General features: G+C 39.8%; 2 protein-coding genes across 10 annotated transcripts; one reads left to right on the top strand and one right to left on the bottom strand.

Moving 5' to 3' along the window:
* The first annotated feature begins 27,958 nt into the window (after window positions 1-27,958).
* On the top strand, window positions 27,959-100,670 carry LOC308139234 (galactosylgalactosylxylosylprotein 3-beta-glucuronosyltransferase 1). 8 transcript variants are annotated; one of them, XR_013936903.1, is made up of 10 exons: window positions 27,959-28,360; window positions 63,132-63,359; window positions 81,059-81,235; window positions 85,727-85,869; window positions 87,532-87,603; window positions 87,710-88,221; window positions 92,736-93,032; window positions 95,461-95,581; window positions 96,697-96,812; window positions 100,284-100,670. XR_013936903.1 is itself a non-coding variant. In XM_080508593.1 (9 exons), exons 4-8 carry the CDS (start codon window positions 85,758-85,760, stop codon window positions 95,545-95,547), a joined length of 1,080 nt encoding a protein of 359 aa, XP_080364719.1. In that variant the 5' UTR covers window positions 27,959-28,360; window positions 63,132-63,359; window positions 81,059-81,231; window positions 85,727-85,757; the 3' UTR covers window positions 95,548-95,581; window positions 96,697-100,670. The 8 variants fall into 8 exon arrangements, 6 of the variants coding, with proteins under 6 accessions (XP_080364719.1, XP_080364721.1, XP_080364717.1 ...); XR_013936904.1 differs by lacking the exon at window positions 100,284-100,670 and adding an exon at window positions 97,121-97,185 and having other exon boundaries at window positions 96,697-97,040; XM_080508593.1 differs by having other exon boundaries at window positions 81,059-81,231; window positions 96,697-100,670.
* A 1,372-nt stretch (window positions 100,671-102,042) lies between these two features.
* Window positions 102,043-126,193, bottom strand: LOC308136024 (beta-galactosidase-1-like protein 2; the record flags this gene model as incomplete). Of its 2 annotated transcripts, XM_080504217.1 has the most annotated exons (18): window positions 102,043-102,511; window positions 103,845-103,961; window positions 104,901-105,015; window positions 106,143-106,230; window positions 106,349-106,427; window positions 106,993-107,064; window positions 107,638-107,784; window positions 111,689-111,795; window positions 116,006-116,149; window positions 118,711-118,795; window positions 119,402-119,466; window positions 120,089-120,170; window positions 120,273-120,365; window positions 122,044-122,152; window positions 123,782-123,877; window positions 124,329-124,397; window positions 124,989-125,171; window positions 126,093-126,193. In XM_080504217.1, 18 exons carry the CDS (start codon window positions 126,191-126,193, stop codon window positions 102,425-102,427), a joined length of 1,839 nt encoding a protein of 612 aa, XP_080360343.1. In that variant the 3' UTR covers window positions 102,043-102,424. The 2 variants fall into 2 exon arrangements, with proteins under 2 accessions (XP_080360343.1, XP_080360344.1); XM_080504218.1 differs by lacking the exon at window positions 123,782-123,877.
* Between the last annotated feature and the right edge of the window lie 1,268 nt (window positions 126,194-127,461).

Here is a 127,461-nt window from a genome sequence, read left to right as displayed (position 1 = left end):
CAAGGGTTTTATTAAGGCAGAGGTAGAGGGTGAGACAAGGAGAAAATCCACAAAACAGAACTGAGGTCGGTAACGGGGTGTCAGACAGGAAACCGCTGGGACGTAGTGACGAAGACATACGAAGTGGCACAGGAGGACGGGAGAACACAGACTAAATACTCTCAGACAAGATGAGACAAAGATGGACACAATGATGGGAGCACACAGAAGGAGAAGATCACTGATTAATTGAAAACACGAGGCACACGGGCAGGAAGACACATCTGAAACAGAGAAAGAGGTGAGTGATTTCAAAATAAAACAGGAAACAAGACATGAAAAATGAGGAAACCTGAAACATAATCTGGGGAGATGTGACACTGTTATGATTAATGTTGAATTTCCAACCATAAATGGCACTGTATCGCTGTTGATTCAACTGGCCAAGTAGAAAAACAGCTTCTACTGCTTTATTTTAATTAATTTTCGTTGACACAATACCACCAAATCAGTACAAATTCAGCCATCATCTCGGTGACAGGCTAAATATGAATTATTACCAAATATAATGGTATCTTAAGTCAAAATTATCTTTGACTCAATACAAAAAAGATATGTAATACAATTTTTTTTTTAAATATAGCACAAAAAAGGAATACAACCTGTTTAGATAATATTTTCAACAAATATTTTTTTTTCAGTCCCCCAAACAAGAGTTAATGGCAGAATAAAGCTGTTTGGCTAATACCATGTGGCACATATTTAATGACCAGAGCCCAAATAATGAGTGGCACTGCTCACCACCGATTAGTTACTATCACCTTAAAACACCAGAAAACAATACGTCAAACCTTGCAAGAGCACAACTTGGGGTGGAGGTTCACAGGTTTGAATCCCACAGCTGGCAGATCACCAGTCTGGCTCCTTGAGCAAGACCCTTGAGTCTCCCCTTGCTCCGAGCATGTGTGGTTGAGGTCAACCATTAATAGGATGGGTTAATTGCAGAGAAGTGAGTTTCCCAAGATCAACAAAGTATACTTCATTAAGTATTATCCTCCTGCAGTGTCGTCTCATTATCAACCTGCTATGTGCACACTTGAGATATGATTAGTTATGAGTTGAAACGTGTGTGAAGAAAATGTATATTTTAAGAAACTCAACACATGCAGCTCTGTCAGCATATTGTATGTACAAGTGTGGGAATGAAAACAGCTGCTGTTGTTAATGTGGCTTGATGTTTTTTTCCTGAGAGATGAAGGGCTTCTGCAGCTTGTTAGCATGAGTCTCCTTACCATGCTGCTGCTTTGTAGAGTGTGACTCCATCAGAGGAAAATCTCCTTCGTGAACTGTGGGTAGCCATGTTCAGTTTGGTCATGTAGTGGTACGTGGAAAGCTGAGCATTGTTGTATAAATATAAATTCAAAAAATTATCTTAAAAGAACATGTCCATGTAGTTCACTCAAAAAGGCTAGTTCGAGAAAAAAAGCATGTGTGGAACTCTAAAAAGAGCTTGGTTTCTTTTCCTATCACAAACAGTTCAGTTTTAGATGTAATTATTTTGTAAATTCGGGTTATTAGAAATGTAACGGCATTGTGTGGTGATGAAGGGTAATGAAGTGGGGTGTACTACCCAGACCTGGATCCTCTTCTGTCTTTTGAACCCAACAAACAAAAAAACAATATTCACAATTAAACACCCTAAAAAGAAGTACAGTATCTACCGTGTAACTCCAATCAAATTAAAAGCTCCAGATTCAGCATTTCAAGTAAATAGATAAGCATAGTTCCTAATACTAATAATACCACACTCTCTCACTCTTGGTGACTTGACTACTATTGACAGTCTAGAAGTAAAATGGTTAATGATTTAGTGTGTGGTCCTTCGATAATGATAATGTTTCCATATTCACTTCTAAATACCTTGAATACATTCATGGTTTTGCGATCATAAATGTTTTTTTCTGAGACACATCTGTTCTGCAGTTTATTACTTAATATGACATCTCAAAAAAAATAGCATGTCTCCTATGAAGGTCCTTCATAAATCTCGCATAAATGTTTTGTCACTGAAAGATTCTTTTGGCCAAAATGTTTTCTCTTAGTATGATTAACCAGCGTTCTCCAGAAATTCAGTTTATTGGTTTACAGATGGCAAAAAAAATAAATATAGATAGAATAAAGTGTGTGTGTGTGTGTGTGTGTGTGTGTGTGTGTGTGTGTGTGTGTGTGTGTGTGTGTGTGTGTGTGTGTGTGTGTGTGTGTGTGTGTGTGTGTGTGTGTTCTTGATGCATTTGTTTGTCTCTGCACGTCCCCACATGAACCCCGCAATCCTCAAAACAATTTGTTACTCAAAGCTGGAGACAGAGGTTGGCAGCCATGCGTATTGCCAACAACTGTTTATTCCCTTACAAGTTCAATCTTTGTGGATATTTCCTCATTCCAGTACCATCACACTCACAATGGCTGGTGGACTGGTATTTGCAACCCAGCAACCCAGCCAAAATGAAAAAGTAATTACTGACCTCTTGTTTCTAAGCTGCAGTACTTTGCTGTCAACTGTCAGAAAACAGTTGATGTAAATAAGATATACAATATGTAAAAGTGCACGCTAAGTATGACAAAGATGCTGTAATGCATGACATTCAGTTGTCGTACAGTATCAAGACTCGGTGGGCAGGACAAGCCATGGTACAATGATTCAACATTAAAAGTCATGTCGTTAGTCCTCGGGGTAATGAATAGTGAAATCCATTTCCATGATAGAGCTATAAATGTCTTCTGCTTTTCAGCTCTGGAGCCTCCGTCCTATAACTCATCTTTCATCTGTCAGAAGTTTGTTGGCATGAAACATGTTTCAGTATGATATTCACCTCTGACATGTGAATGCATGCACTCTTATTAGTTACTTTGGTAGAATGTTAGCGGTCCCACGGTCCTCTTTGGGTCTGGATCAAGTCTGCTTTACCTCTTGCACCTTCACATGACACGTTATCGTGGAATTTCATTGTGCGACAAAGACTTGCACCACAGTGAAAAATCAAAAGGTACATTTTGCATCTCCTGCTGTGTTCCCCTTGTATTTTATCATGCACACAAGCTTCACCGTTTAACAGCTGTTTTTGTGTCGATGTGCTCCTGCAGGGGTGCGAATCTATATGTTATTTGGACATAGCGCCAGGCTGTTACATTGCCGGTATCTGGAGCGCCAGTCAATTTATCTCTCTGCTTGCTTTTGTTGGCTGCGTATCTGCACGTACTTCATGCTGCTGTGCACCTGTCTGCCGACTGCCTGTGGTAGTACGAGTGCAGTGGTCTATCACAGTAGTAGTTAGTTTCCATGCAACAGAGATACTGGAGGTGAATTGCCCAGGTTAATTTCACTTGGAAAGGTTTCTACACTCAAAAAACCAGTGGCAAATGTTCAGAGAAAAAGGTTTAAAACTTGTATAGGAACCATTTCTATGATTCACAGGACATTTACTTACTGTTAGAGAGCAACTGAATGTTATCGAAGAAGAAAAGTGATTTTATTTTTCAGTAGTATCACAGTCTACTGAGCATGATGACAAGGGAAGCGTCATGCTCATGTGGCCACTGGCTAGAAAAATGAAGCACTGAAGAGGGATTATAGGAAGATAATGGGGGGAAAAGTACAGTTCTTTTGTGACTTTCGTTACTATTTAATATTGCTGTGTATTTAAGTGAATGCAGATGGACTTTTCCAATTGGTTTGTGAAACAAATATTTTGCATACACACAATGCTAAATCCTCTTTAAGTTCATCAAAAAGAGATACCAATTCAATTCAATTCAACTTTATTTAAATAGCACCAAGTACTACACAGTCATTTCTAGGTGCTTTTTACCAGATGTGGTGGCTTTCAGCTATTCCGGTTTGGAGGGAGGGGACAGAGGAGAGAAAACAATAGGACAGTCAGACAGATCAGGGGAGGGATTCAGATCCTGATTCAGGAAATGGGCCGGGATTCAGACCCTGTCGACATTGTAGGTGATGTAGTTGATGCCGTGAATTACTTACACTGGACAACTTGTATATTAGGCAATGTGCAGATTTGTTTGTGTTTTAGTAACCTTTGTTCCTCTGATATAATAATGTGAATGATACTTCAAGAAAAGGGAGGGGAAAAAAAAGATGTTTGTTTAATTTTCGACACATGAATAAAATATTTTTGTGAGCAACTTTTGCAGAGTGGCATGATTTTTTGATCAACCAGTGAACGCCAGTTTTACAAACTGTACTAAATGTAAAGTCATGCTTTATAGCCAAAGTGATTTAAAAAACAAAAAACAATAAAAAAATAAAATTAAAAAAACTACAGTGCTGGTGCACTGGTAGTTGATTGAACCGTCACATGACGTCTGGCCAGCCGCCGTTTACCCCCCCCTCACCCCAGATGTTGAGCCATATGTGTGGTATCACCACAGTGGGGATAAAACCTTAGGATTTTGCAGTATTAAAAGCTGTTTTATCTCAGCTTTGCGGGGAGATTATGCTTCATAGAAAAGAACCACCATCTGTCTTGCTGGGCCCGGAAATAAAGGACATCTCTCTGCCTCTATTTGGATGAAGGGTGACATGTTACGGAAGAAGTGCAGAACTAACACCAGCAATGCTTCATAGGTCAAAAGGTACGGCATGTTTCAAAATACCTTCTGACCTATCGAGCTTTTATGTGCGGGGGCAATAAAGATGATATACACAACGACCATGCGAGGCCAAATCTGCTTGTCTGAATCATAACTGACTTACAGGAATAGATTCATCGTCTTTGTCTGTATGTTTTGTAAATGGATTTTTTTTTTTTTTTACTCTTACAACTGAAAACTCCAACTAAAGAACCCATTTTGTACAAGCTAGCATCAAAATGGATTTCTCATTTTGACCTTGGTTGCTTGATCGAAACAGCAAATGACTCTCCCTCTTGTAAGAAGATTAAAATTGTATGTTAGCCTTAACAGTAAGTTTTCTACATCACGTTGTTTTGGACTGTTTTGCAAAACACTCTAGTGCTGTATAAGCCCACCTTAAAAAAATAACCAAAAACTGCTTAGCTTTCACTTTGCTGTGCTTGTAGAAATAAAATCCCACCTTGCAACATTGCAAAAAAAAAAAAAAAAAAGATAGCATAGAGGATGCCAACAAGGTATCACTGATTAAATATTCATACTTTTCCCTTTGATCCAGTCTGGTATTACTCATATAAAACAATGCGAGAATAAGCCTCAGAGAAAAACTTTGATATATCCTTAAAGATGCTCAACACAAGACTAACCCTGACCTATGTAATTTAAATGGCTTACGTCGTTCGTTTCTTTGTCCTTATTTCACTTGAAACAAAGCCATGGCTTAAATAAGTGGGTAGAAGACAAGCCTGAAGACAAGGAAACTGAAAATATGGCTTGAACAAACTAAGAAAGAAGTATGCGTAAACAGTGATCTTACATGCTCAGCTGCCAGGAGGTAGGGCTTAAAACATGCAGGTACACTCAAGAGGTAACCAGGGAGAGGCGGCACGGAAGAGATGAGGGATAGAAAGTGAAACACATCATGCAACATGAAAGCAGTTGCTTTCTAATGTAAACGTGCAGCTCATGACAACAGAAGCATGGTGACACTGCACCATATAATATGAAAATAAAAACATGGGTAAATAAAACTAAAGCCATAAACAACAACAATCACATCAATTATGACAACAATGAGGCAAGACACGGACTCCTGGGTCAAATACACTTAAGGGGTATAAACTAGGAAGACGAGAAGACCTCAGACACAAAGCACAAACACAAGTCCGTGTAGCTGGGAGTCAAAGACTGGGGCAGCAGAGTCTTCCATCTGTCCACATTCACTCCATATAACATACAGCAAAATATCAAATTAAAAAAAAGTAACACTAGCAAATAAATATGTTACAATATCAAAACAGATAATACAATTGACTATTCCTGTATTTACAGTTGCAGATGTTTCACTGGGCTTGTTCCAATTACCATATAAGTTGTCGTGCTTCAGAGCTGCAGTCTCTGCTGTTAGCAAAAGCTGTTTTCACAGTTGTTGGATTTACCCTTGTTTTCTGAAGGAGCGCCTCAATAATTCTGAAATAACTGTTTTGTCCTGCCAGGAAAATGAAAGATGGGACTAACTGGGCCTAACATTATCATTGTCCTATATCTACATTATCAGCAACACATTAACAATAGCTTATCTGTCTGCTGCCACCAGCATATTGTTAGATTATCTCAGCTTATTCATTGTCTATAAATCTATCTAGAGTTTAGATGACCTGCCAACCAACTGTTAATTTAGTTTAACTTAATAAGCAAATCAGTCATTGGAGTGACCCATACATTGCTGACAGTTCAACAAATTCTTTGCAGCAACATTAAACCATTACAGACTCCAGGCAGAATAGCTCCTGCAATAAGTCAGGAGCTAATGGGGCTCTCAATAAAATGATCAAACGAACAAACATACTGTATATACAGCGATGTGCACATTATTATGACATCTAAAGTTTAAAAAAAGCCACATTTTACTCTCAATATTGCTGTGTGGTGTCTGACAACTGTTGTGTGATTGATGTAAGGAAATGTAAAGAAGTGGTGCTTTATGTTATATTAAAACATCCTCCCAATGCACTCTTTTTCTTTTTTTGTAAGTCTTCATTTTATGTTGAGCATTTTTACATTATAAACAACAAAAAACAAAACAGAACAAACAAAACAATACAAAAAGAACAAAACAAACAAGATAGTAGGTATATACATTTATTTATATTAAATTAAATATAATTTAAGACGGGACTCCACAATTGTACAGTGAGGTCGGATCCGCTTCCTTTGAAGAAAATGTAATCCACCTTTCTCATTTTTTGAAAAAGTCAGTTCTGTTTCTTATGGAGAAAAGTCCTTTTTTTCCATTGTGATTAGTCCTTTAACCACATCCACTCATTGTTTGAAGCTAAGAGGTTCAGGTTTGTACCCGTTTTTAGTGATTACTTTTTTGCAGCCAATAAGCAAAGTTTTACACTGGTACCAATCACTCCACGATGACATTGTCTTTTGTTCCACCCAGATAGAGGAATTTGACTTCAAGGGGGATGTCATAGCCTAAAATCTGTTTCAGAGTGGCCCAGATTTTTTCCCAGAACAGATTGATTTTAGGACAAGTCCAAAAGATGTGGGAATGATTGGCATTCAACTGCCCACACTGTCTCCAGCATTGCGTTTGTGTTTGAGTTGGTTTCTGTTTAATTTGCGGTGTAATGAAGTAATTCATAACACTGCCATCCAAATATTCTCCACTGCCGCGGGTTAGTAGATGAGTGTTGTGTTTTCCACATTGAACACCAGTCCTCCTTTCTGTGTTTAGTTCTTTTTCCCCATTTTGTTTGAATGTATTCAGTGTTATTGCCTTTCAGTTTTTGGAGGCTCTGGTACAGTCGAGAAATAGTTGTTTTGCACTTTTTTTTGTAGGCTTCAGTCAGAATGTCTATCACTGCATTGCCATAGTATGTATGCAGTACATACTATGCAGTATTCAATCTCGAATTTGCAAATATCTGAGGAAGTCTTTATTTTCCAATTTAAATTCCTCTTTTAATTCTTCAAAGCATTGAAGTGTTTTGCCCTGAATCAGTGTGCACAGTGCAGTGATGCCTTTCTCATCCCATAGTTCAAGTCTGGTTTAAAATCAGGATCCTGGGTGGGCCATATCAACAGTTTACTGTTGCTTTCCAGATTATATTCTTTAACCATTTTTCTCCAGACACTCAATGTTTGATTGGTAATTTTGTAAGTTTTTTGGATATTACCACTCCTAAGTATTCAATAGTTTGTGTTTCCTAATTAATTTCATATTTCCCTCTAATGGTCTTTTTTCATGCACTTGAGTCATTCTGCACTTGAGTTGCTCCTGAAGTATGAAACAAACATCTTGTTCTTGCTACCTCCAGACAACAAACAATTAAAGTGTACCCTTCACCTTTACTCTTCCAAATAAGTGTTTACTTTTATCTTTAGTCAGCCACATATTAACATGTACATGTGATCAAGTGCTGTTGCTCAACAGGATTTTGTAATATTTATACCCTCAAATCTGCAGTGAATCTTCAGAAGGATGTACCACCAATCGAAATTCTTTACCACTTTAACCACCTTTGGGTTGGTGTGTGGTGGAGCTGACCCCAGATGACTATGGAGGAAAACCGTTTACACTCTGACCTTCAGAGGACAAATACAGTCACAGCTGACAAAGACGTCCATACCGTACCCAAGAAGCAAGAAAACCCTGACCAATGCAAATTGTGACATTATTTCAAATCTTTGAAAGTAATTCCCTTTCCCATGCCTGAAACAGGGTCATCATAGTGTTTGTGTTTTTGTCCAGACAGTCAGATGTGCTACAGTGTGTTTGCTCTGACATTCTGCTCCGTCTACAAGGGCAAATGATAATGTTTGAAGCAATGGACGTTAAACACTTTACCATTGTATGTCTGAGGTGAAATAAACAAAGCAGTCAGCATCCAGAAAGCTGAGATGTGTATTGATCACATGTTTGTTAGCTCGCTGTGACAGACAATGACACATGACCTTTGTTGGAGCACATGGAAATAAACTGTCCAAATCTTATAAAATTGGGTGCATCTCCCTTTTTATTTTTAAGAAGATTTGTTTTTTGTTTTGTTTTTTATTACATAACAACCTGTTCTGTCAAAGAAAACAAACTGTCCTCAAACTTGATTCTTTTTTGTTTGTTAGTTAGTTTGTTTTTCTCACAGAATACAGATGAGCAGTGCCCTATCAATGACCTCAATGTCTTTTTGTTGGATGTGAGTAAATCGAATTTGGGAAAAGACAGACTCATCTAGCAGGGTACAAAATTAAACATGTTGAACATGGGGCATTTTTGGATTGAGTGAGTGAGCGCAAAGACCAAATCAAATCTATGCCTGGTCTTTCCTGCAATCGAAAGTGCGCTACGGAGTCATGACGTAAGCCCCTCAGAAACATGCAAATGAGACTGCACAGACTCTTATAATCTGATAAACATCCTCTATTGAATACCAAGTGCCTAAATGCAATTTCTGCAGGAAATTATAGTGCTGAGGAGCAGGAGATATGTTGTATAAATGGAGGTATCAAAGCCCAGCAGGGATTTGCAGTCACAGACTTATTGTCTTTGAAAAATATGCTCATTGTGACACAACCCCCCCCCTCCACTGTGGAATTATGAAAAACTGTTTCACCCTCTAATTAGCCAAATATTCTGACCCAGATATAATCGACTGGATTTGGAAATAGAAGACGATTCACTTGCAGGCAGCCTGTCTCTGAGGGCTGTGTTATCTGTGAGCACAGAATCCCAATAGAAGTGACCCACAATCGGCGCCCTCCCCTCCCCAAACGGATCATCACCAATCTCTGCTGTCTGCTGAAATCCAACCACCAAACACCCTCAAACAGAAAATGACAAAAAAAAAAAAAAAGGGAAAAGAAAATGGCCATAAATACAAGAAGTGGCTTTGTTGCAGCAACATCAGACACAAGAATGGCTTATGAAAGAAGGATTCTGACACTAAAATCAACTTCGCCCATTAAAGTTCTGGAAATTTGTAATTTTAGTGTCAATAATTTCTTTTCACGTAAATTCTTAGATCCAAATTTGTATCTCTAGCAAATAAGGACTTCTATTTTTATGTGGTTTAAACCTTAGAAGATACAGTGAGAAGTCGTTCTTTGTTATAATCGATCGGCCAGAGATGCAGATCACATTTTTTGGGAAGTGGCTGTTTGGAGAAGGGCTGATAAGTGTGACTGACATTGGTGGTGCGGACAGGAGCCGAACTCATTAGACTAATGAATGTGGTGGTAGTGGCGGTAGTGAAGGTGGAGGTGGTGGCAGTGAATGATGCTTTGGGGGGACAAGGAATGAGAGGAGAGGGCAGAACAGACTGACCTTTCAGAAGACAGAGGAAAGTGAGATACAGGAGACTCGGGTTAGCTGTGTCAGCATTATCAGGAAAGCTTGGAAGTTAAGCCTGGAGGCAGATGTGTATGAAATGATCAAACAGCAAGAAGACTGAAAGACTCACCCCACTTAAAATTTCCAAACGAGATGTGCATTGGTAATGAGCAGCTGTGTGGAATCTCTTACACCGTCATTTTCTTACAGTGCCACCATGTGCTGATGTTTCTGTTTACATGACTAATTTCTGACCAATTGAAATACATTTTCACAAGTTTGTTTTTTTTTTGCTTCGACTGAAGATATGGCTTTAATTTAGGTTCCGAAGGTTAAAAAAGTCACAAAAGGAGAAGGTATCCAAAGATAAACGATCAAAATCTTATCAGCATGGTCACTGCATATCAAAAAACACAGATGTCATTAGCACTTCTTCTTTTAATAGTTTAAAGTCCAGACATAAGATTTACCTTCAGATATTAAGCTTCATTTCATTTGTTTCATTGATTAATCTATTTGAATGGGACAGTGCGTATTGATGAACAGAAACCCAGTGCTGTAAATATGCCACATTTAACTCAGAGCAAATTTCACACTGTGAAGCAATATTCCATGTGGGAGAATACCACAGCGGAGGTAGGATTTTAGTATCTCTCTTGTTTGTTTTGAAAGGTCAGATTTCTTTGAAATTTTCTAAATGAAATTTAATTGTATCTGTGACTTTTTAACATGTTTTTTGAATGTGAGATTTGAGTCCAGCATGACCCCAAGATATTGGGTTACCAACTCCAATTCTTCATGCAGGAAGAGAAGTTTTGAGATTAGAAGCAAATAGAAAATGATGGAATTGGTCAAAACGTGGCTCCCTGAAATGTCAAGAGTTCCCAGAGACCGCCGCAGCATGTTTTTCACCGATTGTGAGAGTTTGTCGATGTCAACGTTTGTGCGAGCTTCTGCCATCTCCATCGCTGCTGACTTTCTTCTTTTTTGACTGAAAAAGAAACCGCTTTTCAATATTTAGCCAGTTTAATGACTTTGAGTGCAACCTCTGGTTGATCGAAAACTAAATGCTCATCATTCAAGCACAATGCACACACCACACGGAGGCATGAAGGCAGTGTTTGATGGACCATGAATGTCTGAAATCACTTTGTGACCTCTGAGCCTGAGAAAATGCTTTGAGAGCAAATGACGTCTAATGAGGTAACACAAGTACAGAGGTAAAAAATAATATGATCCCCCTATGTCACCCCTCCACAAAGGACATTTTGCACCTTATTTTATCATCAAAAATACAACCTGTCACATAAACCACATGTCTGCACTGTGTGCAAAATGACACCTGACATCAATATGATGTATTCATTATGTACCTAACAAAGTGTAACGTTGATTATTTCACAACAACAATAGCTGTCCATTACAGAGCCCATTACCATCTTGAAATGTGTTGCATATGTAAATGTGAAAAAAAATTACTCCCAAGTGGCCACATAATGTCCGTGTGATGCCAGTCTACTGAGCTCAATTATAGATTCATAAAACCTATCTCGTACAAATGTGTCATACAGTGGATTGACATGATCTAGGCTAACTGGTAACAGCCTAACTGAATGCAGTTGTTGTATCGACCTTGTTTCTTTTAAACAACAGTGTTGCCTAAAAGTCCCAGCATTCCTTTACATATAGTATGTTGGTGGGTTTTTTTTTGTTGTAAAGTCCATTGGTCTGATGTGACAAAGATTAAAGATGCAATATATATCTTAAATTGTTTTTTTACCAAAGAAAAGATTACATTTCCATCCATCTTCTTTCCCGCTTTATCCATTTCACCCTGAATGGCCTGGCCTCGCCCTGAATCCATGATAATCTCACTATGAGGCAGGAATGCTATCCACTACACTTCTGTGTTGCCTGGAACAAATATGCATAATAAAATAAAAAGCAAGAATCAAATGTGCTGTTAGGCAAAGGGACGTGTGTTTTAAAAATGCATGCACACGTACTGTGTACAGTTTAATGCTGCATAAAGCCACTTTGAGGCTTTGAACAAAGGTGAGGTAGAGGGGTCCTTGGAGAATCAACCAACTGTCCTGCCAAAGGCCTGCATGGGAAATTACTTCCACAGGGGGAGGGAATGACACCGAGTTTCCTCATGAAAAGGCACACACTGCTGGGGAGAACTGCAGTCGAAGGAGAAATGAGGGTCAATGAAAACATCCCATGGGTTCATATTTTCTGGTTCAGCACCAATTTCACTAAAAGGCTTGACAACAAATGTGGGTCTCATCTATGTTACAGATTTTTCTTCTGCTCTTGTAACTTTCCCATTTTTGGTGGTAGTGGAAAACCAACCAGGGCATGACCTGGACAAACAATGATGTGTATATAAAAAGTAATCCAAAAATTAAATATGTGTGATTGGTATCTATAATCATTCCCATGAAACACTATGCAGATTTTAGTTTTTCTTTATTTTTTCTTTTTTTTTCATTTCATTTAAAGATTATACTGTATGCTCCTGTGTAGAGTATCATTTGGTAAAATAAACAAAAAACTGAGGCGCACAATTCAAGAAGAGTATTTTCTTCTTTGAAAGAGCAAGGAAAGGAAAGAGTGTCTTGTATAGAGCACTGGGCCTTTTGAAGATGAAATATGTCACTGTGGCACACAAAATCACTCGATCAACAAATGTCACACTCTTTGCCTTTCTGCCAGTTAGGAAATGTCTCCAAAGTCCCAGAAAAATAAACACTGGGAAGTCTTTTCTATAAAAAACATGTTTGTTTGCTAATGGACTTTACCTAGCAGAACCTCCTGAGTGCAGCAGGCCTCCACAACGTTACCTTTATTGCAGAACATTTATGGTACATTTGAGTTTATGGCACTTCTTCCCTGAATACAGGGGAATGCTTTCCTTGGTAACCTTGAGACTATACAAATTTGGTTTGGTGCTCTAACCGGACAGTAAAAAGTGACGGGTGTAGGAAATGGAATAAAAGAATGGCATTTGTAGAAAATATCCTGTATGCATAATGCACAGATGAACAGTTGGTAAACGATGCATCAACAGATTTATTGCTTTTGTGTCTCACTTGTGGAAGTATCCCAAATGTACTTGCAATCTACTAGAACTTTAAGTCTGTTAGGGCAACCAGAAAAGCAATATCTGTATCACCCTACAGGGTAAGTTGCATTGCATAGTTGTGGTGGCTTCAGTAAAATGGGGGCAGCCAAGCAGATTGCAATTGGTGGCTATTTTCTCAATACATGTAATGGCGTTACGTAATTAGGATACAAAAATGTTTTACTGTAGTTCGTTACAGTACATAAAAAATGTGTAATCTCGTGACAGGTCTATTCGATAAAAACTAGGATTACTGAGCAGGATTACAATAGAAAATCAGATGGAATAAACGAGAAATGCAGCTGTCACATCCGCTGTCCACTGGCATTGTGACACTTCCCGACGCTTTCAGGCAACAACACACTGTTGTGCCTCCCAGCTCTGAAAGTGCTGTCAAGGGCCAGGGACTTACCCGAAGAAACATCTACAGGTTGGAACAAATCTGCTCCCATTTACTGATACACACCTGGACTCTGTCAACTAGTTGTATTATCTCACTAACCTATCAGTAACCTGCCAATATGAGAGAGAGAGAGGAGCACAAGCTTTATTTGTATTGTGGTTTTAGATTCTTTAAAAAAAAGAAAAAAATCAGTGTTAGACACCTGCTTTGTTACTGAGTTTTGTTCAAAACTTCTTCTGTTAAGTGCAAGTTGTGCATTCTGTGTATAAGATTTGTCAGTACACTGAGCAGATAACACATTCTATTCTTTCTTGTCTTTATTTTTCATGTTTGCTGGTGAAGTAATCAAAAAGTAACTAAAAGTACTCTGGTACACTACTTTTTTAATTTTGGTACTTGAAGTAAGTTACCGATTCCATTTTTTGGCAGGTAATTTGTAATTGTAACGGACTACATTTTTCAAGTAACCTTCCCAACCCTGTCTATTTCTGAATTGCATAATGTCCTAAACTGCTTTTTATGTGTGCAATAGAGCTCTTTACTCTCCAAAGAATTATATAATTTAGGTCAGATTAATTCTAAAAGCTGTGAAAAACATAGCTTCTAACAGGGTGGAGGCCTCAAAACCAGAGCAAGCTGGGGGGATTATTCATTCTCTCTGGCCTCAGGCTGTCTGGATGGTCTGATCTCACAGTAGTATGTGAAATGACTATGGTCTCTTTGTAGCACTTTATGTGGTAGCATGTAATTTCACACATTATGCCCCCCCCTCCTCCTCCTCCACCCTTCACATAATGCTGCACTAAGAGGTTGTGGGCATTTCACATAATTCTGTGGGATGAGGTTTCTGGGGATTCAACAGGAGACCTGGATAGGGATTAAGTGCTGGATGGATGGTTGAGGGGAGTTATTTAGCACCGGGGCTGTGTTTGTATGGGTACTTCAGGTTACTAATAAAAACTTTGGGAACCTTAAATAATAAATACGTGTTTGGTGGCAACCAAAGAAACTGAGAAATAAATGATAGAGTCAGATTGAGTAAAGTCTGAGTTGTATATTTCTTCTCACATATTAATGAGACATTTCACCCATATGCAAGCAAGATAACGTAATTTGTTCTATACTCACTTCAGGGTGTGTTCTGGTCTCCTCTGTATGCAAATTGCACACAATGCTTCCAACCACTCATTCTTCTTCTTTTTTTTTTAACTTGTTTAATCAATAACTTGTCAAGCTCACCCCAGTAAAGCAAATGTAGCTTCATTACCTGCACAGCATGAGAAATGTAAATTTTTCACCTAGTTCTTGAGCCTGACAATTTGCCTGAAAAAGACGATAATCAGTCACAGTACTGTCTTTGTTTTTATTTCAAGCATGTATTATATGGGCATTATAGATCATACAAGGGGCACTGCTGTCATTTGCTACATGCTGGTTACTGTTATCATGTTTTTTCCTCAGTTCCTATATTCCTCTAATACCGTTGGACAAAAAAATAACACCACCACAAATAATACAAATTCAGGCACAGCCACCATGTCAGCTTATCATCCTGGAATGAAAACATGTTGGTACAGAGTTGGCACCACAGATTTTGAAAACATGCTTGCATGAATTGTAAAGCACAAACATCTGCCACAACAAATTCCCATACAGAAACCTGCATGACAACAACAACACGTCACATTATAATACTGTATAACTGGATCTTTTGACAAAAATAGGGTTAGAAACAGGCAATGTCGATGACATTGATTATTTCTTGTCATATTAGGATTAATCATTTGCCTTATAAAACATTTCAGATTGGGACATATAAAGGTCAAAGTAAAGAGATTTGGCCAAACTGTGATGGCTCCAAAACTGCAGCTCTCGTGGTTACTCAAGCTTTCTGGCTTTGAAAGTAAAACATTATTATATATATATATATATGTATGTATGTATATATATATATATATATATATATATATATATATAAAGAGAGAGAGAGAGAGAGAGAGAGAGAGAGAGAGAGAGAGAGAGAGAGAGAGAGAGAGAGAGAGAGAGAGAGAGATTAGAAGAGAAAATCACGAGTTGATGGCAAATGAAAACTATGAGAAAAAAAAATCTCATGAACAATTCTTTATCGAATTACTTTGGGCAGTTGTCTGTCTTGATGCTATACGTCAGAGTGACAGAGGATAAGGTCGACAAGGTGCCTTTGCTACACAATGCTTTGTTGGTAAAGGTCACACGCACGCACACACAGCTCCATCAGTTGTCAGCCAAAACATCAGACCCTTTTATGAAACTGTCAGCATTCAACTTCATGAATAATGAAGGGACCCAGTTTTTAAAAGGAGAGTTGTTACCTGGAATACTTCTGACTCAACTACAAAGTTTTTTTCTTCTTTAAGAATACTTTGATCCTGTCATAAGGGTCAATAGAAAATTCTCCTTTGCATCTCTTTCATTCAATCGAGAATCATTGGGAAGGCGGAGTGTATCCAACCAAACACAGGGTGAAGGGCAGCGGACCCACTATGCAGTTATCAGTCAGTCAGAGAGCAAACACAGAAAGGCAGACGATCAATGCAATGTTCATGTCAGCTCACCTAACAAGCATGTCTTTTGATTGCGTGAGGAAGCTAAATCATAAGTAGGCGCAAATCCACAAATGTACAGAAAGGATGTGCTGAATACGGACAGAACATGTTTTTAATAACTTTACTAACCCCCACCGTAATAATAATAATACTGTACAATATATTTTCTACTGAAAATAGCCGAATTGTTCTTTTTTATAACTCATGAACACCTCATGAAATGTTTTCTTTGTTTATCACAACGAATAAAGTCGGGAACCTTCACCATCATGGCGCTTCTTCCACAGACATCTACTGAGCCTAAAGCAGTAAGCAGCTTGTGGTCCAATGCTGTCATAATGAAAGAAAATGTAAGAAGCTTTGTGTTTGTTTTGGCCTCTCGGGGAATGCTGCAGCTTAAGGCAGTGTTGGTGCCCCACTGACATCAAACTGCTATCTCTCTGAGAGACTGACTACATCTGACTGGTGGCTAAAACCTTAAATAACAGAGGAGCAGAGGAAAAGCAGGAAGAGTTTGGGCATTTCAATCCATTACGTCCAGAGGTCGTGCCGTCAAACGGACTTGTTATCGCACAGCAACAGATGTAAATTTGCAGACCACCTGGGAGAAGGAGGCATGAGGGAAAATAAGCGTATGGTTGCCGCTGCCTTTTGTATTCCTGAGGTGCCCTTGATCAAGACGCGAGACAGCCCTTCGGTTCAGTGAAGCTGTCGAGTGGTCGGTTCTGGGCAATCCTCAAACATATTTCCCCAAGTATTGCTATGAACATGAAGGAGAAAACAGCATAGCTTATCACAAAATGAGGTTAAAAATAAAACAAAATCCAACAAATAAACATTAAATCCAGACAATATGGACAGAATAAAAATGGATGCTTTCAATGGAATTTACAGGTGCATACAAAGAACGGTGCTATGTGAAACTGGCTTTGGTGTCAATAATGTATCATGTTTAATGCCCAGACAGACGCATCATTTATTTAAGTGCTGAAACATGAATATCTAAGTCTGAACAATTGATCTTCGTGTCAATAAAGTAGATTGAATTACCCATTTAACCTTGCTGTCAATAGACCTAAAGGAGAAAATGGAGCTCGCTGGAACACACTGATTCACATTTTCCGTTAACAGACTTTTTCATCTTTCTGTCTCCACAGTGTGATCTCACAGCGCTGTTTGCAAAAAGGATTTTAATAACCTGCTGTTGTGCTTGGCAGTAATTTCCCATGGAGTGTTTCAGTTTGCGCAGATTCAACCCACCATCCCAAAACCCCAAAAAACATCAAGTGACGCAGAGGTTTCAGTCTGAAGTCGGCTTGTGTTCATGATGGAAACCACAAACTTTGATCTGTTTTGAAGAAAAGGACACACTTTTGAGGACATTATGAATTATTACTGTAAAAACCTCAAACTGTTCAGGGTCAGTGGTGGATTAGTGTGATGATTTTAGATGGGAATATAGTGCATAATGTATTGCACGTCTGACAGAGTCTTCTAATCAGACTACTGCTGATGCACGAAATTCCTCATCGGTCCACAGTGCATTACCATCAACTGTGTTTATTAAGGATCCCAAGTGAGCTGAGATTTGATCTCTTGATGAGATAAAAGTGTTGGCTGAATTCATTGCTTCCAATTTTTATTTGCATGCTTAGAGACTAGAGGGAGAGAGGAAGGCAACAAAATGAGCATTGCTCGCCTTTGTTTGCTTGAATTCGGTGCCTCATTGATTACCTCACCAGTTTCAAGGTAGCCAAGGAGGGTTTTTTTCTTTCTCCTCCTTTTTTTCTCACAGCAGTGTCTTTGGGTCTCAGAGTGCACTTTAGTAACCTCATCCATAAATTTGAAACCTGCCTTGCAAGCAAATCATGCGCTAGCGAGGAAAAACTGCAAACTCCATTCAAATGCAGGGGCTGGCTGTTTTGTGTTGTTTTTCTTTATGCTGCTGCTGCTGCTCTCACCAGTAAACAAAACAATAAAAAATGCATATACTATGATAATTAGTGCTTATAACATGTATGTTAATATCGATTGAAGGAAAGTCATTTGTTGATTGCAAAAAGAGGCATGGATATACATCTACAATCCCCAAAGGTCTTCATTTAGGACTTAATTAATGAGATTTTCATCAACTATTATTTACAGGGTGGGACATTTACATTGCTGTCCTACATTTCACTGTACACTACTGCAATGATGGCATATGGATCAAGTGTGCATGAGTGCATATATTTGTATGTGTGTGTTTATGCTCATGTGCATGGAGATATGGATATATTTATGTGTGTGCATGAGTGTACATGTATGGGAGAGCATGTGCATGTGCATGTTTATGCGTGTGTGTATGGGCATGGATATGTGCGTAGGTATGTAGATTCACATGTACGTATCCTCTTGCCATGTATCTCTCTGTTTTTGTTAATCACACTCCTAAATGTGAAGGGAAGGATATGGGGATGCAGGCAATGTTTTTTTATTTGTCGCCTGCCTCACTGTTCTGTTTTTTTCCAGTACAAAAAGAACAACTTAAATAAAGTATTAAAAAAAATTGATTAAGCTATCAGAGACTATCTTAAAAGAAAACTATGCCTCCCCTGTTGTTTAGATGGATCAAGATGATTAATTCAACCCCATATGTGACTCTATACCTGCTTCATACACACCTTTGTGGAAAAAAAATTCTAAGTATGATCATACTGGCAAAGTCACATACATTGTATTTATCTATGTGGAAATCACATTTGGAAAGCATCTCAGGTGGGGGAATTGGTAGTTCAGCTGATTAATGCAACACATGTGCAATCGAGTTCAGTTATTTTGAGTCATTTTTCCTGCTTAACACCTCCACTTCCAAAACACCAGCGACAGACGATTGCATTTTCTTGGACTCGAGAATTTGCCAATGCATACTGATGTAGCCGCATCTACTGTTCATTATGGCATCCCACATCACCGGCTGAAATCACACCTTTCACGGCTCCGACGCTCAACACATCAACCAGCACTTCTGAAAGGATTGAATGCAGACTGCAGCATCAGATTAAGGTAATGGGCAACTCCGCCTGCAAGTAAACATCTATTTGTGCAGCGAGACACACTTCCAGGAAGTGCGCCCACCTAGTCTGACTCTGACATGAAGCACATCATTGCTGTGTCTTCACTTCTGATGCAAGACTGTTATGAGTTGGTAAAGGACAAGTGGTTGTGTAAAATGGGAAAACTGAAAAGATATCTGCATTGTTCAAGTACAGGTACTCCAATGACAGACTTGTTGATAAGTTGTGCTTTGTGAAAGGTTTCACCCTGCTACAGCCATAGATGTAACTTTAAGTGTAACCTCATCCTTCAGCGATGGACACATATACGTAGAAGAAATCAACAAAACCCATGATCACAGGATTGATGACTCTTTATCTTGACTTTCTCCTTCAGGGCGACTGATCATCACACAGTTCCATCATTAGAGAGTTTCACCGTTCACTGGGACTCTGAAGGAATTACATGAATGTCATGGCCGCAGTGAACATCCCGTATTCAGCTCCTTATGACATAAACCAGATGCACTGGTTGATGCGCACTGTTCTTCATAAGAGGTCCCAAGGTTCTTCGAATAATAAATATGGTCATTTGTTTTATAACAGTATAAAATGTAAGCATCAAACGCTCAAATTAAATACAAAAATACACAGACCTCATAGACCCACATCCCAGAGTAACTTTGTTTGAAGAACGAATTTCAATCCCTCCCACATAACTACAAACTACTTCCCAGGTATTTTCATGCAAAGTAGAATAGAAGAAGAAAAAACTTAAACTGTTATTTTTCTAAATCATAGTCCATCTTAATTTGAATTTCTGTGGTCGGAATAAATAGGCGAGTAAACCTATTTAATAGAATGGCAGTGGCTCAACGCCCCCCACAGAAGCATTTCATGGAGTGGTGGATAGTAATCACGAGCATTACAGAAAGGTGTTTTGATCCAAAAGAAAACTCTCCGTTGCTAACTTTGACATGTCTGTCACTCCAAAACATACAGGCCAATGGAGTTGCATGCACAGACAAGACATTTCTCACATTGGTGTTTAAAAAAAAGGGTGAGCGTTTGTTAGCGCCTGCCAGTAAAATGAATGGTTGAGTAAGATGTCAATGTAAGCTGTCAGATGAGTAAGAAAAATATTGCTTATTGTAACCTCTGCTCAAGTCTTGTCGCACTTTGACTTCACTGAACATCTAGTCACTACCAAAATCTGCTAAATTCACTCTTCTATGCTCGACATTGAGTACAAGGGATTTAAAAAAAAAAAAAAAAAGACATTCACCAGCATTTTATACTCAAGGTTATTGTCAAGGTCACATGTGACTGTGCGCACAGCTTCACATTGAATCACAAGTATGTTTCTGACTATTTGTGGGTTCTTACCTTGAAGACTGCTTTATGTCGCCATGTTTTTAAAACCTACCAGGATGCTATAAAATGGCAAAGGTTTACTTTGAAATGCAAGTTTAGATTTTCAACTGCAACTTCGTTTCAAGGTAATTTCTGACTCAAGAACGCAGGGTGATTTTTCTGATTTTTGTGAAATCTGAAAATAATTTTATGCTGCACTGTGCATGACATTGTATCCACCCTCAGTCCTGAGAAGGATTGACGTATGTGATGTAATCAGTTATTCACACATTTGAATATGTCCACGTGGAAAAATATGTAAATCAATTGAACATGACGTGAATTATGTGCATACGTACATATATTTGTGTCATTAGAGGCCTAAATGCAGTAATGGTGGTGTCTTTTACATTAGCACAAGTAGCACTAGGAGTCCAATACTTATAATGAATGAAACTTCATCTAAGCAAAAATTAACATGTAAAAAAAATGAAAGTCCATTCAGAAACTAATTCTCTATTATTCACCCTAAAATGAAAGGGATTATTCTTTTCTCTGGGAAATAATCAGGTCCTGCTCATCAAGCGTCGCCATTCTCCAATCTCCACATCAGCAGCCACAAAATCAATTCAAATATTATTTCCATGAAAAAATAGGAACCGATACAGTTACGTAAAACACATTGTAGGCACATGGAAGCAAACCCACAGGCAGTTCCACTTCAATTGGCAGTCAAGAAGTTATGGCAACTTAGAAGAAGAAATGATAAGTTTGTACATGACAACTTCCAAAGGTTTGTGTTATAGAGACCCCTGTGGTGCGGTGGGCAGGATACTCCATTTGGCACAAGCTTGAGGAAAAACAGGACATTTATGAGCTTTTCAAAACTTTAAGTAGTTCTGTTGTCTTCAACTTAGCAACTAGTTTTGATGCCTAAAGCTAATGAATCAGTTTTGGCAGCATAACAAGTGTTTTCACTACACTGTCCAGTGCAACTGTCAAGCAAGTAGTGCTATACTCAGTAGTTTTTGAAGTTTTGTTCTATTTTTTGTATGATAGTGATGATATTCAGTCTTGTCCAGCAAAAGAGCAGACAACTTAATCATTCGCTTTTTTTTACAAGCTGTAAATTAACATAGATGAAAATGTGAAATCCTCCTTTTATTTTAATGGAGCCTTAGTGAACATGATTCGTGGAGGCATGTTTGAATAAATATCAAACCATTGAGAAGACACACATGTAAAACTGTTAGATGAAGAAAGTTGGTTTAGAAAAAGAGAAATTTTCAAGCTTTTAGTATTAATACTAATACCACACCAATCTGGGAGTGAGACACATTTGGAGTGTGCGAGAGATCACATAGGAAAGGATCCAAGGCTTTTCCTGCTCTGAGGCCAAAATTAGATCTGTTTGTGTCCAATTAGCCACAATAAAATATATTATAAAATTTGGAGAAAAACGGGGAAAATACACTCTCCCACCACTTTTATTAGGGAGGGTGTGTTCACCAACATTTGGCTTCACTTGTGTTTTTGGCTAATTAGAAATCAAGTCCAGAGTCTTTTTTAGAGAAAAAAAAGTCTTAATTTCATGAATGTCTCACCACTGTCATAATTTCAGTAGTTTCAGTGAAAACCCACACAAAAAAAAGTGCATTTCTTTTCACATAAACCTACTACCATCCAAGTTGATGGAACTTTATTCAAAAGGGGAAAGACTCAGTGTTTAAAAATTGTCGATCACAAACCTTTCTCTATTATTCCATTAAAAATGCAAACATCCTAAACAGCCTACTCTCAAGGCCGAGTGCTTCCAGCGCTGCGCTATACGGTGAGCTTAATAAATATGATATTCACTGACAGCCCGGCAGCATAGTGTGACTGGCGTGACTGAGGACATATCAGGTCTATTGTAAGAGTACGAACAAACAAGTATTTTTATCCTGAGCTTTGAGTGTCAGGAGCTCAGCCCTCTTACGGATGCAGGACTGTCAATCTATGATTTATAGCTGTCTAAGGATTTGCCCTTGAATCACAGACGTCAAATGTCTGCTTGTTGAGCCGTCGGAGTCGCTTGTATGCCGAGAACTCTGTCCAACTGATGGCCTATTTCAATGTAAATACAGTCTCTTCTCAGCCTACCTGCTGTTGCCACAAACAGCTGTTCATCGGGCAGACTTGGCCCCCCGCCGCTCCCCTCTGAGCTTTTCAAAACATTGTAAAATACATTTCTTCCCATTCACAGATGATCTGAGGACTTTTATTTTCATTTTTTCCTGCTTATATGTCTCTGTGTGGGAGCATGGGAGACCTGCTTAGTTATAAAACAAATTAAATAAACAAATCATAGAATCAAGAACACGTTGCCACAGTGAGATACAGTATTCCTGGAACTGGTGACAATAAACAAAGTGAAATGTGTGCACCCTTCCCAACCTCAGGCTGCCAAGGGACAATCTGAAGAGCACACACACCCGTTTGACATAATTTCCGATGAAAGAGTGAAGTAAATACAATGACAAGTATCCAACTGCCCGCAGATGCACGACGCCCGTCTGGACAAACACTGTGAAGAAGAGCGAACTTTCCATCCCTCCCCGCATAAATTAAATTAACTCCGAGCTCTTCTCAATTGGGACTAGTAATGAATAGTTTCACAGTTTACAGTTCAGGGCGTTTCTTATGTATACACAACAAGGATTTAGTTAAAAAAAAAAAAATCTTCACTCTCATTTCCACAGCTGCTCTCTAATTTCGGCTCAGGTAAGGTGGTTCATTTATTATCAGGAAATGGGGCCAGTGCATATCAACAGTATCTATCTGTCTTAAAGACTACCTGAGCAGGTCACCTGGCAACACTCCCCTCCGGGTAATGACACAGCCCAAGGCTGAAGATACCATAGCTATAACGCAGACTGTTATTGAGCTGGCCACCTGCACATGGGTCGTTTAAATGTTTGTGTTTTTTAAACCTGTCACGGACATGTTACTGTCATTCACCCAAACTGGGGAGAGTTCATTGTGAATGTGTCTGGCTGAGATCAGCATATAGGTTGATGATTTTCAGAAAAACAATAACAAGCTGCCACAGTCTGTCTATGCTTTTCTGGATTATTGGTTGAAAACATGCATATTTGCAATCTCTCTTGCAAGCGCCTGGAGAAATAGCATAATTGTGCCTGACACAGCCCTGACACTACCCTTTTCCGTTCGCACTCTGTCGTCTCTTTTCCCCGGTAAGTGTGTTCCTCCGGGCCATCCTGCAAAACATAAAAAAACAGGATTGTGTAAAAGTGTTGCGCATCGCACTGGACTGCATTCAGAGAGCGTTTGACAACAAAATGCTTCCTAAAAAGGGGCTCTCAAGAAAGATGTTCACTGTAATTGTTTGGACACTCCAGGGACCGCTTAGCTTCTACATTGTGAAAATAGGGATGCTTAGAAATATTTCTTTTTATATTAACATTGGCAGATGATGATTTTTTTTTCTTTTTTTTCCCCGCTTTTTAATGGACTGTGTTTTTCATCCATACATCTTCAGAATGAATGTGAAAGGCCAAAAATAGTATGCATATCAGCTTGTTTATGGACACTTCAGCAATGGAGCCACAAAGAGGGACTGAAAGAGAGCTGTCCAGGGTCCTTGCATTATTTTACACTTCACTGTATATGTTGACATAACAGGCACATATGCCAGATCTGATTAATCTCAGACATTTATTTAACAGCCTATTTCTTGGTTGGCAGTGATTTGATTTCAATAACGTAATGATTCTTCCATACAAATCAAATGTTTCTTTAAGTGTCTTTGTGTTTATGTTCACAGGTTATGCAATTTTATAAATGCATATCCACAACTTTAAATCCACACTGAGCATTATTAAAACAGCAGCAGTTTATTTGAACAATACTGAACAGTGCAGAAGTAAAAGGTGTTTTTTTATTTGCTTGACAAAATTAATTTGTAATATTTATGAAAATTGTTCATTTACAGCACGTATTGTTTCCTAAATGCAGAATTGATAAGTCTTTGTAATTGAAAATTGGTCCATCTGCAATTTAATAAATGCGTAAGCCACAGAAATGTAAAGTCTCGTGAAACATTTTTTTCAATGCCACTGATACCAACTTATTTATTTCTTTATTTCAAATGTTGAATTAGTTTATTCATGGTGAGTATTTCATCATCCACAAAAAGACAAAAAGGCTTTTGTACAATGGTTCTAGTTTTACAAGTAAAGTAACCATATTGTGTAAATCCCGACTTCAAAGACTGTCAGAACATTAGTTATTAATGGACCCCCAATAGCCTGTCGGGGCCTGCCCACTGGGCCCAGCTCCAACACCAGCAGCATATCGAGGCCCCTTCCATCTGTTGCCCTTGTCCACATTTGTGTGTGAGTGTATGTGTGTGCAGGCTTACTCAACTCACTTCTCCATCATCCGCTGAACTCCAATGTCTCTATGTCTTCCTCCTATGAAGCTTGAAAGAAAAAAACAAAAAAAGCAGCAGATGGCTTGTGGGAAAAAAAAAGTCAGACTCCTCCAAAAATGCAAGCGGCACCACCCACAGCCATGGCAGAGCAATGCAAGATTTAAGACATACATGGCAATACTTGGAACACACACACACACGCACGCACGCACGCACGCACGCACACACACACACACACACACACACACACACGCACACACACACGCGCACATTATATTGACATACATTCATTTCTTGCACAATTACTGTAACTTCATCCACTACTTGTGTGGCCCTACCTTACTTTAATCACAACCTTTAACCTCAAAACACTGAACATTATTGAAAAAGGCATTGATTTTACTTACGGGGACCTTCATATGTGTCCACATGGTGAAGTGAACCCCTGTGGCTCAGTGTGTAATTGGGTTTATGTCCCCACCAGGATAGAAGAACAAGGACGCCCCCTCACACACACTCATATACTGTAAAGACCTGACCAGTTCATGTTCCTTACAAATGACACATGCCCACCAGGAAGGACTGACAGCAACTGATAAATCAGAGGGTCAAGTCTGTATATGGATTCTTGATATACTGGCCCTGCACACCTGACCTTGACTCTGTGACTACACGGTATGTCACAGCGGGCAATGTGTGTGTAATCACGTTCTGTTTGCAGACTGAATGGTCCAGTCAAGTTTATTTATAGTCCTTTAAGCCGGCACGTCTGAAAAGATTCATATATCAAACACATTCGGGTCCGCAGTCACACTGGTGGGCTATTTGAATTCTCAGTTAAACCTGAGCTCTCTATTAAAGCGCGAAAACTTGATAAAGAGCAGAGAGACACTGAAACTGAATTTCTGTACTTATTTGTTGTTATGTGACAGGTTTCAGCCTTCACAGGAGTCATTCAACACTTTGGGAAATATTCACATTAATTTTCAGGCAGATAGTGAAATCAAAACACTGTACAGTTGGCTGTGTCCCGGACTGATTCTCACCTTGGAGTCGCTGCCAAGAGAAGAATGAACACACAGTAACAAGGGAAGTATCTATATCTACAACAATAACAATAAGCAACAGTGAGAAGACAAACAAACAGGTTTGCAAAAACGTTGCATTGTAGCCAAAACGTCACTGTGATCACGATTCAACACAATGAAGTACATATGCCAGGCCTTTAAGGGCCGCTGTGACTTAATCTAAACCCACACTTCACAACTGAGTCGACATTTCCGAATTTCCCTTCTCTGGACACAGTGTTTAAACAAACAAACAAACAAACAAAAATTTCAGGCTCCTAAAACCAACCCATGGCCCTATGATCTGGCAAAAATTATCCGTTTACGTGAAAAGTACATTCTCGTGTGGCCAAGCGCTAAGGCTAACCTTCAAATCATTAAATATTTTACGGGTTTTTTTGTTTGATTTTTATTTTAATACCATGGATAGCCTCTCACTTGTGTCCTGTTGTTTGTTTGGAGCAAATTTTCGGAGTCTGAATTATAACACTAACTGTTTCCGAAAGCGGCTATTGAAAAAAAAGTTTTCTCATACTGTAGCACTCATCCTGTCCAGTAAATTTCTCTGTCAGATGTCCGTGTCACACCCATATGTTTTTTTAATTTCGTAGCTCAAGTCATGAGAGTTCAAACTCACAGACGTTGCAACCAAAGTTTAAAATACTGTGCGGCACTTTGCGGTGAAATGTAGCACCCACTCACTAGATCTATTGTGAGGATGTTTTCTTTTTTTTTTTTCTTCCTCAGGTTATCCATGCTTACAGACACACACGTGACTATAAAAGTGGCGGAGCTCTTCACGGCAAGTTAGTGATTTGAATTCCCTCTTCGCTGCTCCTTTTCTTTCTGCCCTCCGTATTGTGCTGTGAGGGTGAAAGCAGTGTGAGAGTTTTAATATATCTGATGTAATTAAAAACACAACGGTGTGGAGATTACTTTGTACTGAACTTGTTTATCGTCATGCATGTGATACATTTGGGGAAATTAAGTTTCTCTCTCTCTCTCTCTCTCTCTCGCTCGCCCTCTCTCTCTCTCTCTCTCTCAGAGGAAGTGAGTTGGCTGAACCGGTGTCTCTGAGCCTCACACCAGACGCTGTCTCACCTCCACAAAAGACAGGCTCTTTATTCAGTGACGCCTGAAATTAGATGGCGCAGTTTTCAAGGTGATGGAAATGCTGTGGTGGAATTGGCAGTGGGAGTAGCTGGAGATGCATGCCCCGGACTTGTGTTTATTTTGAATCAAACAATTATTTTATGTACATACAAGATTCTATTCATTCCAACAAATTTCCTCAATGCATGTGTGCCGTTTTGAGGCTTGTCTTGTATAAGAAAATGACTTATCTGCGACACAACTGTAGCTCTTCAACATTTCATTCACTGTTTCCCTAACCAATATACGCTTCTGTCTTTCAGAGAGATCCGACATATGTCCATACATGTCTTTATTGGAGCTGGGAGATCTATTCACTGAGGTCATGCATGGATCAGCAAACTGCAAAGAAAACTGGAGACATTGAGGAAATGGAGACTCTTCCATCTCTCAACCTAAGCATAGATGCCATAAAACAGAGGAAACAAGCATCAGAGGCTCCCTAATAAACTTTTAGTAATTATTTATTTTTTCTATGACTACGTCTTCAACACTCTCCCCCCATGTCCCTCCCCTCTCTGAGCTACTCCCTCTCTCCTTCTCTCTCCATCCCCCTCTCTTCGTTCAGTACTGCAGCCCACCCTGCTTCGAGCTTTAATGGTACATGCCATTAGAAAGCCCATCTCTGAAAGGGAGGAGGGGAGGGTGGTCTCAATCCCAGCTAAGAGGCTACTTTAGTCCCCCAACATAAGCACATTCACAGATGCCTCTGCACGCGTAGAGCCCTCACACCCGTCACGACAGAGCAGCTTTGCTTCGGCGCGAGCTGACGAGCCGCGGACAGGGAGGAACAGAGAGGGGCAAGAGAGGCACAAGGGACAAGGGGTGGGAGGGAGAGCAAAGAAACAGAAGAGGTGAGGAGCCACAGAGCAAAGACACATACATCGGTGCCACTCTGACGTCTTCCCCTCGTGCGCCCGTTCCAGAGAGTGTGAGCCCAAGAAGAGGAGAGAGAGGGAAGGGAGGAACATAAATCCTGGGAGCTTGTGTCCTCTCTATGCTTTATATTCCCTTCTTTTTTTATCTCCATCATCCAAGGCATGAAGGCGGGTTTCAGCTGGCACGGCAGAATAAAAGAAAGGGATGCTTTGAATGCTGCCTCTCTTTCGACAAGGGACAAGGAAGAGGAAGGGGGGTACAGCACACAGCAGGGACAAAAACAGGATTTCTAGAATGAATGGGAGTCCTTCTACCGCATGCGCTGGGAATAGCAGTCTCACACTGAAGTCTCTGAATGAGGTAAAAAAATTATGATACTAGATTATTTTGCTGTGTTTTTTTTTTTCTTTGTGCCTGATTGGCCAGCATGGTCAGAAATACATCTGAAAGGCACTTGAAAGCATGAACAGAAGCTTTCCATCGATGAAGCAATTTCCATGCTGATCAGGTTTGGAACAGCAGTAGGGAGATTGCCATCTTTGTGCCTGGGTCGCTGTGAACAGCGGCACGATGGAAGTCAGGGCTAAAATCTATGCATGTTGCATGCCGCAGAGAGGCAATGCGAGCCGGAGCAGCAAGAAGAGTCAGTGTCGGCAACGATGAAAAGAAACACTGATAATCCCCATGATGAGCATTTGGGTGCTGAGATAGCAGAAGGGATTTACTCTTGAAGTGACCGACAGATCTGTCTCCTCACATGGTTCCAACTTACATTGAGATTCAGTGAGTTGTGCTGATAAATGCAAATCAAATTCTTTTTTTTTTTTTCTTCCATTAAGTATGAATTGGAAACCTTTTGGAGCACAATGAAATGAATACCATGAAAGGCATAAGCCATGAGAAGGCTTCGAAAAAAAAAGGGGGTTGACGGCAGGAGCAAAATGCACTGCGTGTTTTTTCAAGCAAAGTCTGAGCACTTTCACTTGTGACCCTGGGGAGCCGTACACTACCTTCCAGACAGAGAAATAACAACTTGTCCGCAGGAGCGAACAAAAAGGTGGGCACTGGCTTGAGAAAAGAGAAGCTTGAGCTGAAGTTAAGTGGGCTGTAAGTTCTCATTTTTGACACTCACCTCAGAGACCCTCTGAGAGAAGATGTAGTGGTAGTTGTTGCACTGCTGGCCAGCACAGGTGCATGGACAAAAATATCTATTTTTAACAATCTGTTCAGTAGTCTGTCAATACCAAGATGTACTGCTGCTTGCGATCAGTTTGGTGTGTGTGACAGGACTAAGAAAGAAACCATGGAATATTCTTTTCAAACAGAGATGCAAGAAAGACAAGCAGCCGTCTCGACATGAATGTGTAATGTGTGCTCGGATATATCAATAAAATAGGGTTTAGTGGTTAACTTTTCAGGCTAGGAGGGATACTCTGTGGTCTTGGAGGAAATCCTTTCACAGTCCCAAGTACAGACCGCTGAAGGTCTGGGCTGCAGTCCAAAGAACTTACTCATGTGTCAAGACGCATCAACTGAACACAAAGTTCTGAGTGGTCCAGTCACCGCATGCAGACATCTATCATGACATCAGACATGTTAGGAAAACATGCTTTCTATCAAGCCCATGTTTTCTTTAAAAATGAGCTACAGAAAAAGATTCATGAACTAGAATAGACAGTTTTGCCACCCCTTTACTTTCAGGTAAATAATTATTTTTTGTTATTATTTTAAAGCACACATTATATAGAAAACAGAAAAGGTTCCTTTAACTGTATGGATTATCTGCTCTTCTTCCATTTTCCGTTTTTCGTCATATGACCTGCCATCTCCACATGTTTATGACACTTTATGACGGAACGCTGCGCGCTTGTTTACAGAGCTGTACTGTAATGCCGTCCCTGCATTGAAGCTGTCTGTGTTCCCAGCTGTTTCTCACACGGGTGTTAACATGTCTCTATAGCTTTGCACTCCCTGACCATGTATATATTTAGTTTCTGCTCACTCGAGCGGTGTCAGCAAATAGCATCCAGATCTCATTTATGGAAGCGGATGGCTTGTCATTTCATGCTGCCCTCAAGGTTGCCTCGCTTTTTGGCCAATACAATATACAAAATGCTGAGGGGCCAGAAAGACCCAACCAGCACTGCTGCATTTCAGCTGCTGTATAATGCATAGAGTAAAAGAAAACTAGGATATACTGTATTTCTATGTTTTTTTTTCCTTTGACAAATTTTGTGATTCTCCAACTGGGATTAGTTGTTTCCTTAACCGTATCGGTTGTTATTTCTAAGCTATTTAATCATTTAGACTCTGTAAGAGGAAACTCGTGACTCCGTATAAGCAAATAGGTAGAGTGTAAATATGCTCAGCAGTTTTATTTGTTTGTTTTTTTTTACTAAAAGGAAGATCTAATAAAATAATCAATTAATAAGTACTTTGGTACTTAGACACACACATTGGTTTGTTGCAGTCATCTCACTCTCTTTTTATAGCCATTGTGACATGATATTGAGTGGCACTATTGGCCAAAATAGATGGATAGAGTGATATACCCCTGCCCTGGTGTATGTATTGCCATTTCTTCCAATTATTTATTTATCAGAGGGCTAGAATTGATCTTGCTGTACGGGCTGCCTCACTGACAGCTATACATCTTTTAAAATGTAAGCAAAGTGACTAAGTAAGGCTGTCGTGCACAATAGCGAACTAATGCTACACATACTTTGCCTCATGTTAAGTAATCATTTTAGGCTAATTGCTGGCTTTCCATTATTTGCACTATAAAAGATGACGTGGATGCCTTCTGGGATCCATAAAGGATAAAACAGTACATTGAAAGCCTTCTTCATGCTGTCACGCTAGGAAGACAAAGGTGTCTTTATGTAAAGCCATGCAACATTTGAATCTGTAGCAGATGTTATTTCATGAATGTTATTTGATATTCATTGCATTTACATTTAATTAAGTTGTAAGCTGTGTGTTTTCATAAAATATCATTTTGTAACGTCACTTAATTCCTATTTATCATTGTTGAATATTATACAGAATATGGCATGCAGAAATTCCCACAATTTTGAGCTGCTTGAATACTACTAAATATTATATCATATTAAAATAGCATGCACCATATCTATAAGAGTAGGAAAGATCCTGTAGATGCGCAGGTGTTGAATCGTGAATGTTTAGTACTCTTTCGTCTTCAGTCGCTCATTTTCATAGATCATTGCACTGTGTAATAATATGTATGAAGCCTGACATATTGGAGGGATTAGTCTTTCCGTAAATGTTGTGAAAGCTTTTGACAAGTCTGCAGCGCTTTAGAAACAGAGGGCAGCATGCGGGTGAGTGTATAGCTACCTACCCTCAGAGCTACACGTTTTTTAACCCCAGCTTCACCGGGCGAAGCTCTTTTATGTTTGATGTGTGTACTACTGTAGGTTTCTCTTTGAAGGTAACCAAGCTTCTGTGCAGATTCAGTAATGGCGCTGTCCAGCCTTAGGCAACAGAAGGGGATAGCGGCAGACCAGAGAATAAAATATGGACTTCATCACACACAATGGAGAGGCTACAGGCCGGAACAGCACAGCATCACATTATATAGTGGCGTATGCACTTAGTTATATACAAATAGCGGGTCATGCTTAAAGATTACCTCTGAAAAGGATTCACCTACAGTTGGGAGCCAAGGTTTGCCAGCTTCACAGCAGACAAGCACATGTTAAATAATCTTGTGAAATTACACACATACATACCGGTTGATATCTGTACTTTTGTACCTGGAAAATTTCAAGGAAGCAATATTATTAAATCAGGACTATTATTTATGCATGAAGAGTGCTGTTCCCAGAAAAGCCTGAATTCCAAATTATATAACCCAAAGTAATAAATGAGCAATAAAAGTGTAACTTAAATCATCTATGAGCTCTGCTGAAAAATATTATCTTTAATAAAGAAATACTGGCAAATAATTTTCAACCATGCCACATCTTGCATTCCTGAATTATTGCATTATTACATCAACTATTAAAACCTACAATGCACAATATAATGTTGTGATTTGTGATTATATGATTTTATTTTTATACAATTAGTCAAAGATAAGCGAAAAATATAGTTAGCTGCCCTAGTTAGCAGTGTCAAAAGCTAAAGTTTAAACAGAATGAACATATATGATGACGTTGCTTTGCCTGTGGCCCGTGGTGTTCCCGAAGGCAGAGGCTTAAAACACGCTGGGCCTGTGCCCTTTTTAATGAACAGCTCAGAAGCAAAGTTCAAGCAAAACTACAACTAAAAACAATCTGTTGGGCCTTGCAGCAGCGCAGTTGTACCTCAGTGGATTACACTCCATGGGGTACTTAAAATCTGTCTGGCTGCCCATTAAGACAGCCACTATCCTGGCTCATTAATGTCCTGCAGAGGAATTAGAATAAACTGCGCTCCACAGACTTGTGCTGGCAGAGGCTCCCTGCATCCTCTCCAGCAGCTTTTCTCCCTCCAGGGACAGCAGTTGTTTGCCCGAGGTACATCAGAGCAGCTTGGAGTGACCAGCAACACCAAATTGTTAGATGCCCGACTCCTCCAGACTGTAGGAGCTGTTGAATTCATCCTGGCTTGTTTCAGCAATTTCTGCCAGGTTGCCAAATATAATCATCGTCTGGGACACCACCACTACTCTCTTAAATGGGAGCTAGGGTTTGAGAAGCGGGTATTATAAGAGAGAAGACGGAACGCTGTCTTGGATGAAATGAAACAATAGAGCCCCTAATCAAGTGTGTTGAAGTCCAAGCTAGAGAGTGCTTGAAGTGGACTTTTCCATGTCATATTTTTTGGAGGATTGTGCTATTTCTCTTTAAGTGATTCTGTCTATTCTTGTGTGTGTGACACTGAGAATTTGAAGGATGATTTTAAAGCATTGAGCAATTTTTTTCATTGCAACCATGGGTGAATTATAAGAGGTGAAAAATGGAAATCATGATGGAGTCAATAAGAAAGGCAAAAAAAAAACCAACCCAACAATCCTTTCAACATCCTGTCAAATGGCACATTACTTGTCTATGCCAAGAAAGCAGATCCCTGAGTTTGGATACTCTTTTGGCTTACACTGGTGTGCTTTCAGGCTATAAATAAATTCAGTCAGTGGATGTTGACTTTACTTATGTACTACATCACCTCTGTGGAATGAATGCAAATATGCTAATTTTTCCTGCAACAAAGGACCACTGCAGTGATTAAAATAGCAACACTCATGTTCGTGTTTTGTTCTGAGGAGGTATTTTATTTCAAGCAATATTGTACAAGTTCCTGCCTCTGCTAAAAATGTGCGAATCTGCTGAAATAAAGTAAGTATAGAGTCATGAAATTTATTTTTGGTAGATTTTTCTTTTTTTTTTACATAGCAATGTGTCTTTTTGCATGCGTTTATACTGTTCTGTGATTGTCACAGCTTATCAGGTGATAACATGTTTGATTTGGTTCAAGTTTTATACTGATTGCTTTCCTGATGTAACCTGAGGGAGTTAAGGGCCTTGATCTGGGAGCCACAATAGGATTTAGACCAGCAACCTTTAAGTTATAAGCACACTTCTTTAACATTTACACCACCAACGTCTTTGTCTTAGTCCATTGGAAATATTTTGAATTCCTTTATATACAAGGCTACAATTCACATATTCAATATGTTCCTAAAAAATGTCAAATGGATTATACAAAAACGTATGTGGCTTTCCAAAGGTAGATTTATTGGCAAGAATTTTTGATACAACAAAATAAAATCCCCCCCAACAAATATTTTACTACCCTGAAACGTCAAGTTATTCTGATCACTGAACAGCATTGTTTTCTGTTTTACAAAGGTTCCTGTAGAGGCTTGTGATACTGTTTACTGGTTTAATTAATAATGCTTCATGATTCAAAAAAAGTTTACAGTTTTTCTTAATTTTTTTCTTTTTTCCATATAATCTCATTATGTGTAAGTGTGGTTACCCTTGGTCCCCGAGGGCAGTACTGCTGTGTTTGAAAGAGAAAGAGGGTATTAGAGACAGCTGGCAGTTTGGTATCAGTTGTGTTCACATTGGTCGAGCCTGCTGGAGATTAAGAGGGTGAGTGAAGATGTACCTCAGGCGTATAAGTGTAGTGGCAGATTGTAGCGTACATGTAGACACTCACACACAAAGGCGCTCACAATCTACATTATCTGCGGGCACAAACAAAATGCAGAGCATTCCTAACCCAGCCGCCGAGCTTCACCTCCCCCCACTGTCCTCCCATGTTCTGCCTCACAGAGTGACCGCGGATAAAAGGGAAAGCTGTTCTTTTTATTTTTTTTCCCCTCCTCATTGCCTTGGCTTTCTTTCAGATATCCTCCCAATATTAGAATGACATCACATAAGAGAGTGAAGAGAAAGAGCCTCATTCTGTCCTTCATGGCAAAACAAGCTTAACCTAAGTCAGTGTGGCCGGGATGGCACAGCTTGTGTCTCTGGTGGCGAGCTCAGTCTCCAGGGAAGGGTTGTTGCATGCAGCGCACCTGTGAAGCTATAGGAGATACTGTGTATAGGCTTCCCCAACATTATGGTGTCTGACATCAAGAGGCTGAGATGATCACTTCCCATGATGACAGAAGGCCCTCCCATCTCATCATCCTGTCCACACAATGATAATTTGACCCGACAGTGGTGTGACTGGGCCCGTGGCGGGAAAAACACTTCATACTGTTGTGATGTGAAGGGCAAATATCAGAGCTAAAGCCACATGTGACAAAGTAATACTCACTTTTGTTCATAGTTCATTGTGTAATTCATGTGGAGAATGCCTTCCATCTATTCTCTGTCTACGAGTCTGATAATCAACACTGATGTATTATTAAAGTAGGAGCTTAGTCACAGCGAACAATACCAAATATGAATGGATTTGTCTGTGAGTTTTCTGAAGCTTTTGTGCATCTTTGTCTGATTGCTCGGGTCGCCACTGTAATTATGCACTGATTAGGTAACAGTGATGGCCAGACGGCGGCATGAAAATAGTCCCGGATTTGGAGCACAAACAAGTTCTTTCAATTACCCTCTTGAGAAAATCTAACAGGCTTTGTCAAAAATCCCTCAGCTTTTGTGAGAATAAGTGTTGGTCCACATCCGTGTGAGGATCAGATCACCTCAAGCAGGATGATTATTTCAATGACATTGATTTGTGAAAAACAGATCACTATCACATATTTACATGAATTTGCCTTTGCTTGTTATAAAACCAGACCTTGAAGCAGTGGCTAGATTCTTACTGTATTTCTGTCTTGCTTCAAGCATTATTAATGTCCTTCATAGCAGCAATAAAACACAATAAGAGTGGCATTTATTGATAAAAAACTTCAAAAGCCGCTAATAATCCATACAGTGATTGACACAATGGATTAGCCAAGGCAATAACAGTGGAGAGAAGCAGGATGGATATCTGTTTACTGTTTTACCGTAACCTCATTAAGCACTTCACTGGAAATCTTGTCACGCGATGAAAGTATCTGTCTTTCTAACCCGTTTCGCAGTATCACCTCTTATTCAATCAGAGCCCTCATCTGCTGACATTTTGATTGGCTTCTCTGCACGTCGCTGACCTTAATATTGCATTGTAAGATAAGGTTCTGTGGCATGTTTAGAACAAAGTGACATGGACATCAGCATCTCTCTGCGGGTCATCTCTGGTCAGTCTGATATCTGCTTGTCGGAGGACTCGGTGCTTTGTTGCAGCTTCTGTGGCCAGACATGCAGCTTTTTCTAAAGGGTATAATTATATTAATGACTTTTGATAGTTCACTGTTGTTGCCTCGCTTGGTTGTCTGATCTATGCAGCAGCATAAACTTGTCACAGTACTTAATAGAGGCTTATTGTGATTTTTCTTTCTTCTTTTTATGGTATGTCATTGATGTTGGATGGAATATGTTTTATAAAACATTCAACCAGCAAGGTCAAATGATATCATTTAGGGGTGGGTGAACATATTGCCATGATCAATATCTTCTTTTAATATTATTGTTGCTGTTGTTAATGCTATTAATATTTATTATTGTTTGTATACTTTTGCTGCTCTTAATACAGCCCACTTGCAATGCAAAAACAACGCAAAAAAAGGATTATCCTATTACAAATACTGGCATTACTGTTATAACAGAATTTTTTTTAGGGTATTTTCAAAAAAAAATTCCAGTATGTAATCTACCCACACTAGTACATTTTAATGCACGTAATCTATTTTTCTATTTAGTATTATATATTTTGAACTAATATTTAAACTTTTTGATTCATATTTTTGTAGCCAATTCCAAACATTTTTGATTGCAGTTGTATGCAATTAAAAAGCAATTAATACTTGTACTTTGTAGGTTTCCTTCATCATCAGAACTTACACTTGTAAACGACTACAATTCACCAACTTTAACAGTTGCTGCAATTGAGTATAGTATTATCCATGCTCTCAATTTCTCTCGAGGATTCATTTATAGTGCAAATGAAGCTGCCGGGTGTGAAACCTTGTCAACAGATTTACAGTTGTGATTAACTTGAGCTTGAGATTGAATACATCTTCAAGGCTAAATAGGACTGCTTGAACACCTGTAAAGCTCTGGTATTTGGCACTAACAAGCCTGTAAGTTCAGAAAAAAAGGTATAGTGGAGATCATTTTCAGTAAAAAAAAAAATATAAATGGATGAATATCTGAACTAATTATATAAAATTACAAATAAAAAGCTATAGGTCATACTTGAGGCAAAAGCACAAATCTGCAAGTGTACACCAAAAACTCTTACTATTACCTTCCACATCTAAGATGTAATCAACAAATCACATTCTGTATTATAGCCTGACTGTGTTCAGACCTCTACAAACACATGCCAAGGATAGTACATTATCGCTTTCATTTATTAAATGATTTGCTAGATCTGAGACCAATCTGATTCACTAATCTATGCCTTGGAAACACTATTTAAAACCATGACATTAAAAAAAAGCATCAATGCTGAAAGGGCTGAACTCATTTTCTGCCATGATGCAATCATCCTCGTCACACAGTATGAAATAGGATTGGCACAGAGAAAGCCGTCTGGTGCTTCTCGCCAGAGTTAATGGAGTTAATGTGGGCCGCGTTTGCAACTGATATTCTGACAGTTGAGAATGACTCTAGATTATAATTTTTTTCTTTTTGGTTATATTTACATTTCCAGACCAACAATGGCAAAGTAGCATAGTTGAAATAAAAGCAAATATGAGCGTGAGTCATGTCAAGTCAGGGTGAGGGATTAATTTATATTCCATTTCGCCATTGTGTTTGTTAAGTGCTTATAGTGCATGCAAGATCTGTCAAGGTGGGAAATTATCAAAATTAATGGTGTGGAAATGTAAACACTTTAGGATGTCTTCGCAACCGAAGCAAGAGGAAGAGGATTTATTTTCATGTGCAGAGAAAGCGATTCCGAGCTGTCAGAGTGGAGAGTCATGCAGCCTGCTGAGGAACGAGAGATGACAGGCCTTCGCTAACCTGTTGTTACTGCTGTTGTCATTGCTTGCGTGGCGTTTTGTGTGCAGTAGGTGCCAATTACGCCTCGCTGACACATCTCTGAATCATATTGGCACATATCCTGGCAATGAATGCAAAGTGTTCTTGTTGCCCTCGGTGGAGCCTTCCTGAGAGGATCCTGCTTTTAATGTAGCTTTTAAAAACCTGCTTGAAACCAGTCACATGTGAGAGTGGCGGCTCTTTCACTGCGGGGCCAGGTCTCTCCTTAGGGGCTGCCTGAGAGCCTTGGGGGGGGGGGATCTGGTAGTCATGAGGCTCAGGAACTGCCATTTTCCTGCACAATTTATAATGATAGTTATGTTTTCTATTGCGTATGATTGCCGACAGCTTTTACCAAAACTATATCTCTGTAAAAAAAAAAAAAAAAGACCAGGATTCAACAATAAATTACTACCTGTCATGAGAATGACCATGGCCCTTGGGGAGTGAATAGTGTGTGTGTGTGTGTGTGTGTGTGTGTGTGTGTGTGTGTGTGTGTGTGTGTGTGTGTGTGTGTGTGTGTGTGTGTGTGTGTGTGTGTGTGTGTGTGTGTGTGTGTGTGTGTGTGTGTGTGTGTGTGTGTGTGTGTTTCGATTTAATGTCAAATGTTTTAATGTGCAAGGTGACCCGTCTGAGCATCCACCATGCACAATTATCGCCTTTCTGCTTTTGGGGTTTAATTAATAGTTTAATAACAGCAGTGAGCAGCATATCTGACCTGCCTTGCACCAGCATTCATTTGCTAAGCTTCCCTATAAGAATTAATTACCGTGAACAAACTGTAAAATACCAATACAGAATAAAGAGCTTAAGCTGCTCATGCTCAAAATAATCTTCATAATCGTTTCATAAGTGACGCTTCTTGATACAAAGAAATACCGCCATGTTATGGAAAAGGTGCTCTTTAACTCCAATTTCTTTTTTAAGGCTTTAATTTCACTCCAAGGGAAATACTAACAGATGCCCAGTCCCTTTTCCTCTGTGCTTAACTCAAACCAGCAGCTTTATGCAGTTTAAATATGCAGTCCTGAGGGGTCCTGCGTGACGCCTCAGGGGCCACAGCTACTGAGCCTGTCCGCACCATCTGACTAAAGATATGATCGCTCTTCAAACATATCTGTGAATTTATTAGAGCAGAAGCTGAGCAATGACTTGTGCATCCAAAGTGTAAAATGTGTGCCTTGTGTCAGCGTGAGCATTCATGCATCCTGATCACATGCCCTCGATGTTTATTTTACTGTAAGGCAAGCATTTTAATGCACAATATGTAATTTAAAGGGATCCCATCTTGAAGCGTTGTCGTACTGAAAGGAGCTGCACATCCGCTTTGAGGCTGTGATGTTTGGTTTACGGCGCATTTATGAAACAAATACGTTTAGTTTCTTGAGAGCTTGAGCTAAAAGGTAACTTTAAGTGGTTGAGAAGGGAATAACAAAAAAAAAACCCAACAACTTCGAAAAGATTTGGTGTAAGATAAGAACCATCTCTTTCTGTGATGTAGACTCACAAAATTATAGGTCCAAACACATTGACACAGCTACCATAACACAGTGTATCCAGAACAGTAATTTCTCTTTGGGGCAGGTGAGTTTTGAACCCCTTTGTCTTGTTTTGCTTTTAACAGATCGACAGAACAGTGTACACTGGGACCTATTACACCATCTCTTCTCAAAACTCCTGCAAGGTTTGAGAGGATTTCAATGAGAACGAATCAGCGTTATAGTTTATTTTGCTCCCACGAGAGACTCAAAGGAATGTCTTGTTTATTCCGGCTTCATCTTTTTAAAGTACAGAAGAAATGGTGCAAAAGTATGCTGCCGCACACACTCGATGGTAATTGTTGCTGTGAACCACTGCTGAGCAGATAAAGTGTCAGTTCTATGAACTGTCATACAGGCATCGTGGACAACATAATAATTGTTTGAGCTTTTTGAATGACGTGTCGTATGATAGGTTGGTTTATCGAAACAGCTGTGTGGTGATCAGAGTGGCCACGTGAAATCGGCGAAAACAGAGTTTGATCGTTGGCTGGAGGGGAAAACCAGCCGTAACCAGCCAGTACTTGGCCATGTCTGGTCTACAAATACACTCATATTGTCTCACATGTACACACTAAACTTAGTCAGGTCTGCATTATTAAAGGCAATAGAAATTACTAGATGATTCCACTTAGTAGGTCTTTTGTTTAAAATAAATTACATCGCTCAAAATACATAAAATTACAAGTTGCTGGCAAAACATCTTTCTCTATTAAGTTCTGCCCCAGTTACACCAGCTAGATGAAGGAAGATGCCCAATAATCAGGATATTTGTTGTCCAAAATAGTAAACAAAACAAGAGCATACAGGTCTCATGAACCGAAGCTTGTGGTAATGAATTGTATTAACAGTAGATGCAGCACTCACTTCGTCAATGTTTATAGCAGCATTACTACATAAAGTAATGACATTACTGTAATGTGCTACTTAATAATTTGCTTTGATTTTAGCATGCATCGTGTTGCATCGTCTTGTAAATTGCGGGGAAAATGAGTATGAACCCAAGCATTGGGAAACTTGAAATCAAAAAAACAAAGGATTCAAACACCTTGTTAATCCCTCTGACAGTTGGAGTGAGCTGATATCTGAATCCTTTGTAGCTGTGAGACTGGGTGCTGTGGTGTGTGCTTTGTTTGCATGTGTTGTCTGCACGGACACCCGATCACTTAGGGATATTGAAGGAGAATCATTTGACTGAATGCCGAAAGGCTGTGCTCAGTCACACGTGGTTCAGTGCAGCATCGCTGCCAGACATAACTGTAGACAGAGCAATGTTCACAGCGAGGAGACGAGTTGAGTTATAATATGCAGTGGGTTGGAGGCCCAAAACAAATGCCCTTGTGTGATTGATTACACGCTACAAGCTAATGAGATAAACAGAGCCTGAATCGATTCAGTCAGAGAGGAATCATGCCAGAACGGGAATATGCAGCCGTGCGCAATGGCTGTATTGACACGCTCATGTTCATAGACCCGGTGAAAAGAGACCAAGCTGCGGTTTTGGCTGAGAACTGAGCTGTGTCCTCTTCTGCTACATGGAGCCGCTTCGCCCACCACTGCAATCAGGGTCAACGCGGCTCAAATCAAACGCTTGCGATGGGATCTGACAATTGGGCTACTTACTGCTTAGCAATCGCTCCAAAAAAAACTTTTTCTTGTCAAAAACAAACAAGACACTGTGCGACTCGGCAGATGGTCACAGAAGAGCAACTTTAACTGTTGTTAGTGACAAAGAAAATTACACTACAAGGCTGGATGACCATCAGTCCAATTTAGGGACGAGCTGCTGGAGCCGCTGCTGTCCCCAGCTCGCTGGCTAATGAGTAGACGCACTGATATCCCAAGAGCTGTGGTTGACCAATTAAAGCCTGCACGCTTTACTAAGATGACTGTAAAGGGATGAGGAGGACTAAATGCTGTGTGAGTAGATGAGCATGTCTAAGCCGCAAGGGTAGACTTAGAGGAAAATAAAATACAGTAGAGAGCAGGACTCAGAGGAAGTAATTATCTGGTCTTCTCCAAAATGAATCTATTGCTATTTTACCACATTATCACTGTATTATATACAGTACAAGCGTTGTTTTATAGTAAAGTTTCAAAAATTATATATATATATATATATATATGTATATATATAGCACCAGTACATTGCAATGGAAGATGTCACATCTCAATTTCAATACTTTAAAAAAATAAATCAGCTCTTTGATGAGGTTGAAAGCGGCGCAACCAGCTCCCAGCAATACAATCAGAGGTGTCTTTAATGGATACTGGAGACAAAAATATGAAACAAGTTTGGCTGTGACGTTAATATTCAATCTTATTTACTGTATATGCATATTAAGCATAAATCCAGTCATTACAGTGCCGTACACAGCTAACGTGTCACTGCAACAATACATGTGCTCACTGATATGAAGGCTTAATTCAGGAAGACAAATATAGGTCAGCCAAGAGTCACTCTCCCGTGTAATTGCTTCACTTTTTTATGTGCAGTTACACCAAGCTATTTTTTAAAGAAGTAACGAGCAAATGTGAACCTTTACTCATGTTCAGTAACTGACACAATAGTAAAATATATGTAGAGTTGTTTATAAAGCGGTAAAACAAAGTGAAGACAAATATAAGATAAATACAAGATATATACTGTACATATGGGGTACGTGTTTTTGTCGAAATACAATACAGACTGATGTTCAACCCTTTACAACTGCCCACACAATGACTAAACATCATTTGATAAATAATTTTCTTCAATTCAGCAGATTTTACAGCCTGTTAATGTTGTAATGCACTACTAAGATTGACTATAATCATGTGACTCTTCATGCTGAACTTGAATGCAGCACAAGAGAAAACAAGCTTTTACATCACATTCAAAGCTTGGAAAAAACATGAAAATCAATAAGACTTCAGTCATGCCATACTGCCAATGAAAAGCATGCATGCCACAATAATGGATATAGATTTCTTGGTGTGCACTCATGTTTTATTCCAGCATTGTGCTGAAATCTTTATTTTTAGCACTACAAAAGAAGATTGATGACTGCATGAAACAGCGTTTGTGCTTCGACATTGCTGGACTTTTTTTTTTTCTTTTTTTTTCCCTCTAACCACAAGGTGTTCAGTTATTGTGTAAATGGAGTGAGAAATGACCAGCACCAATAGTTGCAATTTACATTTTGAGCTTACTGTTCCTTTAGTCTGGTACAGTTTAGCATACAGGACTGCAGCCTGGACTTGGACAGAGCTGCCTGCTGCAGGTCTTGTAGTAGCTGTCAGAGGCCAGCAATGGTAAAGACAGATTGTAGATGAACCTTGAGACGTGTGTTTAAATTGTGGGTATGGCACAGCGAGAAAGCCAAACATTGTGTGGGAAAAGACAGCAAGGTATAAAGGCAGCAAGAACAACATTACAATATTTACCCTGCTGAGAGGAGCAGGATCGCAGCCTTGCCATGTCTCACATTGTTTGCAATCAGTAAGATGCCGGCTCTGCATCTGGCTTCCTGGTGTGCCTTTTTTGCCTTTCGCGGTGGTGCGTTTATCTGTATGTGTGGGTATCCATCATGTGTTTGGCTGCTGAAAAAGTTGTGAGAGAGCTCAGTCCGTCTGGCTGTTTGCTATCTGTTGTCACTCGGGGGATTGTTGTTGTTGTAGAAGCTGTCATACAACAATTCTGAAAGGGGTCATAAAAAAAAAAAAAAGGCTCATGGTGCTATTCTTTTGTTCTGTTTTACACAAGATGGAAATAGAGTAAAAAGACAGTTAAAATGTGTCATTGCTTATAAAATGCTCTTGACAAAAAGCAAAAGGGTTTTGTTCATCACCTGATCAAATGAGATTTCATTGTTAAATTAAGGAATCTATGAAAAAATCTATTATTTTCATCAATCCACCATTTGCTTTGACAGTGTACAGATCACTATTTATAACGACAGCGATGATGATGATGATGATGACGATGATGATAACGATAAAGATAATAAACAGTAATTAAAAAGCATCTTTCAGGACACCCAAGCTCACTGTACAATAACAAAATTATTGTACAGTGGGGGTGTTGAAAGTGTGGAGGCGGAAGTACGCAGATGATGTATCTCATCAGCAATCTCAACGATGAAGTTCTTTCAAGTTCTTGCCAACTTTTTTGTCAGAGTTTGCCTATTTTGTTGTCATTTTTCAAACAATATGAAGTACACAGAGGATCTCCCTCAACCTTTCCACCAGTTAAACATGGTTACATGTTCAAAAACTGCAGTCACACTGCAGTCTCAATGTGTTTGTGTATAAACCTCTACTTCTCACCTCATCCATCGCTGTGAGGCGAGCGCACTAACCACTGCACAACCCCCTTTCAATACTTCAAATTTAAACAAAGAAACACCAAACAAATGTAATAACTTCAATCGATATTTAAAAAAGAAATGACCAACCACATAATAAGAATTCAATTAATTTAAACACAGACTCAGTTATGAAAGCAGCAATGGAAGAGTGATTGTTTTCTTTGCACACCTTTTCAATTATCTTAATGTTTCAATGTTTCAATTAAAAATGAAATCAAAAATTGATGTGCACATCACTGGTGCCACTTCATGGATCAGGTGCATGACCAGTTGGTAAGTGTTGCTCAAATGAAGCAAATTGTTTGTGGTTGAGCCTAACGCCTGCTTGGTGAGACGGCACCCAGTGATTGTCACAATCCGTCACGGTTCAAGTACTTAGAATTAAAAAAAAGGCTGTTTCTCATTGTGTGGCTTGTTTTCAACTTCACACAGACCAAACAACAGCATCGAGTTGCAGTCGGTCCAAATTAGTCTTTTTCTCATTTGAGGACACTCAAATCTTCTTAAACCATACCAGCACAACAAGAAATTCACAAATAAGCTGATGCGTTACCATTATGCAGACTTGCAGTCATGTTCCACTTTGTTAACAGGCAAATCAATACTTAATTTTATTTTCATTGTCAGCAGACTGAAATAATGATTGTTGTTGGGAATAGCTTTCTTCACCAATATTGAAGCTCTGTGATAAAGCCATTAATAAAAGTTTTGGAGCATGTCCCTGAATGTTCTGTCTCCAACTTTGTTGTATCCAAGACCACCAGGTTTCCCACTGTACTGTGTACCTTTAGATAGTACGTTTGTGCTTTTGTTGGTGAATTTATGCAAAAGCAACATTTGTTAACTTTCATTTAATCTTAAATGTAGGAAGCATCATTCACCCTGTTAACTACTACTTTTCATCCTACTTAGTGTATGTCAATTATTTACTGTATTATTATGACTCATTACTGCTGATGTAAAAGTTACCGGAGTATAACTACTAATAAAGCTGAAATAGGCCGTGAAGCATACACCTACACAGCAATCAAGACAATAAAATTTAATAAGCTTTCAAAACAGCCAGCAGTGACTGAATCCAATCGCAGTGCAAACGTGCCAGGAGAGGATAGTGCTCTTACAGTGCGAAGGAAGAAGAAACACAAAAGCAGTGAACATTTTCCTCAGGCTCAGATTAGCACTCAGAGCACGTATGCCTACAGAAATACAAACACTGAGTCTTTTTTTTCTTTTTTCCCACCGCTGAATTATGACAGGAAATGTTAACTGAAATACGTTGGCCCCAGGTAACATCTCAAGGTGAAGAGCGAAGCCGTGCATGATGTCTTTATTCTCTAAAAGAAGACCTGCTCTTTAAGACCACCTGAGCCACTTTTTTTTTTTCCTCCTGTGGCTCCATCTGCTATCCCCATGAAAGCGACCGCCTAAACTTGTATGTATGGACCTTCGTTTCGCCTGAAGGCACTGACGCTGATTCCGGACACAATGTCAGCTGTGGAGCCCCACTCGCACCGCTACACCGGTTGGAGGTCAAGAGGAACACACAGGTGTTTTCTCACATGGCATCACCTTCACGCGGGCGACTCTGATACCGCCGGACTGTAAAGTAATTGCAGCATTGTCTGACGTTAGAAGATGGAGCTGAAGCAGACGATGGGCTGTCAGGATCATCGGACAGGAGGCAATGCACCCAAACTCCATTACTGTTAATTGAACTGGAAAGGAAGAAGGATGGGTGAGATGAGGGAGGAAATAGGAGAAGATTGAGCAAGATAGGGGCATAAGAAAAGAGGTAGAGAGGCTGCAGTAAAAGTCAGCTTATCGCCGCATGGACCCCCATATATGAGAGGTTAATTCAATGTCACACCAGGGAGATGAACAGGGTCCATTCCAAAGCCTCATCGGAGAGATAGAGGAAAGATAGCATATCCACTGATCTGGGAATAAAAGGTAATTTGTCTGAGGATTCATGGCTAATTGCGGATGCATCAAATTGAAAATAAGGCTTATGCATTTCAACTTTCAACAGAAGTGCCATCCATGCTAATCCTTCTATTGGAGAAGTTTCAGAATAACAAGCTGACGAAAACTAATACAGTTTTTTTTCCCCCCTTTGCTATTATATTAGGGGCTTGGATGGTTGCTGCCTATAGATTATGATACATTAATCCAAATCACATTTGCAGCTGACACATTAATTTCCCAAAGGTGTGAAAGGCAAGCAACATAAGCTGGGATGCCAGGCAACTCTATAAGAGGGCGAGGAGATGAGTGGCTCCTCATTTGTGCTTCTCTAGTTCCTGGGAGGATAGGCTGCTGATGTTTTTGCAATTTCTTGCAACTGCTGCAGCCAGAGCCCTGCATCTAGGCTCCATTTTTTATTGAAATAATGTCTTGTGTTCTTGCCAAAGCAAGGCACCTAGAGTATGCAGTGCAGCTATATTTCAAGAGAGATTAAATGTGTAGGACCGACCCGGCTGTCCACAGACCAAGACACTCAGTGCAGCCCTGAACAGCCAGAGTCTGAGCCGTCACACAGATTCCATTTGGGGACACCAGTCTGACAGATTGTGTAAATTTTTTATCTGAGCGCCTGCACTACCTTTCGAAGATATTTTGAGCGACGTTTCCCTGAGATAATCAATTCCACTCAACACCTGACATGTGTTTAGAGCTGCTGCAGGCTGAGCAAAAACATAAAATATTTCCACCATCCTCAGTGTGTATATATATATATATATTGATGTGACATGTTCCAACCTTTTGCACCTTCAGTTTAGACGTATGGCTGCTGTGCAGTCTGTGTTCCTGTTTGCAGAAACCACCTGACTAGTCTTACTTAATAACTGTGTCCATGACAACTGTTTTTCACTTTCAAGTTTCCTATTCACATTGTATTCATTCCAATATATTGGATTTGTTATGTCTTGTCAAGCGGTTGTCAAGCTATAATAATATCATATACAAATGTCCTATGCTTCAGCCATAAGAACACTTAATGTAAATATTGATGTGGTTATTTACAGATATTCAATGACAAAAGTCATCAAGCTGAATAAATGTTACTGAAAAATGCAAGGGTTTTTTTCTGACAAAAGCTTATAAATCAGCAAACACTTTTCTACCTATTTTAATATTATATGATGCAAAAAAATGGTTGATTGGTGGTCGTCAGGCTTCCTCTGAATTCCCCCACATTTCCAAATAAATTGAGATGAGTCATCTGTGACACAGTTTTTGTCCAAAATCCAAATTTGAAGACAATGCATAGCTTAGGCCAGTGATTTCCAACTGGGATGGCCTGACCCTCAGGTGGAGGCTCCGAGGGTTAATGTGGAGTTACAAAGAACCGAGAGAGTTACACGGAATTTCATAAAAGGAATTGACAAAATTTGAGATAAATGCATCTTTTGCAGTAAAAACTGATGCATGAAAGTTTGTAACTGCAAACTGAAGCGGTACCAGTCCACCAAACAACCAGAGACAACGTGTATCCCCTCACTGAAAAGGAAGTCACCATGACAGAATAAATAAAAGAAACTGTATTTCACATACGGCGTGTTGTGAGATTTCTTTGCAAAGGGCGTTGTGGGGGCCAATGTAGTGGTTACTTCTTTGTGAAACTACACAGTGAGAGACAAAAGTAATTGTACTGTACTGATGTCAGTCTTTAAAGGTGTCTGCTAATTTCTGAATGGGTGTACTGTCGTGTCTCTCTAGTAGGAGTGGCCTGTCTTTATTGCTGTACATCCAGAGAAAACTGATGGATGGTAGAGTGAGGACAGAAGCTCTGTGCCCATTCATCAAAACCAGACAACCTCTTTGAGGCCGGTGGCCTCTGTGACAAATGAGGACCAAAGTCCCTCCTGAAGGGTGAGAATGGAGGGAAATTTGGAGAATGTCCCAGCTTGGTCAAAAAGTTCAGAGGCACATTTTTTTTTCTTTTCTTTAATTTCTTTTTTTTTTTTTTTCAAACCTATTGGAAGTCCCCTGACTGTGCTTTACCTACAGCTCATGAACAGCATGATTCAGCGCTTTGTCTTGAGCATTGAACTACATGATGAATTGCGCTTTGCACTTTAAGCTAGGTTCAATAAGCTTCCTAAATGATATTTAAAAGTGTGCTGTGAGAATGAGACAGATGCAGCTGATGGAGGCTGTGGGGACTCGTGTCGACATACAGTAAATCAGATTTTCACTCGGTGCGGCGAGGAGGCAGGCGGCCAGGAAAAGTGATTCTGTTTGAAGGCCCGTATCAGCTGGGGTCTTCATTGCGTGTAGTTAAAAGACTGCTGGATTGGCAGCAGGGTGTGATGGTCAAAGAGGAGAAAAAACACATTAACTACACCAGAAAACACATTTTATTCAAGATGATGAAAGACCCTTTGAAGAATGACTGCTTTGCTAAACAACTTAATTATTTCATAATACACGTCATCTCTTTTAAACCACCACTCAAAAGCAATTTTTGTACTTTTTTTTTTTCTATGCCCTTGGAAGACTGCTTACGGTATTAAATTAAGTGTTAAATCTAGGAGCTGTCTATTCTTACACTTTCAGAGAGGCAATGAAAACATTTTAGGGAAAAGATGTGATCATTCAGAGGAGTTTATGGCTTTTCTTACCGCCAGACAAATGCGACTGCACCCAGAAATCACACCGTATAGTGCGGAATAGCCGCGGCAGCAGCAGTCGATGTCATACTCCGTGTAATCACAATGCTTACTCCCTTTGTGTGCCAAACTGCAGAGTGCTTTGTAGGACATTACTGATCAACACAGGAGGGGTGAGCCCATTAGGACTGAATTGTTATGATGTTCACTTCAGTTGTCCTTTATGTGGGAGAGAGGAAGAGAGAGAGAGAGAAGCGTCCGCCGCGGTGCTGCTGAAGAGTGTCTGTCGTGCTCACTGAAAGCTGAGTTTCAATCTTGTCATTGTGTCAATATTTGGATTATGTACTCAGAGATAAAGGAGAGCAGAAATAGTCTACTTCATTACCACGTTGGGTTACAAATCTTAATTGAGGGCACCTTGGTTGTGGTTTATGAGGGAGCAGCCTGTTTATTTATCCACATCATTGTTGTCATCATCTCAGCTACAGTAAGCGGAAACATTGCTCATTCAACACGTGGAACCTGGCGATGCCCTCGCCATGTTCCTGCTGTTCAGTTCCGGATTCAGTATTAGTCTCCACCAGTGGTCAGACGAGATTATTAAGTTAAAAAAAAACAAAAACAAAACAACAACAAACAAACAAAAAAAGGAATAATGTTTAAAAGAGCACATGTTAACAATTTAATCTGGTGTTGGAAGTCAGCCTCATAAAGCAGGGGAACCACACTATATCTCCTCATAGCTCGCAACTGTTACAAATGCTTCATCCCACAAGTAGTAAGTTTAGGTAAATGGCCAGTATTTACAATGTATAAAATATTATTTTTCACATCTGTTGGACTGCATTAAACATTGAAAAGTGCAACTCTTCTGCTTATGCACATTCTGCAAATGTCATAACTGATACAGTAAAGCTTTTGTTATAATTTTGATTAATCTCTATTACAATCTTACATGACTAATTCTAAAAATAAATTCAGTTTGAATAAAACTATTATGGTTTTTCTCTCCGCTTTTAATAATGAATTCTGCTGCTGCATCCCCCTGCAGTCAGTGTGTGTGTGTGTGTGTGTGTGTGTGTGTGTGTGAAGCAGCACAAATATGATTATTGTTTGTAGAAGAATATGGACTGGAATACTCGACAAGACATTTTTCTTACCGATGTTTTGCATAATCTTCATTCTCTTGCAATTCTTTCAACCTTGTATTTTTATAACAGCTTATTTGAGTCAAGTGAATAAAAAACATGTCGAAGAACTTTCTTTTAAACTCAGCATTCAGCAAGAGAATCACTATCAGCCCCAATACAAATGCTGTGAAAATGTTGAATTCTTACATAATTTTCTTACTTTTTTACATACCCTAACTTAAGAGAAGCTTACATACACTCTCTTACAGCTTAATACTGAAGTGACTTTCACTTTGTAATATAAACTATTGGTGCCCCAAATGTAAAGGAATCCATAAAATCCGGATAATTGTTAATGCTCTTTGAAGTGTGTTAGAGTACTGTATGTTATTTTTTTTCCCTCTATCTTTTGCGTTTGATTTATGAATGCCGATTTAATGCATGATTCATACTTTATTATTCCCCTTTGGCAAATTCCTTCTTTCCGTTTCGACCTATTGGTGGGTGGCCATATTACGGTGCTCCGGCTTAAGGGACTTGCTCAGGGACACACAGTGTAGCCTGTCCACTGTGGGTATTGAACCTGCAAAGTCCCAGTCAGTTCAGTGTCTTGCTCAAGGACACTTAGACACATGGATAGGGGCAGACCGGGAATCACACATGCAACCTTCTGATCGAAAGACGACCACTCTAACAAATGAGCCCCGGAATTTACAACTGCTGTTTGTTTTGATGCACACGTTATTGATTTTTGCTGAGTGCTCAGGGTGGTAAATAATCACAGTGGATATTTTGCCTTCATTGCAAGTTTAGCTTTGATTACAAAGATCAGGCTGTTTAATTGCACCTTCCTTTAAGCAGTTCATATGGAAATGTGTTCGATTTTAGAAATGTGTTCTGTTTAATTACATTCAGAGCTTGGCTTAGTTGTAGTTTTTAATACATTATTGAGAAAGTTTGATACTGGTTTGCGCGGCACTCTGTCTCTTCTTCACTGACTTGTACTGAACAACAGTTTTCAGGATTCTGCTTTAAATCAATGTAAAGCTCATTACAAGTTACACTATTTAAAGGCTTAAATTTTAGAGCAACTTTTTATTACTTTATTGCTCCCTGTGGAGAACTGATTTCTCAGCATTCAATGCATCCTTTTCATAATTAACTTGAATGAAGCATATGAGGAGCTATTTCCGGTTTACGATCTTTGCTCAGGGACCCCAGAAGGGTAACCAGTGACCAGTGGGATTCGAACCTGTGAACAAAATAAACTTGTCTCTGCAATCTAGGTCATTGATTAAAACTGCTTCACCAGCTGCTTGGACAAAACTTAAAATCAAACTGAAGCAGAGATTCCAAATTTCACACATCGAGATGGAAAGTCAATGCGACTTATTTTTAGATTTATCGGCAGCTTTCACACCAGTATAGTCCAGAGACACCGTCTGAATGCCCAAAAAAGTCACGCTGCACTTTTAAAAGTGGTCTAAGCTGCTGAGAAAAGGTCACGCAGTTACAACAGCTGCTTATTTGGAAGGCTCTTACACAAACAAACACCTACAAGGAATTGAAAAAAAAACAAAAAAAAAACAGAAGGAAGAAGAAAACTCAACTCATCAATTGGCCAGGAGTGAAAATGGGAATCCATATCGTTCAGCCAACAACAAAAACAAATAACAAACATGCAGCTACAACAAATTTTTGCCGCTCTGGGGTTTCTTTTACTTTTGTATTCAAACCTAATTGCTTTTGCACAAGAAGTTGCCCGGTACAAGCAGAAAAGGCGATGCAGCAGTACTGAAAAAATACGACGGAGAGCGAGAGACTTGCAACATTCACTGGCTGTATGTGATCTGCTTATAGTCTGCCAGCATTTTTTGAGTGAATCTTAGATAAATCTTTCGAAATGGATCAGAGTTCACGTTTGGTCAGTGCCAGAGTGTGGATGCACTGCCACACCAATGTAAATGAAGTAAACATCCGAACTATAGTTCACTTAAAATGGACCTAAGACTTTGAACTGTGTTACAAACATCACAATCTCACCAACAACCTTATAGTTTTACACTACATGTTCCTTTTAATAAAAGTGTTTTTAAATAATTTATAGCATCCTCCTTCTCTCTTTGAAAATAAAATCCACCTTCTTTCCTCACAGATCACACAATGTAATTTCCTTTTGTCTGCATTGTATATTACAGTAAATTTGCAGTACAAAATGCATAATTCAAGCATGACATACACGTTTTCAAAATAGGAAAGATCAATTAGCTCTTTGTGAACCTTCTTTTTTCACTCACAAACACAGAAAGCATTTTGAACAATATGGTTTAGTACATGCTGTTTTCTTTCTAACAGAAGAACGTTTTCATGGTTTGTCCGCTTCACTTTCTCCCAAAACTCATTGTCACTGCTGTTCTGTCATATTTTTACTGTGTTGCCTCTAATTTTCTCAGAGAAAATTAGGCTACATGTATTGGTGATTATATTGGAAGGAGGGTTTTTCTTGCCAGGTGATAAATGTTTCTGCGGTATACTGTCGGAAGTAAAATGTAAAAAAAAAAGAAGTGTACACACATCACAGTTTCCCCTCTGAGATCAGATAAAACAGTAAGCTTCAGACCTTAATGCCCCCTCCGATTCAATGTCAGTCACTCCCACTGAGGCCAGTTTTTCAGTGGTAACACTGTGAAGAATTCTAGGTCTCATGCCCGCTGCTGCGGTACACCCTATCAGTCACTTCATAAAGCCACTTTTTTCTCTCTCTCTTTTTCCCCTTTTCTTTGCCTTAAGCAAGTGTTACGCATGGCTGGGTGTCCACAGGGAGCCTCAGCGAAAATGCAGCTTCAGTGTGACAGGTCAGCTCCCAAATCGAGGTTGTTTCTACAATACTTAACCACCAGCTTCAGACAATAGAGTTATAGAAGGATGTGCACATGCATGTACTCTATTCTGCACAAACTGCAGTATTGTTGTGTGCCAACGAGGGGGAAAAAAACAACCTACACACACACACACACACACACACACACACACACACACACACACACCCATTGGAAACACACATGACAAGTACTGCAGATATGTAATTGGATTCCGTGAGATAATCAGAATTGGAATCTCTCCTGCCATTAATCTGCTCAGTGAAATATGCAGATGAACGGATTTATCTTTTTCTCACATCGACACTTTGCAAATAGATTTTATACCCCTGAAATGCATCAAATGAGTTCAGATCTTCGAGAGTCAGCAATTACACCTCAGTTTTACCTCCACAGTTTTACCTCCACAGTTTGTAACGCGATCTGCTGCGTCGGCATGTCCCTTCTTTCATTAGAGCAGCTGTCTTCACAAAATACTTGTAATTAGAAGGGGATCTTCTTAATGGCAGGATATATCCATTGTGCACGTGTGACAGAGGCAGACATGAAGACACATGACATGTTGGGCTGCGGCAGTAATTATGTGGAAGGAACAAAGAAAGTGATAGAGAGGGAATTTTCCCATGCAGCCTCTCCAGGACACTGGCAATGATAAGACATATGTCAGCCCAAAATGATGGCCAATCCCCCGGGTCCAATAACTTTGTGCTCGGTTTGATTCACAGTCCTGAAATCTGCCAAGTGACTAAAGCGTTTACATTAATGCCAAGAAGAGAAGTCTGGACCAGCAGTCCCGGGAGTGCATCAAATCAATTATCAACACTCAAATATCGTGGCAGGACACTATTTTTTATGATTTGTTTGAAGATTATGTGGACTTGAAGCCTTGTTATGAACTAATAAAGTCTATTTGACAGGTTTGCAAAAAGCTTTTTACAACACTTTCAACAAATAGATCCTGAGGGGAGCATAAAATGTGCTGGACTGTGCATTTTAAAAAGTCCTGGGGTGAACCAGGCATGGCAGCCTCTCGCAGTCCTGTTGAATCAGCTCTTGGACAAATGAACTTGTAACTGGAGTTCTGAATCTATCCATATGGATCCGGCCTTGTCCATCCTGCAGAGTCTGATATTTTTTCTCCTGCCCTTCATTCGGGGGACAGAAAAATGTGTCCTTCGCCAAGTGACCATACTGCTGTATCAAATCAGGATGAAATGCCACTACAAGTCTGAGCAGCTTCGAGGTGTGACGCCCTCCACAGTCACCAGGGATGGCACGAGGATGTTGTGACTAAGCAGGGAGCATCATGTAAAGACAACAGAGAGGTCAAAATTCTGTGATCGAATGTGAAGCAATGCCTGACAGAGCACTGAGTGAAGCAGACAGTGCTCTGTCAGGCACGCTGGTGGCAGATGGGGGAGGATGTGCCATCATTTCCTTCAGTTCTGATCCAACCTGTCAGTGGAGATTCTTTCGGTGAGAAGTGCATTGTTTTGCAGCAAGTTGGATGGATGGATGGATGCATGGATGGATGGATGGATGGATGGATGGATGGATGGATGGATAATATATTTAAAGTTATGCAGCAGCACTGATCCTACCGGGGCTTCCGTGTTCCCTCTAATGCCCCCTCGCCTCTTAAATTACTAAAAGCCCCCAGTTTTATGGGTAACAAAGCCCTTCACTTTCCCCAAGCCGGTGTAAATATGCAGACAAGGCGCATGAACCATGTGATTATGCTCTACGACAGAAGGTATATTGCCTTTTTAGGGTGTCAAGGAGAATCCTCGCAGCATATTATTGCATCTCGCAGCCGAATTCAAATGTTACAGCACATTAGCTGGGATTTCCCATTGTTTGCTGACTGCACTGATCTCTACCAACATGTTCAGACCACCAGTGAAGTTGAGGTGGAATATATAAAAGAAATGATACACAATCAGATGTCAGGGTTTTACTTGGTAGCATGCTGTACTACCCAAAGAAGTACCAACTTTTTTGTTTTCAGACTTTCCCAACATACATAACACAGGAGCTCCATACTCAAAAAAAGACGTTTGTAATTAAATCTTTTTTAGGGCACAAACACTTTGCAGGGTAAACATTTTTCTCTTTATGTAACGAAATATTTTTATGTATTTTCAGTGAAATTCTGAAATCTGTCACAGACCAGCATGCTGACTGTTCTTATTTTTTGCCAAGACTGACTGTTACTCATTAAATATTACATCAACGTGCAACACTGCAGTGCCAAATACAATCTAACACATTGATCCATCAATCGTTCATCTTATTCAATTCACCCTGCTGATTTCAGAAGAAGGCAAAGTATCCCATGGAGAGGATGCAACAAGCCTTGGAAACTCAACTGAAAGGAACAGACTTTCTTTAGCACTTTAATTTACAGGAGAAAAACTTTTCCAGTTTTAAATTATAATGAGCAGCTTCACCATGCAGCCTGGTTTCCACAATGTGTTTTTTGGAGGGGGTGTATAAACTTAGAATCTTCAATATCATATTGATTTAATTTATCAATATGTTATTATGTGTGCAGGCTTTGGCTTGCGAAAGCATACAGCTCCAATGGTCATCTATATGTCCAGGCTGCTTGTGCAGTTTTGGAAGATAAATATGTACAAAGCATGATACAGTACATGAACAGAGGTCAGCTCCTCTGCAAATTCTTTCACTTCAGGGCTGTAGCACAATGCCAAACAGAAATCCATCTTGCACCATCTTTACATCATGGGAAATCATTTTAAAATAGGGCAGTGCTCAGAGTAGGATGTAGCTCCCTCTCAAACCCCACCCCGCCCAAAAAACTCCCACCAAAATAAACAAATTAAAACAATGTAGCTGAAGTATGAGTGCACTGTTTATTGAGTCTAAATGAGCAGATGAGATGAGTTGAACTGATAATCATTTGTCAAAGCATCAATTACAAGTCGATCTTCAAAACTTAATCTGCTGCGATCTGTAGCTCCAGAGCTCACCATTGGGCAGAGATCAGAACAGATATTGTTAACGGTATCGACGTAGTGTTATGAGGCTGTGAAAGTACAGACCAAATGAGACAATGTGATAAATACTTCAGACAGGATCGGTTTGTTGTCTTGCTACAGTGGTTGATCCTGTTCTAATAAAACAGCACGTGTATGTGAATGTGAATGTGCATGTCATCCCCTTTAAATTTTCCCAAAGTGTCTGCTCGTGCCTGGTTACCCTCTCACCGTTTGGCTGGTGTGATGCTTCCAAATAAACATGAGAGGCAAAGCTGCTGACAGCAATTGCCTACCTGCTAGTAAAAAAAAAAAGAGCAAGGACCCCTCCTTGACTATCTCTCTGGGACCAATTGAACCAGCGCTGAAGCTGGAAATGACCATGTGCCGGATGAGTGACAGATGTGAAGATGAAAGGCATCTAGTGAAAGGTTGTGGTTGCTTCACTTTGGGAGTGGATGCGCTATTAGTGTAATGGTACTCAATGCATCAACACTGGTCCGTCATATCAGCCACTCCAAGGGTAAAGGACAAGAGGGATGCAGTGAAGCACACTGCAGATTTTTCTGTGGACACTTTTGAGAGTGTGGTAAACTCAAATGCTCTCTGGTCATCAGATACTTATTTTTAAATGCAAATATATAGAGTAATAAATAGAGGTAGCTCTCATCTGTGTTCGAAATGATGTTTATGGACAGTGCTGTGTTCCAAGAGGACGTAACCACAAGCTATTATCTATTTATATTTGAGATTGAGCTTCTGCTGAGATGCTGCTTGTTTCACTCGGCAGCACCTTCAGGCTGCTGATGTTATTCCTGTACAGCTCGGCAGCTCGGGCTCAGGCTGGAAATTCTTCACAGGGATCAATGTACTCCAGAAATGGTGTGTGTGGCAGTGGCGGGGAGGGGGGCTTGGAAGTGTGTGTGTGGCAGTGGGAAGAGGGGTAATATTACAGGGGGATTGCCTACAAATCCACAACCTTCTCCTGTCCTCTGGCTCTCAAGTCTCCCTGAGGGGGATCAGCAGGTATTGTCTGGAGCACAGTTTGGCAGGGGTTTTGGGGGTTTCACAGAAAGAACTGTCGTGCCAGGTTATTTCTTCTTCTTTTCTTCATTGTTTCACAAAGATATGCAGAGACTTGGTATTGTGTTGAGCGGTCTTTTATATCTTCCCTCTAATTCTAGACCACCATGGCATTGCTGAATTGCTTAAAAGAACACTTTTAGTTCAAATGAGAGACTAATAATTAAAACAATCTTTATATTCACAATCCGAGAGGAAGACTTCTGTTGTTCTGGACAGCCAATGTCAACACTGCCTTTCACCACGTCAAACTTGTCATCGCGTTCAGTGCTGTGTGTTGCCCGCTGTCAATGTCGCCATAGCTGTGCAGGTTAATAGCTCTGGCACTAAGCCAGGACATGGAGGAGGTCTGGCTTGGTTGAAGCCGCATGAATCGATGCAGGTACAATATTTATGGTCACGGAGCTGAAACTCGGTAACAAGCTTGATGCTGTCAGAGAAGAAGCAGCCACTCGTACAATTCAGTGAAATAAAATCAATATTCTTTTATACACTTTCCAATGAAATACTGTCGAATGACGAGTTTATTGGAATTTGCTCTGGATTTTAATTTTGTACTTTGCCTGTTGTTTTGGGAAAGTCCAAGTGTAGCTCTTCAACAAGCACAATAATGGAAAAAAGGAAGATAGTGTGGAAGTAGTATTGTCAAACATTCTGTGAGATACTTCATTATCCCATAATTGGAAAGTAGAAGATGTGTTCTGCCTGCAAAGCTGTGCAGGACAAGAGCAGGTATAGGAAATTAACAGTTGGTAGGACAAAGATGTGTCCTCTCTTGAACTGTTTTCCTCTGTATATTTGATAATCAAACTAAAGGGAGGCATATGTTTACAAAATAGACAAATCATGTCTTTCTCTATCCATTTCTGAGTAAAAAAGGCTAATGGAGTTTAATTAAATGCATCAAAGAATAGCATTTGACCTCGATTATGACCTAGTCTTGTTTTATATACATATTAACATCAACCATCAGATAGGGTTCAGCTTTGGTTTAAGCGCTTTTCAGAATCGAATACAATTCATCTACCATACCTTATTATCATTTTGTACACTGCAGGAACAAAAAAGTAGTAGGTTATCAGGAATAACAACTCGCTTTAGATCCATCTCACAAGTCATTTATCTGGTCTGGTCTTTAAAATAGTGTTTCTTTTCTTCTATTCCTTGTTTTGGTTGTGTGTCTGCAGTTTTTCAATGAAACGTATTTGGACGACTGCATCTCTTTACAGCCATGGGGATCTGCTTTTGGGGTTTTTGGTGACATTGTAGCTCCCCGTAGGTTGTGAACAGTCACCTGGCTATTCTTAACACAGCAGGAAAGCCTGGAGTCTGTCAATAAGGGTATAGGACAACAATGTGAGGTAAATAAAGAGTTCTTGTGATTTAACTTGTGCCAAGCTTCTCTTGACATGCCATTGGTCCCGGCTGCCTAGTGTTTCCATGGAAACCAGTTGGTCAGGCTGAGCTCAGTACAGTTTTGGTCTTGAGAAAACCATAAACAGGAAGACAAACAAAGGCTGCTCTCCAAAGCTGTGATGAGAAAACACAGAGGGGTATTGATACCAGCCTGTGTACTGTCACAAGTATGCAAATTATCTTGCTTGTGCGAAGCCTCAAACGCATCCATCATTTGCGTCTTGTGCTATTTCATTGTGTCAGAGCGCCAAGTGTGCAAATAAATTGTGTACCTCGTAGAATGTATGTGCGTGTCACAAGATTATTTCTGTAAAACCCTTCAAATAAATCAAGCAGGAGATAATTACATCACATCATTATTGTTAAGTCTCTGACAATTCCTTTATTCTTTAATGCCTGTATAATGGAAGGCAAACATTACATTCAACATGTTTCTACCCTGCTGGTAATCGGCTAAATGGGTAATCATGATGTAACTTGGATGGCTGTGAGTTGTGATTGCTCTACAGTGACCTGCACGCTTGATGATTGTTCTTGTAAAAGGACATCTTGTGCTCTGTGGTTTGGCCCTCATTGAGCTGTCAGGAGCTGTGGGGGAGGCAGCTCAGTCAGCCCGCTTGCCCATCTCCACCATCTATGAGATCGATCACGCCACTGCCGCCACCTCCTCCTCCTAGAGAAACCCAACCGCCACAGCTCCTCCAATTACTGCTGATGGACCACATCTTTCTATCAGAGTAGGTGTCAGAGCCATACAACGCCTTTCAGAGCAACAGACAGTGGGGGAAGGATAGAGTGGCAAGCTTGAAGGGGAAAGAGTCACAGATAGAGGGAGAGAAAGGGTAAAGAAGGGATGTGGTAACAAGTGTGCACAGCTGGTGAAACATTCCATGTTGAACTTTGCCAAGACGGATGCTGAACTTAGACCTGCATGTGCATTATTAATATTGACCACTTACACGAGAATAAAGGAGCATTTACTCACCAACTGACATGCCTGAATTAATCATAGAGCCATATTCAAAAGACATATTGAAGGCTCTTTCATGACAAACCTGGCAATTTTCATATAAATGACAGATGCCTTCAGGGTGAAGGGGAAAAAAAAGGCCACACCCTCTCTTTATCGCAAGCACTGTGTGGTGGACAATCAAATCAATAGAAGAATGCAATGTCTCTCTCTCTCTCTCTCTCTCTCTCTCTCTCTCTCTCGCTCTCTGTCTCTCTGCCTCTCTCTCTCTCTCTTTCTCTCTGTCTCTCTCTCTCTCGAATATATATTTTTATTCTGACCAGGGCAATTCCGATTCGCCACTCTGGAATGATTCCACCAAGATCTTCAAAGGAAATTATTTTGTTTTAACCTACCGATAGATAGAGTTTTAACCTACCTATAGGTAGGTTTAAACAAAGTGCTGGAAGGTGCTTGGAAGCCAAATGCAATGTTGAAGATCCAGAAAATGAATGTGCTCAACTTAAATGAGGCTTTCATGCATTTTCACTGTTTTTCAAATGCAGATATTGACATTATTGGCAGATGAATGAGTTTTTTATTGTTTTTCTTTTGCTTGCAGCAGAAATTATTTTCTAATATATATATATATATATATATTTTTTTTTTTTTTTTTTTTTTTTTTTTTTTACTTTGCAGCATTATAGAACAGTGTAAGCATATGCACAGTTCTATACATTTTCTATCACATAGATGCAAAGTAATAACTTCTGCTCATAAATTACTCCACAGTGGGACAGACTGTGCTAAGTGCATATGATAGTGTGTCCTTTTTCTATTTGTCACACAGTCACAGGTCGTGACACTGCAGCTGTCTTCAAACCTGATCTCCATCATAGCTGTCGCTTTCACACAATTCATTTCAACGTCTTGTTTTCTACTGCTTGGTAAATCCACCATGACAATAACAATACACCTAAAGGTGAAGGTCCACCTGACTCGCACAATGAGAGATGATATTCAGATTTGTTTCTACTTTATGGCCAACATATAGATGGTTAGGTCGGCTTGAATTGTGTGTTGTGCTCTGATGACTGATCCAAATAGGTGTAGTTTAGCATATTTTCACTGCGCCAGCTTTCTCAAAGTATTTGACAAAGTCACCCATTCATGCACAGACCGATGCATGCAAGTTACTTGACCTTGCAACTTGGGTTTCGGAGTTTTGCTCAAGGACAGTTCGACGTGTGGACAGGGCTATAGATAGAGTTGTGAACCACTAACCTTGTGATTGGAAGATAACCTGTTTTAACCAATTGATCCACTTCCGTGGTCATTGTGAATATAACCAAAAATAGCATTAAGCCATGAGCTCTGGGTGTTCACTTGAAATCGTTAGATAAATAAGGGCCTTCATGTTAAGTGGTTATTGTCAGCTGTTTTGACTTCCCTCCAAGGCGAGTTCTGAGTAAATGTCAGGTCTTGAGGATTGATGCATAAGGGTGTAAAAACAGCATGTGTGAAAGTGAGTGCAGTCCCTGCTTTGGCTCTGATAGTTTACATTAGCAGGTTTGAAGTTCGTCAATACCAGCATCACTCTGGTTTCTCCCCCCATCTCTACCCCCTCCATCTAATCTTCCATCTTCAGGTTTCGGCCCTTCATCCATCATTGTCACACACACACACACACACACACACACACACACACACACACACACACACACACACACACACACACACACACACACACACACACACACACACACACACACACACACACACACACACAGACTGACATGGTCACAGTGGTCAGCCCACATTAGAGACACCACAGCCCGCTGCACAGCATGAGCTCGACTGCAAGTGTGTGAACGTGAACCCATACAGGGGGTGGGTTTTAGTGTGTTTGCTGTCTGGCCATGGAGCAGAACATGACATAACGGTGGTTGAACACTGTTGGAGAAAACGCTGCAGTCTGGGATTTGTGCCGTGATTCTATCAAGTCTGCTTGTTTTACGAGCGTATCGCAGATTTTTAGAAAACTTGCTGAGATTTGTCTTACTTTAGACTACCAGATCTTTTTTGTCAAGCCAGGTCCTGTCCAATTTCAAATAGTATATGTGAGAAATCACAGAGCACTCCTAATGCTCCTCAGATGTGTGTTGCTAAGGAGAGGCTATATAGACCAAAAGGGATTCAGATTGACAAGAATGGGCATGCCAGTCCAAGGGCAGAGAAAACACTCACGCAATACTGTAAGCACATGTGCATTTTGATGCTTTATACTGTATATAGAAATCAGTGGTTGCAAAAATGTGATTATGCACAGACATTTCTCATTACATACATACAAATTCACATATAAACATCAATAGAGACACTGACATTGAAATAATCCCGCATCCCGCTCTTATACTTGTACAATATATAAATGCTAAAAACAAAATTTTGTTAAATATGGCTGCAGTGAGAGGACAGCAGTATTTAGATTATCTTAGATGTGTCAGTTCAATAATGTGTGACATTTTTGGTTTTAGTTTTTCAAAGATAAAGCCATACAGCTCCTCTGTTATTTATCATTTTAACTTCAAATTGTCCATAGCACTCTTCAAATTGCAGACATTAACATCTGTTTCTCGCAGCTGTTTTCATCACTTGTCACTCACAGATGTTACTCATTTACTCACAAATAAGCCTTGCTTAGCTGTACTTCACACAAATATACCAGTGTGCAGATTTTCAGGTAAATAATAAATGGTGATAACGTGCAGACAAAATTTTAAATGATTTCAGTCTGTCCCGGGAAATTGTCACAACGATTTTGCTCTCAGTGTCACACCTCCTATCAGCAGTGAATTTGTATTCAGTGCCATAGCTACGGCGTGGCACAAAAGACCCATTTTGGGCTTTTGCCTGGTTTTATATTTAACCCCCGATGTGCAGTGGCACAGTTTGAGATCCTCAGCCTCACATTTTTATTAAACATTCATTGCTGTTTGAGTTTTTTCAATCAGACTTCCTCAGCAAGTAATTGACACACTGGGTGTCTCAATGCCCTTGCAAATCATTCTCGATATTTGTTTGTTTTATTTCTGCAAAATATTGCAGGCTCCTTAATCTTTAATGTTACATCACATTACAGGTAAAGCCCTTTTTTTACTTCTTATACAATTTTTTGGGGTTTTGTTTTAATTTGAAATACATTTTTGAACAGGAATTTTATATATACCGGTACTCCACATCTTTTAAGCAGTTTCGTTGCCAGGTTGATATTGTGCCAGTTGTGGGTGTGTTATAGTGATACTACAGAGAAAACACATGCGACAGTATACAATCACTATTGCTGGGACAATGATATACACTTCCTCGTCATGTTGTAGGTGCAGGTTTTCAGCCTGTCATCTCCATTATCTCAAAGCACAATACAACATTGTGTGGTACAGTGAAGAGGGGGTGTTTCTGTTTGATGGTATGAGGTACAAGACACCGCTTTATGCAATTACAGTAAACATGTTTCACTTATAATTCACAATAACCTTCATATTGACTATGTCTACCTGTGATTTTCTACAGTCTGCATAAAGAAAACATCCGTTTTCTCACTGTGAGAATCATATTGCTTGTTTTACCTACATAGCTGCACATTCATTTTCTCCTCCTCTATTGTACTTGAAAATTGGGCACAGTGGAGCATGCTTTACATCCTCGGGCTCAAGTCTAGTATCTGCAAGCATTTGCCCGTCAGCTGGACCTACAAAAGTGCTGCTCCCCATGGTTTTAAGATAATTACATTCTTCCCTTATGACAACCCTATTGAATTTAGATTAAGCCAATAACAAACCTGCAAACATGAAATGCCCGCTAGATGGTATCCCGTCAATAGACTGCTAATGCCCCGACCCTTGTCTTATTTCTTTCTCTCCTGGTACGGCATCAGCTGGTCCCCCTTTTACAACCACAACGGCTGCCCGCAGGCAAATACAGCCGTCGCTGTGGCAGATGAGGCCGACAGAGGAAGTCTCATCAATAATGGAGAGCGGTAGCTCAGGGAGTCATGCAGAGGAATTGTGGTGGAGTGACTGAAAAGTGCAGCTGGTGTGCTTGTCTCATTTCTTCTAAATGGACATTTTGAAATGATGCTCCCCAGAGGACATGCATAAGAGGAAGATGGTTATTAATAGCTGATAAGCTGAATAAGTGGTCATATTATTGTTTAGCTATGTACCTGGCCAGACTTCAGCGTTTAATGGATGTTTTGCGGTAATAAGATTATTTTTTTAAGAAATGTAAGTGAATAAAAGAGTCACAGATATTTGTCGAGCTGGCTTGACCTCCATGAAGACACACCTCAAAAAGACAGAAGAAAAAAATTTCTAATCAATTTCCTGTCTGTCAAACAGCATGTAACTCAACCTACCAATGGAGACACAAAATGATAATTTTTCCTGACAGCTGACCAGATGCAAACAGAAAATCTGTCACAGTGGAACTGTGAATGACCCATTGGCTGTTGGAGTACGGCAGCCTCTCCTCCCAGCTGCCAACCCTGCTCATTCCCCCTTTCTTCAATGCCCCTCATTGTATTTGGAAGAGAAGCCCATTCTTACTCACGTCTCTCGTGCTCTTGTTTCTCCAGGGACCGGCCCTGAGTACATGAAACTGTCGGGGGAGTCTGGACGCGTGTCCCACCTTGTTTTGACCACCTCAAGTCTCACCCATCTCCGCTCTGCAAAACACAAACTAATTCAAGGCCAAGTTTGAGACGAAAAGATTGCGACGGTGTCCGGCAAGACAAACGCAGAAAAAGGAAGGAGATACATCGGAGGAGGGGTCGGGTTCGCTGGGGACGAGCGGCGCTCTGCTTGTGAGTATCGCATTGTTCTCATTGTTGTGAGGGAACACAATTCCATACCAATGACCACGGCATCGATACCCATTTAACTTTTATCCAAGTAGAGCAAAAAAAAAAACAGATTTTATGAAGAGAATAAATAATTGAGAAACAAATTATGCAGAGATGTATAATAATCTACTGCATATTAGATCACATTTATCCATGTGTTGTTTGTGGATGGACTGAATGGCTGACCTTGAAATTCCTGCTTTGTTTCTTTCCTCTGTCACATTGATCAAGAACACACAGCAATTCCATTAGTTTCTTTCTTCTTAAAAAAAAAACCCTCAAATTAAAACTCTCAGAAACGAAGGTCCTGTTTACACGACAACGTTTCACGTGACAACACCTCATCCCTTAAAAAAAAAATAGGAGTGTGTTTACACTGCAGCAGCGGACACAGGGACAACGATGTAGTTCATATGCCGGGCCATATGGGAAGGCGCTGTTGCTTGATTTTGTAATGAAACCACACAGATGTGTGCAGAGAAGAATACGCTATAAACATGAAGAAAATGGAGAACACCCGCTATCAGGGGTGAGTCTCAACTATAAAACTACTGATATGGACGATAAAACTAGAATACTGACCGCGAGGCATACCACTGCGGGTCGCCATGTTTGTCTACAAAGGATGGAAGGGGAAGGGAGGGGGAGAGTTGCACACGCGCAGTAACAGGCGAAATAACCTTCAGCAGATTTCTGCAGGAGGGATTAGCTGCCATGAAAGAAACTTTCCACCTTGGGAGCTGGATCAAAAACTTTGCGGATACAGTGCATCCGCACACTGGTGCCGTGTAAACGAACCCCCCAAAAATGAAGAAAGTTTTGCAGATAGACTCGGAATCGTTGTTGTGTCAACAGGGCCTAAGTATGTGTTGAAAGGTAAATGGAGGGAGGTAGGAGTTCCTTCAACCACCATCTTTCTTAATGTCGATCTGACTCTCCCAGCAGGTCTTCCTTCTTTCTGTCCTGTTTCTTGTCTAATAGAAGTTACATTTTCACCAAGAAAATCCAGGAGGGGAATTAGAGAAAGGACAGGGGCAAAATGATCTGACAGATCCACTTACCTCTGCTGTCTTCGATCCCTTTGGCCTCTGATATTATTAGCGGCTGATATATATGTAAGCTCGGAGCAGGGCAGCAGAGGAGGAAGGTTGGGGAGGGGAGTGAGATGGGAAAGTAAAGGTGTGAGAACTCGGCAGCCAGTGCCACTGACGACAAAGTAGAGGAAATAATCTTAAAGTGTGGGGGCAGTGGATGATTAGAAAGAAAGGTGAGGATGGAGAAAGGAGAGAGGCAGATTTAGCTGTGAAATCGCTCATAGGCTGTGCCGTATCTTCACTGCAGCGTCTACAGAAAAATATCTTTATTTCCACCCCGGGGTAAGAAGGATCTAAACTTTACAGTATATTCTCATATTGCTTTTTGCACAGTGCAGACAAACACTGCTGAAATAAGGAGGGTTTGTGCTTGAATCAATAGGACTTACATAAAGCAGAGTGCCATAGGACCACAGCACAGCTACACAATACTCCAAATAATTATCGAACATACAAAGTATACAGACACAAGTTTTTTCATTTAAAAAAGGACATTCACTTGAAGAAATGAATTTAGTGTATAAAAAAAATCAAGCATTAAAAAAAGATTATTTAAAAAGCATATTATCATTAGAGTTCTTGGACATGCTTATATAAATAATTGTATTACTGTGACTAGTCAAATTTCATATGCATGATGACAATGCAATGCTTTTGTTTTTTTGTTCACATTTTGTTTTAGAAAGTACAAAAAAGCAGTGGTGCAGTTGATTATATGGGACCTAAGACCAAAAAAGATGTCTTACCAGGCTCCTGATGTTGTTTTAGATGTAAAAACGGACTTCTCTCAGGGAGGTAATATACTGTAGTGCAGATATTACTTCAGAGAAGGCCTTACTTTCTTTTGGGCCCAGTCATTTCTGTGTGGAGTCAACATGTTTCCTCAGGTAGTCTTGCTTCCTTCACCATCCAAACACATGCTTGTGGGGTTAAACGGTGTCTCTAAGTGTGTGTGCGTGTGCGTGTGCATCAGTGTGTGCGTGTGTGTGTGTGTGTGTGTGTGTGTGTGTGTGTGTGTGTGTGTGTGTGTGTGTGTGTGTGTGTGTGTGTGTGTGTGTGTGTGTGTGTGTGTGTGTGTGTGTGTGTGTGTGTGTGTGTGTGTGTGTGTGTGTTCCCTTCTTTGTGAGCCCTATTGACAACGTCCACAGACTAGTAGTCCCTGCTAATCACAAAGACTCAGCCGTGATTGTCTGAAGTCCGCAAACTTTAACTTGGTCCAAGTGGATTCATATTTTCCATATATTACAAATACAGTGCAAGTTTTCATTTTGCTTCAAGCAGTGAAAATGCATCTAAGAGCAGGGAATCAAAGAGCCAAACACCTAAAATATAATTCAAGGTTGTTTGTAGTGTTAATTGAAATAATTGGAACGATTGTATTGATTTGATTTACAAACCAAGGTGAACTCCATCGACCAATAGGTGCCGTCAAACGAACAGCAAGACGTGGAAACGAAGCAAGACGTATATCTTGATTGTGTCTTTCTTTTTGCAAGCAGACCAGTGGGTGCACAGCTGAGTGAATCACACCATTATCTATAACAGAGTTGCTTATCAACACCACAGTGATTGCAATGCACTTATCTGCAGCAAGTGAACAGTAAGGCTGCAGTAGAATGCAAATAAAGCTGACTACTGCAGTTGCTGATTATGTTGTTTTCATTGCTGGAGAGTTTTGTGTAAGAAGGCAGAAGGCACCAGTGAGACTGCAGACTGCTGCGTGTCTGATGTTTACCACCATGTCTGTGCATCATCTGTAATTATGTAATTGCAGAGGTTTGACTGCACATGTATTCATGTACTTGCATAGCCTGCTGGAAGAGGCTCACAGATGTACAGTACTCTAGAGGTTTCGCAACAGCTACCTGCACTTTCTTACAGGCTCATGGAATTCAATACAGGAGTGATATAACTTATCCTCCATTTTTACATTTATTAAGCAGGGGACAGGTGGAGGAAGCAGTCCATGGTTTTGTGCTGACTTTTACACTGCAGTTAATCTACAGCACTGGAATGCATTAAGTTGCTGCCACTGAGGCTGTTTGGTCATGTGTGGCTTCAACATGATAACAAGATTTTATTTACTGTCACTCTACCAAGCTTAGCGAAAGTAGCATATGTTATGTAGTGATTTAGATAACAGTCCCAGCCCCTTTAATTGGTTTGAGCTGCATTAGCACCAACTAATCAACATCACAGCCTCTCATCATAGATTTATAGACGGCCATGATTGCTGCCAGGGTGAAATGAACTCTTTCTGTCTGCAGGGGAATGTTGAAAGATGCCTGGCTGTAACGCACTCTCACTTTCACACGCAGACACTAGCACACCGTCTAAACACCAGCACATGGTGTAACAGCACACACACACGTACGCGTGAGTGCAAGCACACGCACGTATATGCAGATGAGACTTGTCTGTTCCTTCTGGCTCTCTCTGTAGAGCTGTCACACATGCTGCGTCTTGGAGCACCGGGAGGCCGGGGTTGACTTGAATTAAACTGAGAGGCTGTCCTTTGCAGAACCGCATAGGGCCACAGAGACACAGCCACCCCCAGAGAGAGCCAGTCAAAAAAAGAGATAGATAAATGGAAGAAGAGGAGTGGGAAAGGAGGTTGTAGATTGATGGTGAAGAATGACTGTGTGAGAAAGGAGAAGTTCGACAAGGGAAAAAGGGGCGAGGGTGAAAGTAGATGTTCAAGCAAACCACCCACACATAAAGAATATTATGTAGCATAATTTCCTTCTGCCGTTACTACTGCATTGCTGATAATTTTATATAAAAATATAATTTTGTATTTATATATTTAATTTTGTATTTATATATTTAATTTTGAACAAGTTGACCTCTTTATATCGTGTTGTTACATAATTGTATTGCTGATGTCCTGTGGAGCTCAGCGCCCGCTATGATCATAGAGTTTTGCCAGAACCCTGGTGGGTGCACTGCGAGTGTTAATCTACCTCTGTCTTTATCACAGCACAGACTAATCTTCGGAAACAGAGGCACAAAACCAGTGTTTAAACAGCAGAGCATATACAAAACAGCACAGTGTATGTTTAGAAAAGATTACAGTAATGTACATCCTGACCCGGAGGCTGCAGCACAGATTTAGAATAGGCCCATCATTTTCTGTATCCTGCCTCGAGACATTATTATTAACCATAAGTGTATTTCTCATTCTGTTGTTGCATCTTGGGGTCTTCCTCTGGGCCAGGATGATAAACATGCTACAGGCCGAGGGTTTTGCGCAACAAAAAGAAATGATAACATAAATAATGAAGTACAAATATTCGACTGCCAAAGATCATCATTTTTCTTTCATTGATAACACTTACATTTTAGCCTGCTTGAGCTATTCTGAATGTTTGTGCATTGCACATCATTGTTCTACCAAATCTACAATCATCTCTTTGAAGCATTTATGATGCCCTTTTTGTCACGTAAGGTCTTTGTTCTGTATTGACACAAACCTGCTATGCACAAATTCTCCACTCTGCGTTTTCTCATTTAAATTTTGGAAGATTAGCAGCTGCATCATTCCCAGATTAATGACACAATTCCAAGCATGACACACACTCATTTTTTGTGATTACTTACACGCAAGGGGAAATGAGCAGTTCAAAGATAATAGCACATGCATTTGGTGGTTTTAGTAAGCTCTTAAATACATCAATATTTACTTGCTTCTAGCACCTACACTACAATTACACTTGTGCCTTTGGCAGTGTTGTTAATTCTTAGAAGGTAACTGAGAATACAAATGGCTGACCTAATAACTATGTCATGAAAATGCTTTGTGAAGGAGTTTTTGTGCTTTTCAATGTGTCATTATTATTTCTTCGTTACCTCTTTGTTTTGAGACTCAGATCTTTCAAGTTAACCACTTGCGAATAGATTTGTGTAGCTTGAATCGTTTTTTTGCCTTAAGCACATAAGCACGCAAACCGAATTGTGAAAAAAGCCAACATTTTAAATATCCCAGGTTTTCTCATAAGAACAGGTGAAAGCACTGAGTACAATAGCAATTTGCAACAGCCGAGGCAGGGATACAAATTGTGGGGCAAATGTACAAGAACACTGATTCCTCCAACAAGAATAATGTGGTACTGCAAGGTTAAGAATAAAAAATGTTGCGCTATGATGCAACTGTTTGCAATTTTATTGTTATCATGAGAAATGTCTGTTTCTTAGATACTGAATTATTCAGAGCACAAAAAACTGTTTTTGTATTTTTTTTAGTGTAAAGCATTCACAGAGCATTTGCATGGCACACCACATCCACAGTACATACAGAAACACGTTTTCTTTTGCACACGAAAAAAAGCGGTAATGAGCAGAATAGATTACTGAGAGTTCAGCGCTGTAAAAACTCAATTTCACCTCAACCAACAAGACACAAATAACTACATCAGTGTCGTGGACATTTTAGGATTTATCCACAAGCCAGCTGGCTGCAGCACTGGATGGTACCTGCACACACGGAGCTCCTACAAGATTAGATAACTCAGACTGTTCCAAGACTCAGCAAGGTCTTGGAGAATTGTCGAAGTTGGTGTTGATTTGTCTGATGAAATCACCCCTCACACATACACACCACACACATACACAGTCTTACAGTCATGACAAGTCACGTCCGCGCACAAAGCGAGATGGCCTAAGGGCTTTATAGAACACCAAATCATCGAGAAGCCAATCGCACCACATCAGTGCATGTGTATGTGTCACGAGAAAGCACATGTCCTGTCCAGGTTGTATCAATCAGAGACAGACAATGGAAGCAGCAGTTATTGCAGGTTACAAGACACTAAATATTTAAACCTGGCAGTGAACTGTGAAGGGGGAAAAAAAATGGTGTAATTCCATCCATCCACTTTTATTCAGTTGAGGCTTGGGGGGCATCGAAGCTAATCCCGGTTAATTAAGCAAAGGGCAGAGTCCGTCCTGTCCAGGTCATCAGTCCTTCATAGGACGAGCAGAGAATCAGACACACACACACACACGCACACACACACACACACACACACACACACACACACACACACACACACACACACACACACACACACACACACACACACACACACACACACACACACACACACACGCACACACACACACCTAAATAGGGACAATGCGGCAGCGGTGACACCCCACTGATGAGTTGGCTGAATCAATGAAGTTACTTCATTGTGGTTGTGCTTTTGTTCTGCTGAGTTTTTTATTTTTAGTTTCTTTTTCAGTGAGGACTCGTCAGTTTTGCTCAACATGAAAAATGGTCTTGATTTACTTTCAATTTATAACAATTCATGGCAAAATCAGCTCCTGATCTCCAGTACCTTCGGCCCGATCATTTCTTTTTTTATCTTTTCTTGTCTGCAGTGGTGCTGCCTCTGTTGAGCCTGTTGAGATCAATCACTGTGATTTTGAAATTATCCCTGCAACCGCAGTACTGCTAAATGCCTTTTGTTAGCCATTGTCTGCAGGTTTCATGTGTGGATGCAGAGAAGCAGGCAGAGAAACAAACAACTGCTTGGATTGAGATTAATAGTTGTTCTCTGATTTTATCATGGAACACGATCAAGGCAGTGAGGGTGATAATGAACAGCGACATTTGAATGTTCTGAGCCTGCCATCCATGACAAAACAAACACATGCACGCATGCACGCAGTACACACTCACACACAAAGCGATTTGCAGACGCCGTGGCAAGTGTTTCAGTGTGACTTGAGTTCTCGGTCTCGCCTCTATTCAGAGCTACATATAAAATCTATCTGTTTCAGTGTGAATTGGACAAAGAGGCTGATCAATAGTGAGACGATGAAAATCCTCTCTGACTCTCAACCGGAGGTTATTCCATAGTGCAACAGCATTTCAGGGAGAGAGGGTCATTACTTTGCCCACAGACACCTCTAAATGCTCAAGACAAATTGGAGCCTGATAAAGGAAAGGAGAGCTCCTCCTCCTCAAAATCACATTAACAGTCTGCTTTGGAGATATTTAAAGGAGGCCATGATGCCTTTTGTTGAAACATTTCTTCCTCATTGCTGGCTTTGTTCCTGGAAAGATTTTCTTATTTCTCATGTGAAGTCATCCATTACAAAGAGTCCCAACGAGAAAACGGGAACTAAAACTATACAGTGATACCATGGAGAGCATATGTCGAGACCGTCCTCAATAATTCACTTTCTAATATTTCTGGCACAATGATGAAGTGCATAATTCAAGAAAGCGTGATATAATTACAGCCAAATAGCCAAATGGATGATTGCGCTAAGCCAGTGACCTTTAGTCTTGCTTAATGCGTGTACTCATCTTTTACCAAAGGGCAAAGTGCAAAATCGGCGGGTCGGTCTAACGTCATTAGATGCATTCATCAAACTCATATAATGATGTGTCAACCATATGAAGTCATGAGATTCACGAGTTATAATGTTGCCCCTTTTCTTAAAAAAAAAAAAAAAAAAAAAAAAAATGAAAATATGATACTCATGATCATGAAGGGCAGACTGGGATGTTTTTTTCTTACGTGGTATGCATTAATTGGCATCTTAAATCATGTAGTGCGGCCTCGTGTCCCCGACGGGATGAACAGGTTGAATAAAATGAAAATAAATACCATGTAGTGGGAGTAATTGAAACATGGGATAACTGAGCCTTCGCGTGAGTTTGGAGGTTGGTGACCTACATGCCATCTTGTAAGTGTCACACAAGGTCTTCGTGAATCAGGCCCCATGAGTTGGAAAACAGCCATGGTTCTCTAAGGGAAGAAGAAAACAACCTTTGATTTGTGCAATCAGCAGACTTACAGTAGCAGCAGAAGTTCACGAGCAGAGAACAGTGGTTGAATGCAGCTCATAACACCTGATTGTAGCTCAGTCCCATTCATAACCTCTCTCTAACTTTGTTACTGTCCAACCTTTCCCTCCTGGAACCTTTACAGCTGGGTGGCCTAATTGGAACCATTTCCGCATATAATGCCGCAGCCCCAGGGGGGCTCATTATAGACAGTGGGCCTACCCTACACAGGTATTCCTCATCCACCCCCCCATCGGGGCCCAAATACAGCAAGGTTTCCTTTTCTTTAGCCGACAGGCTATTGATCACTATTAGGTTGGAAGAGATGTCACGCTGACTGCGATGTGTCACTGTGTGAGAGAGGGTGACTGAAAATGCCTAACTGTGTGTACAGTACAGTACAAGCCATGACAGAAAATACCTTCTCCTGGTATGTGTCAAAACAATATAAATTGACTAATACCTGCAGTTTTTGATAGAACATCACAATACAAAATAGGGCAAAGATATACATTACATAGCTGATTTAGATCCTAGTAAATCAACCTATTTCAACATCATCAGATCATTAAGCATCCATAATAATAATACTTCCGGGAAGCCAAAATGCATCAACTATTGTGTCAGAAGGTCACGTTTATGCAAACTGTTGTGCTCCACAAGAGAAACGGAACCAGGGAGGAAGTTTATTCTGCAAGGAACAACACACAGGAAAAACAGATCTGTGTAGTCTCTTCACATTTGTAGTGCAGTAATGTAATTCTTTATGGTGAGAAATATAAGAGCAACAATACATTTGCTATTCAAACAACTATGCATTTAACAAAGTTGCATTACACACATTCTTAAGTTACCTGTACTACCAATTATTCAAAGTTGGCTGTCAAGGGCTTGCAAAACAATTGGTTGACCTATATGACAGAGTGCAGAGTGGCCGACTGAGATCAATGAGTATTACTTTAAATCTGTGAAGTTGGCAGGCAGCTGAGCCTCATTATTTCGTTTTAGTTTGGTGTTCATTAAGCTGATTTTTGTTGGTCTACTTGCATCTTTGTGGTGTTTCACTATAAGAGAGTATAAAAGACAGATCTCATGTATGTTCTCCTAATTAGGACAGGAGTCTCAGAAGGTTTAATACTCATATTCACTGGTAATGATGCAGCTCAGATGATGTGGACTAACAAGAAAGTAAAGCCATCTGTTCTATCAAACATTCCTTCCAAAAAATGAGTAATGCAAGTGTTTTACAAAAGTTATATGTAGTAAAATAATATTTTAAGTTATTGAAACAATGTGTGTGGTCCCCTCATAGAACTTACCTTTTACTTGTTAGGTACAAACAGAGCTGTCATTACTTTCCAGTTTAACTTGGCTCTGCTCTCTCTTCAGTATGATTTTTTGCCTCTGTATAGTACATGTATGTCTCCATGAACTGACAGTCATCCATTTGGAAACTGTATTGTTGGTGCAGAGTCACTGTCCATCAGCACCATTCTCTTTATCTCAGCCAAGCCAGAGCTCGGTTAAGTCTGTGACGCCCCTGTAATGTCACGTCAGCAGACACAGACTCGCAGTGTCAACACTGTCCTGTCGATTTCATCTTTGGGTGCCCTCAAAGTCGATGTTAATTCAAAGCTAAATGCACACAGAGTGGAATGAATAACAACAACAACAACAATAATAATAATAATAATAGTATTAATAATAATGATAATAAATTGTGATTTGAGATGCCAGAAAGAGTGCCAAAAATAAAAGTTTTTGTTAAAATATCAAAGGTGTCTTGTTTTTATGACTACTGACTTACCCTTAACTTTATCAGGCATGCACCCAACATCACTGCTTATTTGACATTTTACCACGTTTCTTTAAATGTCAGTGCTTTTATGGTGGTATTGAACAAATATGTCCATGTTGGTGATGGTGGTGTAGATGGGCTTTTAATGTAGAATGTTAGATTACCAGCTGACACAGAGTAATTCTCTATAAAAATGACAATCATGCAATCTGTGCTAAAGCATGTATTCAATGTTTAGTACAGCTGTGCCTGTACACCATACATGAGTAATCTAGGAGCTCATTGTTTTAAAACTGCATTGCATAAAGCATAAGCAATTTGATAATGTGCATGGATCAGATATAATAATAATAATAATAATAATAATAATAATAATAATAATAATAATAATAATAATAATAATAATAATAATAATAATAATAATAATAATAATAATAATAAATTGACTCATTACCAAATGTATCAAATTAATGTCAACCTATTAAATCTCCCCTGGGGGCTGGGTTTTACCTATAAGTTCAAAGCTAATGACATCATTTTAAAGAGAACCTTCAAACAGGGGCATTCTGACTACTTACATAATAAAGACAAACTATACATGGGCATAACATAATTGTTATGTGTCGGGTTCATGTGCCTCGTGATGAGAAATATCTCTACAAGCCTTTACTTATCAAAAGGAAGGTTGTGCTGAGCGGGCATGCTGTCCTCCCAATACTTTTCTGCTCACACTTCTCTATTCACACATGCGGCTATTTGACACCTCGGAGCCTCCCACTTCCCTCATGTTGGACATGGAGCTGCTGCACTCTCCAACCTGAGGCCTCTGGTGTCCCAGTATGTCATTTTGCATACCATCATCCTCAGAAAGTCACTGACTCTGACTCATGGCTGAAGCAAATAAATGTTGAAAGAAATAATGAATAGAAAAGTGTTGCAATGTAAATTGAATATTTGAGCACTTTCAGATTTTTCCTCCAAAAAGCACTATTATAACAAGCCTTTATTGTGAAAGAAGCTGTCACTTGTGACTTTTATTTCTTCATTCACACCTTTCACTTCCTCCTTCAAACAACACTACGAGCTATGCTAGCTGTCACTGCATTGAGCTCAATCCCCCAGGTTTAATTAGTGATGATCACATTCATAATTATATATATTTTCCCTCCACAAGGGCATATAATTGGTAGATTTTGGCACTGGGGAGCCTTTCATTAGTGGGATCCATGGTCTCCACCTCATTAAGGGACTGAGTAGATCGAGCTTGTTGAAGAAGGTGCAGTGGAGAGTCCAGCACCTAAAATTCCCTCACAGGAAGCGTGCTTTAATTAGCTAATGAATCTAGTAGCTCTCTCTACTAACCTTTGACCTTATGCCGAGGCATAATAAGCCTGTTCACAGTCCATGATATGTCACATGTAGTTGAAATCGATGCCTTCCCCTACACACAAAAAACTGTTTTAATGAGAAAAATGCTGCAGTGTTCTTTTCTATTCCTGAAACAGTTGAAGGGAACATTAATGAATCATACCTGAAGACTCTCCAAAGGTTGTGATGTATTGATTTAGTGTCGACAAAAGCATTGCGTCGTGATGGATATTCTATGTCATTTTGATGGAGCACAAAGGTCTGGGAACATTTTCTAATTCACAGTGGTACCCAGAACTTAATAACTGTGGTGGGGAAACATCTGTGACATCTGTGGATGTGTGATTTCCTTCATAATACAAGTGCGTCGGTTGGCTGAAATAACGTTTGATGGCTCGGCCGTGTAATGTTAAATTCATGTAATCATGTTGAGCAAAGTGTTTGGAGCAAGTGTTTGTCATTTTCAAAGGCAGATGAGTTTTTCAATCACCCCTTTATGACCAATGTGGACTCTCCCTGGTCTCTGGTCGATGGATCACTTCTGGAGCTTAAATGTGATGAAAGACACCACATGTCAGACCAAACAAAAGACATCAAATAAATATGATACGTACACTAAATGAAACGGGGCTATTTCTCACACATCAAGAATGGACTTCAAATAACTTCCTCCAAACACACATCTCATATGCGTCGTTCTTTAGCAAGTATTGATCAATGTCGGACTTTCTAATGTCTCATACTAGAAGTTATTGTAGCAGGATGCATTTAGATTTAACTGAGCAAGTTTGTGCTCATTAAAACACTTGAGGAATCTTTATATCTAACATTACACCATGACATCTGTTACACTCGCAGCTTTGGTTGTATCTTATTTTTCTAGTCATTAATTTTCTTCAATTCACACACAAATTGAGTTTGTTGTCATCCTTACCATCCTTACCTCAAATAAACCATCACAAAACATGGATGTGCTTTCACATTCTCAAGTACAATTTATTTGTACTTATTTGAAGTGGTGATGACAGTTTTTTTTTTGGGGGGGGGCTGTTGTCAGAATAGGCAGCTCTGAGCCTTTCATCCTGACAGATTGGCTTCTCCATAGAGCCCACAGACAGCAAGTTGCTTTGGAAACTATTAACAATGGAGGACAGCAAGCTGTGTCGACAGTGCTAATCTACTTTTATTAAAAACATCCCCATCATTATTACTAGTGTCAGCCTTGTATTCATTATGCCCTTTTGTTGCACAAGTTCATGGTAAAGCTTCAGCATTGTGTATACTGTAAAGCCATGAGTGCGCTATTAATATTAATTTCTTGTACATTGAACTTGCAGAAGCTTTAGTCTGAGACGGAAATTATGATTTGCTTCAAATGCCCATACATGGCATGTACAATCTATACTAATGAATTGTGTTTGTAAATTATGAACAAGACTATGAAAGGTAACTATGAGTCAGTGCTATTATTACATCCTTGCCTCCCTGTGGTCTTCCTACGATGACGTCTCCCTCGACTCGTATTTGATAGGAGTCAAGCGGTTCTGGCCCAACATGACAGGTCCAGGTCTGAGTTGAAACCTCAGCAGATCTCCTCGCTTCGCTCAGATAACTGCGAGAGGCCTCATCCTGCCACCAGGTCCAGCTGTGGAAATATGCCCTGGGTGAGCTCGACCATAAATTAGTCAGAATAAGTTAAAGGCAGGCTGCAGAGTGCTATCCCCCATGGTTATCAGCAGAAAGAGGACCTGCCTGAAAGCTGGGGGGATTTTAAATCTTTTACAATTGCTGAGACAGCCCAGCCACGTGTGCACTGGGACCATCAGTCAGGGCCAATTCTCCTTGCTAATGGGTTATTCAAATTCTGCTGCAAATAAAACAGCCTTGGTTATCTAAATTGAGTGTGAGAAACAGTACTTAATGCTTTACTCTTCAGAATGTCTTTCCTAAATCAAACATTTGCTGTGGAAGCTTGCAAAAAGACAAGAACTGACACGTCAGGTTTCCAGATGGCTAAATTGATTACTTATTACTGAATTAGTCGCAGATTGTACAGACACTGCCAGTTCTTTAGAAATGAAATAGGCACAGGTGTGAACAACACAGCTGGTTTTACTCTACACAGTCACAGTATTCATACAGTGGCTGCCTTCCCTTCACAGTTATTATTAGCTTTGCTCAATTCAGACACTTGTTTCATGTGGAGAGGATCAAATTTTGAAGAGGCTCACTGCCTGACAGGTGTGAATTGGATAGATGGGGCACCGTAACACAAAACTACAGTGACCTTTCATCGAACCCAAGGCCAGAATACAAATGGTGGCATAGCAGGGACTCCGAGGGAGCTGCGAGAGGTCTTTACAACCGTATAATTTCAAAACAGAGAAAAATCCATGCTGGATAGTTTTAATGCCCATTTTAGTTTCAAGCACTTGCTTTTGCTCCTCTTTACATTTTGAAAAGCAAAATAACTGCAAGCATTGCTCAAGATTTCAAATTAACATCATACAGTATGTAATACATTTCCGGACCACCATTGAAGGAGGTCAACAAGTTTGTGAAGAAAAGACAAAAGAGGCAGTTCTGGTCTTCAAAGCACAACATCATTTTCAACTTCATAAATGAGGCACCACCTGTTGCTTCCTCATCCAAGTCATGGAGCATTCTCTCCAAGTACTGTATATAAACTGGGTCACTTATTGATGTTAAACTTAATAAATGTAGTTTGCGTCATATTATGATTTTTTTTTTACAGAGCATTGTTACTTCTACACAAGATTTTAGATGTACAGAATATTTTGCATTTCTGTAAAAAAAAATCCAGTAAAAATGTATCATGTGGATGATTAGGAATCCTTTCTGTCATTTCATAGTCGTATTCTTGTATAATGTCAGTTTGGATCAACATTTATCTGCATAACCAATCTAAAAGATTTAATTTGCATTTTGTCCTGTTCATTTTGATGACAAACCGAGTTTGTGTAAGAAACGAAACATCAGAGAAAGGCTACACAGATCAGCAGCTCCCGACTTGCTGTCCTTCAAAAGCAATTAAACCAGCTTGAGTCAATGCCTACAGCTTTCAAGTTCACATTTAATGACGCCTTCAGGCAAAGCGAGCTTCTTTTTTTTTTTGTCCAGTACACTGTGACAGTAACATCAATGATGATCTACAGCGTCTTCTAAGGTTCTCCAGATATCCCTGAAAAGTGTTCTGAGGCTTCAACAAGTTGGTCAGAGACCGATGAATTCACAAATGAAAGCAAGCGATTGGACACACAGGGACACACTATCTCCAGAGAGCCTCTCTCCTCTGCGGACCGGAGAGGAGTACATCAAAATGACGCCACGGCAAAGCAAGCAAGGATAAGATGATGTTATTATTGGTCCTCGGGAAATAGGAGATAGGAGAGGAGCTCAGAAGTCAGAGCCTGACTGATTACAAACTTGGAAAGTTGCCCCCGCATCGTCTTTGAAGACTCAGCTTTACAAATCTGTGTGAGAAGAGAGAGAGAGAGAGAGAGAGAGAGAGAGAGAGAGAGAGAGAGAGAGAGAGAGAGAGAGAGAGAGATTGCCCTCATCTATTGATTTGTTTGTGATGCTTGAGATGAAGACAGAGGGTTTGGCCTTTTTATTTTCTTTCACCTTAAGGCATCTGTTATATTTATAAAAATTGCCAGGTTTGCCATAAGAGCATCATTGACCTGATGACAGACATTTAACATATATCTTTATCCACCAAATAATTGAAATGCACTTAGGATGTGATTTAACAAAGATGTTGTGCATACAAGAAGTTTAAACAAATCACTACTGTAAAAATGCATTGGAAAAAAAACAATCAAAATGACATTACAGATCAAGTTGTGACGTAACCAGCAGTCCGGGCAGAAGTGAGAACATTGTACACGTCCTGATCATTCTGTCACAGAGGACAAGTACAAGACAGGTGTAAAACCACTGGAGAAACATAATGTTTCACCTGCACGTTTCACCTCTTTGGGGTTAATGGTGTTAGTTCAACAATCAGAACAACAATTTGCACATGTGGCATTGTTGTTGTGATTCTTTATTAATCAGCGGCAGGTGTTCCCTTCACAGCTGGTTAACTCGTGCTGATGTGAAAGGCTGTCATGCCTCATTGTGTGCTATTGGCTGCGGCAGTCTGCGGCATGGGACCGACTTTCTGTATTCTTGGTACATCGCACAGTTGAGGTTGGTGATGGGAATTCCGGCTCCTTCTAATGAGCCACATCATTCGGCTCAGTTCAGTAGTACAAGCCGGATCTTCTTGGTTCCCAGACGGCTACTCATTCAGTACTTGCCTATATCTGTGTTGTTGGTTTTTGGTTTTTTTTTTATTCAGCTGAATGTATCTATCTTCTGACTTATGATGTTTGCTTCACTGTTATTTAAATGATTGTTTTTTTGGGTTTTTTTGTAATTCTACTACACCCTTTTCAAGAATGCCACCATTTGATAATGTATTCAACACAAGTTCAAGATGTAAGATTGAAGCAATTCAACTTTTATCCATTGGGGGCAGGGTTGAGCTCTCACAAATAGTGCAGTATTTTTGATGTTGCTTCATTGATGCCTAGAGCTTCACCCATTAACATATATTGTTCGCATTATATACACATACAGTAGACATGGGTCAGTGACGACAACAATGGATTGTATTGTGTAAAGACTGCTGCATTCTCCAGTTAATAAGATCACTAATTACACTTTGTCATAGAAATAGTTGTATGTTTTACAGCTGCATACACCCACAACACCTTGGAGTTTCCCACACAAGCAATGGTGTTTGGACAGTAACCATATCAGACCACAGCTTCAGCCGCTGCAGATTGGCAGCTCTTGCATTTCTGTCCAAGATGAGCCCATTAAATGAGCAATGAGCAATAAACACATCACGTAAACTGCCACATCGATTTCTCCTTTTTGAAGTGACTGTCAGGGTATTATAACTGGACTGGAGAGACAACACAGTTATCCAGCGGCCTGAGGAAAAGCAAAAGTGGTTCAAGATTAAAAAATTATAATAATAAATAAAACAACTGTGGAAAATAACCTTTTGGAGCAGTTTTAAAAACTGGAAGGAAAACATTTTAAGTTAAATATCCTTGGTATTTAGCTCAGCTCAGATGTATAAACTTCTTTGCCAAAGGAGAAATCAGCACTTTTAATGAATGCATATGACATTCATGTGACAATACCAGCCATTTTCAGCTCTTCGCAGCCTCCTAACAATAGCATTGTGAGTTCCAGCTCCCTCCAGCTGGCAGCACTCCCCCAGCGTGTTTGTTGTTCCAGATGATTCCTTTCAAAAATGTTTAGCACCGAGACGGCACACTGGTCTGTTGAAGGGTATGACATTTTTGCAGATTGTTGAACTGTACTTGCGTTTCCCTCTGTTTATGGCTCTGTGACATTATGTCGAAGACAGCACCGTGGTACGCAGAAATCACAATGACAACACTGTCATTGCGAGGTCGAATCTTTGACAGTACCTCACAGCAACTGGAGAGCTGCTATCGGTGCTGTTGTTGTTTTTCGTTTGTACAGTGGCAAGAAAATACTGCACAAGCTTCACTAACTCATAAATAGCAGCATTTATACTCATCTTTTCATTCTTCTTCTTCTACAAAGTGATGTCAGCCTTCAGATCTGTCAGCTTGAAGAATTAGACAGAAAATCAGGGCTTCGTGAAAATAGCCCATGTTGGAATTTTGTGCACATCCAGCACAAACAAACAACCCCCACTGCATTACTTGGTCACCAGCAATTTGCCTCTTTTTTTTCCACACATACAACAATCTGCCTCAGAAAAAAGGTTTCTGGCACTCCTGCTGTTCACTCCCCGAAACCTGATATGATTTTCTTTCGTAAAGCCTCTAAAAATACAGTCTTCAGCCATGAAGTCCTGGTTCTGATGCAGCGTGCAGACTGTCTGTGTGAAGCATAAGCCTTCATAGAAGCAGCGCTCCCTCAGATGTATTTGAATAAGACATGATGCCAGTTTATTTTTGTAACATCCCCCACCTCAGACTGTTGGCAGGCATCGGAGTTGTGACTAACCCTCTCTCAGTTGCCATATTACGTGGGGTGGAAACAAAAAATGAGTCTGCGTCTGTGCAATTCAGACCCGAATGAATTAAGTAAACCACATATCAATAGATAAGGTAATTCTCTTCACCTCCATTTCTCTAAGAAGCAGAACTGCGGGTGTGAAAAAGCGCAGCAGTCGTAAACCACCAGGGGAGGAACTCCTCATGTGAACCTGAATGATGTAGATCCAAATTAAAGCTTACGTGAATATACTGGCACACTTTCAGCCCAGGCTCTTTGAAGTTGAATAATGAATAGATGTCACACTGCCACACGGGTGTATATATGTCCACGGCTTTTTGAAAGCCTTTTGAGACCCTGTCCAAACTGCTTTAAACCTGTGTGACTTACCTTCAATGTCTCATGTTGATGTGAGTGGGAGAAGCTGTGGGGGAGGCATATGAACACACCATGAAAACAAAAAGAAAGGAGGTGTCACAATCTGCTGCCGTTGCATCATTCTCAACAAAATGTCCTCATCTTCCAGGACTGGACTTGTCATTGCCCGTCTGCACGAGTGGACATGGCAGAGTGAGGGAGAAAGAGGAGAATGGACGGCTGACATGTCATGGAGGATATCACCGCTCGGTAGCCCATCCAGTATGCAGTGTGGCCTTCGCAGCAGTGCATCCCCGGTGGTGCCATGATCCAGTTCTGACTGTGGGTGAGTCCTCGTGTCGTAATATCATGTTCTCAGAAATGTGACATTGGTGTTATTAAAGCACTTGCCAACTGGTTTTGGGCTATGATATCACCCCCCGAAAGACTGAAAGCATAAGCTTGGTGATGGGAAAGCACATCTCTTGGTATAAATATGTGTAGGTGGATTGCAGCAAATCTGAGTAGCTTTTATACATTAAAACATTTAATGGACAGGTAAAATAGAGGGAAATCTGCAGTCTCTGTATTCATACAATGCCTTTTAAATACAAGCCATACTAAGTATGAGATGGTGTTTGAATGATGGTGCTCCACGTTCGATCCATCGTACATATCATATCAAAAAGCATACTATCATTTTCCTTGTGTTGTATTCTGTTTTCGTCATCTTTTATAAGGCACTCATTGAAATAGTGCAGATGTTAATTATTTATATTTCAAGGCTGAGTTACTTTTGGAATTTTTCAGAATCCAGTGAAATTTGTATGTGAAAAGGAAGAGGGAAATTATAAAACTGAGCAAAATCGAATGATTCACCTCTGTCCCACAATCCATAATACCATGTGCTAATTGCAAAAAAAAAAAAAAGTAGCCATAACACAGCTCAGTAGATGGAAAAATGACCATACTTCTATTGTTGCTAGTTTGATGTGCACTGTTTTCACAAACGTACATACACACAACAACTACCTCAATGTTGAGAATCATATTTTAAACATGTATGTTGGCCTAAAGCACCATGCAGACTATTTAGCATGTTTGGTTTGAGATAAGCATTTAAATATTTGGAAATAAAACCAGTGTGTGGCAAAAGTGGAGATAAAAGTACAAGTCAGTTACTCCACATCACATAAGAATTGTTGAAATTTCAAACCAAAGGGTAATTATTAGTATAAGTATTATTTTGGTACTGAAAATGATCCATTTATTGCATTGGTTTGGGGCTCGCATCTCTGTAGATAGGTCCTTCTACTGGTAAATTACAAATGTTGGTGTTAATGTAAAAGAAATAAAAATACATTCCCATATTGCACTGTAATTAACCCCAAATATAATATATAGCAGTGTAAGTGTTGTGTGCGGTTTCTGCATCAGGATTGCTCATACAGACTTGAAAGTCAAGAATGTTTTATGGGTCCAACAAAATAAATTATAAGGCTGTGAATGTCTTACTCACGCACGGCCGCGGCAATAGTTTGAATCATCTTAATGACCGAGATGAAATTTTGATGACTGGATTTATTTGAGTCTCGTAAGCCTGTAATGTCTCACTTTGTAACACCACAGTGCAATAAGAGCTGGCTGAATGTTTTTTATTTTCAATCCAGCAGCCGCGGACTGACTGTACTTGAATTAAATCATCTATCAACTGATAGCCATCATCATGAACATAACTCAAAGCGATACTTTAAATACTGAGGGCATTTTCACAAGGTCAAGAAATCTATTTCACTTAAAATGTTGGCAAAAACAATTTAGACTGTCTAACTGATAGATGCTCAGCATTGGATGGTGTGGGTGCATACGTGTGTGCGTGCGCGCGTGCGCTTACAATAAGTTACCTTTCATGGAATCATCAGCTTGTTTGACCCCATTTGTTTATTTATTTTTGTATTTATTCAATTCATTTTGTACTTATATGAATGTGTCAGCTGTGAAAGAATTCCATTTTTATGGGATTGTGTAACACAAATGTTTATGAAAGAAAAAGGCCTAAAAGACTGACTTTCTTTTGACAGGATATAAGCAGGATCTCGCACATCGTTATTTTGCAAAGGCAAATCCATTGTAAACCCTCTTGTCATTGAAGTGGAAAACTGTAAATACAAACACAGCTGCACCAATATCTTTATTGGCAAAAAGCATTTATGAATTTGAGTCTGAAATATTCACACCTCAAGCCTCGGCAGCAATGGTGTATTTATTTACAGAGCTCGATAAACATAATTGGCATGTACAATTACGTTAAGTCTCAATATACCGCCACCTTCCCCAGCAGTGGGAGCAAGATCACCGTGGGAAGCATGATGACTTGTTACCTCATGTGTAAAACTCAAATGAATGCACTAAACACCTGTGCCACATTATGTCTGTTTTCTCCTTTGTTTAATTGGGCACATCCCTTAATAACAGCATTTTTTTTTTTTAGCAAAGACTTGGCATCATGCCAGACGCTTATTAAATACGAGCAGAGACAGACCCTGGGAGAAATGGCAAGCGCATCCTTAAATTCAATGTAAATGAGAAAATGGAGAACAGGGAGTGGGTATAGAATTAAAAACCCTGAAAGATGACAACAAGGCAAAAACTACAGGTTGACTAATAGTCTACTTTTATATGGGGAAAAATGTTTTAAACCATTTTGTTGACATTTTAAGGGGTTTTGCAAGATTGATGTTTTTCAAGTTTCATGAAGTTGCCACTCAACATCTTGCAAGCTGTTGTATAAATTATAGCTGAATGTAAAAAAATAATTATTCTATATAAAATGTAGTGGAAGAAAAAGTCTGTTTTAATACCACATTATGACACATTAGGGTGTTTCATTTGGCCAAAGAGTATACAGTATGTAAAAACGATTGGCGATAATGTACTACTGAACAACAGTTGTCCAATCATGGCTTAGCAGTCTGAGGAGCTTTTTCTCTGCTGCAATTGTTACAAGCCAGAGGAGCGAGTGAGGAACGGTATTCTGAAATACATATTCAACATTAGTTTAAAGAAGCTTTTGTCATGATACAACCAGTGAGGGTGCAGCAGGCTCAGCCTACTTAAAAATGTTTTTCTGAATATTCCTCATTATTGTTTATAATGTACATGCACAGCTCAACATCTGAATCACATTTTTTTTTGTTTGTATTTATTAATTTGCACCTTGGAGCCCCAATGAAAAGAAATTGTGTGTTGTTTTTTTTAATGAAATAAGAAGTAAAAAAAGTTGAACATTCAAAAATTGTCATTTACTCACTTGAAGTTATAATGTTGGTTAGTACTCTTACCTCATGGTGGAATAGTTCCAAGTCTAGGCTTGGTGAATGTTTGGAATTTGCATGTTTTCTATATTTGGGGTTTTCTCCTGGCACTCTCATGGTCCAAAAACATGCACTTGAGGCATATCGGTGACCCTCAGTTGGCCTGTAGGTGTAATAGGAGTGCATGTGGATGTCAGTCTCTGAACTTGTGACCACTGTGCAAATGGCAGATTCCTGCTGTGATCTGTTGTGACCCTACAATGTGAGAAGGAGACCAGGTGGGGAATCACTGTAACAGATCATGACACGACAGAGCAATTTGAATTACCATCACAGATAAAGGCTAAACAAATCACAGTGGCTTTAAAATTGTTTCAATGGTGAATTCTTGTGAGGCATATATGTTCTCCCTGTACATGCATGGGTTTTGTTTTTTCCCCAGATACTAACATTCCCTCCTGCAGTACAAAAAATATGTTTTTGAATTGAATGGGTGACTCTAACCTCCAGTTCAGGATGTACTCCACTTTTATCTAGTCGGCTGGGATCAGTTCCAGTGCCCTGCGATCGTCGGTTTAACAGAGCACTATCGAACATGGATGAAATTGATCATTTCAGTAGACAAAATCTGTCTGATTTCATTATGAAGTGAAGCAACTCCAAGTGCTTTCTTTGAATCGGGCCGGGGCAGGTGTATGGCAGGACCTCAGTACTGTGACTTCACAGCTTTCATCCAGGATATTAGAGACTCATCTTGTAGGGAGCAGAGCTTTAGTCCAGAGCCACCTGGACTTACTCAGATATTCCCACATGCCAACAAATGAGTAACGGGAAACAAAGCATCAATGCTTGCTTTCATGCAGAAAAAGCAAAGCTGCATGTTAAATTATCGCACAGTGCTAATAATATCATAAATATATGTTACTAACAACACTTCTTCAGTTAATGTCTGACTCATGTCTTTGAGGCTGTAATTCAGTATTCCAAAGGCTCACTGAGCGGAACCAAATGTTCAGATTTGGAGGGAAGGGCACGTTTGCCAAACAGGAGAGCTTCAGTGGTGACATGCTTCCTGCCATTTGGTCAGTGAATAGTTTGTACCCTGGGCGTGAAGTCACCACCCCGTCTTCAGTGAGGCAGAGATGAGCTCATCGGGTTGGCAGAGGGTACATCCATGACCTCCTTCAGTGGGTCTGGCCTCCTTTTTTCCAGGTCGCTGCACAGTATGTCACTATATTTAATGCTGCCTACTCTTTTATTTATTTGTTCCCTGGCATGACCGCATGTACCGTCTAAATCTGCTTACTTTCAATATTTCCAGGTTGGAAATGTCAGATTCTGTATTATCTATGCTGCTATGTTACTCAATAATATTTTTTATATTTGGGTCTGATAAACATTTGGTATACCTCCATTTTTTTGGTGACTTGAATTAATATCCACTATGTTTTGGTTTTTTTTTAGTTGCTCGATGGAAAGTACATTGATAACACCCTCATCCCACTTTTCCTCCTTCTGTCCAGGTAATGCCGAGCCAAATAACCAATCCTGGAGATGCCGAAGAGAAGAGATATTCTGGCCATCGTGTTGATCGTGTTACCCTGGACTCTGCTCATCACTGTTTGGCACCAAAACGCTATAGCTCCACTCCTCGCCATCCGCAAGGGTACGCAGCACACTGCACTCCACTGGAGATATCAAGCCTCTGAAGAGGGTCCTCGAACCTAACGCCGCTCTTCAGATTTAGACAGCAGGTCATTTGTGTCGAGGCACTCATGAGCAATGACCACAAGCTTCATCAGAACTCAATAACACTTGTCCAGTCACTGTAAACCTCATCAGTGTGGACTGTTTGTGTGTGCGATGAAGGAATATCACACACTGTACCAACTCTCATACATCTCGTCAGTCATAGTCTGTCTGAATAAATTCAATTGTACAGCTAATTTTCATTTAATTCTACAAATTTACGACAACCACCACACTATAGTATGTAACACTGTCTTTTCACTGCTAATTTACTTAAATATCATAGCATTTCAATCCATATTTTCTTCTTGGTGCAATGCATTCCGTGTGTCTTCATTATGACTCCATTTCAAAACTTCAAGAGAAAATGATCTCAGATATTGGTTTTTTTTTTCATTCAAATAATGAATGTATCTTTTTCAGTATTAATATATTTTATGCTTCCAAGTGAAGTGCTTAGGGTGCATATATTTATTCCCAAGACTCACAATCATCACTGGAAACCCTAAAATGACAGTTGAATATATCAAGCGTGCTCCTGCATAAACAAATTCATTTTTACAGCGACAGCTAATTATTAGACTTTTTTTGCCCTCTTCTTGTATTGTTGTTAATGCACACAAGTGTGCATGCATCCAACGAAAGATGTTTATGCAACTGATCCAGGGAAAGCCTTGGCATAAATAATTTGAAGTTTTTTGTTTTCTGTAGTTATCTTGTAACTTAACTTCAAAAGGCATGTGACTGAAAAAAGAACAAGGTATTTATGTTGGTGGTTGTAATAGTGCCGGAGCCAAAAAGGGTCACAAACATTGATAGAAAGTATGGCACGATAAAAACACACTCAAGCTCTTTCTTTCTAATCTATTTCTAATCATATTCAAAATATATTGTGATCATAACAGGCTTTTTGACACATTTGTCTTGTGTTCTATCTTGTATGAACCTTTGTATTGCTTTTGAACAAACTGCATGTTTTTGGACCAAAAAGTTTAAGTCTGTTCTTAAACATACAATAGTGGATGACTGCTCTTCTCTATTATAAAAAATAAATACAAATCCATATGTTTTTCATTCACTTGTCCAGGTAAATCTAAATCTAAATCTGAAAAAAAAAAATAAATAAATAAATCCAGTTGGTGCCATTACAGAGGTTGAGTGCAGAATAGTAAGCGGCAAGATTCTTGACCCTGTTTTGTGGGGTTATCTACAACCAAAATGTCCCGGTACCTGTTTGTGCTTATCTTCTTAACAACCAGTGTTGGAGTCCAATTTTATGTCATGGCTCGTGCTGCCTTAATTTAGCAAAATACGGCAAGGCATTGCTGTGTTGACTGCAAGGAGGTATCATAGCATGCAAAAGAAATGAGGCGGAAAAGGTAGAGGGAGCAGTGGGGTGGACTGTGGACATAAAAAGGCACATATCCACTGGATTCACATCCCCACATTTTTCTTTTTTACAAAGAAATGCCCAAAGGCGACATTGAGGGACGAGCGGGGCTCTTCTCCCTCGCCTGCGCTGTCTCTCTGTCCATCAGCTGTATTATCCTCTCACGGTGCCTGCTTTCGCTTTTTGCAGCCTGTCACCACCTAGTAAAAGAGATCTTTATCATTCCAGAGAGGCTTGCAGTCCGCCACCATCGGCTCTCAGGTACACTTTACCCCCATTGGGTTTAAGTCACCTGAGGCAAATATACAAAGGGCAATTCAAGGTTGCACTAATGCCTTACATGTCTTCTTATCCCCGGAATCTGCAGATGATGGCGTCGAGGGCAAGAGGGAGGCGGGTGGCCAGGCGCAGGACTCCAAGGAATACTGTGCCTCAGATAAGGACATAGTGGAGGTGGTGAGGACAGAGTATGTGTATACACGACCACCACCCTGGTCAGATGTGCTGCCTACAATCCACATCATCACCCCCACGTACAGTCGACCGGTGCAGAAGGCGGAGCTGACGCGGCTCGCGAACACCTTCCTCCATGTACCCAACCTGCACTGGATCCTGGTGGAGGACTCCCAAAGGAGAACGCCTCTCGTCACCCGGCTCCTCCGAGAAACGGGGCTAAACTACACCCACCTCAACGTAGAGACGCCCAGGAACTATAAGCTGCGGGGTGACACTCGAGATCCCAGAATCCCCAGAGGCACCATGCAGAGAAATCTGGCCCTGCGGTGGCTGAGGGAGACCTTCAACGCCAACAGCAGCCAATTGGGAATCGTCTACTTTGCTGACGACGACAACACATACAGCCTGGAGCTGTTTGAAGAGGTGCGTGGGGGTTCAATGTCATCTCTCCTGCTGTCTTTTCAGTCATGGCTATAATGATAATTCAAATGTCGTGAAATTAATGTTTTTTGCTAGTTTAGCACTCTTTAAGACACAGGGACTCATAGCAGAAGTGTATGATCTACAGTGACCTCTTGTGGCTCTAATAATTACAACAGGAACAATGTATGGAAGAAGGAAACACTGTGAAGTAGAGAGATGTCACGAACAAGGGCAAATATGGTGGACTAATGCCAGAAACTAAGTAATTAATTTTGGTTTTTGTTTTGTTATTTGTTATTAATCAAAAAAACAACTGTTGGTAAACCTTAATAATGTATTTGCCTGTCAGTATGACAAACTATGTGATGTTAGGTCAAATGCATGTTATGCTAAAGCAATACGTCATATTTGTGAGGCTCAGGTACAGTTATGACCAAAAGCACTCCACATTTATCACATTTCAATGACGATAACATACTGCTAATAATTGAAGCAAGAGATTTTCTCTCAACTCCAACTATTCCAAAATGTAAACACCACCATCTCATGCGTGAACCTGAATGTAAAATTGACCAGTTTTACTGTCTGTCAAAAGTGCCAAGAGTCATAAGACACGTTCAGTTCCTACCACCATCAATCTTTTTAATGGTCCTCCTGAGTTTGAGAAAAACTAACCAAGGGCAGAGCTGATGGGTAATTTACTGATTTACTGAGGCTAAAAAAAGTTTGAAAGTTAAGGAGTCATTCGGCTGACAGATGACTGGCTGGAATCAATCAGAAAAGCCAAAGATCTGTGACTTATTTCACACTGGATTACCATATTGTTGATTGAATCTTTACTTTTGCACAATCAAAAAATAGTTATGTCTCTGATTTCATCACACATCATCATTTGCAAAAATATCTACATTTTATAGGGTTTTTTTCTACACGGAAATATAGATTAATCATGCATTTCAGTATCGGCTGTATAAACTTAACTGTATGCAGTCTCTGCAGTGCAAGAGGGGTCGAACGAGGCCAGAAATTCACATTTACTTGCAGAAATAAAATTTTTTATTTCTTTAATTTTTCAGCTCTTCATGGGCATAGTAAGGTATCTGCAGCTGCTGGTGAGAAGTTTGGGCATGTAATCAGTACATCTCAGGCCATCCATCTTGACATGAGTTGAATTACCTGAGCAGACACGGTCTAGGTCCTCCGAGTATTAGCCTCAAGTCTTGTTAGTAGTGCAGACGGGGACCGTAGTAAATGGAGCGCCAGGTATTGACGGGGCCTGTCATTACCTTTCTCTGGGAATCAGCCAAAGTGCTCTGTCTCCCTCTGAGGCCCTCCATCACCTCCAACAGGCCTATTTATGGGCCAGAGTAACGGCCCTGCGGGGCAGAGGGAGAATCACAAGGAGGGAGAGCCAGGGATGGGGAAAAAAAATTGAGAACAAAAATAAAAAAGTGACAGCCAGACAGAAAGAAAAGTGTATAGTAAGGCTTGTTGATTGATGCTACGGTGTAAGGAACAAGTAAATTAGTGAAACGTGTTATCTTATCGGTGTTCAATCTTAATGATATTTTCAAATCATTGATCTTCAATGGACCAGTCTCACCGTTGGGTTAATATTTTGCTTTGAAGTATAAATTAAAAATATATCAATATAGTTTTGTCTGAAAACGTTAAAAAGAAAAAAGTAAGATTAATTTCAAGCAAACACACACACAAAAAGAGGCTTTCCCAAATCTCTGTGAGAAAGCCACCAGACCTTTTTGCCAAACCATTAAAATGAAGCCAATTTCCTCAGCAAACACACTTTCTTATGTTTATATTGATTTAGCAAAATGGGGTCCCAGACCACAGCCTCGGAACTACTGTTTTAAAGAACTACACCACAGCTATAGTGTAATTACTAGACTTATCTTTGACTGTCATTGTACAGTAGAAATGTTCAGTAAAGAAAAGTAGCACTTGACTTCACCTGGTGCAGTATGACGGCATGAGATAATAGACTTCAGATCACTTTCTTTCCGGCAATAAAGAGCAAGTAAAGTTATGGAGTTATGGAGTGCAGTGCTATTGTTGCCAACCAATTCCCCTGTCATCTGAACACAGTAACAATCTTTCATTCCAGTAGCAGAAACTATCAGGGAAATACTGTATTTTATTCAGCACCCACATTTTAGGTCAGGCTTTAGTGAAAGCTAATAAAAACTGGATTAAAGCTGCATTTCTCACAGTTATAATAGACATGGGAATTATTGAGGTGACACTATAAATATTTAGGTTTCCTCTCTAAATCACTTGCTATTTCAAAGACAGTCTGTTTTCCATTTTCGCTGTGTAGTACAAGAGAGTGGAGCAAACTTCAAAGATACTTGGCTAAAATTCCAACGTTCTAGAAATTAATATCACGTGACTACATTTGGATTCATGATGAAGAAGCCAATTTTGCGGCGGCTCGGGTCAACATTCCCTATCGTGATGAGCTTAAATGCCCCCAACCTGAACACCCCACAGGCTTTGTTTCATGCAAGGCTTGACTGAACTTCCTAATGTTTTGTTCTGTTGGGATTGAACGGCCATGAAAAGCAAACTTTTCTCCTGATAGTTAGATTTGATTAGTTAAATACATTAAAGCTGAATATATTACCCATGTACTCACACTATTGTGGCTGACTGGTATATGTAACACACTGCTGCCTTGTTCTTCTTCATTATGTGCTCAAAAACCGTCTAATTAAAAAAAAAATTTTTCAATAGACAACTGGCTGTATTTACAATTCTAATGTGATTCAAGTTGTATCCGTTTTATTTGGCCATAATCAGGCCGATTTAAATAATTCAACTGAATTTTAATCAGGTTCCTGAAACCAAAACCACTCAAGAACTTTTTTCCTGTTTGGATGAAAACTGTCATCCACAGACTCCATATAGTGCAGCAGCGTAGGATGCAACTGTTCTGTTCTCTCGTTTGCACCCTTAAGGACTGAATATTATGCCTGGATGCACGCCTAGTTTTTCCCTCAGTTACTGTAGAATTTGGGACTTCTTGTTTCAATTCTGCTGCCTACACTTCTACCTTCAAACACTAGACTTCATCTCTGCCGGTTTCTCCCTAAGTGGAACAGGAAACTGAGCTTAAATGCACACGTAGAAAGCCACTCAAGAATTGGGGCAACATGCAACAACAAAAAAACAAAAACTGTACAAACACACTGTACATTCCCTAGAACCGGGAGAAGGGAACCTGGTTGGGTTTTCATTTGCTCAACTGCCAGCAAAAGAGGGGATTTGTGATGTTTTACTCCAGTTCATATTCCCACCAGGGGCAGCGGAAAGAACACTCGGATTCACATTTTCAGTAAAGATGGGACGACAAACCTCTTGACACCGCATGCAGAGAGGCTGATTTATTGTTTTCGCCATTTGTTTAAAGTCATATTTATGACTGTGAGGGAAGTAGATGCTGATGGGTGGGCAAGACCATATATATATATATATAATCTGGCAGCCACAATGCTAGCTTTGGCGAAGGACCTCCTCAGCAACTCTTTGAGAAGTAAACCTTGGCAGGAGCTGTAATAGCTGGCTGATGTATAAAATAAGAACCCTTCCTCTCAAAATTGTAGTAGCACTATCATATGGACTCATACATATAAGCACTTGATCTCTCCTTTTACATTTTCACCCATCGCTCATGAAGCTCGAGTATCCAACCAAATCTTATCTTGGTGACTCACAGTCATTCTCCTTAAAGCTTTAACTACTATAAGCCCCCAGGCTGCTTCAAGCTGTTAAAAGTGAAATGGCCTAACTGGATCGCACAGCAGCAAACCAGCACACAATCCACTGCAGCAGGTGTCATACTAACATATATCTGGATGTGTTTGACAAAGAAATAGTATATTTTCCTAGATTATATTGAGTGTGTGTGCAGACATACAGGTTTGAGTAAATGTGACACACCTTTATTTCAAGTAGACCTCCTGAGAAAGTGGCACCAGTATCTGTTTTCTGCTGCACTGGTTTTGATTATATGACTCCGCTGTTTCTAAACCTTCCTATTCCCTCATTATAAAAATAAAACATTTATACTGCTGCAGCTCTCGCCAGGGTGGCAAAATAATTTGATGCTGGAAGATTAAAGGACGGGAGGAAAACGTGGAGGATGGTGCTGCTCTACCGTGAAGAATCTCTTCAGCCAACCAACAACCAGAGTGTCCTGCTTTAATGGCTTGGCTCCTTCATGAACCTCTTAGAGTGCTCCACGATCACTCCCTTTAAACTTGGCTGGGCCTAATTATGTCCTTGCAGGGCAGCTGCTGAACAATGTGTGGGCCTTTATTCACAGTGCTGAGATGTGGAGGGCATTTAGCTTGGTCCATGTTACTTTCTTAAATGATAAAGGCATCATCTCCATAAAACCCTCGGCCCATGCCCGTGCTCAAACACTCTTCCGTCCTGTTTGCTTTGTCACATGACTAATTTGCTGCCTTCTCTTTCTCCATTTATCCTCTCACCAGATGAGATCGACTCGGAAAGTTTCAGTGTGGCCCGTGGCCTTCGTGGGCGGCTTGCGGTACGAGTCCCCCAAGGTCAATGCAGCCGGAAAGGTCTACGGCTGGAAGACGGTGTTCGATCCCCACAGGCCCTTCGCCATCGACATGGCTGGCTTTGCCATCAACCTGAGGCTCATCCTCTTCAAGCCCCAGGCATATTTCAAGCTTCGTGGAGTGAAGGGAGGCTACCAGGAGAGCAGTTTGCTCCGGGAACTTGTCACACTCAATGACTTGGAGCCTAAAGCAGCCAATTGCACTAAGGTAACTTTCTTTTTTTCTTTTTTCTTTTTTTTTTTTTAAGGTTTGCTGATTTTAAGCAGCTTAACTTTAGCAGTTTAAAGAGAAGGGATTTGCTAAAATGTTTGTGAGGATGGTGAAGTTCATGAAACACTGAGTCCTTACCGCCACATATCTCTTTTTTCTAAGAATTGCAATACACATCTTTCATTGAGCTGCACTGATTTACTGATGAGTTCAATAATGTATCTGGAAAATACATCCATGTCGGTGTGTCTATTTCAAAGAAAACCTGAAAGCTGAATTCAATTCTTCACAGGGTACAGCACACTGACTTTATACTCTGGACCATATTCTTAAAATGTTTGTCCTGAGGTGCTAATCCATCTTCAAAATAAAAAAATAAAAAAAATAAAATACATAACACAATTAACAAATAAATAAAACTAAAGTAAATAGATTCACATTGTGAATTCCAATGATGTAATTAGGACACTTTGGAAGACAAATAATTGTTACTTTATAATATTCACACAGCATGCCATATTACATTATGTAGCTCTTTGAACACACTGCTTTGAAGGCAACAGTATTACTCATAAACAAAATCAGACTTCCAATACAGAAATCAATCAGGAATGTTGGGGTAAACTATTTCCAACAATTCAGAAAACCTCTCCCTCATAACGAATGAAGATTATAAACATTTGACATGTTGGCACATATGCTCACTCACTTCCCTCCCAACAGTAATGTAGTCCCTATTTAGAGGTTCTGCTTTGAGAGATGCTTTGTCTGTGTGCTGATGTATGCTAAACTGCTGATGGCTCCAGCGTTAAACTTATCATCACGTATTTCCTGAACCCGACCTCTAATTTCATCCTTGTAATAAGAAAGAACTTAGCATTTAACCATTTCATTCTTATCACCTTGCTACTGATAGAATTACACATGCACACTTCTTGTAACCTCTACTCTTAGACCATGTCTGTTTATGTCTAAAACATTCAAATAGTACTACCAAGATTGAAAGTAGATATTTGTTCCCACATACCAATCAGATAGTAGAACTGCCAGATATTTGAAAAGGCTGTACTAGAAGGAGCCCACTGATTGCACCCTTTTAAACCATTCTATGAATTATCTTGATTATTGATCAATAAAACTCGCTGCCACGTGTTTTATTGCTTGAAGCAAGCCTTTATATCCTCATTGTTTGATAGCCATGTTTTACCTTGAAGAAAATATGATGGTTTCTTCTTCTTTTACTTATAATATCAATCTTTTTATGATCGCATGTTAATAGCATACTTGAGTAAGAGGCTTCTTCAACATATCCATCCCACCATTCCTGCTTTGTCTGGGTCACTTCACTCTGTTCTGGTCAGGGAGGTCAGGGAGGCTTTAGCTCACCAGTATCCACATCACAACCAACCTGGCAAACTCTCAGTGATGGAGGAAGGAGGGTTAGGGTTAGGTAAGAAGGAAAATGAAGAAAGAAGGATATTTTCACTCAAGGTTTTTCGGCTGCTCCCCCTCTGCCATTCAGAGGGCTAAATGAAAAGAGGGGATTCAGGGAATGCCTGAGAGAGCGGAATTGGAGCTGGTAGGGCGAACGGGGGGGGGGGGGTTGAGACGTCACAATGATTACAGATGAGACCGGGGAGAACAGGACGGAATGAGGGAAGGAGAGGAAAAAAGCGGGTGGCCGTGCATGGGCATCTCTCTTCCTTATAATCTGCCACTTCAGATGCAAGTGTGACTATTAACCTCCTCCCCTTACACCTGAGCAAAATAGGAGTGGGCTCCTGGCACATCTCAAACACGGCTCATGAATTATTCATGACCACCACCGTGGCGAGATGAAAGGAAGAAGGGTTCCAACACAGAGGAGAGAGGAGAAAATGAGCCTGACACTTTCTGATTTCCTTCCCCCTCCCTGTTTCTCTCTGCCGCCCTTTTCCCAGATGTTTGTCTGGTGTCTCGGGCCAAATAAAGCCGGAGTGAAGGGTTGGTTGATCGCATAATAGCATACCCCAGAGAACAGTACATGGGGCTCTCGTTCCTCCACATAGGCAAAAATCTTAAACGTATTATGTGAACACACTGCAAGCTGGCCCTCATTTTAAGGTGGAAGTTATCATATAGTCTGGAGAAGACTTTCGACGAGCCAAACTGAGAGGCCTGTGTCGTACCTGGAAAGTTACACACTCCTTGAAGGTCTCTTTTTACTCACTTTTAATGTACAGAGGGTTCAAGCTCAAATAACTCTTTACACGTGTGGTGGACAGGCCCTGTGGTGGTGCATGTACTCCTGGCAATAAGCAGAATTGAATGTTCTGGAGGACTGAAAGTGTGGGAGCTTGAAAATAGACTGAGTGAGTGTATTAAGGTAAAATTCACGTTACTAATGTTGCTGTCGTTTGGGTTTTTCATGTTGTTTTCTCACCAGATACTTGTCTGGCACACAAGAACAGAGAAGCCCGTTCTTGTTAATGAGGGGAAAAAGGGATTCACAGACCCCAATGTGGAGATTTGACCATTTTTTTGCCCCCCACCCCCCTCAGACTACGGTAAGGTTTTCTTCAGTTTAGCGTTTTTTGGGGTTTTTTTTCACTGAAGTATACCCCAAACTCCAAAAAACACAATATGGGACATTATGTATCATAAATGTTGGCACAACATTGTATTAGATTTAATCTTAATGTTTAATACAGAATTGTACAAAGATAACAAATGTTGAAACTGACCTATGTTATCTGAGTTGAAAAACACCATCTCATTTTGAATTTAGAACAGACACATCTTCAACATCGAGGCACTTGAGCTCTTCTTTTAATAACACTCTGCAAACAGCTTCCACTGAGGAGACAAACATCTGCTTCAACAGTGGAGTGTTTTTCTTCCCCTGCTTGTGACTTTTAGTGCAATACAGTTTACAACACAGTCGTTTTATACGGAAGCATTTGCAGGTTTGCAAACCAAAAAGTGACAACGGACCGTTTTCAGCCCATTTTACAAGCGCTTGCAGTCAGTGATCACAGTATTTCTGCTTATTCTTCTCTGTTTGCAGCAAATGATTTTCCGGAGTCCATGTGATGATGAGAATATTGGGGCAATCGAGTGTTGATTTACAATTGTGTCCCTTGATTACAGAGATTTCACCAGACTTTCTAAAATCCTTCACGTGTTTGTGCAAATCACCCTAAAGATTGCTCAAATCTGGGCGTCTTTGATACACAGTTATGAGACAGTCTTTCTTCAGTTTGTCAGTGCCTGTTGTCCCTCCCAATGTTCGACAATTAGTTTCAATAAATTTCTAATATTCATACATTTTGCAGACAGAGCATATTGCAATGATTTAAACACTAATGTGTCCGTTTAAAATTATTTCATAATTTGGCGGAACTCTTTTTCTTTAAATTTTGCAGCCAAAATGACATAGCTGAAGCATTCTTCTTGACAGGGATGTGCTGATTAATATCACTTGGGATCAACCAGTATGACAATAAAGAGAGCAGGTGTTTTCTAATGCATTGTACAATAATTTTAATGTTCTTCAGTTAAGGCACAATTACAGCAGCTGCTGTCCATTACTACATGCCACCAAGGAAATAAACAGGTTCATTAAAGCCAAATTAAGCTTTTTGCACTCCTTCTGAGCCTATCTTAATCCTTTCCATTGCAGGTGGCTGGCTTTGGACCTGTGGAGGGAGGAAGACGGTTGAGTTTCTTGTCAACCAAATTCAACCAGTGCTCATGTCTTAATCAACGGGGAAAAAAAAGAAGTGGGGGCCTTTGAAGGTGGATTTAATCCTCTGGACTGAATTTGAGTTTTTTGGTTGTTTTTTTTTTAAAAACATGGACCAAACAGGGCAAATGTATCATATTAAAGCACAGCTTAGTAAGAGGGAAGTGATTATTTGCCGGAAGAGACGACATAAAGGACGCCTCGCGGGGTTATAGCGCCGACAGTCGCCCAGACGAGACAGCACAATATGAACAGCCAGCAGATTCAATCCAAATAAGCAGGTTATGAAATATCCACCACCTCAATTAAAAATAAAACATGAGCAAATGAGATGAAAACTAAAAAGTTGAGATCTGCACAGAGTACTCAAGAGTGATTCCTCACGGATCTGAGGACGCAGCCGACATCATCAGCATGGACGAAAACAACTCTGAGGACGAAGCTGTGGATTTTCCTTTGTGTCAACATAAACATAGCAGGAGGGATGGATTTTTTTTTTGGGGGGGGGGGATAACTATGAAATGTTTGTTTTAATTTAATTTGACTAGTTTTGGCGTCTTACAAACACTTGACTTGCTAGTTCAATACTACTGATTCTTTCTTAATGGTACTCCTGGGTTATCATTTTCCATTATAGCTCATACATTTAAGACAGCCATACATGCACTTGAAGAGAGACTACTGCTTGTAACGCATCCCTTGTGCTTGGGAGCTGAAACGTACATTCGAACATCAAAATCCCAAGACTCCTCTTAGCACTAATACTTACGCAAGTGCTAAGACGTATAAATTACAATTGCTGTGTAATAATTGAAAAGAGAACAATCAGAGGATTAACACATTTTGACAAAGGCATTGTACTTACTGTATTTATATGTTAAAAAAAAAGACCAACAAAGAAAAAAAAAACCTCCCTGTGGTGATTTCCTCAGAATGAAAAAGGCACGCATTCCTTCTAAGTTTTATCACAATGGAAAAAGTAGTATCACATTTCATTTCATAGCTTGTGGCACATGTACATCACAAGAGATGAGAAGTTAAAATTTGTAATCTGGTAGATTCACAATGATAATTCATCATGATTTGAAGGAGAGAGAGAAAAAAATTATAACCAAACTGCTTGAAAAGATGCTAGCATGATATGTCTGTGCAAACCATGAATATGTTGACCGAAAATGTTTTACCATATTTCCCTTCAACATTTCACACTTAAACTTTGAGCACCAAGTCTATTTGGTTACAATACGGCGGGGAAGCAAATTGTTTTGGTAAAAATGAACATTTCATTTTGCAACTTTAGTGAACTTTACTGAAGTGGTTAGAATTCATGTCTTATAGCAAGAAATATCCCAATTCCAGTCTGAGTTGGTTGTTTCTGAGTGAAGTCTGCATGTCCTCCTTGTGCATGCATGGGTTTTCTCCAACTGGTTTCCTTCTCCAGCTCAAAGAGGTTAAATGGTGACACTAAATTGCCCATAGGTTTGAATGCGAGTGTGTGTAATCGTCTCGTCTCTCTGTATTTGCCCTGTCACAGACTGAGGACTTTTCTAGGGGGTACCATGCCCACCCCCTTTGCCAGCTCCAGTGTTCCGTGACCCTGAGTTGGATAAATCGGTGTAGTAGATAGATGTGTACACTTATCTGGTACAGTTCAACACTCTCCTGGGTGAAGGTGCACCGTGTTATCACTCTATTCACCACCAACAAGCCTTTCAATGGGAATTCAGTAAGTCTTAGGCCCTGTTTACACGACAACCACAAACTTTGCGGCTCTACTGTACCCGCTAAATTTTTATTGACCAAGGTGGAAAGATTCTTTCGTGGTCGCTATTCCCTCCTGCAGAGGCTTCCGGAGGCTATTGAGCGTTCATAACGTGGATGTGCACATCTCTCCCACTCATTCTGCTCATCCACTTGTAAACAAATATGGCGGACCCGTAGTGATATTACTCACGGTCCATATTCTAGTTTTATCATCCATATCAGTAGTTTCATAGTTGAGACTCACCCCTGTTAGCATCCGATGAGCCATCAGTCCATATGGATGTCGAGTTCCCTCCATTTTCTTCATGTTTATAGCTTATTGTTCTCTGCACACATGTATATGTGGTTTCATTAACAAATCAAGCAACAGCGCGCTCCCATGGCCTGGCATACTAACTACGTCGTCTTCAGTGTGTCCGCTGCTGCAGCGTAAACGCATTCCTTTTTTTTAATGGATTAAGTGTTGTCACGTGAAACGTTGTCGTGTAAACGGGGCCCTAATACAACACATATAGATTTGCCTTTTTTGCTGCCATAATGACTATGACCACTACAGGGTGCCTTCTGTCAAATCTATAGTTTGCATGAATGTGTAATGCTGGCATTTTTTCAATAGTTCAGGATGCAAAACTGTGAAGACGTCCATGCATGGTTTAAATTAATCTGATGTTTCAGTTTTTTTTCCAAACTGTTATCCACATATTGAATCGAATCATGAATGCAGTGCTAAAGTGACAACAGGCTAATGAAAAGCACAACAAAAAGTTACATTTATTTTTGCTAATGATTCGGTAGCAGTGTTGCCACGCCACCTAAGCTGATGCCATTATTTCATGTTTTGTTTTCGTGTCAGTGTCCATCTGTGTTGTACATTACCTGGATTTCAGAAGGGAGCCTCAGTACCTCCAACAATAGACATTAGTAGAAGCAACAGTGCCGTGTGGCTGAACACTTTAACAAAGTTATTCTGCACCTCGTATAATAGAACCTCTCCTCTGCTTGATAAATCATCCATATAACACACAGTGGTGGCTTTTATCTGACAATGTCCGGCAGATGGAGATGTAAACACTGAGCCTCTGTACTATTGCCAGATTATCTCCCCTTCCAAAACCCAACACACTCCACCCCAACCCCCTTCCACACACACACGCACACACACACTCAAAATCCAAGAATCGCCGCTGCACTAAAAAAAAGACTAAGACCCTATTTCCGCTCAGGCCCATCAGCCAGAGAAGATGTATTATTATTATTATTACATATTTCCCCTTCAAGACAATAAGATATGCAGACAATGGCTGCTCTGTATCTCTCATAACACCAACCGTTTTTCATCAACTGCATGATATTAAAATGTGCCAGGATCTCGCGTGGACATCTCAAACTATCCTCCCATTATTTATTCAAAATCAAATTTAATATATTTATTTATATATTTATTTCAAGCTCAGACGTGCAATTGAATCACAGCAGTGTTCTGCCCTCCAATCTGGATTTGTTTCCAGCTGCTCTATAAATTGGTTTGTACTCATACAGTATAATCTACACAAAACATATAGATCGATAACAGTGCTAAAAATAAGTAGTATAGGCTCTGATATTAAATAGGTTCTGCTAGGGTGCCTTGAATAGCTAATTAGAAAGATGTGATAAGACATTCTGCTCATCATTTAAAGAGCAGCATTATTGGTTGGCAACTTGTTTTTCCAAGAGAAATGTAATACCTACTCTTATTTCCTATTTTGTTTCTTATCAAGGTGGAAGCAAACAACTGTCATGTGGTGTAAACATCTATATGCGGTTGAATGGTATCCTGTGACGGTTCCTCAAGCAGCAGAACAACTCAAAAGGCTTCATCTTTAATGAGTGATGTTGCTCCAACTTTGCCCAGCATCGGACAAGAAATTCTGATAATGTATTGAGCAACATCTAACACCACCTGGAAGCCACCAACACACTAACTTCAGTATCCAGAGTCAGTGGATCAGCATCGCCCTCTGAGGGCTTCTCAAAGGCACAAAGCATTTCACAGGAGTCCTCCCTTTTCCTCATCTCCACCATCATGTTTCAGCCTCATGTGATTCACATTTTATGCATGTGACTCTTTAAGATTGTTTATTTGCCACGACAATTATGTCTCAGAGAAAGATGTTAGTTGAATCAAGTTAAATAAAATACCTGAGAAGAAGCACAACTGGTACTGAGTATTGTGTTCAATGGATGTCTTTAATATGCAAAATATTTCTTCCTGCGCTCCAAGAGTTGTGCAAAGGCTGACCCGATGAATGATGTAACTTTTTTGTGTTCATCTCAAATTAAAAGCCATACAGTTTGGCTATATATGACGTTCTGACATTGTCATGTCATCTGAAAGATGACACATTTGGGTTATGGCTCCACATCTAATGGCTCAGGATATTTTTAAAGAACATATTGTTAAGATGTTAAGGCTACAGCTGGAAGTGTTGCGTTTTACTTCCAACAAGTTCCACAAAACTGAAGATACTGCCTAAATAGGAGCCCCACAATTTATTGAAAAATGAATCCTGTTTAAATTAGCCATTTAAGTAAACTGGTTTTAACTTGAATTAATACTTTAAAGTTCCATCAGCAAATTCACAACTGACATTATTCTCTGTCCAAACTCCTACCAAAGCTGTAAAGAAAGATAAATGTACTAATTAAGTGTGTATAAAATTCAGTAAGAAACACACACACACACATCCAAATGGGACACGAGCAAGTTCACACTACTTGATTAGATTTCTTTATCATTATTTCAGGGGGGGAAATGGGTTAGCAGCTCCAGCTGGGAGCGTGAAATGAACAAATATAAATATACAGATAAATAGGTGAGAGGAAGGCACGGCTGGCCTTCTTTTGAAGCTGGTCACTAAACGGCTCTACCGGGGGCCAGCGGTCTGTTTATGACGTGCTCTGCTACCCTCTGCAGGTCCTGCATGTTCTCTATACAGCGCGAGATGCGCACAGTGAAGCAGTAGGGCAGGAGACCCTTTCAGACTGACCAGCAGAAACAGATCAGCAGGGATAAGAGGAGTGAGCTTTTTTTTTTCAGCTTCCTGAAGACAAACGGTCAAAACTGGGCCCGTTGAGCATAGGACATATACTGTACATGTATGTGAAATGTACAAAAAGCATCCTTCATCCCAATACCCCAAGAAGCTGGAGGTGCTGCCTATTAAAGATACGTCAACCTCCCCAAACCAGAATGTACTTTGCCACTTGCTGGAAATGCTTATCCACAAACTTGACAGCACAGCTTCACTGTGGTATCAATCTTCAAAGAGGAAAAATGGTGATGACATCCAGACACCCAATGCAGTAGATGAGTTTAAAAAAAAAAACATGAAAACAGATCTTCAAACAGTTTCTGATCTTATATTTTTTTCCCTCTGGAGAGGCTCACAGCATATCACCAGAAGGTAAATTTGAAAAGTAACCAGTGTTCAGAATAAATAAAGCAAGTTCACAAGCTTCCTTGGCCTTGGTTACTTACACAGGCTTTATTTGCACTTTTCTACACAGTCACCGCGCAGCAGATGAATTTCGCCTTTTTAGAAGAAGAAACTGACTAATATAATAGAAGAAAAGTTTCCAGTGTGTGTCCAGATATGCATCATGATGGATAGAAAGGATTCAATAAGATGTTATAAACATGGCCAGTAGTGGGGGAGAAAAAAAAGCTGCTGAGAGGAGTTTAAACTCAGCTGCACTGCTGATATTATCTTCACTGACACATGTCTCTTTTGAGTGCTGCAGGGCGGCGGCGGTGCCTGTTTGGATGCTGCTCCCAGCAGGGCTCCCCTGTGTCGACTCACACCACTCTCCCATCACTCTCCTCTCCCGAGTATGCCCTGCACTCTCCCACCTCACATTCTCACTGGACATCCACAGGCATGCCGTAGTCAGGGCTGCTGGCGAACTGGATCTTGCCATCTGTTTCCTGCTCTTCAAACACGATGACCTGTGACACAGCAAAACATACCAGCTCAGCCGAGGTCGTGGAAGGATGCTGTGGAGTAGGCGGTTGAGCTCTGGTATCAATAAATCCCCTCTCACAGAGAAAGAAAGTAAGAAAAGGCAAGAAGAAGATATTCAGAAATATACTGAATCTAGCTTGGGGCTTATGCAAGAAATGTATGAAGAGCTCCTATACATTTTATATTACTTTAATGGAGGAGGGGGGGTTGTACTTTTTGTGGATGTGAAAGGTAGGTCATATACAAAACATAAAATGTGCACAGGGTATCTCAATCTAAGAATGCCAAGGATCAGACTGTACAGTCTGAAACATTATAAATGAATGAGCTTCGAAGGATTTTTAGATGCATAAACTCATGACTATGTGAAGTTAAATACCTACAGAATAAATAGAAAATAGATGGACTGAAGTTATAAGAATATTTTCGAATAAAGTTGAACCAAATTTTGATATGATCAGGTTTTCTGAACTTTCTTCATTTCTTGCAAATGTAACCAAATCTGAAGTTGTTTGATGAAACTTAGACCGAAGCATCCAGGTTGAGATACACTGTACAAGCAGCTGTACAACTTACAGCTGTTTCAAATTACCCCAATAACACTGATCAGTGTGAATGTGTGTGATTGTCTGCCTGTCTGGGTTTGCCCTGTGTCGACTGGTGAATTGTCCAGGGCGTCATCTGCCTTTTGCCTTCATGAGCTGTTCCAATGCCCCACGACCCTACACTGTGTGAAACTGGATTCAAAAAAAGGGTCTAAAAGTCTTTTGAATGGATATATAAGGCTTTCAGTTCAAAAGTGCTGGAAACTCTGTATTTTTGTTGAAGATGTGCTGAAGATGTTGAAGACGTTTAGTTTTCCATTAGTCCACTTTCAAGGTTTTTACCTTTTCCACAACAGGTTAACAATAAATAGTTTTACCTTGACTCGAACGTCAGTTCTACACAGTTTAATTATCAGATACACAGTCAAACTTTGTTTAGTCTTAACTGTGACATTGCAAATACACATACAATTTAAAACAAGTCCAAAACCACCACACCTGCTTTACAAATAAACGTTGAAACAAAAACTAGTAAACTATAGTGACAATTATAGTTTTTAAAACAATAGCTAGAATGTTTTAAATATATGCAGATCCACCACCAGCAATATGGATAACAATATGAGTAATGTTGCTTTTTATTTTGTACCTATATCAGAAAGAGTTTGAGTACAGATTTTTAGTTTTAGTTTTAGAGTTTTCTTTTTTACACTATTATACTTCTATGTCAGCAACAATTACAGTCACTTAAATGGTAACCACATATTACTACCTGGTTGTCCCCCCTGTGAAGCCAGGGGCCAGGGACGTAGAGAGTCTGCTGAGGGCCAATGGTCCAATAGCGTCCCAGATTCTTGCCGTTGATGAACACGACACCTTTGCTCCAGCTCTGTGAACACAAAATGCCAACGAGAAAAGAAAAGGAACAGAGGAAAAACATTTTTTATATCTACAAGCAACATCGCATTTGTAATTTTGGCCTGGTGAATGCTGGGTTGCTGCTGATGATAGCACTTAACTCCTCGTTACCCTTGTCAACTACCACTCGACTTATCCTACAAATAATAGTATTTAGCATAATTGCATAAAAAACAAATCCGTTTTTTTTAAAGGACCTTTGAACAAATCATCCAATTCTACTGTATTACTGTGTAAATTTATCCGATGAATAAAGTAAAGAATTATAATAAAACTGCTCGAAGAGCTTTGCCTGAAAGGGCCATTTCAGATGTGTATTAAAGAATATTTAAATTAACATGAAACATGAAATTGATGATGGAAACAAAAGTTAATCATCATCATCATATCATTCTTTTTAATAGAGGAATGATTTCAAATAATATAAACTATATATATATATAAAGCAATTCAGAGTGAAGTAAAAACCTGATGAATTACATATGTCCTGAACTGAACTAGTAACTCTGATGTGAATGTTCATAACAGAAAATCAAAGTCTGTGGTGACGAGTGTCTGTTCAGCTTATATCAGTCAGGAAATCCTCATAATGTTTAGTTTGAAAATAAGGTATTAAAGTGCAGTTAGGCATACGGCTGAGGTGTAGTAGTGACAAACACAATATACATTTGTACAGACAATCTCAGAACTCATAATGCAATTTCTCTGCTTCTATTGTTTGAAAGAGATCAAACTTGACAGTTGTGTCTCAGCAGATTCATAAACTCTTATTTCAACAAAGAAGTTAAGCAAAAACAATTTGAATACAGCCGTCCAAACGACATCCAGAATATGTGTTGTTGCTTTGTGATGTTCCAGTTTAATAAATGAGGTGGTTTGCACTGAAAGCTGCATCGTCTGTGCTACTCACGGGGAGTTTGATGAAGGTGTCCTTTGGAAAGCTGTTTACATGCAATCTGCCCTGGAAAAACCCTGGGAATGAGGATTGCTGCCGCATTGACGCCCAGCGGCCTGATTTCTCAAGTCTGTGGAAAGAAAGACAAAATCTGCTACCTTGAGGTAGATTTTTTTTTTTGCTAATTTGATCCAGAAGGGTGTCATGGCTCGGTTGGTAGAGTAGTCGTCTCTCAACCTGAAGTTTGCAGGTTTGATTCCCATCTCTGCCTGTCATTCTGCCCCAGGGCAGCTGTGGCTACCTACGTAGTTTACCACCATTGAGTATGGAATGAATAATGCAATGTAAAGTCTCTTTGAGTGCCAAGAAAAGTTCTATATAAAACCAATGCATCCTTATTATAAAAGGGAAAAAAAACATAACATCAGATCCTGCATACATTTAGTTTTTGGGTTTTTTTTTTATTCACAGTAAATGTCAAGTTAAAGTTTGTTCACTGGTGACAGGAGAATTATTCAGCTTTGCTAACACTATCAGGTGTATTTGGCCTTTAAGTAAATTCAAAAGGTTGCCATGATGCGAGATTAAAAGTCCTTCCTCGGGTATGAATCTGGAACTTTCATTCAGACAAGGCTTCGGGGCTCGACATTTTCAGCAAGTTGCAGCAACTTGCTACCGTTAGAGGACACACCTCTAAATGGCCGGAAACACAGCTTGGCTTTGGCATTTTCACGGGTCTTTCAGCTCTGCTACTCATCCCACAAATGCATGTTCCCTGCAAGTGTACTTTATTCCCATTTAAAATCACTGCATTTATTGCCAAGATTACAACAATGGTTCATTTTTGTTTTTTCCACAAGTGAATCACTAGATTATTTCTCATTTGATAATTATAAGCATGATCTGTCTTTGACAGTAAGTTGTTCAATTACTTTTTTTATGCATTAAGTATCATTCAATACCTTCTTGTTTGTTGAGGTGATTAATAGCAGACGGCTGTTTCTGCAGTCTCTGGCTATTTGACACCTTTGCAAATGGGAACATATTATGAACTACTTTTAATGCTTGTAATTTAACATGTCTGACACTGAATTAGAAGGGTGTGCTTTGGTTTCTGAGTTTTGCCTTTCATGTTCCCATTTTGCTTGTGTTAAGCTGCACGATAATCAGCCACGGCGAATCAGGGGCAGGCTGCAGTAATGACAGGAGAAACACAAACACAGAGAGGAAGCTGGATAATAATTGAGCGACACAAACCTGTTTACAAAGCCCGGCTTCATATCCAGACTGTGAATAATGAAGTCTCGCAGGAGCTGCTTGTTAAACTCGATATCTCCAACAAGACCTGAAAGGTGGGGCAAAGCTGCTTTCAGCTTCTTCGTGAACTTTAGTAGACAGGTTATGTAGTTTCTTTGACAGTCTTCGGACAAACGTGTGATCACTGCAACATCTACAAGCTGTACCTTTGCGCTGTTCATCCAGGGTTTTCCCATAATTCACCCGTCCACAGTTCTCCACCAGTAAACTCAGAGTTCTCTTTCCCTGTATTAAGAAAATACATGACGCTTTAGCAACGCCACCCAAAAATGACGAGATTCATCAACAGAAACAGATCTTGAACCACGAGAAAGGCAAGAAATACGTATAATAGTTCATAATGTGAATTTGCTTAAATAAACAGTCATTATAAAATCTGCTGTTGGATGAAGACGAAGACCTTCCTACCACAAACATTAATCAGCCTCGTCTTATCTGTAAAATGTATTCTCTCTTGATGGATGATGCTTCAAAACTAGGTTTACATAAAACAAGGGAGAAATGGGAGCCTGACTTGGGTGTGACAATGGGTACAGAGCTATGGTCTGCATTGTTGATTCCCAACTTTCTATAAGAAGATGTGTTTCAGCAATTAATAGCAGTGTTCCACTTGAAAAAATGTCATTTGTATTATCATGTAAATTTTGTTGAATTGAAAAACGAAAATGAAATATATATATATAAAAAAAACAAAAAACTATCAGCCTGTTAACAATTCACGTCTTACTCTTTTTGAAACAGCAGTCTCCAGACTGAAAACTAAAAAACTAAACACACGCTCATTGGTTACCTTCCCATCTGGTACTGCAAGTTCTTGTGTCTGGTAGTCCAGAACACCGACAAAATGTTTGTCCACAAAAACCTGTAAAGAAAAGAAACAAAAAGCTTTCGAGGGCGACATGGAAAAAGAAACATCAGAATTCAATACACTGTTGGTTAGAATATTTAAATGGGGTGCCTGTGGCTCATTTAATAGTGTGTGCCACCTCAACGTTCCGAGGTTGGTACTTTAATCGCCTTACCAAGTATCTTTGAAGAAGACACTGAAATGCCAATGGTGTGTGAAAGTGGAGTAACTGCACATAACAGGTAAGATATATGATATACCATATAATGGGGCCACACAGAGGAACTAAAAACAGAGTGCAACAGTGAAGCTGGAGCAACGAGCACTACTCCATAGACAGCATGAATATTATTGAATTTAGTAAGTTGTCCTGCACTCCATTCACTCTTTCACTACAGTCTCTGGATGCTTCCCGGGGCTGGTCACAGAGTATCGGTTCGTTAGCTGTACTTCACAAGTACATTAATCGGGGGTGAGATTCTTAACAAGTCCACTGCAGCTTTGCGGGTGCAAATGTTCTCACAGATACAAGTTTCAAAGTGTTGTTGTGGGTGCACCGTGTCGGCGTCTGTGCTTCCCAGTCCTCACCAGGGCTCTGTCCCGGACGTTGTTCTTTGAGTTGAGGACGCCTCCACTGGCGATGGCAGTTTGATAGAGCGCGTAGCCGTACGACTGTCCATTGTTATTGTTGACAGGCAGATTCTCCATGTTCACCGGCTTCTCTGACTTCAAGGGCTATAAAAAGGGAAAATATATTAATACTTCTCTGTTTAAATTGTACAATTTGTCAAATTCTCTTCTCTTTCAATGCAGCTCATTGAGTTTTAGTTCAATAGTGAAAGTTCATCCCAACTGCTTTCTCTGTAAATTTTAATTTGGGTGACTCGTCTTACAAAGAAACAAGGAAAAACTGTCAAAATTTGACACAATTAACATTCTATTAGTATTTTAAACATTGTTCCCAGCCCAGCAATATTGTATAGCTTCAGAGCCGTCTGAAGACTTAAATTCCAACCTTTAACAACCATATTGGATTTTTAATGAAGTTACAGTACTGCAGAAGTTATTTTAAATATTCTTGATTAGGATTTATTATCCGACAAAGATGCAAACATGACAGCTTGTGGCTGTCTGAAGCTACTGTATTCCATAGATTTCATTCCATTATGCCAAGTTAGCACCATCTGCTACCTCTGGATACACAGCTAGTGGATGCACTAAGACACCAACAAAGGGAGGAGGTGTCAAAACATCTCAAAATACCCCAAAACACACAATAGAGTCTTAATAAGCTGAATTTGACAGATTGTATGATGGATTAGTGTCTTGCTATTGTTATATATTTTTGGTCTTGGTAATTGTGAAATGAAAATGTGATATTTTGACAGACCTGATTGACACCATCTGAAAGGTTTTCTTTGCTGTTCATGTCCTTGATGGTACTAAATGTTTGTTGTACAAATAAAGACACCACATCTATAAGAATACCAGATTGGCATTTTGGCTGATGACAAGCAAATTGAGCTCGCCTTCATTTACATGATATTGAAAAAAAACAACAAAGAAAAACAAAACAAATTGCTGATGAAACTTTAGAGGACAAACTGAACAGATTGCACTAAGACAGAAGAGGATATTCTCTCCATTGCAGCAACAATTGTTTGTTTCATTCAATTGCATGCCGATAAAAACAATTTTAACACCGTCTGCTACGTCTGCTAACAGAAGGAGCCCGAATGCTGCGCGCTGGACTCTTCAATATGCAGCTGAAAAGTCACATTTTAGGAAATGTTTTGAAAATTGTTCCATAAAGTTCTCTGTATTTAATTAAAAAAGTGCTATCCGGGCAAATTGATTCTTGTGATTCTCCCATTTTCAGAATGACTGAATGCACAGTGATGATTTATCAAACCTAATGATGCTTTCCTGTCGGCCGTTCAGAGCAACTCTTTTATTGAGCAACGCTCTCTTGTGTACCCTTAGGAGGTGCATTATACGCTTTTCACAAGGCAATAAACACTCACTGCTATGACACAATTAACCACAAAGCTCTGAACACAGATACAATATCAAAGTCAGACAGCCCACTCGGTCTCTGACGCCACTGCGGTGAAAGCGTAAATGAGGGTGTGTGGCTAGTCGGGGGCAAAGTAATTGTCGTCTCCGAGGGAAGCAAATTATTGCAATGGGGAGTGAATAATTAATGTTGTAAGCAACTGCCAGACGTGCTGCATCTGATTCGGAATATAAATGCCACCGAAGAACACTTGTGCTCAAAAAGAAGCGGTGGACACGGAAGCGAGAATTCATGACAACAACATCCAAACAAGTTGTTGTTGAAGTGCTTTTTTTTTTTTTTTTTTTCCTCTTGGCACGGGGAGCTTCTCCTGTTGCAGGCAGACTTTATTTCCACAACAATCTGCTTTACAGTCATAAAGCTGCACAGAGCTGATTACTGCTGGTCCCTGCACAGGCCACTGGGGTAGTTAGGGAGGAAATGTCTCACTCAGAAGTGCTTTGCCATTAAAAGCGCAACGTTACTCATTCATTTCCCTGCTCTGATTTTTGTGTTGAACTACAGAGGCATGCTGTGGCCAATCAGACTTTCAATTAAGGCTCCTTTTTAATTTTTTTTTAAATATCTTTTTTTAATGTCTTCTTTTAAAAAAAGAAAAAGAAAAGAAAATGATTCTAAATTTCAGGAACATAAGCCAAGTCATTTTGTTTTTATTAACATCGGCTCAGCACAGATGGTGAGGCAATAAAGCAGTATTTTAAGCCATCATGTGAAGAATTAATCATTAAATCAATTTTTCTTTTCATTTTGAAGACAAACGTCATAAAACATCTAATGTAGGCAGAGCTAACTCCAGCAATACATGATAGCACATTTTAGTTCTGGGGCCACGTATACCCAAGTTTCCTCTTGAGTGGTTTGGACAGGTAGAATACAGAAATTATCGCTAAAACAACTTCTACAAAAAAAAAATAAAAACCTCCAATCTTAACATGGTGCAAAATACAGTGAAATGTCCAATAAATGTATTTTATAGGTGTTGCATTATGCATGTTTTTCTAAACTCACCCTGACAGCAAGGATTTGAGAGTAATGCTGTTGTAAGCAAACGATCTTTCATGGCTACATCACCAATATCTCAGCTCGGGTTTAAGTATTGTGTTGTGTCTACTTCTATTTTTTTTTTTTTTATGTTTTAAAAATCAATAGTTTCATTGAAATGTCTATGATTTGCTTGGTGGTTTTGAGGGTTGGATTTTAACCTCTTATGAACCGGTTTAGGCCTGTGGTCCTTATGTTTGACCCCCCCCCCCCCCAGCCCCAGGCAAAGACATTAAAGAGAAGTGCAAGCTTAATTTTGTAGGTTTGCAGGTTCAAATCCCACTGCTGGCAGGTTACCACTATGGCTCACAGAGCAGTGGCCCTAGTATGTGGAAACTATGTGTAAATTACTGAGAAATAGTATCCGCAAGGACCATCATCACTCATTGAACAATGAGGCTGACTCTATAAACATGATACTACGGGGTTAAATTCACATTCAAACACACCACATCAGATCTAAGAGTAACAAATAGTAAAAAAAAAAAAAAAAAAGTTACCAAACACAATTGTATACCTCCAGGTTTGAATAAAACTTATGTCAAGGAATGTGATGTGTGGGAGTTTAATTTATTAATGTAAGTTTCCCTCTCGATGTGTGAAAGGTAACACTTTTTTTTTTTTACTTAGTATTGCTATACAGCAGCTCTTTTGAGGGCAGTGGTGGCCTTGAGGCTATAGAAGTAAACTTAGGATCTGGGGTTTGCAGGTTTGAATCCCACAGCTGAAAGGTCACCACTTTGAGGCCTTGAGCAAGACCCTTGACCCCCATCAGCTCCCCGGAGTGCTGTAATGTAGCCGCACCGCCGCATCCGCATCCGCAATAGGATGGATCAATGTGGAACAAAAAGGGATTTCCCAAGAGGATTAATAAAGTATATGTTTGGTTAGTTTAGTTAGCTTAATTACTATGCAGGGGAAATATATTGCATCTCTCCCTATGGTGAAAGTAATTAAGCAGAAGAGAGCATTAATCATTTAGAGTTCCATTCTTCTGTGATACATTTAAAATACATCTATCCATTACCAAAAACCACCCTCCCTCCAAACATTGAGCAAACTAATATTGAACAGACAATATTAGTCAATCAAAGAAGGGTCAGAGGTAAGATTTGAAAAAGGTGTTTCAGATGCATACAAATTACTTTATTGGGATTCAGACTGCAAATAAAATGTTGAAAAATGTCACAGATTAGACCATGAATGTGCAGCAATGAGGAGTATTTGCCGGAAGTGCAGGTACTGTAAATACATCTGACAATACAACAGACTTGGATAACTAAAGCAGAAGGATGCAGGAAAACATTCAGTGCAAAAACACACCACTGTTTTGTTAAGAGCACCTTTTTTTTCTGACTTACTTAAATTACCTCCAGTAGGTTTTTTTTTTTTTTCCTTGCCCCAGTTGCCTGTAAATAACCTGGTTAGGCATTGCAGGAGAATATTATTTTATGAGATGATGGCACCGTTTATTATTTTTTTGCCTCCAATCATGGAGCTTTGTGTGCGGCTGAAGCGTACCTTGTCAGTGAAATGCAGAGTGTCCCACAGAGAGAGCTGCTGCTGGATGACAACAGGCTGATACGCTCGCCTCTCCCGGAGAGAGGGCAGATCAGGCAGAGGCTGAGCTTCAAAAATAAAAGATGTTTTTTTTAATAAAAAGAAAGAAATTGAGTGTAGCTTTCAGGTTGTTTCATCCTGCACATACACATGAGACTATCACGTATTAATGCATTAAAATTATGCATAAAGCATATGTTTTGATACGATCTGAACATATACTGTACATCATATATATTATAAGTAGATGCTAATTAAATTCTAATATGGAATTAGCGATATTTCTAGGATGTTTTCCATAAATAAAACCATTGCATCTCATCAAATTAAAGATTATATGTAGGGGGGTGGGGGGGGTTATATTTTTCCCCCGTCTAAATTTGACAGTTGCCATTAAATTAAAAGCCAACAGGAAAACATACAGTCAAATATAATTAATAAAAAGCATGAAGTTGAACAACTGGCCAACAGGTTCAAACATTCTTGCAGTGAAACAACACTAATGTTAATCCCAATAGATTATCCTGAAAGCCATCTACAAAATCACTTCACACTGGTGTCACAAACGACTCCATATTGGTTTTTACTAAAATTACAAATAGTTCATTAAAATACACAAATAGTTATGGAACCTAAAAAAAAAAGCATGTCTGGCCAAACCTGATTAGTTTATTCCTTTCTTATACTAACATACAATTTAGTATTTTCCAGCGAAAGAAAGATTCAAAAACAGTCATGTAGGTGTCCAGTGGAAGCTGTCTGTGGCCATTTTCCTGTCTAGCCTGTGCTTCACTTGACAAAACACTCGCTTGACAACGATTAACAGTGTTTCCTCTGGCCTCAAACTGCTTTTAAAGGTGTTAAAGCATGGAGAAGCACCAGCAGTCCCTCTGGAGAAGCGTCGGCAGCATTTCTTTCACACCAAGTGGTAGCAGCGAGGTCACTTAAGGGAGGCTTTGTTGAGGATGATGGTCAACATCTTTCTTCTGAATAGTTGTCTCAACTTCTTATAAACCACTGGCTTTTGTTACATCATGGATTTTATGTAACCGAGCAAGATGGAACAGACTTTTCACCCTTGGTTTATTTTATTTGCCTATTTCACACCTTATTTTTAAGAAAACTATGCCGTTTCTGAGCTTTATTATTTATTTGTTTATTCATTTAATGTTCAAAACGATTATCAGTTGTTGAAAACATTGCTGCTCATTTACAGGGCACACTTTTAGTTATTAAGTGCAATTCAAGAAGTATCAAATCATCCAAACAAACAAATTCAAATGAATACACTTTGTATGATCACACTATTTACTGAAATGCCAAGTATATTCAGAAACTAAGAATAATAAATAAAACTCAAATATTTGTGCTTGAAATATAACTTTAGTTTTGGTTGCAAAACTCACTGGATATTCGACATGCCTTTAAAAGACATTCAGTCCTGCAAGTAAACTTCCTAAAAGCGTATGAATTATTAGACAGGTCACAATAGGATGATGGTACTTTTTAGGTGCATTTGAACCAGTTCTCACTTGAAATGACTCAAACCTAAAGTATTAATTAATTTTGAGTATTGATTGAAATATTTTAATATTGATTGAAATTAGAGACATATGATCAGTCCGTCTCATTGAATTAGTCGCGAGGATCTGCTCCTATGGTAGAAGTTCTTCATCACAACTTGGCCATCTGTTAATAAGAATGTAATTTTTTTAACTCTCACAATGATCAAAGTTGCCCTGCTTTAAAACACAATTTGTGTGATGACTTGAGACACGATTGTTCAGAAAATGATCTGTCAAATGAATTGTATGCTTTTAAAAATTGATTTGAAAAGTTATATTTCGATAGATTTCAAAACACTTGTGAAGCACTTTGCCAATTCAAAATTTCTCCAAATGTTTGGCATTGGATTTAGATTGCAATTAATTGCAGGTCCATTCACAACAGTAAACACTTTATTTGTGCTGCTGAATGTGTGAAATGGCTGATTGTCTAATCTTTACTCCTGACTGTGTAAAACATCTAAGCAAAATGTATATTTTGGATTCATTTGTTACCTCAGAAATGCAGCCCCACTATATAACAGTGCCTCCACCATGTTTTGCAGTAGGTGGGTTGAATCGTAAAGTTGCCTTAGTAAAGTCTCCAATAATGAAGATGATGTGCTGCATTGACAATTTGGTTTCCCCTGTTCATAAAATATTATTTAAACAGAACTTTTAACTTATTTATGACCCAATTCATAAATATAATACTTGGGGTTTTGTGTATTTTTCTCAAAAGTAGTGCCCCCCCATATCTTTTTGCCATAAAGATCGAAATCAATTCTGCGTTTGATGAGAAGTGAAGGTTGAAACCTCCATTTGAAACTAGTGGCACTTAGATAGTCTGTGGTTTTATGAGGCACAATTCACAGGTTTCCAAAAGGGTATTTTGTGTTTGTTGGTTACCACCGAAAATCTGCTATTGACAAATAAATCTACTTTAACTTGTATCACAACTAAACTGATTCCACTGCATTCATATGCAAAGATATTCCTAAATATATGGTTAGAAAATATGGGCTAAGAATGAATAATTCCAGTCTAAAAAAGCCTAAAGACAAACAGAGGATATTAATAGTATGCTCTTGTAATGATTGTACACAGATACTGAACAGAGAAAATGAACAAGTAGCTTTTTTTCCCACAAATTTCATATATTGTATCCTTGAATTTTCTGACAGATGAGGAATAATAACAAAACCCCAAAGCATATGCATCACAGTCTATTTTCAAACTTTAATAATTAACTTCTGACGGATGAGCCTGAATTCATGCAAAACATATGCAAAAAAAACACACACAAAAAAAACAAGCCCAAGGGGCAAAGAGCAACTGACACAATGTACATGACTTGACAACCAAGCAATAATAAAATATCAAGCTGATCTAATTAAAGAATTGGGTCATGTGTTTGTGGTTGTGGAGCAGAACACAAAGCATTCTCAGACTCGCTCTATCCAGGCCACTGCTCATTGTTCAGCAGACTACAAAACACAAGGATGAATCACACAGAGGCAGCCTTTCAAACTGTCTTCAATTGACGCAGCACTGGGTGAATGATTACTTTGTTGTGCTGGATTCAATCCAAAAGGTGCCACAAAAAAATACAAAGAGTCCAGGCCACGAAACCCTTGTGACTTCTGGCCGTAACTATAGAAGGTATGTCTTACGAGATGTGTAAATTACAATGACAAACGTATGATTTTTCACAATCGGTAGTAACTGAAGATCTCAAAATTGTGCATGGAAAAAAACACACACACACACACACACACACACACACACACACACACACACACACACACACACACACACACACACACACACACACACACACACACACAAGAGCTTCCGCAAGGAGCATTCATTTCAGAATGGGAAGAAAGAGAAACAGAATAAAATGTGAGGCCCTTCTCAACAGCAACACACAACACTCACTGTGGTAACGGCTGAATAAATTCCTCAGAAGATGGTACTTGGAGGTGTAATCCCCAGCCTCGGATAATGGAGCATCGTAATCTGAAAGATAATGCGCTATCAGAACAGCAGACTCGGGGAACCAGGGAGAGGCAGGGATGCCTCTTACCGTGGCAGATGCTTTCACTGTGCTTCCCTATCAAACATCTTGAGACAGCAATGGGCCGAGACACATTCTGGTTTATCTTGACAGAAAATGGCGTCTTTTTGAGGCAAGGAGGGGGGAAAACGCATTAGGAGGCGTAAACACAGGTATGAAGACGACTGAAGGTCAGAGGTGGGCCTTGCCTTTCGAAGGAGTCGTGCGCGGAATTCTCCTCTTTTCTGAGGAGCGAGGTCATTACAATGTTAAGCACCCTTGAGGCGGATAATAAAACCCATTGTACCATGTTCAATTTAGATTTCTCATGCATTTCATGAGGTAATAATTGCATTTGTGAGCACTGCATATTCAAATTTCCAAGCACTTTCAGAATGGGAGAAGCAGATAAATAGGGACTGCAGCATCTAGAAGTGCAATAAACATCCTAATGATGTTTCTGTTCACTTATCCAAGTCAGGAAGACATTTTCAGTGAGAGTATCGAAGTGAGTATCGATACACAACCACTGTTGTGTGTTGTATTTATGATAAAGCAAAAGAGAAACAAACATGGATAAGACTATTCTCATATTTTCTATTGAATGGTTCCAGGAGTTACTTTACTTCACCACGACATACAAGTGCGGGAGATAATGTGATTCATTATTCATACCATAGCTTGTTACCATGGGTTTAGGTGCCGGTAATCCCACAGCGAGTGCCCCATTCATAAAGCCAAAGTTCGTTCCTCCATGGAACATGTAGAGGTTGATGGCCATTTCCTTATCGAGAATTGCAGTGACCACGGGCAGCATGTCTGTGAAAATGAAGAGAAAAAAAACTTAATTGAAAGTTAATTCTACATGACTAAATAGTTAACGTGTGATATGCAGGTGTTTTTTTGTGTTTATTTCTATTTTTTGGGGGGTAGGGGGGGGTGTGTGACATACACGAGCCGGAGAATCTATTTGACTTCAGCTTTAACAAGCTGGAGCCACTACTTCAGTAATCCTATTGGCCTCAATTCCATTTCAATTGAAACACCGACGGACCTCAGCCACACATCCTATTACATGCTACTAGAATTCATTAGAGGCCACTGCTCCCACCCATGAAAGTGGCCTGCCGCCACGCACAAATTAGCCACCTATATTTTTGTAGTGAACATAGTAAGGCAAGTAATTAAGTATTCAAATTGAACCTCAGCAGCAAAATTGGACTGGGTTTAATGATTTGAATCAAGGGCATGAGCCTCGGTGAATAACAATTGGGCAGGGTGACTGACAGAGCCGGACTCTGTTGGTTTCGCACAAACTGTGACCAACTGCCGGGCGTGCAGCAGTCTGCAGAGCACTGAACTGTCAAGGACATGAATCCCCGCTGAATATTCCAGTGTTCATTTCATAGCTGTGACACTTTCTGGATGGTGAGGGCCTTTTCCTTTTCTTTTTTTTTTTCCTCCCCTCTCTCCCTCTTGCCTCTGCCACCGAGGAGAAAAACACATAAGGAACCTCGACGGCTGCTCCTTTCATTTCAAGAACATTTCTTGTTAAGATGCGGATGGCTGCTGGGAATGACGAGTAAAAAGGAGGCTTGAGGCTCTGCACTGCGTGTCTGAAATAAGATGTTCCTAAGAGCAGTGGAGACGGCGATACCGGAGTGTGTGACAGCCATTAATCTTTACAATTGTGAAAAGGTGCCATCATTCATGTCAAAACTGTACATTAGCCTGAAAATATTACCCTGGTGGCAGCAGCATGTGGCCCATGTTATAAGGCACATATGTCAACTATAACGTGCCTCTGAGTTAGCCAATGGCTCCTTTATATGGAAGCAGTATTACTACTAAATCCTTGGACTCCCAATATGTTTAGGGCCCATAGCTACTGCATGATAAGGTGATCCTGTCTAAATGGATTCCGATAAACGAGTTTGCGATATACCACAAGAATAATCCAATGAACACTACGAATATGAATAAAATGAATAAATGATGCTACTGTGAAAAAACCAGGAATGACAAACTGTTCCATTTTTCTTGTACTCTTACATCACCTGTACATATACTTAATATTGTTTTTGGCATTTATATGGGCACTCAATATTGTGCTTAGGGTAACCTTCACACAGCTCCTACACTTTATTTATTAAAACAATCAAGTAGTCTAAAAACGGCATTACCCTGCTTTTCTCAAAATACAATGTTAATTCAAATAGATTCATTTTCTGAATGAAGTTCCACAGCTAACCTTGCAGTCAGTTTTTTTTAATGGGTTCATTTGAAAGAAATGTTTTGAACACCCCTTTGAGCATGCTTTTACTTTTGACAATGTGGTTTTTTTTTCGATGCAAATACACTTTTTTACATCAAGGAGCCTGAAATTGCTCCAAAATGACAATTTTCAAGAGCAAAAGGTTGCTTGTATGACATCATAAAAGATCAAGCAATAACAAGACTTTGAGTTGGAACTAAAGGTTTTCATTGTAATTGTTTTACAATCGATGGGGCGGCGAGTTAAGAAAAGCCAGACAAGGTAAACATTAAACATCAACAAATATCAAAATAACCAAGACTGCTAAGAAACACGCTAATGCAAATATTTTGAAGTTAAATTATTTCTTGAATTCACATTTCCAAAAGAGACAGTTAAAGATATAATTTGACCTTATCATCTTCAGCAAGTTGTTAATATTGCAGCAAACCGCTGTCATGTGACTTGAGCAGGGGAAGTGTGTTGTGTGTGTGTGTGTGTGTGTGTGTGTGTGTGTGTGTGTGTGTGTGTGTGTATGTGTGTGTGTGTGTGTGTGTGTGTGTGTGTGTGTGTGTGTGTGTGTGTGTGTGTGTGTGTGTGTGTGTGTGTGTGTGTGTGTGACAGCAGATGGGAATTAAAAGGTGCAACTACAACTCCCCATCGTGCACCGGAAGTGGCACTTGGCTCACAACTTGCCACACATGAAATCTATAGAAATCGCCAACAAAACCCAAGAATAAGAAAGAGATGACTATATAGTCTCGCGTCTAAAAGTGGGCCTTGTGCCCTGAGTGAAAGCTGAAGACCATCTTCCATTAATGTATCTCTCACAACTCCTTACACAGTCTTTCCACTGGCACAGAGGATATTTTATTTTAGTCAAACAAGTTTCTCAAGTCTTTCTTACTCTAAGGCGTCAAATCTCTTACCCTGAAGACTGTCCATGTTCCATTCAGGCTCTATAGTAGCTTGCAGCACAAAATCTGTCTAATCTCTGCCTGAAATTAACCAGCATTAAGAACCAGTTTCATCTCACCATCATGTGAATACCTGATTTGATCATGTATATCTGTCGAAAGAAAACACCTTGGTAAATATTTACGAGACAAAAATAGTAGTGTCTCACCTTCAGCAGTGTAAACATGATGAAGGTCGCCCCAAAGGTCAAACCAGCCGGACCAAAACTCCATCACCATCTTAGGTTTGTGGGGCTTCGTGAAGAAAAGAATGCTTTAATCCTGCTGGCAGTGTAAACATTTTGAGGGCAAAACACACTCAGCAGAGCAAAACGTGTTTGAATGACCTTTTCTTTTTATGCCTATAGTGACTACCGTACCCTTGAAAATGTTCTCCAAAGTATAATAAAACTATTCCCTTTAAGATGCATCGTGTATTTTCAGTCAAACCTTACTGGGTATTCTTGTAAATAAAATGCAACATGATGGTAACAAGTAATGTATAATCAAATGCTTCACCTCAATATGTACAAATATAACATCTACTAAAGGAAAAAGTAACTCCTTTGTTAATGATTAAAAATATGAATGAGCTGAAGCAGTTTACAATAATTAAATGGTCGGAAGTTTCTCCTGGGCATTGTACAGTGCTGATCAGCAGCTTGGCTAAATTGATTGCTGCCAAAGGAGGTTCAACCAGTTATTAAAAGTGAATCACTCGCCGTTTTTCCACCAACACAATAAACGTTCACATAATATTTTTTGACACTGTAAATACCGATTCATTGCTCAGTTAAATAACGTCTGCAGGTAATTAACTAAACACTGAAGGAAAATTATGGAGACCCGGTTCTGACTCACTTGTCTTTCATCCAGATATTCAATATCCTTTGGGTTCAGTTTTTGAAAGTTGATGGTTTCCAATGCTTGCCCCCAGGAAAGAAATCAAATATTAATATAATAATAAATGTTAAAACAATTAGCAAAATTAATCAATAACTGTAAAATTATAGAACATAATTCCCCTTTAATTGACAAATATTAAAAAAGCAATGCACTATTGGAGGCTGTTGGTATGTGCTATCCACAACGTTGCCAATACAATGCACTGCAAGCCATGGTTAAGAAAGATGAACAAACAACAAACACAAATACAGTAATAAACCGAAATTCTCTCAAGAATCATCATTATAAATTGCACTAGAGGATCCCGTACTGTAGCTACAGGAACAATGTTAATGAAGTGGCAATAACAGATAATAAATAACAGTAATATAATATACAATCACATGTAAGATTTTAAAGCAATAGTTACACAAGGGTGAGCAATGCTACCAGCATATCTCTACCAGTGTGCAAAGGGAATTTACTGATGCGGTGGATCCTCTGTGTCAAAAATATGGTTGTGAAATGTAGTTGCATGACACCGATATGCCCTTGGTACCATACTGCATACAACACTCACCATCAACACAGTGTATAATGTGCATCCTTGTGTGCGCGTGTGTGTGCGTGTGTACACAGGCTTGTTTGTCAGTCTGACAATACCTCCTCTCACGCCTCCGAGCTTCAGTCCTTCCTTGTTGTCGGAGGTCAGCAGCAGCTCTGTGACGCCCCTCAACAATAACGCCTGGCAGAAACAGAGACTGTTAAGCCAACTAAACAAAACGGGTTCCCCGTTATGACCTACCAATTAATTTTATGCTCAAAAAGTTATAAACGTGCTTCTTACCTCTTTGATGAAAGGCATGTAGTCTTCATCTTTAGCATAGGAGCCATACTCATTCTCCACTTGCACTGCTATAATTGGGCCACCCTTGGAGTACTGTGCATTAATTAGCCAATAAATAGAAGACACGCATTAGGGATTGGCAGGAAGCTCTTGACCACCTCGACCACCAATCAAAGATAACACTGTTAAGTGATGGTCACAACCGGGTGCGTGCTGTCTACTTGCAAAAATGTGGCTTTTTTGGGGGGATTGGAGCACGCAGACAAGCCGTAGCAATTATCGTGTGTGAGAAACTTTTGCTGCATTCAGGCTACGGATTCACCCCTGTATGGGTGACGCACGTGCCTTGATTGCTTGCATTGATTTGAAGGATTGGATTTCAAAGTGTCTCTGTAAAGGTGTAAAGACATGGTTTAAATATGACTGATACAGTCATTTGGTGGAGCGTGTATACCCAGTTTTGGGGTGGAGTGGGCGTCCTGTGCGCAAAAACGACCATTCTTCGTGAGAAACAAAGCCATGTGATACTATACTAAATATATATGGGCAAATACTAGATATATGAAATATATATAAAATATAAATTCAAAATATGTAAAACTACATTGTACAGGATAAGTTGTCCGTTCACCCTTCATTAGTTTACTTTTATAATCATCATCAACGTATTATTTCCCCATATTTCCACACCATAACTCAGATATGGAAGAATGAGGGAGTTATTTAATAAGTTGAGTTTATTTTGATCTAATTCTGGAATCGGATTTTATACATTATACCAATATTTTATTTGCTGTTATACACAGCTTCCAGCAGAACTTTTTATCAAAAATCATTCCCACAAATGGATTTATTGCATCGGTCAAAAAATGCATCAAAGAATGTGTCATGAAGATGAAAACAACACAAGTCGCTCTGGATTGCTCGTATTTATTTGGAAATGTAATTACTTTTTTTTTTTTTTTCACTTGCCCCTCCACGATTTTAAACTATGTGTCTGTGTGTGTAATAAATACATCACTATTTATCCTAGGTTACTGAAATGTTACAAATAATTCACTGATTATACTAAGTCTTCTATCTGGCACGTTCATCGCACTTGCACGCACTTACAACATACAAGTGAGTAAGGACATCATACATGAACAGTACGTGTAAGTACGGCCTCCATAGGATAACGTGGCAATTGCACGGCGATCTTGTGTTGTAAGCATCTACAACTCACTTACCACTTGTACAACGTATGATGCACGTAAGCGCTCACGGAAAGCGTGGCGTACGTATTTACATCTTGCATTGACGTACTCCCTCCCTGCTCTTGCCACTCCCTCCCCACGTTTTCAGAAAAACGTGGCGGCCGTGGAAAAAAAAGGTACGGACTAAAAACACGCAGCGTGGGTTGTGACCTTCACTTTAGGTGGTGAACAAGCCGAGAACAAGCTGAACAGTTGATGCAAGTATGAGAACCACCGTCAACAATGCGGAGATGATTCACCGGGAGTTGTTGTGTGTCCCCTCACTGCCTCCACAGGCTTTGTCTCAAACAAAGCAGAGATCTTAAAAATATGTTAGATTGATTGCTGTTGGAATAAAATACCAATAAGAATTGCTCCTATCATTTGAGGTAGATACTGTATTTATTTATCATCAGCTGTTACACTTGTACATTTTCCCCTCTATTGGGGAGCTGACAAATAGATTTTGACTTTCCCAGGTCAGCAGCCCTTCAACGATAATTTTCAGGACTCTGAAGAAGGAAGACAAAGTCTACCTGATGTGGCACGACTTTCTTGAGGAGTCGATCAAAGAAGGAGTTGACTGCGTCGGTGAATCCTGAGTAGGTCGTTCTCAGTCTCATGTTCTCGTCCCGCAGCAGCCAGCTGAAATCAGATTGCAGCAAAAATGTAAATGTAATCCTTGGAGCACGGTGCCGTGCACTCTCTTCAGGTTCCAAAACGCATCACGCCAAACAAAGCACGATTGTCAAAATATGGAGGAAAGGAACTCGTGCTTCATCTGTCCCTAGAGACGCTGGCTTGATGAGTATCAGTAAAGTATCACCTCCACCTCACACTCCCCAAGGTCGGGTTGCCTCCAAAAGCAACTTCCCCTTCTCTTCCCCTGCCCACAAATCACCAGATTACCTATCTTAATCTGTATTGATTACAGTAGTGAATGACCTTGACCTTTCGGGGGATGTATTTTTGCCAGGTTTCATAACCGTGCTCTCGAATAGTTTTCTGAATCTCAGCTGGTCTTTGTAGCAAGAACGAATAAACATAAGATACATATATTGTCTTCTACTCTTCTTCCATCTATCTCTTATACCCTTATTGGGGGGGGGGGGGGGGTCACAGAGAGAATGGCAATTCTCAACTGACTGTAGGTAAAGGGCAGGAATACACACTGGACAGGTTGTCAGTCTATCACTGGACTAACAGACAAACACTCACACCGACAATCCAAAGCAGGGCTGATAAACAGGCGGCTCAATGGCGCCAAACCAGCCTGCAAAAAGATTCAGTCTTACCCATGGAATGACTTTGCAATAAGTTTTTCAAGAGCAATACCTGCTATTTCTAATTTATTCACTGGGGATCGTAATGTTTGAGCGGCCATTAAGCAACACTTGAGACCCAAAGTGCATCCAAGAGAGTAGTGATGAAACTGTGGGTCTATTTCTTAGTTTTATTGCGAGAAAAAGAGTATGAGTTTCAAAGCTTCATAGGATGAAGGTTGAGTTTGTGAAAATAATATGCATATCCTCACACACTCCCAAATCAGTCTCCAGGGAGAATGTCTAATTTTCCAGAAAAGATTTTGTAAAACCTGCATTAAATGTAAAGTTGGGGTTTTTTTTGCTGATATTTTATGGCACTAAAACTCAGGACATACAATGGAGTTGTCAGTATGTATAGCTTATGATTTATTTGGCTCAATTAAGATAAAAACACGACTGTGTATGGCATATGAACTGAAATGAGCTTATCATCCCTTATATACATAGACCTACCATTGCTTAATCATTGAACTGTCGGAAAAACTTAGAGGAAACCCGGATTAAGAACCCAATTCCACCCAGAAAGGCCCCAAACGAACCGGGGTCGTCTTGTTGCAGATTGCCAACCACTGTGATGTTGTGATGTCCTCCTCTATACTTATAATGACCTGCTTGACAGTCCGGTTGCATTGTATGTGAATCCTTGTAAGACAGAGCACCAAAACACAGCGGGTGAAACTGGGCAAACACTTGAATAATTCACATGACGTACTCATGAATTATTTCTCAGATTAGTCTAATGGATTTATCCTACAGCAAAGACATCGCAAAACTAACAGATTACCTGAACTGAGCAAAATCCATTTCCAATCCAATTTAAAGGATTACTCTTCACCCTTGCTGCTGAACAATGTAACTCCAGCTGTAAGGCATATGCAAAACATCTATAAATAAAATCGGACACTTCACCGTGGCACTGTGATTTAAAAAAAATATATATATATTTTACCTGGGGAGGCCACCTAAATCCCACTCAGCACAGATATACGGCCCCGGACGCAGAATCACCCAGAGGCCCAAACTGGCCGCAAGACGAAGGTAAGCTCTACAAAAGAGATGCAGCGTGTTAAAGATCATGCCAGTGGGATCGATTCATCCAGTTTACTCCAGATAATATGAAGAAAAGACAGTTAATCATTCTCCATTCTAACTAAAGACTGTGTTAATTAGAAATGACGCTTCAGTTCAATAACATGCGTCAATTCATTTTTCAGGTCGCGCTCTCAAACCCAGTGGGATGACATCGGTCCGCAGTATTACTTTAACACCTTTGAAGGATCAATGCAACCATAATCAATATTTAATCACAGTCATTGACAGAGCTCAGCCAATTCTTCAAAAACATTTTTTTATTAAAAGGCAGACTTGCATCTTTCAGCAATGTCAAATATCCCCATGAGTAAAGACAAGTTCTCCTGCAATGCTGCAGTGCCACCTGCAGGACTTCACAAGAATAACAACAATGGATTTAACGATAACGGATTCCCAGTCCTTACTCCAAATCCAGTTGATCCTCGAAGTTGTACACCCCTCTTTCAGGCTCATGCAGGTTCCACGGCACATACCTGAAATGAAACGTTTTCAGTGGTTTTATCTTTTTTTTTTTTAAACAGCAACCAATTGAGACACTTTTTTAAATATTCTTCCAAATAAGAAAATAATTACAAACGTCTGTCATGCTTGAATATATTCAGATGGCTGATCTGTGAAGCCTCCAGCAAAACTTTCTGTTACCATTTAATACATCAGGCTGACACGTATTGATCAGCCATGTCATAACTGCTGACAGATGCAGTGAACAACATTGATTATCTCTTCATTATAGCATCTGCATCAAGCATACATTTCTCAAATGTGATGTGCTGGAAGCAGAAAAAAAAATGTACAAGCAAAAAGGATTTGAGGAAATTGGAAAAGGATTAAATTGTGATAGCTGGCATGAGAGCATCTCCAGAACAGTGTTGTGGCCTGACAAAGGTTCATTATTGACCCCACCCTACAACTTTCTAGATTTAAACTGCTAGATACTATAGAAAACCATCAACCAACCCTCAATGGGTAAAGACTCTTCTGACAGCAAACACAGTGAACTTCACAACAATGTTTTTGCCTCATTGGTGTAAATTCAACCAACTCTAAGTTTGAAGTGAGCCTACGTTGTAAGAGTATTTAGGCCACAGGCCTTCATCTTCAACAGCCGGTCCTTCCAGTACGCTCTCGGGACTCGGAAGTAATGGATGGAGCCCCCAAGGAGGCTGAAGGGTTTCCCCTCAAGAGTGAAGTGAGATGAGTCGGCCCTCAGACCTTCCACACGATTCATTTTGACGGCAGGGCGGCTCCTGTGGGGGGAAAAGACAGCATGTAATTAAAAAAAGACGGGGTGGGCTTCTGCGACTGGATTGGACACCAGTTGAAGCTGGATATATGACCATGAAAATCTAGGTCAGAATAAAAGGGGATTAAGAACAGCATCCATGCGCAATCAAAACAGAAGGTAACACCACTGCACTAACCCTTTGGAGAGCATTCATTACAATACTTCAATGGGAAGATTTCGACCCCAGGAACCGTTTTAATTGACGGAAGAGAGTCAAGAGTCAGGTTTATCTGAGACCCTTTGACATTAAAATAGCAAAAGATTAAAGTATGTTGGTGAAGTGTGAACCTGACAACTTTGCACATTTCTTTATTTGTGCTTTGAAAATGTGTCAAACAAATGATACATGAAGACATAAGAACTGTGATGACATCAAATCATACAATGTTTCACATTGGATCACATTTTGACACTAAAAACCTTGATCAGATGATCATTTAAGTGAGATTATCTAAAGGCAAAGGTGCAAATCACATCTGAGAAGTGTCTTGCTTTGTTTTTGACGTGATATTCATGATGTGAGGAGAGGAGGACATCATTTTACAGACAGAATTAAGCAGGTATGGCAGCATGTTAACCCAGTCTGCTCCTGATCAGTGAAGCAGATCTCAGGTTCTGACAGGCTGAGATCTCGCCTCACACCATGCAAACGTGTCAGTCACAGACCAGCAGGTCAAAGTTCTGGAAGATCTTGGTTGAACTCTTGCAAACAAGCAGACAATACAGAGAGCAAATGAAACCGAAGGGGAAATCAGTTCAAGCAAGGTGCAGGAGGGGTTTGACCATGACAAATTACTGACATATCAAGTGAGAGAGGAAGAGTATTCGTGCACAAACCCAGCTCTCCTTAGATCTATTAACTGAGTGGACGTGTGTCTCTCACCTGTTAAACTGATAACCAATGATCGCTGCAGCAGCAATGCAGAGCAGAAGAAAATATCGCTGCTTTAAGGAAACGCCAAAAAACACGGACGAGCATGCCATTGACAACACCAGCGTTTCTTCTTCAGAGCAAGTCACTCCTGCAGCTTTGGACACTCAAAGAGACTGAAAACATGTATCCTCGGTGGTCCGATCCTCTCCTGGAAGCCTCTGGTCCAGCCTCGGGCTGAACGAGTCTGCAGTATGATCCGAAGAGAAGTGTGTGGCAAAACTTCCACGTAATAATAAGAAGCGTAATCACCGCTCGCATAATAACCGCCTTTAATTGTGGACGGCAACTTCCGGAAACTATTTCAAAGTCAAAGTTCGTGAAAAATCACATCTCGCTCACTGCTGAGATAATTAGTTTCTAGAAAAATGTTGCACAAGTTTTCAAAGTGTCACTAACGCTTTCACTTAAGGGACCGTCTCAAAATGACGTTTCTGGAATGACGCGAAGAAAAAAAAAAATCTGCTTCACTATTTTCGTTTTGTTTTTTGTTTTTTTTGTTTTTTTTAAGAAGAAAATACTTTTGACCATTATTGTTTTGTGTTCCTAAATTAAAACCAGCTTATAATTATGTAGAATTTTTATTAGTTTAATTTTATTTCAAATCTAATGAATAAAAACAAAACAATGAATACAATGGAAATTAAAACAGCATCCTATCAACTGAAAGTGCCAAAATTAGATAAATGAACACATCATTATATAACTACTTAATTACTTATGAATTAAAATGTCGATTAAATACATACATGTGTCGCTAAATGTCTTGACTTGCTACGCAAAGTAACCAACTCGGTGTAAGGATGGGCCCAGTCTTTGATCGGTGAATTTTTACAGATAATATAAACTTTTGGAGCAGGGCAACACTGGACCATGACATAATTAATTAAATAGTGAAATAATTCTATACGTTTTTCATAATAGGAAATTACATTTTAATAAATTGATAACACATTTAAGTAATTATTTGATGGTGTATTTATTTATATATTTATATATTTTTGGCACTTATAGTCCTCCATGGGAAATTAATAGGAAGAATAAAATGCATATTGGATGCTACCGACTCTACCCTGCAAGCAGATAAACTGGAGTTCATTTGCTTCCATCCTTAGTTTTTTCCCCAAACAATTACATCCTTGTGATTTTAAATAACTACAAAACAAAGCAGATAAGCAACCAGCAAATAAATAAACAAGCATTAAACAGACTGTAAAAATAAGAAACACAGCATATTCAAGCCTTTATCTTCTCTACACCTGGTGAACATTTTCTGTTTGTGCCACTATACTATTTGAAGTGGTTTATGGACACTGCCTGA

The sequence above is a fragment of the Blennius ocellaris genome (genome assembly GCF_963422515.1).
Source record: "Blennius ocellaris genome assembly, chromosome: 2".
NCBI classification, from domain to species: Eukaryota; Metazoa; Chordata; class Actinopteri; order Blenniiformes; family Blenniidae; genus Blennius; species Blennius ocellaris.
The sequence above is the reverse complement of the archived record's forward strand: the minus strand, read 5'-3'. Positions and strand labels throughout refer to the sequence as shown.

Coding starts and splice junctions, on each gene's coding strand:
- LOC308139234 (XM_080508594.1), top strand. CDS start 85,758: ATGCCGAAGAGAAGAGATATTCTGGCCATCGTGTTGATCGTGTTACCC. Junction 87,604..87,709: donor CCGCCACCATCGGCTCTCAG/GTACACTTTACC, acceptor CGGAATCTGCAG/ATGATGGCGTCGAGGGCAAG. Junction 88,222..92,735: donor GCCTGGAGCTGTTTGAAGAG/GTGCGTGGGGGT, acceptor TCCTCTCACCAG/ATGAGATCGACTCGGAAAGT.